The sequence below is a fragment of the Rattus norvegicus genome, chromosome 14 (genome assembly GCF_021556685.1).
Source record: "Rattus norvegicus strain SHRSP/BbbUtx chromosome 14, alternate assembly SHRSP_T2T, whole genome shotgun sequence".
Taxonomy (NCBI): Eukaryota; Metazoa; Chordata; class Mammalia; order Rodentia; family Muridae; genus Rattus; species Rattus norvegicus.
This window is the reverse complement of record NC_141547.1, coordinates 15,636,869-15,761,413: the sequence shown is the minus strand read 5'-3', so window position 1 is coordinate 15,761,413 and position 124,545 is coordinate 15,636,869. Positions and strand designations below refer to the sequence as shown.

The following is a 124,545-nucleotide window of genomic DNA, read 5'->3' as shown; positions in this document are numbered from 1 at the left end:
TCTCTCTCTCTCTCTCTCTCTCTCTCTCTCTCTCTCTCTCTCTCTCTCTCTCTCTCTCCCCACCTCTCTGTTTTTCTTCCACCTACTTGAACAGGTTTCATTATCTCAACATTCTTTTCCATTGAAAACAATTTCTATACAATATATTTGATCATGTTTTTTTCCTTCTCCAAATCCTCCCAGATCTCCCCACATTGGGAGCTAAGGCAGGAGGATTATATGTTTGGAGCAAGCCTGAGGCTTACTCCATCTCAAGAAAAACAACAGAAATTAAGCAAGGACCTGGGAACTGGTTCAGGTGTCCGATCTCATAGGACACTCTTGGTTTCTTCCCCAGAACCCCATAAACTGGGTGTGTGGGCTCATGCCTGCAACCCGAATACTTAGGGAAGAGGAAGCAGGAGGGTTGAGACTCCAAGGTCATCCTCAGTTACACAGGGAATTTGAGAGAAGCCAGGGATACGTGAGACACTATATTATAAAATGAGGATCAGGGACTAGCGATGGCTCAGCAACTAAGATCTAGCACTGCTGTTGGAGCAGACCCAGGCTCAGTTTGCAACCTGCAGTGGCTCTCAACCATCTCTAGGAACGTGTGAGAAAACGTGTGCTCTTAGCAGGTAGCTGTGCTCACAGTACACATATCCACACAGAGATGCACACACATAACTAAAGTTCGAAGAAAAATCCATGAGGAATATGCCTAGAAAGAGCTGGGGTGAAGGTTAAATTGATTTTCTTTGTTGTTACTGCTGCCGTTGGGACAGGGTTTCTCTGTGTGGTCTTGGCTGTCCTGTAACTCACTCTGTAGACCAGGCTGGCTCCAAACTCAGAGATCCACTTACTTCTGCCTTGGGAATGCTGGGACTTAAAGGCATGTGCCCACTGCCACCCCCAGGCAACTCTTAATTCTAAACACAGATGGGGTAAACAGCTGTGGGATGGTAACTAGTCTTACGCTAACATAGGAATCAAGCTGTTATGATTCTGTGTAACCTAAGCAGTTTCTTAGACCAACTTCATCCAAGGCCACCTGCCACCGTGTTAGAGTCCAAATCAAAAGAAATCTATAGTTATATATGGACAAGACCTGAGGATAGTTAGATCAAGAGTGCTCATGAGGGGGGCTAGTGTTCTACTAGAGGAATACTTCCATATGCAAGTTTCCTAATCTTGATGTTTGCAGCCTAGTGGGTGGTGATTTATCCAGAAATGGAGCCACACACACTTGTTTGTTTGTTTATGTATATTCGTGTTTTTGTCTAACCATAAGTCTGTGCATGTGCACGTACGTGTGTATGCCTGGTGCCCACACAGGCCAGAAGAGGATGTCAGATCCCCTATACTAGAGTTTCAGATGTTATAAGCCAGCGTGAGGGTCCTGGAAACAGAACTGCACTCCTCTGAAAGAGCAGCAAGTGCTCTTAACCACCGAGCAGTCTCTCCAGCCCAGCGAATTATCATTTCTAACAAACGCCCCGAGCCTTGTCATGAATCTGAGGAGCTGTGGGTGCCCCAACTGCCTGAACGTACAAAGGTAGGGTGGTATTCAACACAGTTCCAGTGACTGACCTGACTGGGGAGGCGAGGGAATGAAGAAAGGACAGGCACAGAGACACACAGGAGACCTGGGATTGGGTGGCTGGGCTCTCTAGTGGAGAAGCTGCAGCAGCTGGAGAAGCTTGGAGTGCTTATCCTATACAGTTGGGCAGGGAGGAAAGTGAGGCTGGTTTAGCCAGTCTCTGTAGGAGCTGTCTCTGTGTTCATGTGGGGGTGAGGTGAGAAAAATCAACGAGGGCCTTTTCTGAACACACTAGTCTCAATTGCATTCAGACCAGGAGGGCAAACTTTGCCACCTCCCTGAGCCTATGCACAAATGCTGTGATTTTGTTCTGACATCTGACAATTATTAACTCTAGAACCTTACGCAGGGCGTTTTATGGGATGAGATCCCCCCACCCCCGGGTAATAATTTCCCTTGTCCTTGTCACTGTGTAGCAGTCTCAGACCCCAATAGCTTTAGTTGGGTTTAGTCACAGGTTTTCTAGCCTTTAAACATCTGCCTTGTGGCCTCCTTCTGTGGTTTATGACACAGCCATCCCTTGAGCACAAGAGCAGACACACAAGCAAACAGAGAGCACACCAGGGTCAGAGCCACACTTTCTTTGCCAAGTGTCCTTTTTCTGTGCTCCCCGCCCATCAACATGAGAATACAAGACAACTGCCTGTCAATCAAGAAGGTGTCCCTCCCTGGACACCAGGTCTGCTGGAGCCTTCTTCCTGACACTCTCCTCCCAAACTGGGGAAAATGAATGTTTGTGTGTAATTCTCCTTTTTTTTTTAAAGATTTATTTATTTATCATATTGTAGCTATCTTCAGACACACCAGAAGAGGGCATCAGATCTCATTACAGATGGTTGTGAGCCACCATGTGGTCGCTGGGATTTGAACTCAGGACCTCTGGAAGAGCAGTCAATGCTCTTAACCACTGAGCTATCTCTCCAGCCCTAGTCGAGGGTAACTTGCTATGGAAGACCAGACAGACAAAGACCTCGTAGGCCTGACTACATGTGATTTGCACATGCTAGTTCCTCTCATGGAAGCTGGTTACATCTTGTTTCCCAGATTTCAGGTCTTCGCTCGGTGACAGCCCCTTCGAGATGCTCTCCCTGGTTTTTCATCCTCTTCCGGCCCAGACCCTTCCTCTGTGTCATGTCTTCAGACTCTCTACCAGCCAATGCGGACATGGCCACTGGTTCAGTTGACTGTTGTGTGAGGCTCTGCACGAGATTAGAAGGTAATAGAAACTCAGGGGTTTGTTCATCGTTGTACCCCCAACTCTTGGAGCAGCGCAGGGACATGCCTCAAGTGTAGGAACTGGACCAAGTCAGTTAATAATTGTGGGATAAACAGGTAGATGGGATAAACAGGTAGATGGCTAACTTCCAAAGTTTGTCCCAATTCTTCAATCATAAGATTTAAAGCGACATTTTAATTTTGTGAGAATTTCCTACAATATGTTTTTGATCATATTACCCTTCCTCTAACTCCACCAGACCCACTCCTCTCTCTCCCTCCCCCTCCCTCCCTCCTTCTCTCTCCCTCTCTCTCTCTCTCTCTCTCTCTCTCTCTCTCTCTCTCTCTCTCTCCCCTTCTCTGTCTTCACTTGCCAAGTCCAATTTGTGCTGTTTATATATTTTTGCATGTGCAGACTTCCTCGGAGCATGCTCAGCTTCATAGGCACTGCATTTCTGAAGAAAATTGACTCCCTCTTTTTCCAGCAACTATCAATAACTAATAGCTCCTTGCAGAGGACAGGTTCAGTCCCCAACAATGGCATGGTAGCTCACAACCATATGGAACCCCAGTTCCAGGGGATCTGATGCCCTCTTCTGACCTCCTTGAGCCCGGGCACGCATTTGGTGCACATACATTCCTGCAGGCAAAACGTTCATATGTATAAAATAAATTATAAATAAAATCTGAAGAGAAAAAGAATTTAAAAAAATTAACTCAAAAAGCAGTCAACAGGAATTTTCATTACTCTTACTTGAAACCAAATGGGAGGGGACTGGAGAGATGGCTCAGCTGTTAAAAGCAAGCAAGCACTGGCTGCTATTTATTGCAGAGGACCTGAGTTCAATTCCCTGCACCCGCATATCAGCTCACAGTTGTCTGTAACTCTATTCTTGGGAATTCTGACGCCGTTTTCTGCCTTTTGCAGATACCCTGCATGTATGTGGTGCACAGGCTTAGACACAGGTAAAACACCGTGCACATAAAAAAGATAAGAAAGAAAAGAAACCAGCGTTAAGAATGTTCTGGTCTGCTTAAAATACATTGTTTTGAGAAGCTGGTAAAGTAGCCACTAGGGGGAGCGCCTGCTTTGTTTTAACAACAAAACCCCCAAAATTTTGTCAAATTTTGATTGGTGAAATGACCACCTGCAGATGAAAATCAGCGCTAAGACACTTCAGCCTCTTCGAAAGCTAACTTTAGAATCCAACTCCGGTTGCCCGGGTGGGCAGTAAGCACCGCCACGTTGAGCCACTTCACTGGCCGATAGCTTCTTGTTACATTGTTCCTCCCCTTCTCCGCTACTTTGTATATCTATTGTGAATTTTGCCAGCAAGTCCATTTATTTCTTTTCTTCCTTGGGATAAGAGAACTATTTAGGGCTGTTGGTGGATACACCTATAATCCTAGGTTTAATTCAATCCTTTGATTTATTTTTCTTCTTCTTCTTCTTTTTTTTTTTTTTTTTTTTTTTTTGGTTCTTTTTTTCGGAGCTGGGGACCGAACCCAGGGCCTTGCGCTTCCTAGGTAAGCGCTCTACCACTGTATTTTTCTTCTTCTTTTTTCTTTTTTTTAAAGATTTATTTAATGTACAGCATTCTGCCTGCATATGTGACTGCAGGCCAGAAGAGGGCACCAGATCCCATTACAGATGGTTGTGAGCCACCATGTGGTTGCTGGGAATTGAACTCATGACCTCTGGAAGAGCAGTCAGTGCTCTTAACCACTGAGCCATCTCTCCAGCCCTGATTTATTTTTCTTAAAACTTGCTGCCAGGTCCTTAAAAAAAAATAAAGTATCCACCCCCCCCAAAAAAAAACCCACTGAAGAGTTTTTTTTCCTTCTGTTTTCACATTTGAGAGCTTGAAGAGTAAAAACATATTGTGATTTTTTTTTCTGCACTTATTATTTTCTGTGGCTGAGGGTATGATTCAGTCCTTAACTAGTTTGCCTTGGGAACATGAAGACTGAGTTCCATCCCTAGAATCCACATTACAAAAGAAAAAAAAAATCTGCCATTGTGGCCATTACAGTGGCCTGATGGCTATGACATGAGGCACAGGGCAGGGGATAAATACACCTTCCATGCTCACTGGCAAGGTAGCCTACCCACCTGGCAAGGTCCAGGCCAGTGAAATAGTCTGTCTCAAAAACAAGGTGAACTGTGTATGGCGCCCTCCAGTAGTGAACAACAGCACTGCGCATGCGCAGGTTTTGCACCTGGTGTCAGTTGGCCAGTAATATGCTAATGAGGGGCGGTACCATGCTAGTGAGGTGACTCATTCTCCGCCAATCCCTGGAGGATAAGTAGTGGGGTGATAGTGGGGTGACCCGTGCCCCGACAATCCCTGAAGGATTATTAGCATACTGTTGTGTATATAAGGCGAGCGATTTTGCTGCTCGAGGTCCCCGTATCAGCAATGAAGGTGTCCTGCAATAAAGGCTGTTGACAAGGATCCGTCGGTGTTGAGTCTTCCTTGCCGGACGAGGTGGGCGTTACAGAACTGTACCTAAGAAACTTCTCCTGAGGCTGTGGTTCGCTTGTGTTCTCACTCCCAGAAACACATACATGGGAACATGTACACATATGTGCAAATACATGCACACATATCATACACACGCAAAGCTGAGCTAAGGATACAGCTCAGTTGCTGGAGGGCTCACCTGTGGTACATCTGCAGTCCTCGGGAGTTTGAGGTTAGTCTGGCCTGGAAGAGACCCTGTCCTAAACAAACACACAAACCAAACATTGATGTGTGAGGGCTAAATGAAAAATTGTACATATTTAATGTGTACAAATTACTGAGTTTGTAGATCCATCCTCAAGTTAACATGACACAGACATCACCTCCCACAATTTCCTTGAGACGTGTGTGTGTGTGCGTGTGTGTGTAGCTGGTGTATGCGTGTTTAAAAATAATGAACCTATCTACCTTCTACGCAAACTTTAAATTAAGCTCATAGATAATATTACAGGAGGGTAATCTTTTTTTAAAGATTTATTTAATTATTTATTTTATAAATAGATAAATTTTATAGCCACCTCTCCAGCCCGCAGGAGGGTAATCTATGCTACGCAGTAGATTTTTAGGGTGGTGACACTTTAGTCGACCTTGAAAGATTTAATGATTGTGAGAGTCAGAAGAAGTCACTAGGCTCCTTAGTGGGACAGCCCCTGTTTAACATCAGAACAGAAGGACAACAGGAACAAAGGCCTTATCTGCCAGTTACCTAGAGGAAGGCAGATGAACTGGACACGATTTGCTGCCTTGTTCAGGGAAAACTGCTGTTACTCCTACATCAAGTTCAGCCAGGGGAAGATTATTGTGTGGCTGCATTTGGGTATTACTGATTTTTATCATAATAGGAAACAAGTAGGAAAACCCAAGGTCACGATAGACATTGTGTAAATTTTTATCCCCTATGAAATACAGTCTTGGGGCTGGAGAGATGGCTCAGTGGTTAAGGGCACTGACTGCTCTTCCAGAGTCCTGAGTTCAAATCGCAGTAACCACAAGGTGGCTCACAACCATCTGTAATGAGATCTGATGCCCTCTTCTGGTGTGTCTGAAGACAGCGGCAGTGTACTTATAAAAATAAATAAATAAATCTTTAATATAGCCTTGAAACATAGCACATTCAAGGGGTAAGGTTTCACTATTTGTAAAGTAAAATTTTAATATTTTCCTGAAATGGGATCTGGTTGTACATCCCAGACTAGCTTTGAATTCATAAACTTTCTAAGTCTTCTTCCAAATGCTGGGCTTACAGGTACAAGCCACCATTCCTGATTTATGGAAGACTTTTATGGAAAGCAAAGAGTTATTTATAACTTGGCACCATTCCCTCTAATTGACTTCTTTCTTTCTTTCTGTTTGTCTGTCTTTCCTTCTTTCTTTCTTTCTTTCTTTCTTTCTTTCTTTTTCTTTCGCCCCCCCCCCCCAGTGGTTTACATAAGAATAGGCATAGGCTCAGATATTTGAATGTTAGTCATCAGGGAGTGGCATTACTTGAGAAGGATTAGGAGGTGTGGCCTTGTTGGAAAAAGTGTGTCATAGGGTCGGCTAATCCCAGCACTCAGGAGGCAGAGGCAGCTGGATCTCTGTGAGTTCAAGGCCAGGCTGTTCAATAGAGTGAGTTTTTGGGACAGCTGGGGTTACACAGAGAAACCCTGTCTCAAACCCTAACCACTCCCAACCCCACAAAATGTCCAAGTGAGGCCCAGTGTTCCTCTCTCTCTTCTGCTGCCTGCCAATCCAGATGTAAACTCTCCAACACAAGGCCTGTCTGTCTGTCACCACATTCCCCTCTATGAGGACAATGGACTAATCTTCTGAATGTGTAAGCCAGTCCCAATTAAATGCTTTCCTTTGTAAGAGTGGCCACGTCATGCTGCATCTTCGATTGATAGAACACTAAGACATCTTCTCTCTGATCTTCTTTTCCTCCTCCTCTTATCGCCTATAAGTTTATTACAGATCCTAATCTTATTCACAGATGAAGGCTAGACTGTTCAATTGCCCTGTTGCTGGGCTTGACTTGTGGTTCAATGGAGAAAGCACCAGGCTGTCGTGCCTGAGGCCTGGATGCTTTCTTCAGCAGTGGGCAGGAAACAACTTTCCATTTTCTCACACAAACATCTATCCCAATTACTTAACTGAGAGCTTGCCAGTTTAAATAAAAAATAAAGTCATAGAGCCAGGTCTTTGTTTTTATTAATTGTTTAGGAATACAATGCTTCTTGGTGTAGGAAAACAGTTTAAAATATCACCAAGAGAGTAGATCTTCCTATGTGAAGGCACTTGTCAGTCAGAGACTTCAGCGTCTGATCCAGGGGCATCCCAGGATTCGGTTTTGAAAAGTGGGACTCGGGGACTGGAGAGATGGCTCAGCAGTTAAGAGCACTGATCGCTCTTCCAGAGGACCTGAGTTCAATTCCCAGCAATTCCCATGGTGGCTCACAACCATCTGTAATGAGATCCAATGCCCTCTTCTGGTGTGTCTGAAGACAGCAACAGTGTACTCATGTGCTTAAAATAAACAAATCTTTAAAAAAGAAAAGTGGGACTGGGATCTCATACAGGCAGAGGTCAGGGGAAGGGGCGGGGCGGGGCGGGGCGAAGCAGAGTAGGTGCGAGGTGCAGGCCAGGCTGAGGGTAGAAATGAGGGCACTTGTAAGTAAGCATGACCAGAGCAGCTAAAAAGGCTCTGGTAAAGACCTTTGAGAAAACTTAGGGTGACACACACGCCAATCAACAAAAAACCTCTTGTTAAGGAATTCCGAAATGTTAGGGCCTGCTCTATACGTAGGCACGCAGTGGTGAAGGAGACAGGAGTTCTGAAGCCAAACAGTATAAACTTGTGTGTGCAGGTGGGGAACAAGAATCACATGTTTTACTAAAGACTTCTTTTTAATTACATGTTATGTGTCCGTGTATGAATGTGGAGGCAAGAAGAGGGAGTGCGTCTGGGCCGTAAAATTAAAAAACTCCTACAGCAGAAGCACATCTTAACTTTTCCTAGCTTATGTTGCTTTATTATTTTTACTATTTATTATTTTACTTTTATTATTTTTACTTCACTATGAGTTCCTTTCCTTTTATTTTTTTTTATAATTTCCTTATCTTTTATTTTAAGACATAATGATGTCATTTGCTTCGGTTTTCTTAGCGGGGATTCATTAAAGCTACCTTCCAGTTTTGTGAAGGAAAAGATAGCACCATCTTACATAATACAGACCTTAGTCACCATCAGTGAGGTCAGCTGCTAAGTGACCAACACGCAGAAGATGAAGAGTGGAGTGAGACTGTGTGTCAGTCACTCCTAGTAGGACTGTAGAATAGACTCTCACTTTTCCTTCAAACCATCCGCACGTGACATACGACCACTTGGCAAAGGCACTAAGAGGGGGCTGGGGATTTAGCTCAGTGGTAGAGCGCTTGCCTAGCAAGTGTAAGGCCCTGGGTTCGGTCCCCAGCTCTGAAAAAAGAAAAAGAAAAAAAAGGCACTAAGAGAAAGTTGACAGCGTCAACCCATGTTTAGAACCATAAAAATGTGTGTGTGTGTGTGTGTGTGTGTGTGTGTGTGTGTGTGTGTGTGTGTGTGTGAAGCATTTGAGCCAGTTGGGGTTTTTTGTTGCTGTTTGTTTGTTTGTTTGTTTGTTTGTTTTTGAGACAGGGTTTCTCTGTGTACCTCTGGCTGTCCTGAAAATTACTCTGCAGACCAGGCTGGCCGGGAACTCTCGGAGATCTTCCTGCTTCTGCCTGTTTCTGCCTCCGGAGTCCTGGGATTAAAGGCATGTACCATCACGCCCAGACAGTTCTTATTTTTTAAAAATAATAACGTAAAATCTGCGTGTTCTCATTTTATTCGCTGCTTTTATACGCATGCTCTATGTTCGAAACCAGTAACAGAGTGGAGTTGAAAGCGGGGTGGCTATTTTACTGAAAACAAGGAGGAGACTTTGAAGTAACATTCAACTACAGTAGTTTGAGTGAGAATGTTACCTAGTTACCCATAGGCTCCGATGTTTCAAGTTTGTTTCCCAGCTGGTGTTACTGTTTGGATGCTGGAGTAAGTATGACTGGGGGTGGGGCGCGGTGGGGGTGGGGTGGCATGGGGTTGGGAGTAGGATGGAGTGGGGCGGGGTTGGGGGTGGGGCGGGGTTGGGGGTGGAGCTTTGAGGTTTCAAAGCCATAAACCATTCTGAGTTCCCTAGTACCTTCCTGTTTGCAGTTCAAGATGGGAGCTCTCAGCAGTTTCTGCCTTCCTATTTGCTGCCTGCTACCATGGTGGCCTCTTATCCCTCAGGAACCATAACCCCAAATAAACCTTTCCTTCTATACGTGGCCTTTATCACAGCCTTAGAAAAGTCACTAATAGATAAACTGAAACATAATTTATGAAAATAACTATTTTTTGTACGCAATTGTATCAATTAGGGAACAGAGTCTCTCTATTAGACATCGTGGGAAGGAAAGGTTTCCTACAGGAACACAGGGTTTCCTACGGGAACGAAGTGAGGATGCTGGGAAGTAAAAAATCCCAGTGGGAAAAGCAGGGGCCAGGAGAAAGAATTATTGACTACTCTAACAGATGCACTAGGCCAGCTGGACAACGCAGCTTGCAAGGAAACTGAGCCCCGCTTGCCAAATAAGGGCTGCGACTTACGGGAAGCTGCTACTTCTTCATCAGTATGACCTTTGTAGATCCACTGCTTCTCCTGGGGGACCCGGGAGCACCAGTGATCTCAGGTCAGCAATGGGGAAGACAAACCAGCTGTGCAGGAAGAGACCAAGACGAGCTGAGAGTCACGGTGTTCCGGTTTGCCTAGTGGTCCTCTGAAGATCGGTGTTGCTCTCTCGCTTTTCCAAATCTCACCCCTTCCTTGTAAGCTAACTCTGAGAAGCACACCTGGAAAGAGACTCCAGGGGCTGGAGAGACGGCTCAGTGGTTAAGAGCACTGACTGCTCTTCCAGAGGTCCTGAGTTCAATTCCCAGCAACCACATGGTGGCTCACAACCATCTATAGTGAGATCTGATGCCCTCTTCAGATCTTAAATAATTGATTCACCATTTGGGGCTCCACCATTCCTACTTGAGGCTTCATGTCCCTTGAACATATGCAGTTTTAGGAGAGAGAAGAGAAGATGTGTTTGGTTTGCTGGGCTTATAGCTCACTAGAATAGTGTTACTCTAGATAATTCGAGAATCAGTTCCAGGCTATATAATTCTTCGTATTTTTATTTAATTTTAACCACGTGGGTGTTTTGCCTGTGCATAGTGGAACAGGAAATCAAATCCCCTGGAAGTGGAGTTACAGACAGTTATAAGCTGTCACGGGAATTGAACCTGGGTCTTCCAGAAGGTCAGTCAATGCTCCTAAGCACTCTCTCCAGTCCCTACATGTTGTTGTAAGGTAATGTATTAGCTAGCTATATGTCAGTTTGACACAAGGTCAGGTCATCTGAGAGGAAGGGACTACAATTGAGGACATTATAAGATCAAGCTATAGACAAGCCTTACTTAGTGACTCAACTGGGAGAACCCAGCCAATTGTGGGTGGTGCCACCTCTGGCTGGTGGTCTTGGGTGGTATAAGAAAACAGACTAAGCGAGCCACGGTAAACAAGCCAGTAAGCATCATTCCATAGCCTCTTTTCCATCAGCTCCTGCTGCTAGGTCCCTGCCCTGTTTGATTTCCTGACCTGTCTGCCTTCCATGATATCACGTGATACTGAGACACGGGTGAAAGAAACCCTCCCCTCCCCAAGTTACTTTTGATCATGGTGTTTCACCACAGCAATGGGCCCTCTAACTGAGTCCGTGTTTTATTCCATGCCATAGAAGTTCTTTTTTTTTTTTCTGTACTTAAGGAGACCCTTAAAGTGTTTTCATGTTTTTTATCTCAGCTGACATCAACACCATGAGAGAAAGCCAAATGGCAAAGGGATAAAGGGTAAATGAGAATTCTCCTGAAGCACACAGTAACCAAGGGCAGACAAAAGACATTTTTTTTCAAAAAACCAAGTTTATTTAGTACACTGATGTCACTATTCTTTCACAAAATGGCTTCAGCGCATATATGCTAAATTTTTTTGAATTAAAAATTAGGGTATATATATGAAGTCATACTGTAGGCATATGTCTCCCTCATAATTATTTAGTCAAAATACACAATCTTTAGGGGTTATGTACAAACCCGCTATCAGACGCAAGGGCCACCGGCTAACTAGTTAGGAGTCACTGTTAGTTTTTTTCCCCCTAAAGTAAGTTACCTGGAGGGAGCTGGACGACCTTATGACTGTGCAATGATGTTTGCATGGGAGTCCTCCCAGCCGCACTCAAAACCACCTGCAGCGTGAGGAATGGCAACAGTTGAGAAATATGCGTGGAGGAGGCTGAGCTTCTGCCCAGAGACATTCTTTTCTATTTAATTCATTGGACCTCTTCTCCAGGGCAGTTTCCAACTCCCACACAGGCTAACTTGGCCCCATCCACACTTCCACTAACAGAATTTACTGTTTCCTGTAGCTCTTAGTTCCTTTAAAACATCTCTATAAAGATGTTTATGTGGCGTCTTAAATCATGTGTGTTGTCCCGTCCGAGTGTGGGCCTGTGTACATCTGGGCAGTGTTTGCAAAGGCCAGAAGAGAGAAATGGCTGCCCTGGAGCTGGAGTTTGAGGCGGTTGTGAGGCTCACCACGCATGGGTTCTGGGAATGGAACTCTGGTCACCTCAAGCCCCACCCTTGCCATTTCGCCAGTCCTCTGACTGATGTGGCAATCCATATAATCACTCTCTGGGAGTTCTGCAGTGAGGGAAGGTGGCAAGGAAAGTCGTATTCAGCTAGGGTAAACTTGTGAGAGGATTTGACAGCAATTGTGTTGACTCCCAGCTTGTCCTGATCAAGAGTGATTTCAGAGGAATTTTGTCTGGAGTGAGGAAAGGTCTACTATTTACCAATCAGTGAAACCTGTCTTCAATGAAAGTTTACACATTTCTAGATGGCCTGTGTATTTTTTCGAGGAGCCCCAAATATCAGCAAATGTCTTGAATGCGTGATTCCTGTCTGTTAAAGACATTAGCTTCCTGTCACAAGGTAAGGCTGTCTTTTCACCCACTCTGGCTCATGCATTGAAGATCCCTGAGGATAATAAGCTAAGTAATCTAAGGAAGGAAGGGAGGGCGGGAGGAAGGAAGGCAGGCATAGCAGCACGCACCTTTAATCCCAGCATTCAGGAAGCAGTAGGATACAGATATATGTGAATTCAAGGCCAGCCTTGACTAGTTTGTGAGTTTTAGGACAGCCAGACGAGAGACTCAATCTTTAAAAAGTAGCAAACAAGCAAGCAAGCAAGCAGGCAGGCAAGGAGGCCAAGGGTTAGAGGAAGCCATCTGGAGGAGCCAGGGATTGGCCAATGCCTGGTGTCTAACATCCTTTCTACCTCTAACACATACAGTTAGGAAATTATTCAAAACCAAGTTCTTGTAGGCACTGTGGAAGATTTGGGGGAATAATCCCCTACTCTCTAAAATCAATCTCATTGGGAAGAGAACAATAAACAAAACAATCCAATTAGATAACAGTGACGTGTTTACTCTGAAATGCTGAGCGGCAAGCGAGATAGATTTAAGGGAATTTGAGAAGCCAGGAAATGTTCTTTCAAGGGTCAGGTCCGTGCAAACACCAAGTATTCTGCCACTAAGCTACATCCACAACCGTCTAGGGGAGTTTTATTTAAGAGGCAAATGTGGAATAAGCCTTGAACATGGGATCGAATTAATGATGAAATTCCATGGTCTCAAAAAGCTACATGGAAGGTTCTGGAAGCCAACCCTGGTGGTCGCCAACCCTGGTGGTCTCCAACCCTGGTGGAACCCCCAGACCATTTGTACGGATCTCTGAGACACACTTTGTGCAGGGGCTCAAGGGTGACTCAAATGCAGCTGCTGAAAGTCTAGCTCACCAGCAGCCAGACGGCAGCACCAAGCCTGGAGCTTGGTGATGCAAGCCTCAGAAGACTCCAGAGGCTTTGTCATGTGTGGCTCTAGAAGCCAGGCATCTGTTGTTTGTGGGACACTTGCCCAGATTTGATATCACGGCTGTGCTCAAGGGCTCGATGAAATTTTGTTGGCTGCGTAGAACAAAGACAGTTTTCGCCTCTAGAAATTCTTACTACTTGAGTTTTACACTTGACTTCCTAGCTTTAGCTATAATTTCAAATTCGCGCACAATGTTTTGTAGTGAACGAGTTGTGTATTAAAGGGAAGGCGTTTCAGTATGATCTAAAAGCCGTTTAGATGCAGAGCGCTTGTTGGTAAAGTGGTCTCTTATGCAGTCTTCTTTGACTCCGGATGGTGGGGTGTTTTAGCTTTTCGGGTTTTCTTGTTCCTTTGATGGTTTTTCCCCCTCTTTTGCTTTTTCTTTTGGCTGATCTGCAAGAAATGAGAAAGAGGCAATGCTTTCCAATGGTGTAATTTCTCCCCCTCGGGATGGTCGGACTCCTCCTAAGTGCGATCATTCCTTATCCTCAGAGCCAGCTAAAGTCTCTGATCTCTCAGAGTCACTTGGCTCATTTTCTGTTTGCCTGTTTTTCTGACATCTAGCCGTCTTCACATCCTGTTATCCACCTGGGACAAACACTGCCCTTTGGGGGCAGGCTAGTTCTGTTATCATCCACTTTCCATATAAGTCAATGGTTCAACCACGTGTGGGCGGAAACCCATTCGGGCACCTATCAGATATCCTGCGTATCAGGTGTTTACATTATGATTCACAACAGTAGGAAGAGTTACAGTTATGAAGCAGCAACGAGATAATTTTATGGCCGGGAGTCACCTCAACATGAGGGACTGTATCAAAGGGTTTCAGTATCAGGAAGGTTGAGAACCACTGAAAGTGGGCGAGGCTGGGTGAGAGTGTAGCCTGAAACTTTAACAGCGAGCACAGATCTGGGGCAGACCCAGGAGTCAGGCGTGGTGACTCAAGCTTCCTAGTACATACACCATGGCTCTTCTCAAACCCAGCTCCTTAGCCACCACACAGTTCTTCTTGCTGTGTCCTTGGCTTCTTTCTCATCTCAACCCCTTTGATCTCTACATTTAAAACACAGCTACATACTTCAGGCTCGCTGAACACACCTTACTCCACTTGAAACCAGCGACGCCCACGCTGTACTTAATTAGCTGCCTGGTTAAAATCTTATCTTTAACGATCCAGATCAGCGGTCACTTGATAGAAGTCTATCTTAAAACTCGCTACAACACCGCCTCTTGGCCAAGTCAACTACCCTTTTCTTCATAATCCTCAAGATTCTTGTGTATACACTATTCTAAATGTCTTCCACCAAGTCTGTTGATTTTTATATATTATCAAGAGCGACCTGCTATACAGGGAAGGGGTTATAACTTATTATTTTTGAATCCTTAGCAACTTACTACTTGATACTATTCAAAAGGATGGAAAATGGATCCTTACTGGGTGTGCCCAGAGTCTGTTGACTTTCTGAGTTGATCTCTAAAAGAAAGCAATTTGTGTTCCTCCCCTCACCAACCTTTTTCTCCCATTCTTTCATCAGCTTCTTCACCCTTGCTGAATCTGGGTCTAGGCAGGTTTGATCTCCGTTCTTCAGTGTAGCGCTGTGCCAAAGAGACACAAGTAAGCCTTCTCCCCACAGTAACAATTTAATAATTCTTAATAGTAACAGTGAAACAAGCATGCATTTTGCTGAGTTTCCCAGTTGGAACCACTTAAATTGTAGCAAAATGTCTTCCTAAGATTAACGGGTAGATAAAAGTAGCAGATCTTTCAGGAGAAACCTCAATTTCTAAAAATTAATTTCTCTATATATCTTTTCTTTTCTTTTCTTTTTTTTTCGGAGCTGGGAACCGAACCCAGGGCTTTGCGCTTGCTAGGCAAGCGGTCTACCACTGAGCTAAATCCCCAACCCCTCTCTATATATCTTGAGAATAAGAATAGCTATTCCGGGGCTGGGGATTTAGCTCAGTGGTAGAGCACTTACCTAGGAAGCGCAAGGCCCTGGGTTCGGTCCCCAGCTCCGAAAAAAAAAGAACCAAAAAAAAAAAAAAAAAAAAAGAATAGCTATTCCGTATAGAATCCCTTAATTTATGTGTCAAAGGTCATATGAATGACATATATATATATATACATATATATTTATACATATATGTATATATAGGAGGGCCATGAGACTGAGGCCAGCCTTGGCTACCTAGCAAGACTCTGTCTCAAAACAAAACCAAACAAACAAGAAATTCTAATCTCTAGAAAAAAATTACTAGGAGAATTAAAGACAATTCTACAATAGTAATAGTGTGACAATAGTGAATTTTCTTTTACATAACCTTTGCTTCTAGAAATGTGAATAGGCTACACAAACTGTGGCCTATCAATATGACGTAAAGCAGCTTAGCCATTAAAAGTCATTATTAGAGCCAGTGAGTGGGTGCAGCTCGTAAGCACACTTGCCTCAGAAGCCTGGAGAGCTGAGCTGAAGCCCAGAACCCAGATAAGGACAGAAGAGAAAACCGAGTCGGCCAAGTTGTCCCAGTTGCTATATGCTATGGCATGTGCCCTTGAACACACAGAACATGGATCAAAATTTATTTTATCTCTAACTTCTGTGTGTCTGTGTATATGCGGGTCCCCACATAATCCAGAAGAAGGTAGGATCTGCTGGGGGTGGAGTTCCAGATGGTTACGAGTTGTCCAGTGTGGGTAATATAACCAGACTCAGGCCCTCTTAACCTCTCAGTCATCTCTCTGTAACCCCTCAAAACACTTTAAATTTCATTATTAGGATTCAGGGTTAGGGTTAAGTAGAGAGAGAAAGTACACGCATAGCCTGTGAAGAGTCCTAGGTTCAATCCTAACATCCCCTGAAAACTAACAAGTGTAGCATTACTAGAGAAAATTGTCATGAAAAACTGTCCACTATTATTGTGTCAAGGAAAAATCAAATTACAAAAGACAACTTCTCCCATCTATATAGGGAAGACGTCCAGCTTCCTACACTCTCACATGGCATCTATGTACCTATATGCCTACGTACCTAAGATAAAGTCTAATGTGTACATTAAACAGAGCAAGATATTAGCAACCATAAATAATATCAAGTTGAATCAGTTACAACAATGTACTAGAGTGAAATTATTAAAATCTTATGACTCACTCATTTCTGGAATATTCTGTTTAATATTGTGGACTATGCTTGGCTTAGGGAAACCGAAACTCAGAAACTTGAGTTAGTAGATAATATAATGTTTACCTTTATTGATTTTACTTTTCTTCTTTTTTTTTTTTTTTTTTTTTTTGGTTCTTTTTTTCGGAGCTGGGGACCGAACCCAGGGCCTTGCGCTTCCTAGGCAAGCGCTCTACCACTGAGCTAAATCCCCAGCCCCTTCTTTTATTTTTTAAAAATGTTTTTATTGATTCACTGAAATTCCATTCATGTATTTTATGTTAATAGGAGTATTTAATAGGGATACAATTAATGATTAACAGGGACATATTAATTATACTTAATTATTTTGATATTCAAACATATGTTTTCTGAATTAAAAACCTAAATAGCGGGGTTGGGGATTTAGCTCAGTGGTAGAGCGCTTGCCTAGGAAGCGCAAGGCCCTGAGTTCGGTCCCCAGCTCTGAAAAAAAGAAAAGAAAAAAAAAAAAACCCTAAATAGCCTTAAAAAGGTAATTTGGTCTCAGGAAACAATTAATTATTTAAAGGATACATCATCTTTCATTTTTTTGTTTCCAGGTTTCTTACTTTGAGGAAGAAGAGAGAAAGGGAGTAGGCAGACTCATCTGAGGGTGAGACTCCCATGAAGTCCAGTGTGGAATGCATGTGTTGGAAACGTTTACTTACATGATTTCAGTTTTGTTGCAGTTAGGGCTTGGGGCAAACTGTTTGAGGTCTTTGAGGGATTTGTAGTGGAATGTGCCTTGGCTGGTGCTGATGCAGGAGCATCGCTGATTCCTTATCACTAGGGTTCCTGGAAGAAAGATAATACACATTATTCGGGTCCATTAGAATGATGGGTTTGTCTCAGTCATTATTGCTGTGACTCTCTCTCTCTCTCTGTCTGTGTGTGTGTGTGTGTGTGTGTGTGTGTGTGTGTGTGTGTGTGTAAATCATCGTCACTGCCTTTCAAGGGAGGTGTCATTTCCAAAGAGGCAACCTCTCTGACTTCCGAATTCTCGGTTGGTTAACCACAGACATTCTTATCGCTACCCAGCATCAGGTGAGGAAAATGAGGCAGGAGGCAACTTAGAAGAGAATCTCTCGGGCTGGAGAGATGGCTCGGTGGTTACGAGCACGGACTGCCCTTCCTAGAGGTCCCGAGTTCTAAATCCCAGCAACCACACGGTGGCTCACAACCATCTGTAATGAGATCCCGATGCCCTCTTCTGGTGTGTCTGAAGATAGCTACAGTGTACTTATATAGAATAAATAAATAAATCTTAGGAAAAAAAGAGAAGGATCTCTCAGGTCACTCCCTGTTGCCGGTGCTGTAGATTTCATATCTTGCACGACAAATGACACACTCAACAAGAAATAAAGTCCCTAGAATCCCCCCTTTATATCTGAGAAGTGGTTTCTCATTATTAAAATGTCCAAATAGGCTTTGACCTCTCACCGTGAGCTCACAATACCTACACCAAGAAGGCATGTTTGACTTGGTAGGTACCGATTATGACCTTTGGACAATTGCTCGCAGCATCAGACTGCTTTGATGACAGAGCAATATAACTTTCTTTTTTTTCATTTTTCTTTTTTTCGGAGCTGGGGACCGAACTCAGGGCCTTGCGCTTGCTAGGCAAGCGCTCTACCACTGAGCTAAATCCCCAACCCCCACAATATAACTTTTGATTGCATGCAAGACATTCGGTTCTATCTGTTGGCCTGAGAAGACTCATGCAGTGATGCAGAGCCCAGAATTTAGTAACTTAACTCATTGTAAAAGTCCTCACCTCGAACTCCACAGTGATCCAGGAAGATGATGCCCATGAGGAATAGAGCAACGGACTTCATGGCAGAGCCGAGCTCTATTAAGTCACCGTGCTGGAGTCAAGGCTGAGAATGTCTTCAGAGAACATGTTCTTGGTGGTCATATTTATTTAGGAAATCCCTTTTCCTTCCCGTCTCTGATTGGCTGGTCTCCTCAGCTGACCTAGAAGAACTAAATTAACCCGCAAACTTGATTGTCCTGGGGAAAACCCTGCTCTCAGATCCCAGGGAATTTCTGCACGTTCTACTCCCATTTCACATAAACGAGTGGTTTAGAGTAAGGGATGCGAAACCACCACAGCACCCTCTTTCAGCACAGGCCAACTTGCTACCTGGATGCAGAATAGATTATACGATGAGTTTATTAATGCCCTATGACGAAGGTTGGAGATGTGCTTCCCTCCTGGGAAGTGATCCTCTCTACACAATACATTAATATTTTCCCGTGACAATAAGCTTCTTAATTTGTGAGGGGTAAATCCATTTTGTGTGGCTGTTGCTGCAAGTCGCCGTCACCGTAATTGATTAGTGGCATAAGCCACAGCTGTTCTGTTCCCTGCCACCCTTTCCAAGTGTTTCGCAAACCGTCTGTGCCACTCACAGTGTGACTGTAAAACAAGAAAGCAAACATTCCCGAGTTTAAAGAAGCTACGTGTGTTAAATGACATTCAATAGCAAAGAGTTTAAAAAGCAGAGTAGCTGTTAAAAAAATGCTCTCATTGTTCTAAATTCTTGTAGATGTTGAGACTAAAACAAGAGTCAGTATTGCAGCAAGAGAAATGCTTCCTCGGAGAATAGTGCTTGGACAGGATGCAAGCTAGATGAAAGAAACAGATATAAAACGACAAAGGACAAAGGAACAGAGCCAACAACCTCCCTTTTAAAATAGGATCTGAGAAAAAGGAACAAATGAAAACAAAAGTGCATTATATGTGTTTGGTGCTATATATAGTCCTGTGATACATCGAGGCCAGACAATAGTGCCTTAGGACATCATGGAGATATTGCAAGGGTCTGACCAAATGCTGGACACAACTGGCAAAAAGTATTAAATAAAACAAAGTATTATTTTTTTTTTTGCTCTACCTCACACAATTGTTAATTAAGGCAGGACTGGTAAAAACTATTAGAATTCTTTGGCTTTATTTCACAAAATCATTGAGTGCACTCATTAGTGGAAGGGAAAGTTAATAGCTAAGAGATGCTATTGTTCTGTAATTGACTGCATACGTGTCCAGACTTCGACCGTCTCCACAAAGACTTTCTATTCTTTCTTTACCTCCTCTAGAGGTGGCTGGACCAGGGTTTCATAGAAACAGCTTGCGCATCTTCCTTTTAAATGTTTATCTGGACAAAATGAACAACTATCACGTAAATTACTTTTCCTCTCCTCTCTGTTAGGCAGCAGCTTTCGGCCCTCTTTATCCCTCCTCCCCGCTGGAGTTTGACTGAATTGAAGGCAGTTTTCGAGAGTCCTCAGGTAGCAGGCAATGCTACAACCCAAGGTATACCCTAACCTTGGTAAGATCAAAACTAAAAATATTCCCCAAATCAAGGTAAAAGACATCTGAACAATCTTTACCAACTTCTTCCTTACATACTCCCTTTCCCTATGGAAAATCATATGGAACCTAACTAAGTTTAAAATAAAGAAACCAAAATCAAAAGTAAATTTCTCCCTAAAGAGAGAGAAATGGAAATATGCAAAATATATACTACATTATTGTAATAGATAAATATATTCTATGTATTATTATTTTTTTAAGATTTATTTGTTTGTTTTATGTAAGTACACGGTACGCTGTCACTGTCTTCAGACACACCAGAAGAGGGCATCAGATCTCATTACAGATGGTTGTGAGCCACCATGTGGTTGCTGGGAATTGAACTCAGGGCCTCTGGAAGAGCAGTCAGCGCTCTTAACCGCTGAGCCATCTCTCCAGCCCGTATTATTATAATATATGCTAAGAAATAAACTTTATAGGGTAAGGCTGAACCTCAGTTGGGCATTAATCATTGTAATACAGTTTGTTTTTTCTTTTGAAGATAAGGTCAAGGTCTCACTGTGTATAGCAGGCTGACTTTGAACAGGCCATTCTCCTGCCTCAGCCTGTGAGTATTGGGTTTGTAGATCTGCATCCTGTGCCCCACTAATGTCTAAGAGGTTGTTGTTGTTGTTGTTTAGCCTTCCCAGACTGATGGCTGTCCTTGGAGCAATAATCTTCCCGTATCCCTAAGGAATGCATGTTTTAGAATATGGGGATAATTACATTCATCTTTTATGTTACGCAATCCATGCTTTTTAATGGTTTATCTCTAGATTAATAACATATAAGTAAAATGTTACGGAAATCAGTTTGAAAAGCAAAACTTATGGTGACTTTTGATAAGTTTAGTCATCAGATTTAGTCCAGTTCTGCCAGCCTTGGATCTCTCTAGACAATAAATCCCAGTTTCACAAGTGGTTGTTAAGATTAATAGCAAGAGTAGACTGCCAGTGGGTAGTGGTCTATCAGAGACTTGTAACTAGCCGAAGGGCAGAGAATTACTGAGTATTCCGACCCTCAGCAGTACACCTGTCACCACTGTCCCCGGGTTCCGGGACCATCCCAGAGAAGGGGCTAGAAGGAGCCAGAGGTTGGGGAGGAGTACTGAGATAGTGTTCTGGACTGGTCGGCCCATTGCATTGCAACTGTTTAGGACACACAGAGCATCGGTCATCGTTTCATCATACCTAGGGGAGGGGCTCATGAGGCTCCACCCTTAATTAATGTTTATGCGCCAAAAAAGAAAACAAGGGTTCAGAGTAGGAGGGGCATTTCTGGGAAGAAGACCATTTCCATCAGGAGTGAGGGATGAGAGAGGGGAGTGGGGAGTGGAACTGCCTAAAATTCAGTATGTGCATGTCAGAAATTGTCGACGTGTGCATATGCCCTGACAGAGCATACGCCCTGTTGCAAGTAGCATCGAGCCAGTCAGAGCCGATGGAGACTTCTTAGAGCGAAGGCTCAGCATGGGCTGTCTGGTTTACGTTCTCGGCCTCTTGCATCACTCTTTCTTCTCACTTTCTGATTCACTGCTCGTGTCTCTTTCGTGTCTGTAATGTGACCACTGGGCATGCTTAGGCTGCATGCAGCATGGTAATTTATCCTCTTCAGCGCCCCAGCTTTGGGGAGTCTTCTCTTAGCTCCACAAGCCGTCAGTCCTCTCTGCTGCAGGTGCTCCCGACACGTCAAGGCTCATCCTCACAGATCGGATATAGTTAGATGGTCTGGGATACTCTAGTCTCGCCTTCTATTACAGGAGGGTTTGTAAAGACCCACGTTTGAACCTGGTGGTAACCCAGCACCGATCCTGGAACAGTGTTCTTCAAGTACAGTAAATACTCGGTATAAGTGTTCGCAAGTGACAAACAGGGACCAGAACTCAGCTGGGCAGATCTGGCATCAGCCACAGGGTTGAAATCTTGAGCCATTGATTCTGTGACCTCTTCTAGTTGGGCTATGCACAGTGCGCATGCCCAGCCAGTTTGCTTCCAGAACTTTCCTCCACCCGGAGCTCAACGCTCACTCTACGTGTGTAGCTAGCTGCTGCGGCTGCCTGCACCGATCTGATCGGCTGAAGAAAAGAAGCACTTTAGGGAGGAAAGGTAATATGTGCCCTGGGGCTCTACTCTCTGTCCCCACTGTCCCTCTGCCTCCTATCCTGAGGAAGCCATTTTCCCTAGGTAGCAGAGTGGAGACTTAGCGACCCTGGGCATGCCGGGAGGGAGCGGTGTGCGGCTTTCATAGGAGATTTGGCAAGTGTGGGAGGCACCAATGCCTCTAGAAGCCCAGCTCATGGTGTGGAGGCTACAGGGCTCAGGAATATCTCTCGAGGGCGGCTGAGATGACCCAGAGGAAGAAGGCCCATTGGGTAGGAGCTGGTGTTGAGGTTGGCCAGAGCCTCCAGATGCTGAACCCCTTAACCCAGGATGTCCTGAGCTGCTGAACCCCAGAGCCCTGGAGGCCCTGAATCCCTGAACCCCAGAGCCTAGGCTTCCTACCTACAAGGGCTCCTTCCTCCCCTGACAGCGGAAATATCTTTCCAGGGTAAAAGGCTTCTCGGATCAACCTGGGTCTTTAGGCAAGATGACTAGAGATAGACCATTTGGGGTCAGGCATTGTAAGACATTTGCTTTCCAGACTCCATTCTTGGCAAGTTTCATGCCAGCTTGCAGAAGTGCGGTAGAGACTGGAGAGAAAGAAAAAAGTGAAAAATCCCACAGAGGCCGAGTTTATGGATAGAAAGCTTTTTAGGAGAAAACGAAACTTGCTAAGTAAGACAGGATGTTGCTGGAGTTTCTCACAGGCCTGGGAAGAAAGCCAAGGATTATCAAGACTGTTGAAATCAACAGACAATTTGTAATTCCTCTTAGGACAACAACCACCCCCCCCCCACAAAATCCCTCTTTTTTTTTCCCCTTGAAAAATTCCAAGTCAACTGTCCCTGAGGAACTCAATGATGAAATCACCAGAGGCAGGCACAGCGGGCTTGTTGGCCCTCACACGTGGTATCTGGCCTCCTTTCCAACTGTTTTATTTTGAAATTGTGTAGATCTATTTAAATAGATTAACAGCCTGAACGTGTAGTAAAGACAGGAGGCTTCCTTTTGCTTTTCAGAGGGGAGGTTTCTCTCAAACTGAAACTCGTTTTCATTTTAATGCTCATTTTAATTTCTCAATGGAGTCCCCTCTTTCTACCAGTCTCTCCTAATAGTCAAGGACCTTAACTAAAAAAAAAACAAAAACAAAAAAAAAAAAAAAAACCAATGCATTTCTTGAAAGACCCGAGCTGTGAGTTGGCATTCTGAATTTCCTTTTTCCTCAGGGAGTTATTTCTTCCTTTAAGAAAAAAGTTAAAAAAAAAAAAAAACAACCAACCAAACAAACAAAAACCTCTTCGCTAACCAACCATACATACTTTTGTTTGTCTCAGACCACCAAGAAAAAGGAACAAATTCCTTTTCCACTAATCTCATTATCTTGGCTTCTTGGTTTGTGTCTAATAAAAGTCCCGGGACTGGTTAATCAGTAAATAGATAGTTCTGAGAGATAACATCTGGACAAGGACAGATGTAGTCTAGTGCTGGCAACAGCACTACTGTTTTGTCCTGTGACTTTTGGCGAGCCAGTCTGCAGTCTGATGGCGTAAAATCATAATAATTACAATTGCTCAAAAGCTGCTTCCAAGACGGAAGAAAGTTATCCCAGAAGGGGAGAAAGTATTTTTTCCGTTTTAAATATTTATATTTGTTTTTTTTAAAATTTACTTTAAAATGACTATAAAAAATAACTGTGCAAAGGGCCGGGACTCGGAAGTTTAGGAGCACTTGTTGCTCTTGCCAACACAGGTCCAGTTCCCAGCACCCATGTGGCAGCTAACAATGGGCTGCAACTCCATTTCCAGAGGCTTTGTGACACCCCTTTGGGCTCCACAATGCTGCATGTGTGTGGTGCACAGACATACCTGTACACAGAACACTCATACACATAAAACTGCATAGGTCTAAAAAAAACCAAACAAACCAAAGCAAAGCAAACAAAACAATCGAACAACCAAAAAAACCCAAAAATCCCTATAAGGAAAAAAGCTCCATGTTATTAATTAATTTACCTTTTCCTTTTTTTTTTGTTTTTTTTGTTTGTTTTTTTTTGTTTGTTTGTTTTTTTTGAGGCTCAGGCTGATCTTTTTTCTTTCTTTCTTTCTTTTTTTTTTTTTTTTTTTTTTTTTCTGTGTAACTAGTCCTGGGAGTACAGATGTGTGTGTCTCTCCAGGCTGGGAAATTTCCACATTCACAAACACTTTGCTGACTGTTCTATCAGTCACTCCCGTTCATGCATCAAACTTTTCTGATTCTAGATTCTAAGGACACCAATATTTTTGCCCTCAGAGAGTTTATAATTTATCCGGGGGCAAATCAGCATAGAACAAATAACTACCACAGGGAGAGAAATGTTTCACAGAAGGAAAGCACACAGTTACTGGGTGCAGGGAAATCTCCATCTGCCTCCAAGTGTTTCAGACAGCAGCCTGAGTCAGATCGGAAGGGGAAACCGGAGTTACTACTTCCTGCAAGAAGGGGATGTGAGAAGGCTGCAGAGGCTGCAGGGGCTGGGCGAGGGTAGAAGACAGCGAGGAAGGAGTTGCTGAGGACTGAGGCTAGGAATATAGTAGGCCATGAAGGGTGAGCAGTGTTGGGAACCTCACACAGGCTCACAACACACCCCCTACCTATGTGTATATCTTTGTCACTGAGCAACACTTGTTAATTTTATTTATTCAGAACTTTTTTTTTCTTTTCTTTTTTTCGGAGCTGGGGACTGAACCCAGGGTCTTGCGCTTGCTAGGCAAGCGCTCTACCACTGAGCTAAATCCTCAACCCCTATTCAGAACTTTTTAAAGACAGTTTCTTTTTTTTAAAAAAAAAGATTTATTTATTATATATAAGTACACTGTTGCTGTCTTAGGACACACCAGAAGAGGACATCAGATTCCATTACAGATGGTTGTGAGCCACCATGTGGTTGCTGGGATTTGAACTCAGGACCTCTTAAGAAGTCAGTGCTTATGTTGGGGATTTAGCTCAGTGGTAGGGCGCTTGCCTAGCAAGCGTAAGGCCCTGGGTTCGGTCCCCAGCTCCGGAAAAAAAAAACAAACAAACAAACAAAACTGAAAGAAGTCAGTGCTCTTAAGCACTGAGCCATCTCTCCAGCCCCCTAAGACAGAGTTTTTTGTGTAGCCCTGGCTGACCTGGAACTCTGTGTAGACCAGGCTGACTTCGAACTCACGGAGACTCACCTACCTCTGCCTCCCGAGTGCTGGGATTAGAGGCGTTGCTACCACACCCAGCCCTAGATGGTCTATTTTCAAACAGTTCTTTATAAGTCTAGACTGTTCGTTCTCAGTGCTAGGGATTTGGGTTGTCTTTAACATTTCAGGAATACAGTGATGCTCTAATTATCTCGTAAATGATTACATTTTCTGTTTCCGGGTGTTGGTGTCGGACACCTGTAGCCTCAGCCATTGAGGCAACTGAGACAGGATGGTTGCCTGAACCCCAGGATGGGCAACACAGTGAGGCCCACCCGGAACATAAACATTTTCAGTTTTTTTCCTTCTGTGGAATTATAAAAACAAATGATAAAAATACTCAATATTTTCTGTAACATTTTGATTGCTTGCCAGAAAGAGAAGGCTAATTTTGCAATGGCCCTGATGGGTATACGTGTCTGTTTCTCAGTCTTCTACTTTTTTGTGTTTGCTGTGCCAAAATTGGCACATGGGATTATTTCCAGTTGTATATGTATAAGTGTGCATGCGTGTGTATGCCCATTTGTGTGTACAGGTGTGTCCAGGCATGTAGGAGCCTGAAGTCAACCTCGACTGGTATCCCTCAGGTACTGCCCAGCTTGGCTTGGCTTTTTGTTTTCTGTTTTTTTTGTTTTTTGTTTTGTTTTTCAAACCAAGCTTCTTACTGCCCTGAACCTGCCTGTAGGCTAAGCTGGCCGAGATGTTTCTGTTTCTACCTCACCAGCGTGGGGATTAAAAGCACAAACTACCATGTTTTTTGGTTTTTTTTTTCCATGGGTTCTGGGGAATTGATCCTCATGCTTAAGTTGTTGTGTTATGAAAAGATAGAGGGGGATTATGTTCTATGGAGGTCTGAGAAAGGGGGTGCCTCAGTGGGTCAATGCTGAAGCATCCCTTCCCTCTGAGGGACCAGGCACGCAATGGTATAGTATAGAATAGAGTTTATTCAGGACATGGGGAGGGGAGTTAAGAGGGTAGAAGGGGGGAGGAGAGAGAGAGAGAGAGAGAGAGAGAGAGAGAGAGAGAGAGAGAGAGAGAGAGAGAGAGAGAGGGAGGGAGGAGAGAAGAGAGGAGAGAGGAGAAGTTGCTGACCATGGGCACATGGAGGTGGGGGGAGGGGAATGGGGAGAGAAGGGACAGAGGGGGAAGAGGGGAAGAGCAAGAACAAGAGAGAATAAGAGTGGGTTGGGGATTTAGCTCAGTGGTAGAGCGCTTGCCTAGCAAGCACAAGGCCCTGGGTTCGGTCCCCAGCTCCGAAAAAAAAAAAAAAAAAGAGAGAGAATAAGAGTAAGAGAGTGAGGAGGGGGAAGCAGCCCCTTTCATAGTGTTAGTAATATTTGGCTGTTGCCAGGTAACTGTGGAGGTGGAGCTTAAACAGGATGCTAACAACTGGCAAACACTTTACCAACTACTATTCCAGTCCTCCATTTATATCATAGTTACATTTTTAGCTTATCTTGGTTTAGTACTTACATAATCTACCTTTTCAAGTTGTCAAGTAAGCTCAGAGAAGCAGCTCCCCCCCCCTTTTTTTAAAGATTTATTCACTTATTATATATAAGTACACTGTAGCTGTCTTCAGACACACCAGAAGAGGGCATCGGATCCCACTACAGATGGTTGTGAGCCACCATGTGGTTGCTGGGAATTGAACTCAGGACCTCTGGGAGAGCAGCCAGTGCTCTTAACTGCTGAGCCATCTCTCCAGCCCAGCAGCCCCTTTCTTATCCATGGTGGATATATTTCAAAACCTTCCAGGGATGCCTGAACTCACAGATAATACCAGGCCCTGGATATGTCTATTTTGTCTTTTCTATATCTACATACCTAGGACACAGTTTACTTTATAAACGAGGCATGATAAAAGGTTACAGCTATATAACAATATACTCTAATGAGAGGTATGTGAAAGTGATGTCTCGTTCTCTCTCACGATACCTTTGTTGTGCCAGAAAACATTTGTGAACCCCCCAAAGTCCACCAAAGGAGCCGATTCTGATGTAATTGCATTAGGGTCTCTTTAAGCTTAGGCCACTCCCCCATCCCTCATGCAGGAGAATGGGTGGGGGGGGCGCCCTAAACTTAGTTTCGGGCAAACATTTATAGAGGCAGGAAGCGGGTATCTAGCCTGGCACACATCTGACTGGGGGACCACTATGGCCTTTAACATAGTTGACTGGTGCTGAGAGCCAAACCATAAACTTAACTTTTGTTGGCTGTGTGTGTGTGTGTGTGTGTGTGTGTGTGTGTGTGTGTTTTGTCTTTTCCTCATTGGTGGTTGTTAGGAAGTGAAGTGCCAGGGACAGGCTTGTAACCTGGGGGTGCGGATTTGTTGGGGAATAACCTGGAAACTGGCCTGTTAGTCAACCCGAGTTGAACATTACTCAGGTCAGGTTCTCTAAGATGGAGTCTGAACCCAAAACATCTGGTCTCTCACCTTATTGTCACCCTTGGAGTCCCTGGGTGTTTGAACCTGTGGAAGGTGACATTGAGAATAAGAGGGCACCATAGTATTGACGTCGTAAATGTATGCCAGTCATTTGCATGCATGCATGCATACATACATACACACACACACACACACACGTACATACATGTTAAGATTTCGGTTCTTTACTTTGTTGCCTTCCTTTCATGATTATTTTTAGTGAATACAACTCACATTTTGAGTTGGATGAATTACGTCCCCGCAATCCTTTCGTTGAAGATGTACCAGCTGGTGATCTCAGAACATGGCTGTATTTAGAGACAGGGTCTTTGAAGGGCTAATTAAATTAAATGAGGTTCCAAAGGTCTCCTTGGAAGCTAGACAAGAGATTTATTAGCTGGAAATGTCTTCTCATTTTGCTTTGGTTTTTGGTTTTGTTTTTGAGGCAGGGTTTTTCTCTGTATATCCCTGGTTGCCCTGGAACTCGCTCTGTGGACCAGGGTGGCCTCAAACTCCAACCTCCTCTGCCTCCTGAGTGCTGATGTTAAAGGTGTGTGCCACGGCTTAGCAGCTAGAAAGCTAAACACGTCAGATCGATTGTCTTAAACATACTTACACAGCTAAGTATGCTTACACTGCGAAGAATAACAATTGGCAAAAACAGAGGATAGCAACAAAGAGGTGGAGATAATTATAAAAAAGGAACTAAAAGCTTGAGGATCTGAAGAATTGAAAGACTTGAGAGGCTGACAGTTCAGCACAGCGGTAAGAAACATGCCTAGTGTCTACACGTGCCTAGTGTCTACACGTGCCTAGTGTCCTCATGCTTGAGGCCCCTAGGTCAGACACCGATACCAACAAAAACACACAAAACTCAAACTAAAAATCCCCAGAGGTCTTCAGCAGCAGTCTTGAGTAATCAGAAGAAGAAAAAAAGTCAGCATATTGAAGATAAGATCATGGAAATGATTGATTCTGAGAACAGAAAGAAAATGAAGAGGAAAAGAGAGAGCACTAAAGACACCGTCTGACACCTGAAGACACTGTGTGACACCTAACTGAAGATACTTTGTGACATCTAAAGGTACTATGTGACTTCCAAATCTACTTTTTAAGGTTTATTTATTTTATGTATATGAGTACACTGTAGCTGTCTTCAGACACACCAGAAGAGGGCATCGGATCCCATTACAGATGGTTGTGAGCCACCATGTGGTTGCTGGGAGTTGAACTCAGGACCTCTGGGAGAGCAGCCAGTGCTCTTAACTACGGAGCTGTCTCTCCAGCCTACTATGTGACATCTAAAGGCACTGTGTGACACCCGAAGAGACTCGGCATCCATAATGTGAACAGGAAAACTCAGTGTGCTGAATGTGCTGAGGTGATGGTGTTTTAGCAGTTATTTGACCACATCTGGAGTAAACTAAAACCCAAAGGGCTAAGGAACTTAATTGAATCATTTGAATCTGGAAGATCCGGATATTGGAGGAGGGCAGACACACCTTTAAGCCAGAGCTTTTGAGGTAGGAAGAGCCACCTCTATTCTGGGCTACACCTTCTGCTGGCAGCCTGTATAAAGGCTGTGGGAGAGGGACGCCTCACTCTTTGCCTGCTCGATCTTTCCCTTGCTAGGAAGTCTATTCCTTCACGGGCGTTAGAGTCTACTTTGGGGCTCCAGCATGTACTGAAGACCAGCTGAGACATCCAGCCTTGTGAACTGAGCAACTACTGGATTTCTGGACCTTCTTTTCATAGGCAGCCATTGTTGGGCTAGCTGGACTGTAGCCTGTGAACCATAAATTTTATATATATTCTATTCTATATTTTATATAGAACATATATAATAAGTACTATATATATTTATGTAGTATATATTATATATAAAATATATTTCTATGTCATACATAAAATATAGATATGTATAATTCATCCCACAACTTTTGTTGGAGCAAAAAAAAAAAAAAAAAAAGACAAATCCGGAGATCTGTACAGAGAAACCCATAGTCAAAATAGATTTCATTTTAGTTTTTAGTAGTTTAGTTAGAGGTAGACATGATGTCACACTTGTATTTTCCACAGTTGTCTCCCTAGTTATACTTTTAATTTAGCTTTTGTCTTAGATGCCAAAATGCAGGATGGGTGCTTCAGAGTCTGAGGATGTATGGCTTGGGATTTCTTACGCTTCTGGTATTTTTCTCTCAGTTCTTCCTCTCCACATTAAATGATGTTTCCTGTAGTCCCAGAGGTATGTAGTTACTCACGAAGCCTGTGGATTTAACAGTAAGGTGAACCTGTGAGGCTTGCTCTTAGGACAAATCGACCTTCTGTCTTCCCTAGGAGTTTCCCTAATCTGCCCTGAAGAGTTTCACTCTGAGGTATGTTGTTGTGAAGGATAAGTACCCCAAGTCCCTTTTGCTTTGTCACCCTACAGCTCCAGGCTCTCGTCCCCCTTCCTGACAAGCGCCCACCCTTTCAACCCTGCTTCCTCGAGCACTGCTCCCAAGCATTGTTAGTGTGAGTATGGATGAGACGACATGGGTCACATGCATTTATTTATTTATACAGATGTCAGTCATCGGAAGACGGAAGTTCTGAGGTTCTCAGTCCATGGCTACTCGTACGTAGTATCTGTGGTGTAGCCTTAGACTGACCCGTGTCACTGGGCAATAGCGGTTTTCATCTCTAGTCTAACATTACGGCCAGCATAGTCTGAGGCTATCAAAACTCTATGTAGTGCTGGGTTACATTTTCAGACACAGAAGCCTTGGAAAAGAATAACTAACTGCCTGTCACTTTTTGTGTGTTTTATAACATGTATGCAGCATAAAATATAAAATACAGCATTGATGGCAGACCCACCCCGCACAGAAAGACTTTAATTTATGTCTGTCCAACATCAGCTCTGACGATACCTGAAGCTGCAACTGTGTGTTTACTTTCTTCCAAACTTAACAGATGTGTGTGTGTGTGTGTGTGAGAGAGAGAGAGAGAGAGAGAGACAGAGAGAGAGAGAGAGAGAGAGAGAGTATGCTCTCTCATACTAAGACTCACTTTTCTCTTTTTGTCCGTCAGACACAAATGTGTGTCAGAGTCCAGGCCTGCCATCATGCTCCTGGTTTTCTTTGCACGCCTTAAGTCCACAGAGTAAGTGACAGACAGTTGTCTGTTCAGGAGTTAAACTGGAGGCCACAGTTGTTTCTTGTGACCTGGTATATGACAAGCATAAGTGTTTGTTGAATGCACGCCTTGCTCTTGAACAGAGAAGTTTAAAGCTCTCTCCACACCTCTCCGAAGAGTGTTTACCAGAAAACAACAAGGTAGGCGCTGTGGTCTGGATGTGTGTCTCTCCTAAAATTCAGCCACTGTGCCAGTCTTCAAAGCCAAGGCCTTGCGTTTGGAAATGTAGTTGTGAGGAAGGAAGAAAAGAAGGAAAGTCGAATACCTAGCTTGCTAGAGGCCTTGACTAGCATCCTAAGGAAATAAAGTAAAACATCCATCCAGAAAAGGAAGAGGAAGAAAGGGCCTTTAAAAGAAGGAACTGAGGTAAGAGGGTTTCTCCAGCTGGATTGAAAGGTGCCCTTTGGGAAGGTTTGGCTTTGTTTTGGGTTTTGCATGTGCTAGGGTTTGGCCCAGGGCTTCTCTCTTGTCCTTCTACTGTTTATTGTGTGTATAGGGTTCCGTGGTGAAAGGCATACGCCATTCTTTTATTATATACCACAGTGTGAAAAATCTCATGTTCGTCTGGTGATGTTCATGAGGGCATCTCAAGATTGGCAGTATTCTAGAGTTTTAAATTTTAAAAAGGATATTTTTATCTTTACATATGTGTCTTACCTGCTTGTATATCTTGCGCCACTGTGTGCAGTATCTGAGGAGATTAGCAGAGAGCACTGGATCCCTGAGAGCTGGAGTGCCTGGTGATTGTTAGGTGCCTTGTAGGTGATGGGAACCAAACCTGTCATCTGGAAGAGGCAGCCAGTGCTTAGCCATCTCTCTAGGCCCTGTTCTCTAGGCCCTGTTCCCTTTTTTAGTATAGAATATGCCTTCAGAATGGGGTGGGGGGAGAGGGGGAGAGAGAGAGAAGAGAGAGTGTCTGTCTGTCTGTCTGTCTGTCTGTCTGTGTCTGTGTCTGTGTCTGTGTCTGTGTCTGTGTCTGTGTTTGAATGACCCAGTCTACTGCATTAGAGATGCTTAGAGGACCTAGGCACGCATCCAGTGTCTGTACCACTGTGTCTTGCATGACTTGGTTCTGGAAACCCAAGTCGGGTGATAAGGAAATGAAGATATGATGGACACACATACAGAAAAGCTGGGATCAGGTAGGCAATGGTCTCTCTTATGGCGGGCACTTAACTGTGCATCCCGGAAACTCGGCATATGTTATTATGTATGTGGGGGGGGCAGTCTCAGTCATCCAGGAGTGGGGAGCTGAGCTTCCTGGTCTTTGCACACACTGGTCAATTGGTTATAAACACAACTGGAACACAGGAACGCTTTGCAAGTTCCCATTGGTCTGAGGCATGGCTGTGCCCATGTACACAGAGACTCAAGACTCCATCCACTCCGCACACTATACCACTGAAGAAATTCCTCCTGACCAATAACGATATAAATCCCCCAAGTGGGGAGTGCATGCCCTGAGCTCTTGTGCAGGTTTAATGCAGGTTGTCATAACTGCTGTGCTGTCCCTCTCAGAAGTCAGTGTTCTGCACCCCTCCTTCCTGCTCCGACACTTCCCGCCCTTTCTTCTGCAGTGTCTCCTGAGTGCTGGTGTACACGTGCGATCGCCTGCCACCCCCACTCTGGCTGAGGACTTGGCTATCACTCCTCATCTATCAGAGATGAGCCTTTGTAGTTTCTGCTTCTGACTGCAGAGAGCAGCTTTTCTCACTAAACCTGACAGCAGCAACAAGCCACAGATATAAAGAGAATTACCAGATATAAAAAGAGTTACCAAGAGTCAACTTGATGGATATATCATGTCCAGTTAGCAAAAATGGACATAGATAGGCTCACTGGGACCCCCCAGTATCCCCAGCCATGAGCTTCTGACTGGGTTCCCAGTAGCAGGTGATTTGCTCCTACAGAGTGAGCGTCAGATTCACCAGAGAGTTTCTGGTCATCCCTTAGTAGACCTGCAGCTGTTGCATGAATGGGCACACCTTGCCTGCTCTTGGTAGTGTTGCACACATGGTCAAACCGGGTAGGACCACAGTTGATGGTTCTTCCCAGCAGCCTCAGCGTGTTCCAGCACCGTGAGGTCTAGCCGATTCCAGTGTCTGGTGTCTTCAGTGGTAGAGTCTTCCCACTGGCTCTGATGATCAGCCAGCTCTGCTGTGATATCCTTGAATAGGTCCCAGGCAAGAGATAGATTACTCTATGGTAACAGAATCGCTACAACATGAGCAGATGTTCAGCTCCGTGAGTTAGTATCAGACTGATGCCTACACAAGCCGTGACTACCTGCTTTCACTGGCTATGGGGGGACTTTGCTCATGGCTCTATTGCTGTCAGGGTTATCAAGATGAAGTCTTTAGGCTTCTGAATGCACATTTCTTTCATTAGAAACGAGGTCGTGCATCTTCTCCATGAGGGGCTTGTGCTTTTTTTTCTTTTGTGAAATTCTTACTAATTTTCAACTGTTGGTCTGATTTTATCCATGAGAATTCCTTAAGTGTTTTTACCGTGTGTGCGATGAGTAGAGGTAGGGATGGGTGTGGAAATCAGAGGCCAGCTTGCAGGCATGGGGACATTTCTGCCCTCAGGGGTCCTGGGGACTGAATTCAGGGTTAGGGTCTTCAGGCTGTGTCGGGTGCCTGTATGTTGAGCCGTCTTACAGACCCCATGAGAGCTCTTCAGACATCCCAGAAGCCAAGGATTTACACAACAGCTAACTGTTGCAAGCATCTTGTTCACTCTTTGGACAGAGAGGTGAGGAAGAAGTGGTAATGTGGGTTTCTTGTTGGGGGAACTGGGTAGGTGATGGTAGGAGCCAAGTATCTAGAACAGAGGTGAAGACAGGGCTAGGAGGGAAATGAACTGATTGCCTCCTGGGCAATGTTCTGTGCAATATCGTGACGGAGTTGCCTTAGAGAAACTTGCATCTGGGAGTCTGTTCTGGTTTCCTTTCTGTTGCTGTGACCAATGCTCTGACCGGAAGCAACTTAAGGGCTTAATTTAAGCTCATGTTTGTAGGTAACAGTCTGTCACCCATGGAAGGAAGCCGGGCAGGAGGCTGGAGCAGAAACCATGGAAGAAGATGTTCAGCTCCGTGAGTTAGTATCAGACTGATGCCTACACAAGCCGTGACTACCTGCTTTCACTGGCTATGGGGGGACTTTGCTCGCGGCTCTGTTGCTGTCAGGGTTATCAAGATGAAGTCTTTAGGGTTCATACTGGCACTCGGGGTTGCTTCCCCTGACTCATGTAAGCCGGGACCACCTGCTCAGGCTGGCGCTGCCCTGAGTGGACTGAGCATCAGTCAAGGTCACCCACACATGGCCACAGACAGGTCTGATCTGCACAGCCCCCCCCCCTCTTCCCAGGGACTCTCAACTGTGTGGAGTTGACAGTGAAAACTAACAAGACAGGCTCCACACTCAGGCCTTTTCCTTTCTGCCTCACCAGTCACGGGAAGCCTACATGATGGGCCTTACCAAGGAGCAGAGTGGTAATTCTCCTGACTTATTTGTCTCCTACCCACCCCAACATCTTGTCCAGGCCACCGAGTCTCTAAACCTCTGAAATAATTCTTAGTCACAGGACACTCTTGGCATTTCATGTCAGTTATTATTACTTTATTACTTTTTTGGTCTCATACTACATTCAATACAGTACATTTTATTTTGAAAACCATCCAACACATCTTGTAATATGTAGCATTCAAAGCATTTGCCTATGTAAACTTTAACTACCCATTGATACATACTTAACGACACAAGTTCTTACATATACAATGAAAATCGTACAAAAAATACATCTAGGAGTTCCACTTTGTACAGTCGGTCATTAAATAATATTTAAACATGCATGTCTATGTTCCTGTGAGTATTCTGAGTTATGAAATTCCCTTGGGAAGGTGGTGGTAAGTTTGTTCTGACAAACTTGATTTGCCATCTCACCTGGACTGCATTTGAAATAAAGGAGCTCAGGTGAACTCAGAACTGATGAGCTTAGAGCTAGGGAGAAGGAGGGTGTGAGGAGCAGGCTGGGGCATGGCACATGCTGAAGAGATTAGTACCTGCACATAGCTTACAGAACAGAGCTAGGAGAACTGTCATAGCTGCCTGAGGGAAGATTCGGACCAGCTCTTAGAGAATTGGGAAGCCTTGCTGCTGGAGTTACTTTTGTCTCAGGACCAGGCCTTGTCCATCACCCTGTAGTGGGAGTAGCAGCTGATGGGACCATGGTCAGGAGAAACAGGGACAGTTAGGACTAGCCGCACACTGGGTAAAGGGAGGTGGAGAGACCGTCTCTCTGCTGTCCATCGGTCTCAGCACTGTGGCGAGTGGCTTCTCTCTAGTTACGGAGCTCTTTTAGACCTGTAGGAAGAGGAAAGTGTACTGAGTGGAGTCGACTCTGCCGTTGGTTTGGGAACCCAAAGACCCTCGGGCAAGAGGCCTGGTGTGTTTTCATCTCTACAATCTCTATGGGTCACGGGAGCTGGGACTTATGTTTGTTTTTGTTTTTTTAAGTGAGGAAATGGGGGACCATTTGGCAACATTACCCGGACAGTTATAACTGCTTCACTTCTAGACACTAGGAATGTATGCCCTAAGACGACACCTCAGTGTCTGTGTAAATGGAGGGAAAAGGCACATGCTGGTGCCACGAGTTTAAGGCAGACACCCTCGGCAGGGCCCAGGGAATGGCTACTTCCCCGTCTGCCATTTCCTGAGAAAGCAACAGCAAACCTACCTTCTTTGGCTCACCGCTTTCAATAAGCTCTTGATGGCCTCAGATTCCGGATTCAGACACCTCTTCTCATTGTTCTTTTTCATTGTGGCACTGTGGACATAAGAGTGAGGTCCTCAGATTAACGTCAGGTCAGCAGAGCTGATGGCCCTGCAGGTCCCTGTCAGAATTCAGGCATGGTGCCTTAGACGTAGAGTCCTCAGGGACCCCGGTCCTTCCCGATCTCCCTCTTGGATCTACCCTGTGGTTACGGAAGGGGCGTTATCGGCAGGTGGGATTGTACTCACATAATCTCAACATGCGGACAGGATAGACTTGCAGGAATGATTTCAAGTTTTCCTATGGCCCTGGGTCTCAGCGGCTGTTCATGGAAGTCGATGCAGGTGCAGCGCACCGTTCTTGCGAGAGGGATCCCTGCAGGGAGACAAGTGGTAAAGCCACCATTTCATTTCAGGCACTTAAAACAGGTGAGGCAGTGTTTAGCAGAACCTGCCCCATATTGTCATGCAATCTGTGGAGAGGTGCATCCCGTGGTATCATAGGCTGAATGGTCAACTATCTGATCATGGTGAGGAGAGATCTGCAGCTTGTCAGTTAGGAAATCCCGCCCTTAGGTAATATGCATAGTATTGGTTAGGCTCAGGTAAGGAGGCATCTATGTCTTACTCGGACTCTCTCTTCCAGCTCTCTCCTCTCTTCTCCTCCCTCCCCCTTTCCTCTTTGTCCCCTTCCTCTTACTCTGTTTTTCTCTGACTTCAACCAGCATACGATACATTCTGCAGGCTGAAGGGATTTCTTCCTGCTCCCCTCTTTAGAGTACACACTAAAGCTTAGATACGTACTGTGTCTAGAACTGAGCTCAGTCCTCTTTCTGACTCTGATAATTAAATGGCCTTGGTGGCCCTTACCTTGAGTCCCACTCAGACTCAGCAGCACGAGGCAGAGAACGACAGCAGCACTTGGGTTCATGGTGCTTCTGGAAGGTTGGCTCGGGATGTGGCTGGGCTCGAATGTAGCTGGGCTCGGGATGTAGCTGGGATTGGAATGCAGCTCAGCCGAGGGTGAAGCGCTTCATGAAGTGCAGGCTACTGTTCAGTATTTATGTGCACAGAGTTTCCCTCCCTGAGTCTTGATTGGCTGACTTGGGAGATGACTCAGCAGGACTCAACAACCTTCGAGGGAAGTTCCCTGATGTTAAACCGAGGACACTGCTTGTGTTTATAGTGACCCATGAGCTTGGAATTTCCCTCTTTCCTGCCTGTGTTCCTTTTTGATTTTTTATGAGTGAGTTAAGTTTCACTTTCCAAAGCGTGAGCTCTTTGAGAAAACAGATGCAATGCTTTGTAGAATACATTTGAAAATGGCTTTGAGGCTCATCTTTCTTCTCTCATAAATAAAACATAGAGCTGATATTTAAGTCCGGTCCTAAACATGGTTTTTATATTTGTTGATTTGCATTGTTTATTTTTGCATTATATCTTTGTGAAATTTGTCTGTTTACCCTATACAGTGCATTATAAAATACTTTTTAAATTTTATTCCATTTATAAAAAAATAAGCACACACCAAATTTAGCCAGATCCAAAGTCTATACAATTGAATGAACTTGCACGCAGTTAGAATAGGCATTGGGAACAGAAGCTGGGAAGTGGAAATTTTACACCACGTGCAGGTACCGGCCACGAGTTACAAAAGGGATTGCAAAGTTAATCATTACTCCAGTTCTGATTCTGCGTCGTGGATGTTTGGATTGATTTCTTTGTGAGTGGGCAGTAACAGTGTCAAGGACGAAAGTGAACGTGGGTGTCACTCTGCAGAGCAACCAAAGCAGCAGATAGCTGGAACCCAGAAGAGTACATACATAGAGGTTACAGTGATGAAGGGGAATTTCCCTCTTTCCTGCCTGTGACTTGCCCTGGGATTGGGATGGGAGCTTCCTATGGGGTGTACTGGTTCAACACTTAACATCAGAGGCCAAGAATGAAACCTGTGTCCACAAACTGGGACTGTGACACAGAAACCCTGCCACCAGAACAGGGAGGAAGTTGCTGCTTGGGAAAGATGGAAATTTCTAGAGAGCTAAATCCTACATTGATGTAGTCCAAGGACTAGAATAGAGCTAAACTTTCAAGGGAACAAATCATGGGACAGCTGTGGAATCTGGAAGAACAGTTGGAAGGGAATGGGGCAGGGACAGAAGCCATGAGACTTTCATTTTGCGAACTTCTGATGAGGAATGGCTACTGTGAGAGGGTGCCAAGAGCAGTCTCTCTGAACCTGCTTCTGCAGAATAGACTGCAGTGTAGGAACCTCAGAATTTTAGAGTGGGGAGAGGTGCTGGCAGTTTTACATTAAACAAAAAAGATACATGGTGACAGTGTTATTTTTATATTGTACAAGTTCTCAGTCAAGATGTTAAGGAAAACAGATCTGAGAATGTCAAGGAAAAACAGCAAATGGATAAATAGTCCCTTACTAGGAAAAAATAGTTTAGTAAATATTACATAGTGTTAAGCTCTGTTGGTCATGAGTTTTTTTCTCATTAAACCCCTTTAAGACTCCAGAACCTCCATTTCTGTGGCCCCTGCTCTCTAACACTTGGTCATGCAGTCTCTCCAAAGAGCAAATCCATGGATCGGGCTCCTGATGTCCCTCTGTCTGTCCACTTGGCCAAAGTCATCTTTGAGGTTTCTTTGGCGTTTCTGGAAATAACACCTAGGAGAGGGTTAAATTGGACTTATACCAAATTTCATGCTAAAATGAAAGTTACTGCAGCATACATGTATTGTACATACGCGTTGCCTAATAAACAGTACCTGTACTTGAAAGCAGACCTGTTGACTAGCACAGATCATTTTGCACTGAATTCTGACAGATTATAGCAAGTATGGTATACATATCATGGAATTTTTGTGGATGGGAGAAAAATGTGCATTTCTTCCTAGATATTCAAATCTGTAAAAAAAATAAAAAACAAACCAATTATACAGTTCATGTCAAATGACTGAAGTGTTATCTAATGTGAAAGTTCCTAAGAGCCAGTTCCCTAAAGGCAGAAGAACTTTGATGATCCTGGAAGAACAGTCAACATCAGGAGAGCCTTAAGAGTAATCTCAGCACTTGGGAGGCAGAGGCAGGCAGATCCCTGAGTTTCAGGCCAGCTTGGTCTACGTAGTGAGTTCCAGGATAGCTAGGGCTACATAGAGAAGCCATCTCTCTCTCTCTCTCTCTCTCTCTCTCTCTCTCTCTCTCTCTCTCTCACACACACACACACACACACACACACACACACACACACACTCAAGAGTGAAGTGTACTTACAGGTTGCCTGTGGTAGTACACACCTTTAATCCTAGCACTTGGGAGGTAGAGGCAGGTGGATCTCTGAGTTCAAGGCTGGACTTGTCTATATAGAGAGTTGCAGAGCAACCAGGACTATGTAGAGAGCCCATCTCAAAGAAAAACAAAACAGAAGAGTGGGGTGTGCTTAAACAAATGACCAGGAGAGGAATCATATGCAAGTACAAAAGTCAGAAGTCACACACACACACACACACACACACACACACACACACACACACACACACACAGGGAAAACCAACCAGCCAGTCCAGAAGCTTGGAAGAGTGTATGAGGTAGTGGTCCCTGGGTAGGATCTGAAGTTGAGTTTTGCAGATTCAGAACACCCATTGTCCCCATTCTTCCAAGTAAGCACGATTTTGGAGATCTGATTATACTAAACAAATCTGATAAAGACCAAAATGAATTATTTTTATTATTATTACTATTACTATTTTGGTTTTTCAAGATGGTCTTACTATGTAGTCCTGGCTGCCCTGGAACTATGTAGATCAGGCTAGCCTTGAACTCAAAGATATCCATCCACCTGCCACCTGCCTCCCAGTGCTTACAATTAAAGGCCTGTGCCACCATGACCACCCTAAGATGCACACTAAAAAGTTTGTTCTTTGCTGGTGTGGGCCTTGCCACAGCTGGGATGAGTGGCTGAGGTGGCTCTATGCAGGCCCCACTGGTATCCCAGTGCCTGGGAATGTGAAGTGGCAATCTGTGTTCTGCCTGTGTGAACAGAAACAAGTCAAAGATTTCCTCTCTTGCTTTGCATGGGAGCCTGCTCAGGGTATCAACCTCAGGGATAGAACCAGCGTGGGAAACCATTCCAGAACATCTGTAGCAAACTGCTGTTAATGGTCCCGTCACTGCTATCTAAATGGGGTAGTTGAATGGAAAAGAAAAGAAAACTGATCACCTTTAAAATACAAATTTTCTTTCAGAAGTTCTCAAGGCTTTTGGCACTTTTACTTCACTAGTATTTATTCACTGTTCATGGCTCGCTTAGAGAGGGGGGGGGGGGAGAGGGAGAGGGAGAGAGAGAGTGTTAAAGAACTTAGTTTCAGTTTCCAGTTCGTAGATTTGGCCTGTGATTACAGCCCCAGACCAGAGAAATAAAACCCAATAAAAACAACCTGTTCTTAAATGCTTGTGAGCACAGATCCCCCTAAAAAAAAAAAAAAAAAAAGGACTTTCTGAGAAATGAAAGCACTTAGAAGAAGCTCAGAACCAGAGGCTTCAGAAGCTTGTAGATGGGATTCCCCTTGCTGCAGGGTGCCACTCCGTCCCAAGTCCAATGTCAGCAACTTCCCGTTTGCAGCTCTGACTTGGCAGTGGCTGGGTGGACTGCTCCAGTGCTTCCTGATGACACGCACACTCTTCATTCCCTGGCAGCCTGAGCCCAGGGCAAAGGAGGTGTCAGCAGAGGGGTGGCAGACACAGTCATTTTAGGGAAATCTGAGGATGGCAGATGTGTTGCTCATTCCAGCTGTTCTCAACCTGTGAGTTGCAACCCCCACATCAGTTAGTTACATTAAAATTAATAGCAATAGCAAAATCACAGTGGTGATGTAACAATGAAAACAATTTCATGGCTGGTGGGCAATGGAACACGAGAAACTGTATTAAAGGGTCATAGCATTAGGAATGCTGAAAAAATTTTGTTATTCTTCCAGACAGGGTTTCTCTGTGTAGCTTTGGCTGTCCCGGACCTCACTCTGTAGACCAGATTGGCCTTGAACTCACAGAGAGCCACTGTTTTAGACCATGCCGTAACTAGTTTATATTTTGGTGTGGGGGATCTAAACCAGAACCCTAGACATGTTTGGCAGGTGCTGGACCACTCAGCTATGTCTTAGCCCCAGCTTTTGTTTTGTTGCAGTGGTGGAGTCCTTGAAAGAAGGATACAGTTACTGTTGATGTCTGTTCACTTCTCTACAGAGTTCACAGGCTGTAGATAAGTCCGCACTAGAACTGACGACCTCTAGGAGAGGGCTTTGACTGGTCAGTCCGTTTACCTGATGAATAAATAATTGCACAGAGTGGATGCACAAGCAAGGATACCCCTTTCAGTGTGCTGGGGGACCCTGAAGGTTAAAACAAAGGGAGACAGGAAGACAAATTCTTACAGATGATAAAATCGCAAAGAAAACTCTAAAGTAGCACATTTAAAACCAGTTTAGTCAGATATTACTAACAACAAGTGTCCTGGGGGTAGGGGAGCATCTACACGAGAGGCGAATAATTTTAAGATGTATAAAAATAGTAGCAATGATGCTTAAAGTCAACAGCAGCAAGCAAAACGGATCTTCGCCAAGTGCAGATTCTATCACCTAAATAATAACATGTTTACTAGCTCATGATTACCCCCGTGACAGAGTTCAGCAGCCAAAAGCCAGCCAAATGGCATCTTGTCTGGGCATGTGTATTTGTTCGAGTGGCTGCAGGCACAGCATTGTGTGTGTGCTTCCTGGCACTGAGATGCTGGCAAGTTTTATGCTCATGTTCCAGTCCCTGCCAACCTTGTCTGGGGTATTCAAATGGGGGGAAAAAAGAAGGAAAATGATAACTTAAAATTTTATTATTTTCTTTCAATAATTCTCAAGGCTTTTGTTGCGATCGCTTTGCTAGTATTTGCTGTTCCGGGCTCACTGTGAAAGAAAATCAGAGTTAAAGAACTTAGTTTCAAGTCAGATGTGGTGGCACACACATTTAATCCCAGCAATCTGGAGGCAGAGATAGGAGGATCTGTGTGAGTTTGAGGCCATCCTGGTCTACAAGAGTGAGTTCCAGGACAGCCAGGGTTGTTATACATAGAAACGCCATCTTGAAAAACCAAGCCAAACCAAACCAAACAGAACAGCTTAGTTGAGTTTCCATTTCTGTTGATTCAGTCTTCCACATTGAGAACCAGAGCCCAGGATAGGGTTTTTGTTGAATTTGGAAGACAGTGTAGCAAAGAGATAGATGGACACAGGATCTTGATTTGGGTGGAGAGTGCCTAACTCCCCATGTTACAAATGCATGCACACACATGGCTTAGGAGTAGTTTAGTGTCACTAAGTAAAGTGACGATCCAGCCTGCACACCAGAGGTCCATAAAAAATAATGCTGGGTGAGTGGCACATGCTGTAATTGCAGCACTGGGGAGGCTGAGGAAGGTGGACCACTGTGAGTTTGAAGCCAGCCAAGGCATGTAATGAGTTCTAGGTAAGCCTGGGCTTCAGAAAGATGCCCTGTCTCAAAAATCAGTGGATGATGATGATGATGATGGTGATGATGATGATAACAATAACTTGCCACAGAGCTCTTAGGGAAACAGCGAGAGCCATGCTTTATTTAGATTCCTGGTTCTTTCTTTGAAGAGAATGCCAAGGAAAATGTATCCTAGTCAATCAGTAGTCATTCATACCTCTAATCCCAGAATTCAGACTGCTAAGGCAGGGGAATTGCCACAAGTTTGAGGCCAGTCTGCCATACCTCATGAGTTCCAGGTTACAAAGTGAGCCACTTTATTTCTATAAAACAAAGCAAGAAATGTGTGATAGTGGAACTGTGCCAGCATTTTCCTGAACTACACATCTTAGGTACTAGGAAGCTCCTGACACTACCTTGGGCATTAAGCGGTTGTGATATTTTGAGTCAGTGAAGTGACTGAAGGGCCTCCATCACCATGGTATTTAGAGGGCGTCCATGAACTAACAAGGAGACCCAGAAAGCCATGACTGACGTGGTAAATGAAATAGCAGAAATGGTAGGAGAAAAAGCCAAGGTTAGGCAGAGAGTAGGAGATGGGGGTGAACCACCTTTCTCCCTCTTCTGGCTCTCCCGCCCTCTGGCTTTGTTTCTCTGTCTCTCCTTTTCCACCCCTCCTTTCATGTTCTGAAAGGTGCCAGCACGGATAATCTCAGTAATGGATGGTTTGAACTGTAGGGTATGAATGGTGGCGGGCTTTCAGACCAGTTACCCATGCAAACTGCTTAGCGTTAGAATTTATTAAAAAATCATGAAGTTGAATCAACATTTGCTGCATGTTCTCACCTGGGAGAGGCAGTGCTGTTTTATTTACTCGGTTTACTAAAGACTTAGACTGTTTTGAGCAGCTCAGTAATGTTCCACAGCAGGATTCCAGCCTGAACCCAGGCAGCGTATGTAACTCCAGAGCCTCTCGGGCACACTGCTATGCTGCCTGTCTGTGTTAGCCTTGCTCTCCCTGTCTGTTGGCAAGGAAAATGAACGACGTGGATCTGTAAATCAGGACATTGGTTTTCTCAACTTGAGAAGCGTGAACTGAGGAAGAAGCAGTTCTCTTATGCTGGCCAAGGTCAGAGGACGTGCATAACCCACAGGGGCTTCAGGAAAAGAGAAGATGGATGCAGCCGTGAATCTGGGGAGATAAAGTTTTGTCTTTCAATGAGAAATCTTTTACTATAAATGTTAAAGTAACAAATTCATGAGCCTTGTTGTGGAAGTCAAGCTGATAATCCATAACTAATTATATTATAAATGAAAAGTGCTCATAAGCAGGTAGCAGCGAATGAAAAAATACCTTGTGCGAGCTGATGGTTGTGTGCTAAATTAGTTGGTATAAATCCGTAACAGAAACGGAGCCTCCTGGCTTCCTAGTCGTGGCTCTTTGGGGCTCTGTGCTCTGCTTCTACTGTGGATTCTCTCACCCAATATTAACTTAGCTCAAGCCCTTTGTATTCCCCCCCCTTTATTAAAAATACTCATTTATTATAAATAAATCCTGATTACAGTTTCCAACCACCCTCTACCCCCTTCCTCTCTCCTCCCCTCCTCTCTGGATTGACTCCCTTTCTGTGTTTCATTAGAAAAGAACAACTTCTAAGCAGTAACAACCAAACACGACAAAATAAAACATAAACAAAAGTCATCCCATCGAGGCTGGACAAGGCCACCCAACAGAAAGTAAAGAGCCCAAGAGAGCCATAGCGCATGCACAGAGGACCTGCTGCAGACCCGCATCTGCCCTGTGCATGGTGGCTGCTGACTCTTTGGACTTCCTATGAGCTTTGCCCAGGTGATTTAGAGAGCCGTGTTCTCCTGGTGTCCTCCACACCCTCTGGTTCTTACACTCTTTCTGCCTGCCTTTCAGGGTTCTCTGAGCTCTTGAGGGGAGAGATTTGATGGAGAGGCCCTATTAGAGTTGACTGTGTGTTCCAAGGTCCTGCACTCTCTGCGTATTGTCTGGCTGTGGGTCATCTGCTGCTGGGAGAGCTGCTCTGTTGCTGTCTGAAAGGCTGATCTATGAGTGTCCCTGAATGTTGTTTGGAGTCATTTTACTGCTGTGTTCCTTTAGCAGAGCAGCAGTATTTGGCTTTACCCCAGGTCTCTGGGCTATCTAGTCTCCGTTCTTAGTCACTCAGTCAGTATCGAGTATGGGTTCCTTCTTGTGAAGTGAACCTCGGGTGAAGGTTCTCTGTAGGCACCAGTTTGCCTTCTCCGTGTTCAATGGGCTGTGTGGGTGTTGTCTTCAGGAATGGGGCCCTGCTGTCAGTTTGTAAAGAGCGACTGTAAGTGTTTCTGCCCAGATGGAGAGGTATCCTGTGACTTGGAAGCCCTGGAACCATCTCTGAGAGGAGACAGTATCCCAGTGGAAGGGCATCCTGAGACACAGGAGCTCTGGAAGGAAGCCTCCTCAGCAGAGAGGTTGCAGCTCCCAGGGGAGGGGACGCCCAACCGAACTGAGCAGCTCAGGAGCCTCAGCCCTGCTCCATGTCTTCTCTGTTTCTTTTCCTTTCAGCTTCTTCAGGCAAGCGAGTCTCGCCAGGCAGGAAATCTCACGAAAGGCATTTATTGGAGGACCTAGGGTGTGGAGGGACAAATCCATAGATGGCTGTCCTCTACTCCTGAGAGCAGGCAACAGGGAACTGGACAAAACGGCACTGCTTATATCGGAGTTCTGAGGGGGAAGAGTTTCTCAGGACAGAGATTTCCAGAGTGAGGATTGGTGGATTTCAAGACCTGAGCTTGAGGGAGCTCAGGGATTGGTGGCTTTTTCTGTTCAGGGTTTTGGCGGTTTTCTGCTTAGGGATTGGTAGCTTCCCCGAGTTAGGGTGGGGAATCCTGGACTGCTGCTGGCTTTTGCTGAGGCGCCATCGCTGTGGGGCCACCTGGGGTGGGGGAGGCTGGAGAGAAGGTGCTGCCAGGATGGACAGCTCCTGTGGGACAGCTCCTGTGATGGTGTTTCACAAAAGCTGTAGGGTGAGTCAGGAAAGAAGGTGTCATCACAGTGGACAGCTCCTGAAGGGCAGCTCCCACTGAGACAGGAAAGGTAGTGCACCACCGCGGACAGCTCCCGTGGCTCCTCTGACAGCTGCAGACTGAGGAGATGTGGCACAGTAATTTTTGACAGGAGCTATAATTTTGGACAGCTCCTGCGGGGCATTTTACTGCCATGGGTGGGTAGACTGGGAGGGGAAGAAGGGTTGGCTCCACTTTGACACACACACACGTGTGTATGTGTGTGTGTGTGTGTGTTGTGTGTGTGTGTGTGTCCGTCTGTCTCTGTGTGTGTGTTGTGCATCTGTGTGTGTGTCCATGTGTGTGTGTGTGTGTTGTGTGTGTGTGTGTCCGTCTGTCTCTGTGTGTGTGTGTTGTGCATCTGTGTGTGTGTCCATCTGTGTGTGTGTGTGTGTGTGTGTGTGCGCGCGCACGCGTCTCAGTGGTTTCTGTGGTGTACTGCTCAGAGACTACATTGACCTATTGTTTTGGTAACAGCCTAGGTTGTTTTGGGGTGGGACTCATTTGGCCAACAACTCAATTGGATGTAACCCAGTCCTGGGTCGTTTGGTGACATGAGATAGCCAGTTGTGACTCTGTCTCCCTCATTACTTGGAGCCTCCATTAGGATCACCTTCAGACACTTCAGGAAGTTTCTACTGCACTCCCTTCATTCCTTCCCTTTACCCTGTCTCTCCTGCCTCTCCTCACCTGACCCTCTCCCCCGTTTTGACTCCCCATCCCCCACCCCACCCATAAAATCTATTCCATTTGTCCCTCCCAGAGAGATAGATCCATGTGTGCCCTCCTAGTCCCTTCCTCTATACCTGACCCCTCTGGGTCTAGGGGGTAGCGTGGTCATCATTTACCCAATGGCTAATATCCACATATAAGTCATCATTTACCCAATGGCTAATATCCACATATAAGCAAATACGTTTCTTTCTAGGTCTGGGTTACCTCACTCAGGATGATTTTTTTTCCAACTTCCACCCATTTGCCTGCAAATTTCATGATGCCATGTTTTTGTTTTGTCTTGATTTGCTTTTTAAAACATTTCTTCATTTCACACGTGCAGGGAAGGTGAGGACAGGTATCCCACAGTGCACCCTGAGGACAGCTGGTGAAAGTCAGCGCTCTTCTTCCACCGTGTACGTTCTGGGGATCAAACTCAGGCTGTCAGGCTTGGCAGCAGCTCTTTGACCCACAAACCCACCCACCAGGCCCTGTGTATGTGGTAATCCTGAAGAACCAGCGGTGTGGTCGGGTTCTTTAAATGAGCACCAGGAGGTCTCTTTTTAACAGCCAACTAATGCTCTACCGAGTAAATGTACCTCACTTTCTCTATCCATTCTGTTGAAGGACATGGAGGTTTTCTCAGTCTTTGGCTATTATGAACAGACAGCAGTGGACATGGTTAAGCAAGTGTCCTTCTGGTAGAACAATTCCTGTCTTCCTGAGGAAGATGTCCACATTGGTTGTATGCGTTTGCACTCCCACCAGCAATGGAAGAGCATTCTCCTTGCTCCACGTCCTGGCCAGCATGAGCTATCACTTGTGTTATTGATCTTCTGATAGTGGTAACGTGGAATCTTAGGGTCGTTTGGATTTGCATTTCCCTGCTGGCTAAGGGTGTTGATCATTTCTTCAAGTGCTTCTGAACCATTTGAGTTTCCTCTATGGAGAATTCTCTGCTTAGATCTGCACTCCAGTTTTTATGTACCCCTGTTTTTAAATTGGCTTGTTTTTGTCTGTTGGGGTCTAGTTTCTTGGTTTGTGCATCTGTTGGTTTGCAGAGGTCTTGGGGTTTATTTGTGGATCTTGGAATCCTACTTGTGAGGGCTAAGGACCCCATTCTTCTCAGAAGAAAACTGACCACTGCAACAGTGACACCACTAAACCAAGCAAGCTAAGAAACATGCCGACAACAACTAACGCCAACAAATACAACACCAGTGATCAGAGAAGTAAGACGTGAAGACAGCACATACTTATGACGTTAAATGCTGTTGGAGGGGAAAACACAGAATAGTGAGTGAATGGAATAAAGAGATGGGGAGGGGAGAGAGTGGAAGAAAGAGCGAGGTTATATCAAAGAAAGGAAGGGAAGGCACAGGGGAGAGAAGAGAGCAAGAGACAGGAAACGTCTGACTGACAAGAAAGATAAATCTAAACAGCAAAATCAGATGGGCGTAGCAAGAGGGAGAGAAATTAACAATCTTTAAAAAAATAGAAAATGAAATACTGCCAGGCATAGAGTCCCACACCGCAACAGCATTGGAGCTGACTTTTGGGGTCTTCAAAGATTGGGGTCTGGGGTGGGGAGCGTGAAACTCTCTTTTTAGACTTAACACAAAACTGGAGTTGGAAATCACATCATGACTCCAGACTTGCCCAGCTCAGTCACCCCTGTCTTGAAAGTACAATTAGTGACTAAGACAAGAAGCACCTACTGTCCCCCTTCTGAAAAGACACCAGTTTGGTATTATTTAGAATCCAAAGAATGTGCTGACCACATCATAAATATTTAAGTTTATTAGATACACTCTCAGTTCTTTAAGAGCAGTTTTTTTTAAATCAAAGATCCTAGTACAATTCAACTCAGAATACACTAACTTGATATCTTTACATACTGAAAGCTGACAGTGGAAAATATGAAAAGGTTTTTGTTCTTAATTAAACAATTATATTTCTGTAAGATCAGGAACCTTTGTATGCCCAGTAAAAAAACAAACAAACAAACAAACAAAAAACCCTTTCAGTTTGTTGCATATGCAGTGGTCTCCAGTGTGCTTCAGACGGGGTTCGTCAATGGCATTTCATGTGTCGTGGCGTGCACAGTACAATGTACATGCTATGTGCTCAGAACTAAGGTTGTCCCAATGTCCCGTAACGCAGCATGGGCAAGCACAGCTACAAACACCTTGGCCTCCTCTTGATTTTTGAATTGAATTTTGGTTGTGGATTTAGAGATCCTGTACTATTGCCAGGGGTTTTTTTTTGTTGTTGTTGTTGTTTGTTTGTTTGTCTTGGTGACTCCACATTCTGTTTCCTCAGCCATGGGCTGACAGTCACAATTGGAGAATGGACACTCCCGTGAGGGAGCTGGGTAGAGAGGACCCGTCAGAGTCCAGCCAGGTGTCATGGAGCCACTGGCAGGAGTAGCACTGCTGTTTCAGGTTTCTCCTGACAGTGTTGGTGTGCTGTCACTGAGGTTCAAAGTCCAAGTGCACACAGCCCGGCTGGGTCTTTGCTGTGCTTAGCAGGAAATCTCCTTTTGGTTTTCCATTTGGGCTCAACTCAGAAAGTCACAATATGTGATGTTTAACAAAGGTGAAAGGGGTGGGGTGGGGTGACTAGGAAGAATCCCTTTCACTCCTAAGTAAAGTTGAATAGATTTCCCCCCTAACATTTGAGTATTTCTTTTTATTTTATTAGGGTGTTTTTAGATAGGGCTTTTCTGTGAAGCCCTGGCTGTCCTGGAATACTGTCTGTAGACCAGGCTAGTCTTGAACTCTAGATCCTCCTGCCTCTGCCTTTCAAGTTCTGAAACTAAAGGTGTGTGCAGCACACCTATGTAATTTCTTTTTATTTATTGATTTTTTAACAGTGCCTTTGATATCATATTTTTTCTCATCCCCCAACTCCTCCTCACTGAAGTATACTTTCTTTTTTTAAGTTTTTCGAGACAGGGTTCTCTTTGTGTAGCCCTGGCTGTTCTGAAAGACACCTGGACCTCACAGAGATCTGCCTGTCTCTGCCTCCCAAGTGCTGGGATTAAAAGCATTTCTAAATATATTTCTAAAGAATTCTACCTGATGAAAAGTACCTGTGTGCCTCTAAAAAGAACAAATCTAAAGGCATCTCAATGTCCAGAAAGCATGTAGTTGTTGATGATTTAATGACTTATAGTGGCTTACTAGAGAAACATAATTTTTATTCTTTTCAAGGACAGTGCCAACCATCACACCAGTCACAGTACGACAAAGGAAAGGACCAAGTACACATTTACATATTTTTTTCAAAGGCAGAATAACGGAAAACAGACTCAAAGAGATGAATAGATTTTTTTTCCAACATTTTCTTTGGTGAGCAAAAGCAATTTATTTTAAAAATCTATCCAGATTATTGTCACTGATAAAACAGATAAAGCCAGATGTACAGGAAATACACATCTTTAGCCCTTTAGACTGCCTCAGTGGGAAGCCAGTGTGATTAACTCAGGAAACAGTAGTGTTCTCTTACTCGTTTCTACAGCGTAGAAATGTTTGCAGGGCACCTCATGAATGCTAAATCTTTTTAAATGTACAAGCAAGATGATATGTGGAATCTTCTTCCTAGATGTTCATGTGCCTCGTGTTATTTGGGGAAAGGGATGTTATTTCCATGAAAAATTCCTTGAGTAATGTTTTTCTACACTAGATGCTTCTGAATCCAACCAGCGGGCGGGCGGGATTCCAGTAACAATGTGTCCACTGTAACCATAGACGATAACTCGGAGTGTGCACACACAGAGACACATGACTCTTCGAGATAAATATTTTCATAGCCAAGCAGAATAGTTTAGAGGTATCCGACCTCCTAGCGAGTTCTGCAATCTGGCAAAACGGATGCATATTCCAAGACAGGAGAGGGTCAGCTTCTTGGCACAGAGCTCGAATTTGAGGGCCCGTCACATGTTCTGGCGCCTTAAAAAATTCTTTTTTTGTATTGTCTGTAATGAGAAAATAAAGAGTTTTACTTGCTGGATTGTTTCGTTTCCTCTGTAATTAAGAGCTGACCTGTACGAACAACGTGGCGGGGGCTGGAGGGATGTTGCCAGGTTTAGCCCAGAACCCCTTAACTAGATGGATGCTTCATGCGGGTTCTGTTAGAATGGTAATGGACTCTTCCCTAGGTCGCCTGTTTTCTGTGTTCCAGAGCTCTCATGGGTAAGGCACGTTCCGACCTGGTGGTCTCGAAACCTACCTGCATTATGAGGCGAGCTTGCTTGGATGTGGGGTCCAGGCACCTTTGTCCTTTATGAGCCTTCAGGGTAACACTGGTAAGGGAGACACAAAATAGTCTTAAACTTTGGTGGAGAAACATCCACAAAACAAAAGCACCCACACCATTGTCATCTCCATCACATACATCACTTCAACTTTGTCACAGCCGTTACTCGGGTAAATTACAGAAACTTCCTTGATTGCTGCCATTTTGACCACTTTCACTCCGCGGTCGATGCAAAGACAGCGCCCCCCTTTGAACATAACGAAGCCTGGAACAGACCACAGCGTTGGTTAGTCAGGGCTGTGAAGTGGACGGCAGACACATTTCTGTTAATCCCATCTGTGCAGACTGAAATTAAGTTTTTGAATCTCCCTATTATGTTTCTCTCTGCATTAGACTAATTTACTGTAGCTTTGATTATTCCGCTCCTTAACTTTTGTTAATTATTTAATTTAGGTTTTCTATTTGGATCAGGTTTGCCCCCAACTCACCACAAAGCTCAGGATGACCTTGGACTCGAAGTACTCACTACTACATAGCAGGCCCCAGATTTTGGCATTGCCCAATCTCAGCTCAGCTTCCTAAGTGCTGAAATTGTATTACAGTGTGGGCATGCTACTATCGAGGCACTTTATTGCTTTAAATAACACCTACACAGTATACAGCACCCAGAGAACAAAGTGGCTATTCTGTATTTACCTTTGAATTATTTTATGACTGACTGAATGGGCATACAATATAGTTCACAGTCACTGGTGACCTGTTCTTTATGAAATGAGCAAATAGTTAACAGTTCTTTTGATCTTTGTCTTTCCACGTTCAAATTCTAGATTAAGACTAAGTATCCTAAATTGTATCGTCTTCCCCAGTTGAAACTGTCTTTGAGAGCTTCCAGGGAAACCACAAAGATTTGTTATTTCATCAGAGCAGCAAGGGTTCTAAAAATAGCTTGACTTGTCACATTAGCTTCATATCTTAATTAGCCCAGGTCTCTGTGATAATGGCATAAGAACCCAGGAGGCTCAGTTCCAGGTTCAGTTAGGGGAAATGTTAATATGTTTCTATTTAGAAACAATATCTTTGGGGGAGGCTTATGGAGAGTTGTAATATCCACACTACCCTTAAATCACTCTTGCCCTCGAGTGACATATTGATCAAACACCTATGACATTTCTATGACCATTGCCCCAGAGAAAAATTTTCTTTTCTTTATTCTGAAAGTATCAATCATAATAAATTAGCAGTCTCCTGGTTAAAACATTAATTTTTGGGGTTGGGGATTTAGCTCAGTGGTAGAGCGCTTGCCTAGGAAGCGCAAGGCCCTGGGTTCGGTCCCCAACTCCGAAAAAAAGAGAACCAAAAAAAAAAAAACATTAATTTTTCCAGGATACCAACATAATTTCATATAAGATTCTCCGAAGAGACATTAAGGGCTAAAGGCTCTTGCTAGATAATTGTCAGAAAATTAAGAAATCCATAAAACAATCATTTCCTTTAAAGATTTCCAACATTTGCTGCCATTTCTAGAACTTCTAATATGTGAGAAAATATTATTTAAGTACATTTAAAGAACTGTATATTTTAGAGAAAAGACATATGAAAAATAACCTAGGGCACAGAGAGGTTCAGAAGCAAAAGGTCCCATATACCTGGAACCGTTGTGGCCCAGATGATCACAGCCAGGGCTATGGCCATGCCCGTCCTGTTCATCTCAGTGGCAGCTGCAGCTCTCTGCTGTGGCTCTGGTGATCTTTCTTCGCAGAGAGCAGCAGGAAGGCTGAACCTGAGGAGCCTCACTCAGGAGCATTTATAGACCAGCCATCCTCAGAGAGTCAGGAATTTCCCCTCTTGACTCATGTAGCTTTCTTGCCTCCTGGCGTTTCTGTTTTGTCCCTAAGTCAGTGCTTGTGCCTGTGCCTGTCCCTGTCTGCTGGTATTAAGAAAGCCACTGGAATTGGAGCTAGAATACTGTGTGCACGGTTGCTCACCACAGGGGAAGCTGCTGCTGTAGGTGACTTTTCCTAGAAATGCCTTTGACTGAGTAGCGATTCTGGGCAGAGGCCCACAGACTCAGGAAGACCTTCCTGGTTCCAGGCAGCTCCTCCCACCTCCCTCTCATAACCTCACAAAAGGATGTTTGGGTAAGGGATATAGTGTACAAACCAAGTGACCTTCATCTAACTTCACTTTTATTTTTTCTTCCAATTTCATGTCTGAAACACTCTCCCACTCCCACACATAAAACAGTTTATTTCTCTTTGACTTTTAAAGCTTTTTCTTTCCTTTTTAGAAAAGGCGTCTCTTAGTGCATATGCTTATATACATTCTGTTAAAACACAATCATTGGCGTTACAACCTTGAGTGTTCAGTTCATGTCCTAGCTTGGGGTGGCTGACCCAGCACAGCTTGTCATTGTCCATGGCACAGAAGCCAGTGCATCTCTTGGCTTGTGGAGATGTTGAAGGAAAGTTCGATGCTTTACAAACAGAGTTCAGACAACTGAGAAGAAAAGTGGGGACTTTGACCTGCTGTCGTGTGTAGGGAATTGTCTTGACTCTACCAGAGATCCAGAGCAGGAGGGGTTTTAAGACTGGCAGCAAGCAGGCTCCAATTCGGACATCCGTGCTTGGTGCCGAGAACCAAGAAACAGTAAATTATCCCTAAGACGCTGATGGGTGTGAATTACGCTCAAAACATCACTTACCTGGGTCAAAAAGGTGTTATCTTCACTGAAGCTCTGGGCTGCAGACTGTATACCCCAGTAGGACAGAGTCCTTAGCTGAACCAGTCCTAGGGTACCCTTTTAGTCCCAAGGATGTGCCTTCCCTGAGAACAAGGCTGTGTTCCGAATTCCAGTTTAAGGGTTTTGACATTTTGTTCATGTCTCCGTGACCCAAGTGTGGGGGGGGGGGGCTTTGGGAATTCCTCTGGAGAAGTAGAGACCAAAAAAAAAAAAAAATGAGGCTGTGCTTTGGTCTCCAGCCTTGCCTCAAGCTTCAAACCAAGGGATCATTTTGCTGCTTTGGAAACTTCGTATAATGGGAGACCTCCATATCGGAAGCCATGTTTTCTACCAGAAGGTGTGCAGCATGCCATTGCTTCGTAGAGCTGGCCACTATTGGAAATCCAGAAAAGAAAGGATCTTCGTGCATCCAGTACTAGTCCACGGCTGTAGCAGAGCAGGTAAAGAAAGCAGCCTCCGGATGTCACTGAGAATCCTGACCGAGAGTCTGGGAAGCAAGCAGCTGTAGGAGAACAGCTACCCCCGAGGAAGAACCAGCCGGTCAATTTGTTCGATTTGAGCAAAAAGCAGGTAAGGAAATAGTCAGTCATCCACAGGAAGGGATGACAAGCCCCCTCTGTGACTTTGTTGGTTTTTCCTTGCCAGCTCTGAAGTGGAAAAGCATTTGGTGGTCACCATTGGAACATCTTGCTACCTGGCCCTGGCCAAAGGAGGCTCCTCTGATGACTGTGTACCCAGCCTGCCCATTGGACACTACCAGTGAGTTTCGGAGCTTCTGGCAGAGGTGGAGAAGACGTGGAGCAGTATAGGGTTACGCTGAAACGCTTCTTCAAAAGTCAGGAAATTATAATTGAAAGAAATTAACAGAGCCATCACCTTCAGCTTCTGGTCATTCTCGTGCCCCTCAGCTGCTGTGTGACAGATGACATTAAAGACGGCTTCATCTCCCCCAGGCACAGGAGCAACAGGTAGAGCTGTTGAAAAGTGCACAGACCTCAGACATCAAACACTGCCCAGCCTGGAGCAGAGTAGTTTTCTGCTGAACTTGACATAGGAGAAAATTTTCCACAGAATTAAAAAGAAGCTTCCTTCGCAAATTGGAAGGGAGTACTGGCCAGTGCAGCTACTCCCAGCATTCCTGTCAGACCAGTAGGGACAAGGAGGCCCCGGCTTGCAGCTTCCAGAAAGACTTTGACCTCTGACTTTGGACGACAAGCTAAAGGGAAGGGCACACCACAGGTCAACTGATGGCACAGGAGATTGCCACCGTGTTCTTAAAGTAAAACTACTGTCTCTCATGGGGGCTGCCCCCTACCTCTCTTCAGGCTATTCCCATGGACCGGCCAGCAGCAGGAGGCCTAGAACTGAGCATTTTATAAGATGTCATTCCGAGGCGCAGTGATATGTTAAAAGAACGTCCACTGCGTGCCTCTAAGAACGGCTCTGGGTCCCCACCTCCTCGCCAGCTTTTAACCCTTTGAAACTGGGTGCAATAGCTCATGCCTGTAACCCCAGACACTGGGGAGTTATGGCAGGAGGATTGCTGTGAGTTCAAGGCTAGTCTGGACAGCATAGTGAGTTCCAGGACAGTCTGGGCTATGGTGTGAGACCCTTTTCACCTCCCCATCATCGCCTTCCCCAAAATGCAAAAATAATGTTCCCCAAATCTTGTAATTAATAAAAAAAAAGAACACTTTTCTAAGATTGAAAAGAAAATATTGTCTCTTGTTCCTCTTAAGTTTTCTGAGTCTCTTTTAGGCGTGTCACTTATACAAAAACTAGCAATTTCAAAGCCAGGGCATTTTTAAAAGGTACTTTAGGCTGCCACTGGTGGTTGTGTTGGGTGCACACCCTCAGTCCCAGCACCCGGGAGGTAGAAGCAGGCAGATGGTGAATTGAAGATCAGCTGGTACAAAGCCAATTCTATATTTGTAGATCATTTAGGAGATTGCAGGAGCAGACAGAGAAGAAAGGTCCTTCTTCCTCTCTGACGGTGACACAGGTGACCTGTAGGGCGGCTGCTGTTACCCCTTGTCACCCTAGAAGTGGAGGGGCTGTGCCCACCATTTGCACATGGCCTGTCTGCTTTCCCTTAGAGAGAAAGCACAGTGTGAACGCCAAGGAAGGCTTCTTTTAACCTTCACTTCAGGTTCTCAGACAACAGAGCAGGGGGAGCTGGGGCAGGGGCTGTCGCCTTTCTTACCCGACTTGCAGCAGCTAAGGGAGAGCCCAGCCTAGGGGTAGGCAAGTGTTCTCTCTCCCGCTTCCTGCCAGTTATCCACTTTCCTGGAAAAACACCACCCTTTTACCTCAGTTCAACAAGTGCTCATTAATATTCAAGTGTGTTGACAACCCTGGCATTCTTACAGATACGGTCACCCGATTCCTTCTCGTGCACTGCAGTCTTCCCAACCTTTGGCCTTGCGCGCATAGGACTTCTGTTTGCTCTGCAGACACGTGACAGGGAGGGTTCAGGTAGGAGGGTATTCAGGATTGGTTCTAAGGTGTTTCCAGCCTTGAAGTCTGATGTCACAGGAGAAAGGCTTTCTTTCGGAATATCCCTCACCCACACATCCCCTGTTCTCTCTGTAAAATCAGGCGTGTCTGACCGGGATTGTCCCGTCCATCTCCTGTTTTGAGCCCTTTAAACCACCATATCTTATCTTCATGATTTTTTTTTTTTAATTGCTCTCTTGCTATAGAGTTCAGGTTGGACTAACTTGTGACTATCCTCCTGCCTCGTCCTTTCAAATGCCGAGAACATAGGCGTGTGCCAGCATGCTAGGCTTTTACTTTTTTAAAATAACATCTTTTCATATTATATAATTATTTCTTCTAATTTAATAGAACTGACTATCCTTGCCTAGCTTATCCAGGAATAATGTAAGCCACATCTGTGGTTTTAGATCTGACGGCTCAGCCGCTAAGAGTGCTGACTGCTCTTCCAGAGGTCCTGAGTTCAATTCCCAGCAACCACATGGTAGCTCACAACCATCTGTAATGGGATCTGACGCCCTCTTCTGGTGTGTCGGAAGACAGCTACACTGTACTCATACAAACAAAAATAAATAAATCTTTAAAAAGTAAAAGTAACTGAAAATAATTTAAGCAATATACTTTATGTAACTCAAAACATAAGAACTATGGCCTAATGAGCATCAAATGAGATCTTATTTATTTTTATTAAGTGTTAAAATTGAACCAATCACATACCAAATACTCAGTGGTCCTATGCCCTTAGTAACTGCCATACTGGACGGGAGGACCTAGTGTGTGCATGCATCACGTGTTTCGTGGGCCCTGGCTGCTGTGATGCTCACTCTAAAACAGCTCAAAGTGAAGGACAATGCGGATGCCATGACTTGGCTTCACGGAAACGTCTGTTTCCCTGAGAGTTTCCTGCTCAGCGTGTGCTGCCTCTCACTGGGTAAAAGCGAAAAAAGCACAAAGTATGGTTTGGTTTTGTTTTTAAAGAATTATCACTTCTAATGACACATTTGCAAGTGTGTCTGCATGGAGCGTGTACATGTGAGTGCAGATGCTTTCAGAGGCTGGCGGCTTCAGGGCACCAGGAGCTGGAGCCACAGGTCCCGAGCCACCCGTATGAGTGCTGAGAACTGAACTCAGGTCCTCTCTTAACCACTGAGCCATCCCCCCAGCCTTCTAAACTCCATATCCCGTCCTCCCAGTGCTCTCAGCCTCTTTAGTTAATTCTCAAGTCGGATTGTTTCCTGTGTTATATTCCAGGCCCATCTCCTCAAAGGTTCCCATGGAATTTAAAGGAATAGCTTAGGAAATGAGTCTAATTTCTGTCTTTAAAAAAAAAAAGTATCATCTGTGTGGTCTGCTGAGCTTCTGTTCCTGCAATTAAACACTATGAACCAGAAGCAACCTGGGAGAAAAGGGACTTATTTCTGCTTAGAGGTCACAGTCTGTCATTGAGGAAGGCCAGGGCAGGAACTCAAGCCGGACCTGAAGCAGAGAGCATAGAGGAATGCTGCTGCTCCTGTCCATGGCTTGCTTCTTGCTCACTTTTTCATATATCCCAAGACTACCTGCCTAAGGAATAGTTCTGCCCACAGTGGGCTGAGCCCTCCTCACACGAATCAGTAATCAAGACAGACAAGCTAGTCTGATAGATGCGGTTCTTCAATTGAGGTTCCCTCTTACCAGGCCACACTAGGTAGTGTTACATTAACAATAAAAAACTAACCACGTGTGTGATACATTTGAGCTTTTAGTAATGCTTCCAAAGGATTGTTGACTTTAAAATGCTGGGACTGAGGGTGTAGTTCAGAGGTAGAGCGCTTGCATAGTGTGTCTGTAGGCTCTATGACCGATTACTAAAATTCCCAGCATAGTTCTCAAAACCAAAGAAATTGATGCAAGTCATCTAAGTATAATGTCAACTCTTCCATACATTTCAGAAATGCACAGGGACTCCCTCCACCTAACCTTGTTCAGCTGTGTGCAGTGGACTAGAAATGGAAACTCTAACGTTTCCCTTTATTAGAAATGAGTGTGACGAAACAGGATCATGTTTGAGGTTATGGAAGGCAGATGACTCACTCCTGTGGGAAAGATTGCCAGAAGTCCAAATTGGCATGCCCGGACCGGAGACGGTGATAGCCAAACCCAGATCCTTTAACCTGCGTTAGTTATACAACAACACAGTGTTTTAAAGAGCTGGTGCTGAATTTGTTGTTGTTGTTGTTAAGACATTAACACGGTGGTTTCCTCACATTAAAATACTGACCCCGAAGTCAGAGAAACCCTGTACACCATGTTCAAAGTGTCTGTCAGACCCTGAGTAAGACCACAATGAAGGAAACAAATAGAAACTAGAAATAAATCATAAAAACCCAAAAGTCCACTAAAACATGGAGAAAATGGTGCATTTTCTTGTTGCCAAAAAGAGCCCCAGAATGGTGATTTTTGGAAAAAGCTGTTTCTGAACTTAATCTCCTGGTAATTTGATGTAAAATGTTTTCAGAAAGTGCATTCTGCTTATGCTGTCTGATATCTGAAATAGATCTATCTGTCATGGTCCATTTCAGAATCACCACTTCATGTTTGATATGTGCTGTCCCAGACGTAGTCCCATTGGGCATATGCACAGAAACGAGGGGCAGTTTCAGTAGTCATCACCGTCTGACTGACCACAGCATGCTTGAGAGAACCATTATGAGTCATGGTCTCCGGCCTTGCCAGCATCTCAGAAGGGATGGAGTCCCAATTGTGGTTCAGCTCACATGAACAGTGCCAGAGTCTGTGCCGAGTCTGGCGCTAAAGGGAGGCACTTTAGAGAGACAGCTTTCGGCTTCCAGTGATCGGAGATTTGAAAAGCTGTTTGTGTGCATGCGAGCTCAGATGTCATTGGATGCACATATGTATGCGTATGGAGGCCTGAAGTTGATGTTGAGTGTCTTCTGGATTGCTCCATTTTATTGGCTGAGGCAGGCTCTCTTGCTGAACCCAGAGCTTGCCAATTCTGGCTTATTACCCAGAGTGCCCTGGGTCTGCCCGGCGGATGCCCCAGCACTGGGACTAGGGGAGCTCTGTCATGTCTGCCTGGCTTTTATGTGGGTTCTGGGATGTGGAATCCAGTCCTCTTCCTTACCAGGCAAATGTTTGATGCATTGAGGCATGACCTCAGCTTCTGATAAACAGTTACTGAGAGTGGATCCGTCCAGTTCGTGCTGGTCTGCCTGTGTTCAATCTACTGTGTATTTTGCTCTGTTAAGCTATGGTTGTTTTTTAAACTGCATGCTTTCATTGCTTTTGGAAATTGAGTTTGAGCAAAGAGAGTTTGAGCTGAATATTTCTCTACCTTATCTTAGAAGAAAAATTACCAGATAAAATAGTAGTCATTGCTTTAAAAACAAAAAACAAACAAACAAAAAACCTGGGGGAAGCACAGTACATCAACATTGTTTTATGCACGATCTGATTCGTTTGTCTTGGGATGTTACTTTATGAAATTCACTACCAAGCTAATCATATTCACACATGATTAACCCATGCCAAAGCCGTTCACTTATTTTATTTTTAAAATGAATTTTTAAGTAATTGTGAAAGAAAAAAGAGGACATAAGTCTAAAAACTAATTGATTTAGAGCTTCAGGTTAGTTCAAAAGACCATATGCCAAAACTCAGAACCCAGGGCTGGAGTCATGGAGCAGTGGTTAAGAGCACTGGCTTTTCCTGCTGAACCAAGAACTCGGGTCCAGTCCCCAGCACCTCCATGGTGACTCAATCATCTCTGACTCTAGACCAGCGCCCTCTTCTGGTCTCTGAGGGCACCCAGCACATACATGGTACACAGACATACGTGCAGGCAAAACACCCATACACATGAAACGAAATGGAGAAACAATTCCAAACCCAGGGGGCGCCTTTGTGTTCTGTAGCGTTCCTGGTCAGACGGTTCCTCTTTCCTGTGTCCCCCGCACTCCTCCGGGAGTCTGCTGTCTTTTGCATGTATTTGAGCCAGGGACAGTATGTAGTACAAAACAACTTCAGTGTCACCATAAGCTTCAGAGAGAGCATTTTCCACCAACAAAGGCGTCTCTATGCGTGGCCTTCTGGTGGCCACCCAGAACGGAGCATGACTGCAGGGCACTGTCGATGTTCATGTTAATTTTCCAAGCCGGGAAACAGCATGGCTATTGTTAGCACTCTGGAGAGTAGCAGTGAGCAGCATTGCAAACAAGGCAGGCTCAGTAACGGGGCAGCCCTGGGCAGGAGAGAGGGTCGGGGAAGCAGATGTGGGTGATACCGCTCCTGGTCTAGTTGGAGGATCTTGCTTCAAGGGACGAGTTCTGCACGTGAATATGAGAAGAGCCATGCGTGCAAGGTATGATACCGCGTTGGACTTCCTGTGTTTTAATAGGCTCTGATTCAAATAACCAGGTATAGGGAACATTCCAGCACGTGCGGTTTGCCAGTCTGAACTGAAAGTTAACTAGACTTCTGTAACCTAAGAGATCTACTCAGAAATGTAACAAAGGAGTTTGGAAGGACATTGTTGTGATTGCGACATTTTATTACATCCAATTTAACTGACTTTTGCATCCAAGACGAGAATAACTTTTTAAATACTTAGAGAAGCTATGCATTTAGTGTTTTTTTTAATTGAGTATATTTCTTTTTAAATAAAGTAAACAAAAGAGTCCTGTCATCTCCCTGCCTCCTGTACTGCCTTAGACCCACACTGTGTTTTGCCCCCTGTGGCCCTAGCTTCCTAGCTCCTGGTTTTACTGCCTAGAAAAATGAGTAATGAAGGTGTGGCCAGAGAATGCTCTCCTTCAAGCTTTGTTGCCCACCTCTGACCTGGCGTCTGTGCCTATTGGTGGCTGGGTAGTAAGACAGATGGATGGGGACACACATAATGGCTATTGCTTGTTTGCTGTCTCCAGTGTGCCATCAAGTGCACACCGTATCTCAGTAAGAAAAGCACATCTTCTTCTTAAAGAAGAGAACAAGGATTCAAGCATGTGTGCAATGCTATCTTAGCCACTGAAAACAACCCAGGAGAGGCAGGGTCAGTAGCAGAGGTGAATGGCGCTGGAGAATACCTTCCTTCTCTGTTGTAATAGGCAGGAAGGGAGACCTCAAATGCCAAGGCCTCCCTGACAAAGATCAGAGCAGGAAGCTGAGTGTGGTCTCTGTTGGTCTTATCTACCTTCTGTGTCTCCATCTTGACCAGTGGTGACAAGAACATCCAGTGCACGTCCCACAAACAAGGAGAATGGTGACAGAGCTGTTGTTGACCCTTGGTTGAAATGGTCAGGAGCTGATGTTTAACTAAGCATGTCAGCTCCTGACTGTAGGAGTCTGTATGAGATGGAGGCCAAGAGACCTTCCATAGCCAGTGGGGGAGAAGCAGACGAGGAACTGGCTCCCTCCTAAGTCCACTGTATTTCCCCACTGGCCACTTTCATTTCAAATCCTTTCTTAGAGCCCCAGCCACCCCAGGTATTCTCTCTCCCTTCATCCCAGGGATGTAGGCTAAACACCCATACACATGAAATGAAATGGAACCTCTAGAACCTTTAGAGTTTATATTTAAAATATAAAATACAAATTGAGAGGATACCCAGGTAGCACACTGAGTTCTGTAAGGCTAACCTAGTAGGGATAGATTTTTTGCTTGTTGCTGTGGGGTTTTCCCCAAATCTATATAACGTGCAGGGTTCCTCGGTGGACTCTGGAAAGCCACAAGGCCTATAAACAGGTCCTAAACCCAGAGACTCCAAAATAGTTCTCGAGATGGGAATCAGAGGCTGGAGGAAGAGAAAGGAGTCGCAGGCTTCCGGCAAGCGAAGCGTCCAGACTAGGAGGTTGCTAATCATCCAAGTTACTGTTCAACAGGAGCAGAAAATCGAGAGTGGAGGGACCAGGGAAGAGATAAAGGTGGTCTTGCTCATCAAGCTGAGGGGACAGCGAATAAATGCAGCTTCACATCTCAGGTCGAGACCTAGAGGATTTTCTCCTTAGAAAAGTAGATCAGCAAGACTATACATGGACTGACCCTGGACTCTGACCTCATAGGTAGCAATGAATATCCTAGTAAGAGCACCAGTGGAAGGGGAAGCCCTTGGTCCTGCTAAGACTGAACCCCCAGTGAACTAGATTGTTGGGGGGAGGGCGGCAATGGGGGGAGGATGGGGAGGGGAACACCCATAAAGAAGGGGAGGGGGGAGGGGAATGTTTGCCCGGAAACTGGGAAAGGGAATAACACTCGAAATGTAAATAAGAAATACTCAAGTTAATTAAAAAAAAAAAAAGAAAAAAGAAAAAAAGAAAAGTAGATCAGCTTTCTAGGCTAGCCGGCCAGAATAGTTACCTCACAGTGATTTGGAAATAAACATTCTAGTGATCGTGAGAAAAATTAGAAAAGACAGAGTTTTCAAATGAAACTTGAATTAGGCACCATTGATAAGTGGGAACCACCTGTTAATTAGACTTAGAGGAAAGGCAGCCACACTTTGGTATCTGATCACAGATGGATATTTGTTAGAAATAGAACTCACCTGTGGGGAGATAGCTCAGTGTATAGGGGACCTGGCATATCATGACCCTAGTGCTGGAGCAGTACTGATGAGTCAATCCCTGAGCTCATCAGCTGGCCAGTCCAGGTAAATTGATGAGCTGCTGACCAGATTCAGTGGGAACTCTTGTCTCAGAAAGCGAGATGGAGAGTGAAGACACTAGACATCACACAAGTGCTCACACATCCACACTTGCATTCATCCACCACGGAAACGCCTGCAGCATGCACACAAAAGATAATAAGATAATTTGTACTCTTAAAGAGTAAAAGGAAGAGAAGGAAGGAAGACAGGCAGTCAGACAGACAGGGCCATAGAGTTGGCTCAGTGGGTAAAGCAGTTGGCCTGAGTTTGGATCTCAAGAGCACGAAGCCAGAGGAAGTAGGTGGTCCTTTGTAACCTGAGTGCTCCCACGTCGAGATTAGAGGCAGAGGGAGGAGAATCCCGATTCTCACAAACCAGCTAGTCCAGACTACACACTGTGAACAGCAAGACGTCCTGTTCAAACACAGTGGAGAGCAAGGAGCAGCCCTCGGGGCTGTCCTCCATGTGTGTGCTGTGGCATATGTGTGCCTACACTGACATGAACACGCCTTTGCATGTGTTTATTATTACATACACACCAGGTGCATGCAGACTAAAATGTAGAAATGATGCTTCTAAAGAGTATCAAACAGTGTTTTAGAATGTCCTCCCAGAATACGCTTGTTTTTAACAAGAGAATTATGAAATGACGTTTTCTTCTAAGTGTTGTATCGAGCGCTGTGACTTTGAATGACTTACTGATAACACTTTGATCACCTTATTAAGTTCATATCTGTCGGGAAGGATTGTTACACCGAGGAGTCCTGGATCAGATCCTAGTGGCACTGCTGTTCATTCCCTGCTCTGGGGAATTGCATCATGGTTACAAATGATGTTACCATTAAGGGAGGAAGTGAGGGGAGTTAGCTCAAAAAGTTTCAAAATTAGATAGCATAGTGTTTGTGATGACCACTAGTTTAAACCTAGAAACCATTGCAAGGACTTTATATGGTGCCTAATGATTGGAATCTGTGGAAATGGGGTCAGACAGCTCTGAAAGGGTGATCCAAAGACATTCACACTGTGCATGACTTTATAGGGAAGGGGTGCCGAGGTTAAAGGGAATTCTACAAGTTACCTGAAATAAAGGCGGTCAGTGCAGAAACGCTCTCCTGACTGGGAGCTGTGGATCACCAAGCTCGTGTGACTGGTTGCTAGAACCATTCCCAGGTGTTAAGCCAGGGTCCTGTGTGGCAGCCGCTCAGCCATGAGCTCTGTGAAGATGTTTGTGGCTGGGCATGCCTTGGTGCCCAGGTCGAAAGTCAGCACCTTTGTGTCATTTTCTTTTCGAAGGTTTTGCTAATTATTTTTTTACGTGTATGAGTATTTTGCCTGCATGTGTGTCTGTGCACCAAGTGCATGTCCTATGCCTAGAGTCCAGGAGCAGGCATAGAGACAGTTGTGAGCCGCCATGTTGGTGCTGGGAGTCAAACCAAGGTGCTCTGCGAGAACAGTAGTGCTTTCCACAGCTGGGCCATCTCTCTAGGCCCCCATATCACTTCCTTATGTCCACATTAAGAGTTCACTTTCGGGGCTGGGGATTTAGCTCAGTGGTAGAGCGCTTACCTAGGAAGCGCAAGGCCCTGGGTTCGGTCCCCAGCTCCGAAAAAAAGAACCAAAAAAAAAAAAAAAAAAAAAAAAAGAGTTCACTTTCGGGGTTGGGGATTTAGCTCAGTGGTAGAGCGCTTGCCTAGCAAGCGCAAGGCCCTGGGTTCGGTCCCCAGCCCCGAAAGAAAGAAAAAGAAAAAAAGAAAAAGAAAAAAAGAGTTCACTTTCCCAGGCACAGAGGCCCCCGTCCTGGTCCTCTGATGCCCTTCCCTGCACTTCAGTTTGAAATGTTCCCAAACCACTTTCTTTTAGCCAGACCTTTCCTCTCCTCTTCACATTTACTTTGTGCCCAATATATGCTCACCTCTCCCTCTCCCTCTCCCTCTCCCTCTCCCTTTCTCTCATCCATAGTACAGTGAGGGGACCCACTGTCCCTACTTGATGTGTGTGTGTACAGAAGAAAGACCCATGTACAACGCCGCACATGGCTAGAAAACAGCTGGGCTGGAATCTGCACTTGGCCATTTTTGTTTTTTGTTTTTTGTTTGTTTCAGTTTAGTGCTCCAGCTGCTTAGTTTTAAAACACACACAGCGAAACAGGGACATAATAGTAAGGCATAGAGTTGATATACTCTAAAACATTTGAAAATACAGTAAAATCAACACTTGCTGTCACTTTTAAGAGAGCTTCGATGTCCCTGAATGCCTTTTGTCACGTGCGTGTGTATGGTCTAGCTAGTGTGTTACTCTAAGAATTAGGTAGATGGAAAGTTGGTAGAATGCATACATTAGCACTTAGAGACTTGATAACCGTCACAATTTTAGGAATCAGTCACTGCGGATTCATGCATAGGCTCAGACATATTCATCTCGATCTTTCTATTTTCTTGGGGCAAAAATACCCTAATCACTTAGAAGGTGAGAAAAGTAAAAGAGATTTCCCATCTATTTATACGCAGAGCAGAGCGCGGGACAGTCCCGGCCACTGCAGAACCCGTATGTTGCTATAGTTACGGCTTTTTCTCCCTGGGTGCTGAGTTAAATTTTTAAAGAGAAGCGACTTGTGGCTTTGCTTTGTTTTTTGTTGTTTTTGTGTGTTTTTAGTTTGTGGAGAGGGTGGGGTATCGTAGCACACACTTGCTTAAGAAGTAACAGAGGTCCTGGCTCTTTTAGTTTGATCCTTCCGTCCCCTCCTCCTTTCTCTCTTTTTCTTATCATAGTCCTGACTGTGCCTCATACTCATAATCCTCCTGCCTCAGCCTCCGTGGCTGTCCTGGCATTCACCAGGCTGGCCTCGAACTCACAGAGACTTGCTGAATGTTGGGATTAACATGCAACCCCACTCCTGGTCTGCAGTTTTGTTGTTGTTTCTTAACACCTACAAATGTTTTTAAGGTTGTTTCTTGGCCTTAACATTAAAAGAGTATCACCTGAGCCTTTCTTGTATTTTCTAAGTACAAACCTGGAAGTGGCTTTTTGTCTATCTGTTCTCAGTTTGCTTTCCCATGTGCAGAGATCTCAGAAGAAAAAGATGTGCCATCCTTTGTCTACCACTGAGCTGTCTAACTGTGTGTTCAGGCCGCTTCAGATTGTATGGGCAGCTAAGTCAAAGAACTAAGTGACTTAACAACGTAGAAAAGGAAATAGCAACGTTGCGTAGTTAAGGGTTGAAGTTTAGTTCAGAGAAAACACAGGCGATTGCGTAAGACTCAGCTCTGAAGTTTGCACTTGCTTGACAAAGAAATGAGGCCTACAGAGCTAATTAGATACATCTCACTAGCACAAAAGGGCGGAGGGACTGTGGGTGCAGTCAGGTGCAAGAAATCTTAAGTTGGGAGTCAGTCCTTAAGGAATTAGAACTTGGTTTCCTATAGATGCTAAAATGGTGACAGTTCACTTTGTGAGGTCCTTTAAATCAGGAGCCAAGTCTGTTGTCAGTCTTCCCCCTCATTTACCCTGTGTGAAATAAAATGGAAAAGGGAGGCAAAGAAGGAGGGGGGAGAGGGAGGGGCAGGGAGAGGGGAAAGGGGGGGGGGGCAGGCAAGTATTGGTCCTAAGCCAGTGCTCCCAGACCCAGGCTGGTCACCGTCTGCCACCCTCACACACAGGGATTGTCCCTGCCTGCTAGATTTACTTCCTCTCTTCTAAAAGTTAAGGTTTCCTGTTTCAGAGGGGAACACAGTTCTAAAAAGCAGTAAGTTATCTTTAGTTTTCTTTTAAGTTTGGCCGACGTTCCCACAAGTTACTTCTTGGGGGTTTCCAGCTTTGGGGACAGAGGCAGTAATTGCCCATTTGATTACAACACCACCGAAGTGCAGGGAAGAGCTCAGTCTTTCCTTCAGGCTGTGCAATGGTTCACTTATTTAATAGTGCCTTAAAGAAGACAGGGTGCTGGCTGAAAGGGAAAGCTTCTTTCTTTGCCTGGTCAGCTCTTATCTAGAAGGTACCTAGGATAAATTAGGTCCTGCCTCCCCCTGGCTTTGTCCTCGGTCCCTGTCGTTTTCAGACATCTTACAGCTGAACACAAGTTGCCATTTCTTGTTTTCCACCCCATTTTGTACTCTATGGAGAAAGAAATGGTTTTTCAGATAAAAATGGTAAAAGTGGAACCCGATACTGTCATTCACTCCTTCAATCCTAGCACTCTCTGAACTTGAGGCTAGCCTGGTCTAAAGAGTAAGTTCCAGGACAGCCAGGGCTATACAGAAAAACGATGTCTTAAAAACGAACAAACAAAAAGCAAGAAAAAGGCTGAACTGAAGAAGACAACAGAAGAGACTGTGGGGATCAAAGAGGAAGGAACCGGCTTGCTTCAGTCTGTGGCCCTGATAGCGCAGGCTTGTGGGGAACCTGCCTCCACATTCTTCCAGTTCGTCCTTCCTTGAGGCATGCGTGGTTATAACTCACCTCTTTCCACGAGATATGGAAGTCTTCATGTGCACAGCGAACCCCGTTGTACATCCATCCACATTTTCCTGTGAGAGACCCACTGGAAGAGCGGTTCAGAATTTCTCTGTGAACTAAGGACTTTCCAGCTCTTCATGGTATGCATATTGTAACTTACAGCCACATGCGGTGGATGGACAAGGGCTTACGGACCTGAGGCTTACCTGGAAGATAGTGTCTAGCAGGGAAGCCTGGACTTCCTGTGGTAGGCCACGCCCAGATGGCATTCCAAAAACGCATAAACGACCCAGGAAGCCCTGGCAGGAACAGGCCTCGGCATCTGACACCTCCTGCACTCCACTCACTGCCTGGCCTGCCCACAGCACTGAATAAAAGAACCATAGTATCCTAGGCACGGTGAAGCAGGAGGAGTTTCAAACAAACAAACAACAAACCCCAAACAGAAAAGAAGCTAGAAAGGAATCTCAGGTGGGGAAGGGCTTGCCTTGCATAAAGGAATCCCTGGGTTTGATCCACAGGACTGCATAAAGCAGGCTCTGTGGCACATGCCTGCAATCCCAACACTGGAGAGGCAGAGGCTGTGGCAGGGGCAGGGGCAGGAGCAGGGGCAGCGGCAGGGCAGAGATGCAGAGGAGGTGAGAATGAGAAATTCAAGCACATCCTGAGCTATAAGACAAATTGGAAGTCAGCTTGGGCTACAAGAGACTCTCAAAAAAACAAAAACAAAGCAAACAAACAACAACAAAAACATTAGCTACCTGGGTATTTTGAAACTTTCTGAGTCAGGTGGTAGCTCACGCCTACAATCCCAGTACTTGAGTTTAGCTGGAGACTGCCCCAAGAGGCCAACCTGATCTACATAGCAAATTTCACACCAGCCAGGACTACAGAGACCCTATCTCAACAAACCAAAGGAAAAAAATCTGTCCCGGAGCCACATTTGAAGGAGGAGGAAAAGGAAGAGGAGAAAGAGGAGGAAAGAAGTGAAATTAGTATTACTAATTTTCTTATTTAAACCATTGAATCTAAAGGGCACATACGTTCTTACTGTGTTTGAAATCCTTCAAGATTTTATACTGACAGCTCTTAGCATTTGCATACCAAACTTTCTTTTCTTCTTCTTCTTTTTTTTTTTTTTTTTTTTCCGGAGCTGGGGACCGAACCCAGGGCCTTGCGCTTGCTAGGCAAGCACTCTACCACTGAGCTAAATCCCCAATTCCCATACCAAACTTTCATCACAGATAATTGATCTATATTTAGACTTCATGAAATGTCAAGTTCAAAAATAGATGCAGATACTTCTGTTGTTCCAAGCCTCGAGAGGTTCCCAGTAAACCAATCACAGCACTAAAAATTAAATAAAACTAAAGGTCCTGAAACCTTTCAATTTCCTCTTCACCAGGTCCCATCAGAGTCCTCTCAGTAGGTGTGTGGTGACTGGGAGCTGGAGAGGTAGTTACAGATCTCCTCTGGATGGAAGTAATTTTCCTCCATGAAACCTCAGCTCCCTCTCTCCCTCCCTCCCTCCCGCCCTCCCTCCATTTGCTTAGATCAGGCCCTTTGGGAAACCTCACTTGACCCACTCTATTTAATACAAAATGCCCTCAGTCCCTACACTGCATACTTCTAATCCTGCTCATTCCACAGTGCTTTTTCTTTATCTCCCCGCTAACTCACTATCTGATTGACTGCTTCCCCTTAGCTCCCTGGAGCAATATATGTTTCATTTACTGCTACCTCAGCATTCGTGGCTCAGGAATTGGGGATCTGGCTTACTGGTGGAGTGTTTGCTGGCCTTGGGTATGTTCTCCAGCACTAAAACACTGTGGGTCAGGCGTACTGGATTAGCCATTATAAAGGCTTGTTAGGGTGTTAGTACGTACATGCTGCACTTGATAAAACCCAGAAAGATCTAAAAACATGGCTGACTGAAATTCTCTCACGTGCAGCTCAAATGTATTCTTTGTAGCTGGTGCTGGTTAAGCGGCAAGCAGTGGGCAAAGAAGTTGGAGAAATTATGATTTAGTTAGGAAGACAAGACTCGAAACTTAGAGTAAGGATGTGAAAAAGCTGAATTCAGTTTCAAAAACTAGAAACTGGACTTAAAATTTGTGCCACAGGTGTTCTGTTGAGTGGGGATTTCTCACTGAGGATTTCAGTTACATGCTTCTGTGTTGGCAACTGTTTGCCATAGAGACATGGAGAGAAGAAATAGGAAAGTAATGTACTATAGAACTCGTGCTTAAAAGTGTCTTTGAAACAAGCGACGTTAAGAAAGAAAATAAGTTCCACACATAAGATTGACTTAAATTTTGTAGTGATTCATGTATTGTCCAAGTTTTTGCTGGGCCTGGTGCATACACCTTTAATCCCAACACAAGGCAGGCAAATCTCTGAGTTTGAGGCCAGCCTGGTCTACAGAGTGAGGGGATTTCTGAGTTCGAGGTCAGCCTGATCTACAGAGTGGGTTCCAGGACAGCCAAGGCTATCTTTGAAAAACACTAAAAAAAAAAATTCTTTTATTGAAAATTATTTTGGAACTGGAATTATGTAGAAGGCTTTTAAAATTATTATTATTATTATTATTATTATTATTAGTAGTAGTAGTAGTAGTAGTAGTAGTAGTAGTAATAGTAGTAGTAGTAGTAGTAGTAGTAGTTGTGTGTGTGTGTCTTCTCGAGAATTAGCACCATGGCTCTGTGGAGGTCAGAGGACACCCTGCAGGAATTGGCTTCCTCATCATGTGAGTCCTTGAAATTAAACTCAAGTTATCAGGCTTAGCAGTGAGCACTCTAACTACTCAGTCGTCTGGCCAGTTGAGACTGTATACAAAATTTTAACCATGTTCACATTTCAGTACATTAACAAAGCACCCATATCTTAGATATAATAAGGTAGCATCATTACAGTATACACGGTGTTTATACAGTATACAGTATACACCGGGAGTGATAGTAAAATATTTTGAATGGATACTCTTTCTCTGCCTTGGTGAAAGTCAGCTCTGTTTATAACTATAGCTACATTAAGCTTGAAGAGTAAATTGCTAGTGGTTTAGACAGGGGAGAAAAGGTAGAAAATACCAGAACAAGGAAGTTCATCAGAGAGAGGAAGAGGGAATAGCTTGTCCAGCGTGGTGCTAAGAATAAGGAGAAGGCTCTAGGTAAGAGAAAAGGGCCTCCTTTCTCTAGATCAGAGAGAGTTGTTGGAATTGTGAGAAGCCGCCTGGTAACCTCAGGAATTCCTTGGCACCTGGAAGTTTTTGTTTTACTTTTGTTTTTTCTTTTGCCTTTGTTTTTGAGGAGAAAGCTAAACAATCCTCAAGGTCTCTTAGGGGGAGAAACGATGCTTCTAACACGGGAAATCAGCAGAAGCCAAGGGAGGACAAAGGTTCGCTCCAGCTTTTTTCCTTTTATTGAAAATGAGTTTTTAAAACACAACATATTCTGATTACGGGTTCCCATCCATGTTCCTCCCAGTTCCTCCCCACCTCTGCTCCCAACCGGATCCACACCTTTTTTTTGTCTCTCCTTAGAAAAACAGGAATCTAAAGAATAATGATAAAATAAATCAAAGCCAAACAAGTCGGAATGTAGCAAAACTACCAAACAAGAAAAGGGGCCAAAGAAAAACCGCAAGAAGTGCGCAGGCGCAGAGACGCAGACGCTCGCTCCCATAGGGAATCCCAAACTGGAAGCCCTTACTCTCAGGTTACCTAACTTCTGTGGTTCTCTGGACCGTGGCTTCTCAGCGACCTAACAGCTAACACCCATCTAAGTGAATATGTGCTGTGACTGTCTTTCTGGGTCTACGTTACATCACTCACATTTTTTTTTTCTAATTTCATTCGTTTACCTGAAATTTTCATTTTTTATGACTGAGCAATATTGTATTGTCTAAATGTACCATGTTTTTCTTTATCCATTCATCCACCAATGGACATAGAGGTTGTCTTCAGTTCCCACAGGTGTGTGGATGTATTTCTGCCTCTTCAGTTCTGTTCCATTGATCTACATATCTGTTTTGTGCCAGTAAAATAAAAATAAATTTTAAAACATGCCGTGACTATGACTATGGCTCCGTTGTACAGTTTGAAATGGAGATGATGGCCCTGGGTTCGGTCCCCAGTTCCGAAAAAAAGAAAAGAAAAAAAAAAAAAGAAATGGAGATGATGATGCATCCAGCCGCTCTTTTATCATTTAGGATCGTTTAGCTCTTCTCGCTGTGTGTGTGTGTGTGTGTGTGTGTGTGTGTGTGTGTGTGTGTGTGTGTGTGTGTACCTGTGACTGCACGCTTTCATATGAAGCTGAAAATTGTTTTTAGAAATGTAAGAATCATGTTGGAATTCTGACGGAGATTGCATTTAATCCGTAGATTGCTTTTTGGTGGGATGGCCATTTTTACAATATTAATCCTACCAATTTGTAAGCATGGCAGATCTTGCCATCCTCAGAGATCTTCAATTTCTCTTCTCAGCATCTTAGAGTTTTTTTTTTTATCATACACATCTGTCACTTGCTGAGTTACCTACCCCAAGATATATTGCTGAGGCCATCATGAAAGATGACGTCTCTCTAATTTCTTTCTCAGTCTGTTTGCCACTTGTGTGTGGGAAGGCTACTGAGTTTTGTGAGTTAATTTTGTATCTAGCCACTTTAGTAAAAGTGTTTATCAGCTGTAGGAATTTCCTGGTAGAATCTTTAGGGCCATGTATGTATACTATCATATCATCTGCAAATAAAGACACTTTGAGATTAGAGACTCCTTCGAGAAGTGAGATGTTGTTCTAGAAGGTCTGCCGATAAGTTGCTACTTGGAATTTTGCCCTCGCAGCTTTTAATATTCTTTCTTTGTTCTGTAAGTTTAGTGTTTTGATTGTTATGTGCTGAGGGGACTTTATTTTCTGGCCTAGTCTATTTGGTGCTCTCTAAGCTTCTTGTACCTTGATAGAACTCTCTTATTTAGGTCGGGGAAATTTTCTTCTATTATTTTGTTGAAAATATATTCTTATGCCTCTGACCTGGGTTTCTTCTCATTCATTTATTTCTAGTATCTTTGGATTTGGTCTCTTCATACTTTCCCTGATTTCCTAGATGTTTTGTGCCAGCAGTTTTAAATTTTTTAACATTTTCTTTGACTGAAGTATCCTTTTCTTCTGTCTTGTCTTCAATGCCCAAGGTTCTTTCTTCTATCTCTTGTATTCCATTGGTGAAGCTTGCCTCTGAGTTTTCTGTTTGAGTTCCTGAGTGTTTCATTTCTAGTTTCCCAGTTTGAGTTTTCTTTATCAATTCTATTTCTGCTTTCAGGTCTTGAACTGTTTTCTTCATTTTGTGACATTGTTTGTGTTTTCATAGGTTTCTTTAAGGGACTTATTCATTTCCTCATTGAGGACCTCTAACATTCATGAAGGTTATTTTGAAGTCCTTGTCTGGTACTCCGACTACATAACATTTCTCAGGCCCTGCTCTTGTAGGGTTGCTGGGCTTTAGTGGAGACATGCTGTCCTGGGTGGTGGTGTGTCTTTATCTGGGAGTTTAACTAGGCATCTCAGTCTGCAATGATATTCTAGGTGCTGATATCTGGTCTTGTCTTTGTTGAGTGGGTGCTCTGTCCTTGGTTTCTGTTGCCCCCTCTGGGTCTTAGGAGAGAGCGGTGGCTGTGTGCTGCCTGGAAGTCACTGCAAGTGTGGTCATTGGAGGTTCTAGTTAGAATGTGTTTCTTGGTCCTGGGAACCTACACTCGTTCCCTTTCAACTTTATTATCGGTTGGCTGGCTGTCCCATAACCTCTACACGAGTGTCCTTCTCTTCCTGGCTGTCTTCTCATAGAAGACTGGAAGCTGGCTCCCCACCACCTTACCCCCCACCCCCACCTTTGTCACCTTTCCTAGGTTCACTCAAACAGAGAACCCACCAACTATGCCGGGCAGGGAAGCAGGCTGGCAATCTTCCCTCTCTCTGCAGTCTGGCAATCTCTGTAACAGATTGTTACAGCCCCTCCTTGAGTAAGACTTTCCAGTTTATTTCAACCAAGAGCAGCCTATGAAATGGAGAGAGCATGTTCTTTTGCTGCCCCCTGGTGGTCACTGGCATATGTACATGCCACAGCATACCCACGTTTGTGCTTTCACACACTAATAGGAAATAAAGTAAATACAAGTTATCTTTATTTTTGTTTTTTAAACAGCTCCCTTTGAGACAGTATTCACACACTACAACATTTTTCCAATTAAAACGTATAGTTCTTATCTGGGAATAGTGGCATATGTCTGAAAACCCAGCCTGTAAACCTAGCATTTGGGATGGAGGCAGCTTGAACTCCCAGTGCATGTGAGACCATCTTTAGAGCTTCTGACACACAGCACACATGCAATTTCAGAGCATTAGGAATGCTAGGAAGTCAGTCACCAAAGACAGCTCTGATTCCATGATGATAGTTAAGCGACACAGAGAAAGGCAAAGCTGTGGGGACTGTAGGTTAGTGAGTGACAGGGTCTCTGGTGAAGGGAGGAGGTGGGTGCAGAATTCCCAGGAAAACGTCCTTGATGCCTCGTCCATGGCCCTGGAAAGGAGCCACACTCATCAGCAGTCTTCCACAGTCCCTCTTACACCTTTGAAGACACCATCCTTATGCTCTGTTCCTGCAGATACGTCATGCGATGTAAATACATCATTACTTCTTATTTTTAACAATTGAATAATACTCTCTGTTTATCCACTTATTAGAGGATGGACATTGGAACCAAAATATAGAATTATAAGTGTTATTATAAATAGCTTTGCTTTTATAAGAAGGGGGAATGAGGGTAAATATAAACAAGGTACATTATCTGCACTTGTGAAAGTGTCATGATGAAGCCAGTTATTTTGTATATGGCTACTGAAATATTGTGAACTTTAAAAGCCTATGTAACTTTTACCACCCCCCAGGCACCCAAATTTAGACTAAAACCCACCATGAAAAGCCTGGATGGTTTTGTATGTGTGTGTGTGTGTGTGTGTGTGTGTGTGTGTGAGAGAGAGAGAAAGAGAGAGAGAGAGAGAGAGAGAGAGAGAGAGAGAGCGCAATTCTTCAAATAAATTAAAATGAATGTTATGGTTTATATAAATACTTTATGCATTCTGGGAAGGCTTTATCTTAGACATCGAATAAAGTATATTGCTTATTACAACTAGGTTAAGTATACATGAAGTCAATGAGTGGCCTTCTGCTGAAGCTTTCCTGCTGATCTCTGACAGAGACTCTAACTCTGTACCACAAAGTGTGTAAGTGCATTGTTGGTTCTTCTTTTGAAATCAAGACCTTAGTCTGTATAGAATAGTACAGGATGAATCGTTCCGCTCTAATAAAGCGGGAGCTATTTTAACATTAAACTTACAGAACACATAGAAATCAAATGTGAAGGAGTGGGTTTGGTTAAAGAGTTGGCTCATGAGGTCTCCCTGCAAGCCACAACAGAAAGCAGGCACAGGTTTGAGAAGGCTCTTCCTCAGGACCTCAGTCAGCAGCTGCCCAGCTGTGGAATCTGGGCCCCCTTGCTCTCTGCTCCTGCTGCCTTTGCTAAATCTGCTCCTGGGGCGAGCCTCCTCAGTCTCTGGAAGTAAATGCATGTTTTAATCAGAATATCAATCACACCAATAAACAAAAGAGCCACAGACATCACCTTGATGCCACGGATGAGAATGGCAGTTTGTATGTGGTCACAGGTAACAAATCAGGTATAAGAAACTAAGGTAGCAGGCATACAACATTTGAATCAATGCACACGGGAAAAAGCAAACGCCAGATAAATGAATCATGACGTGCAAACTCAGTGTCATTATACGCTCTTCAGTTTCCCCTTACGTGGGACAGAATTGATTAGAATACCTATGACAGTAATTTAAAGACCTATAAGTAATTTAAAGACCAGTTTCTGTTTTTTGTTTTTGTAATTTTATGTGTATAAATGTCTGTGCACTATATGCCTGCAGTGCCCGTGGAGGCCAAAAGAGGGCACCAGATTCTTCGGGACTTCTGTAACAAATGGGTCCAGAGGGTTAGAGTCTATGTCAGGGATCATGGCAGCAGGCAGCTAGGCATGGTGCTGGAACAGTAGCTGAGAGCTCACATCTGATCCACAAGCTTGAAGCAGACAGAGAGACTAGGCCTGGTGTGTGGGCTTTTGAAATCTCAAAGCCCATCCCCAGTGGCACATCCCGTCCAATGAGGCTACACCTCCTAGTCTTTCCAGTTCCACCAATTTGGGATTAAACATTCAAATATAGGAGCCTATTGGAGCTATTCTCATTCAAACCACTATCAGATGCCATTTGGGTTCTGGGAACCAAACCCGTTTCCTCTGGAAGAGCAGTCAGTATTCTCAATTGGCGAGGCATAGCTCAGGCCCCAAAGACAAATTTCTTGTTTAAAAGAAAGATGAGAGGGTAGGAGATGCAAAGCACTTGCTGTGTGAGCGTGAAGTTCTGAGTTCAGATCCCCAGCCCACACAGAAATCAGGAGTGCTGATGTGCACCTATAAATCCCAGTGTGGGGGAGGCAGGGACAGGCAGAGACAGGAGGGTCCTTGGAGCCACCAGCCTAGCAAAGTCGTTTTAGGTTCATCGAGGAACCCTGTCTCAGAAAATGAAAAAAACACTGTGACCAAAAGCAACCTGGGGAGGAAGGAGTGTATTTCATCCTGTCCTTGTCCTGATGTCACTAAGGGAGTTTAGAGCGAGAATTCAAGCAGGGCAGGAACCTGGAGGCAGGAACTGATGCAGAGGCCAGGAAGGAGTGGTGCTTACCAGTTTGTTCCTCCAGGCTCGCTCAGTCTGCTTTCTTATAGCACCCGGGACTAGAACAACCTACAGTGAGCCGGGTTGATCCCAGCCAATGAATGAAATGTACTAATGTACTAATGAAATGTTCTCAATTGGGGTTCTCTCTAGCCAAATGACTCTAGCTGGAGTCAAGGCGACAGAAAACTAGCCAGCACTGTGTCTTATCCCAAAGCGCTCTAGATGCCAGCCTTACCAGCTCCCTTCCTACCAGCGTTCCTGTTGGACTTCCGCGGTGTTTGTTTATTCTGAGCAGCTGTCACCTGGCTGTGTCCAGGCACACAGTGGTTCACTAGATTGTGAGTGCTCTTCAGTCAGTACTCTGCTCCTTGGTGTATCTCAAACGCCTGGCGCAGTACCTGAAATGCAGTCAGCTGGTTGAGTGGAGATCTCCATCCCTGTTTAACAAATGAAACCCCCTTGCCGTGGGTGTCCTCTCATAATGGACAGCCCAGCCTTCCCTCTGGCATGTGAGTGGCCAAGGCTCAATTGTTGGGAAGTGACCACTGCCTTCCCCACCCCACCCAAGGGAATTCAGGGCTGAGTTCAGATCCGAGCGTGCTCCGTGGCAGGGGCATTGCTGTGGATTCACAGACCTCTTGGAGATTTAAAGCGTTAACAGTGGATAGAGAGTGGGGACCGGATATAAATAGCAGGACAGGTCGGGTAATGGGCCAAGCTACCGCAAGGGGTGTTATAAAAAGAAAGGCATTCCCAGGCAGGCAGCTCTCACTGTCAACAACATCCTGTCCTGGAGGGAAGATCACCCCAGCTGAGAGTGGGAATCGGTTTGAGTCGGGGCATCATTTAAACGTCCTGCAAAGGCACAAACGCCAGGTAAACATTTTGATTTCTTTGTACCCAGACTACAGAAAGGAAGACCAGGGAAACCCTGGCCCACAGCTGGCTTGGCACATGCTGCCCATGTGTATTCCTTAGGTTTTAGGAGAAGGAGGTATGACACAGTGTAGCATCTTAAGATAACTACAGAGATTTTAATAGGGCTATAGAAAAGGACTGCTTTTGAAGAAAGACAGGAACCTGGTACCAGAATGGATTACAGAAAGACTGTCGTTCCTTCCCTCCCTCCCCTGTGCTGTTCAGTGCCTCTTTCAGAATCTAGACTGTGATGTTTGGTAACAGGAGAAAATAAAGGCTTCGTCTGAGTTACAGCAATGTCAGCTTGGTTGGAGCGTACGTATGTGAGAGACCGGGGGTGTCACTTAATTGAGTTGGTTAATGACCCTGGAAGCTTCAGCCAGCGAGGATTCTTGCCCTCCCGTCTATCCCTTACGCTGCCACAAATACCGGAGCGGGGCCAGGAGAACGGTAGAATCTTGTTAGAATCACTGCCTTCGAAGGGCTCTGTTCCTAAGTCAGGACATTCCACACTGGCTTAGCCTCTGGCTTGTGTTGACTGTGATGAGCTGGAGGACGGAGGTCACCTCAGGCAATCGGCTTTGTGTGGATGCTGACCTCACGTCTCTGCTCCCACCCAAATGGGCAGGCTCTAACTTGCAAAGCGAACGGAAGAACCGAAGCTTCGCATGGGAAAGTTTCTAGACGGTTCTCAGAAACTGGGAATCAGTGTAAGAGCGTGTTGGTTTAGTTTGTGCTGTTTCCTGTGTGTGCTCAAGGGACATTTAAAGATGGGGAAAAATATCTCTGGGGGGAGAAATCTGTCTAGAGTTATATGGAGGTAGACAGATCAGATCTTGGAAGCACTAAAGTTCTCTGTAGTTTCACATTGTCATCTCTAGAACAAACCGTTAGACATCCAGATAAGACCGAATGCCTCTTACACAAATGTATGTACTTGATAATCACTTTGACCACCACAATAGCTGTCCACAATGAAAAAAATATAACACCACGATATCTTGCTCTGCTTCCCTAAACCCTTTTCCTTAAGTCTACTGAATTAAACTTTTTCCTTCTAATCTAGAAGAGAAAAATGAAGATGGGACATTTTGAATTGGTCACCACGCTGCTGGCAGCCATGGTTCTAATGGACGTCTTCCAGGTAATGTGGGAATGGGAAACTCGCGCTCACTGGGATGGGAGCCCTGTAACACCGCGTGAGGAATCTCTGTGGACCGAGAGGATCCAGGACCAGCAAAGTAACTTGTTGGAAGCAGCTTTTCCTCCGTTTTGCAGGTTACACATGGTAAGGGTAGAAAGTTAAAAAATTAAGATTGAGCCAAGAAGAGAGAAAAATTCAACCACAAACTCCCTCACTCAGAGGGAGAGACTCCTGGGGGATTGTGCAGATAGCCTACATGGTTAATAATAATTTAATTAAAAATATATCAATCCTGTGGATGGTATTTTAACCTTGCCTATAACTAAGACTGGCCAGCATTTCCATGTCAATAAATATTCTGGACATATCATGTGTTCTCCAAACAATGCCACAGTGTATGAGTCCAGGCTTGTTATTAAACTGTGTAACAACTATCCCCTTGTCTTTTTACTGACAGAGACTTTATCATTTTATTGTTGTTCAGTATTTAAAAGCTGTAACATATTTTATGTGTGGTATGAAGCTGGTATCTCAGTTGCCTTCTTTAAGCTACCTCAAACTGAAAACATTGTATCCATGTTTAGAGTTTGACCCACCTTCTGGACTCTAGAAATCACCATCGTGTACTCTGTTGCCTACACCTGGTGTTATTGGTGTTATTGGTTAAGACATATAGGTATATAGTTGAGACACCCTTAAAACAGTTCACAGCACACGCCTCATTGATGTCCAGCAGTGACTGGAGTCGCAAAGCATTTCACAGTGCTCTGAAGAGCCGCTTTGCATACTGGAGGTCAGCCCCAGTTCCCGGCCCAGTTCCCTCCCTCCACTTTCTGGCAACCATCGAGACGTGTGCACATTTCAGCCGAGTGGAGTCCTGCAGCGTATGGTCTTTTGTGCTTGGTGTCTTTGGCTTAGCATGCTGTTTTCAAAGCTCATCCGAGTTGTGGCATGTCGTAGTATCTCATTCTTTTCATTAATGAATACCAGCGCCATCCCAGGGCTGCGTGATTATTGTTTACCAGTCAGCATCTGGGTTGTTGCACTGTATGGCAACCATAAACAGAACTGCGGTGAGCATCTGCGTGTGGGCTTCTGTGTGAGTGTTTCCCATTCTCTCCTATACGCCTATGCTCTCTGGGGACAGAAAGACACACTCCTGCTAGCTTTATGCAGGACTTACTTGTATACCTAGCACTTAGATGTAGTGACAATGTTGGAATGTTGGTTTCTTTAAAGGACACAAACACTATAGGAACATGTTTTCGTTTTACTCCCAGGGGTGGGGATGCGGGCTGCTTCAGACTGTCCACAGCAGCTGATTGTGATTTACTTTCTGCTGTAGCACGGGCGTGACTTTGCCAGTGGTGGATAGTTTCTGTGATTGTGTGATGTTGGGACTTCTGGGAACTTTTCTGAGGTATAGAAATGCTAGGGCCCCGAGAGGCGGCGGGGGGTGGGGGTTGGTTTTTTGCTGTTGGTTGTGTTTGTAGTCACAAGCAAAGCAGAAACAGGGAGAAGACATTAGATATCCTGATAGTGAAGAAACTTGCCCCCCAAGGAGCTCAACGCCTTCATCATGCTGAAGTTGCTTCCTTTCCCCTCAATCCTTTTCTCTCTCCTCTCCAGTTTAAGGGGTTGAAAGAGAGGAAGAAAGGGGTGGATATGGGGAGAAGAACCCACAGAGTAGCAAACGACCGGCTTCACTTACACATGTGGTTGTACACCTAGTACTACCTATGTAAGTGAATGTGAGTTGGCCAGGGCTGCGCTGCTGCGCATGACAGAATTGCACATTATTGTGAGAGGATGTCTCACTTGCCGTATTTCTAGAGTCTCACTGGGTCATATCATAATTTCAAGTTGAACTCCTTGAGGTACTGCTAAGCTGCCTCCCATATTGGCTGCGCTCCATCAAAGCAGGGCTCAGGGCTCAGCTCAGCTGCCTTCCTCCTCTTTGCTTGTGATTTTCCTGCTCTGCCCTTGGTTTTGTTCTGGTCATTATTCTCATGCCAGTGGGTAGAAAGTGGTGCCTTATGTGGTTTTAACTTGCCTTTTATGTATTGCTTTGCAACACATCCTTTTACCATACTTCTTTTATTAATGCTTTTCCATTTAATTGGTTTCTCTTCTGAAACACCAAGGTCACATCCACGTATTTGAAATGAATTCTTGGTAGCTAACTCTCCTTGCTATGAGCTTTTGTTCTGGTGGCTATGTCAGAGGAAGACACCATCAGCTCATTCACACAACTTTCTGTACCTACTCCTCCTCATTCATTCATTCATTGTCCTCAATGGTGACAGCACCAGGAGCTGTGCCACTGCAAGGCACGCACTGTACAGAACACACACCAGCTGTGGTGTCTGGCCAGAAAGGCTCGCTGTCTAAAATTAGACATGTGAAGACTGCTCTGTGGGGCACAGGGAAAAGACAGGAGCACACTGGCTGGATTCCGATACTCCGTGAGGGATGTGGGAGGTGTTTTCGGGTCCAATGTCTTATGTTGTTGTCTTCGAGATAAATCAAGCCTCGGCACTCAGACTGAACTCTGGTACATTCTGTGCTGGCGAGCAAAGGGCATCTTGTAGCTTCGAGACTGCAGTGGCCTGATCTCCAACGCTCAAATCCCCATGTCAGGAAACTGACCTACAAACCCGGGAGTGCAGGGGCCTCAGTGAGCCCCAGCTGAAGCTCCCACAGTCAGTCATAGTTTCTGGTGCTGGCCTGCTTAGCTATGTCATGGGTAAAGTGTTTCCTTTTGTTTAGCAAAATTAAACTCTTTGAAGAGTGAGACGTATATGTCAGTGGTCTTCATCAGTGGGACATTCTAATTTTTTAGAAGCAACAGAACATTTTGGTGAAAAAGACAAAACTCTGGAACCAGAGTGTCTGGGGTCAAATACGAATACCATCTCGGTATCTCTAAAGAGAAGGGTGGAAGAGAGTCTCTGTGTCTTAGTTTCCTTATCTTTAAGGGAAAAGGGCAGGAGAGATGCTGGCTAAGAGCACTTGCTGTTCTCACAGAGGATGTGGGTTCTGTTCCCGCACCCACATGGCTCACAACCACCCAGAACTCTAGTTACACTGTCTCCTAACTTCCAGGCCTCAGCCACTCACGAGGTGACATACAGACACGCACACGGCACTCATACACATACAATAAAATAATTAAACCTTTAAAATAAAATGAAGTAAAAGACAGTTAAAACAAAGGGCTGTTAGTGATAGTTAACCCTTCCCCCTCCATCACGTGAGGTAATTCTTGTGAAACATTTAGTGCCGGGAAAGATCATGTGAAGTCTGTGAGGGTGAGAAATGGGGTGGGGAGGGGAAGTGATAGCCGGAGCTGAAGTGTCCAAGGAAGAAGCCGCAAATAGCTGGATGAACTAATGGTTGTGAGCAATGAGTTTAGACATTGGCCTTCGACATAGATGGTGGGTCTTCCATGGATACAAACAAAGGGGCCAAGTGGGCGGTTGACAGAAAGGTGTGGCCCTCACAGGGACATCCTCATCCTTACAGCCTCCTCTCTCTGTCAGAGCAATCCGTTTCTTCACAGCTCTCCTTCCTAACCCTGGTCCCTGGTGGGACTCCAAAGACAGCGGTTGGAATTCCTAATCCACCACTACTAGCCTGAGGCTGAGGTTTTAAAGGAGAGGGTTTCTTTAAGGGGAAGGCGTTCTGATTGCTGGACCTAGTTCGCCTGCGTTTACCTTGGGCGGAAAGTGCGAAGTCAGTCCTCTCCGTGTCTCATTAAGAGAGGGTGTGTCCTGACAGAAAAGTGACATTTGTCATGATGTATTTTCTACCACATGCAGTATTTTACACTTGATACTTTGCATTATACAAAAGGGCCTTAAGAGTTGGAGGAAATGTAGCCAAGGGCACTGTTCCAGGCTGGGCTAGCCTGTCTTCAGTCTCCTCCCCCCGACCCAGCTCAGGTGAATGAATTGCATAGCGAATTCCTACCGGCGCCTGTCCACAGACAAGTACTCTTTCCGCTGTCCACGCAGTGGGGTGCAATTCAAACTTAAAAGGGCCTGGGAAAGTGGGCGCACTACTGTGAGAGAAAGTTATATCCAATAAAGGTTTGATCTCAAGAGCGGCCCTTTCCTTTTGCTCTAAAGGTGCAGGCGGAAGTGTTAGACATGGCAGAGAATGTGTTTGACGACGAATATTTGAAGTGCAATAGCAGAATGGAAATGAAGTATATCCCTCGGATGCACGGTGAGGAGTTGGCAAATGACGAGCTCCTGCAGAGTGTGTGGGACAAGGCAGGGATCCAGTGGGAGGCGCAGAAGGCTCAGCTCTCCCTCCCTAAGAACTTCAAGGATGCCTATGGAATAGCTCTGACAGCTTACGTAACCGAGGCTCAGGACCAGAGTCCCTTTTACCACACATTCAACCGTGCTGTGAAGATAGCCGGCCTGTCCCGAAGACGCTACATCTATAACTTTCCGTTCAAAGCGTTTCATTTTTACCTGGTAAGAGCCCTGCAGCTGCTGAGACGACCTTGTGAGGAGAGTTACAAAAACGTGGTGTACAGCACGAGCCCCAACATTTCATTCGCTTTCGGCGAGCAAAACCAAGCCAGGCTGGGCAACTTCACGTTGGCGTATTCAGCCAAACCCCAGACAGCTAACGAGCAACGGCTGCTAACCATCCAGACCTGCTTTGGAGTTGCCGTGGGAAAGCTTCTTAATAAAGAAAGTGAGGGAATTGTTCTAATCCCTCTGAGTGAGGTTTTTCAGGTGTCAAGGAAAGGAACTGACGACGACCTCATCCTTCACAGCATAAACAGTACCTGCAGCTACTACGAGTGTTCATTCCTCGGGGGTAAGTGAGCTTTCAAGATCCAGGTTTGTCTGGGAGGAAAGGGGTGGGGCGTCTGGGAGGAAAGGGGTGGGGCTTCTGGGAGGAAAGGGGTGGGGCTTCTGGGAGGAAAGGGGTGGGGCGCAGGTCCTGGAGAGCTACTGGTGTTTGCAAGGCAGTTTTCAGCCGCACTCTGAATGCTGTTTCTTCATCTACAACTCAGTTGTCAGAGAAACACCTGTACTTCATTACTGACGTCAAACGGCAGAGCAGCGCTGTAAAGCAAAGCCCGTTTTGCCCCGCAGGGTTTCGTAACCCTCAGAAACATTTTTGGTTGTCACAGCTTAGTAAGAGGTGTGGTCGCTATTGGCCAGGTATGGCTAAACAATGCTTAGGACCCTGTCCTAACAAAGAATTTTCTGGTCCAAAATGTCAACAGTGCTGGTGTTGAGAATTCCCACTACGAGTCAGGCAGTAAACACACTACCCGCCCATTTCCAAGCATCTGGTATCGGTTCTAAATTTAAGACATCTTTACTGTTGCTGGATCAATAGTGCAGGCTTGTGATCCCACCTACTCAGGGGGCCAAGGCAGAAATGTCAAGTTCAAGGCCAGCCTGGACAACTTAAGTGAGACACTGTCCCAGAGAGTGATAGGTTAGTGATGGAGTGTCACTTTGCATCCTAAGGATTATAAAGACTCTTCATGTTTCTCTCAGCTTTAATAGAAAGCCTAGTAGTTCTTATTGACTAGGGCTTGGCTGTCGGGTTCCAGGCTCCTCTGTAGCATTAGTAACCCAGTCTCTCCCTCTGTTCCACTGGTCTAAGGATTCATGTTTGCACTGTAATTTGCCGTCAGGCGTCGCTCAGCATCCAAGACAGAAACAGGACTGACCATCTGCCTACTTCCAGGGACGGCAAAAGCCCAGCCACAAGTCTTCACTGCACTTCCGGCTCCAGCCCTTTACTGGAAGTGTTCCTTGGTCACACACAGCTACTGGAAGGCTCAGAAAGGAGGATGTCAGCTTTGCAGCAAGAGGGGGAATTGAAAGTAGTTGCTAGGATGCTGTGCACATCTGTGATCCCAGTGTGCAGGGATAGGATAAGGATTGTGGGTTCAGGGCTAGCCTAGGATACATAAAGAGATGGTGTCTCAAAAAGAAAAAAAGAAAAAGAAAGAAAAGAAAGAGAAGTAGACAGGGTTAGTAGGTCAGTAACTAGAAAGTGTCTGATGACTTCCGTCTCTTCCCTAACAGCCTGCTCACTCCACCTTCTTCCCCATGAGTGTTCTTGGTCTAGTAAATCTCTGGGTTTTTGTTGTTTTGTTTTTTACCTCTGTAATACTTCTTTTGCCACAGTATTTATGACTTCATTTAAAAATATCCTTTAAATAATTCACCCCAGATCTTTTAACAAAAGTAGAAATCTCTCGGTACGTTCTTCTTTCCCACCCTGGATACACCCAGATTCCCATCCTGCTGAGGGCTGAGCCCCTAGGCTCACCACAGGTCCCCCAGCCTCTCCACACCACCGAGCTAAGGTGTTGCTTCTCCCACACAATCCTGTTTTGGGTTTGTGTGTCTTCCCCAGGTTACTCCCCTTTGTTTGGTGGGGTGAGGCCAAGTGTCAAGCAGTTTTCTGAGACATGGTATCTTGAGGCAAATTTTTCAAGACTGAATGTGTGGAGGACCTGCCTTTTAGGCTCTACAGGGTATGTAGCTTGCCATACACTTGCATGGCTGTAGGGACTTGGGCCTTGCTAGGAGTTGATGAGGGAATGAAGACAAGACAGACAGACAGACATGGAGAAACAGCTAGGGCCGAGTGTCTGAACACTCAATAAAGAAACCTCAGAAGCTCGGCGTGCTTATTACACAGGGTTGAACAGAGAGGCAGGGCTATTAATACTGATAAACAAGGAGCCAGACTCCATGTATACGGCTGGACCAAGGACACAGGTTTAGCCGATCTTGGTAGGATCATCTCTGAGGGAAGTACTTCAAGCTGTAAATATCTGAGGGGAGAAAGCTATGGTGGGCGTCTTCTGTACTCACTGTTAGCTCTCACACTGTTAGCTTTGCCGTCCCTTTAAGCCTGAACAGTGGGCTCCTTGACATGGGTGTGCAGAAACACTCTTATTACTCAAACTTCGGATGAGCCCTGGAGTGAGCTTTTTGATGTTTTGGGTTTTGCCGTTAATCCCCCCCCCCCCTTTTTGGCTGCTGGAGATGAAACCTAGGGCCTGGGACATGCTAAGCAAGTCCTTTATCCCTGATTCCCATATGTCTCAGCCTGAGAACTGATCATTTTATTCTGGAAGTCATAGGTAGGACATTTTCTTTATGCAGCATTCTGAATGCTGTGGGTTTGCACCTTGCTGTATGCGATTAAAGGGCTGATAAAAATCCTTCCTCCCTCCTCCTATGAAAATGGCTGGATCCCTCTGTAGCATTTCTCTGTAATGTGCAAGGGGCATAATGGCAGGACTGCTGTGGTAAACAGAGCCCTTGATGGTGAGATACCTGTGAGCATGAGGAATAGCAGCACCTAAGGTCCTGGACAGAAAGCCATAGGCGGTGCTACACGTCCAGCAGCAGGACGGGATGCTGGTACTGACCTGTCCTACAGAGGCTCATTCAAGAGTTATTGTCTTACATGCTGTGAGGCCATAGAGCAGGCCTGCACGACCTGCTGACTGCGATGTGCGTTCTTGTCATTACAGAGGGTGGGGTTACAGAAAAGACCCCTTGTCTGCTTCCCTGCTGTGTGCACCACCTTGCATTTTCTGAAAACACACACACAGACACACAGAAACACAGACACACACACAGACACACACACATACACACACAGACACACACACACAGAGACACACACATGCACACACAGACACACATGCACACACAGACACACACACACAGACACACATGCACACACAGACACAGACACAGACACAGACACACACACACACACACACACACACACACACGCACAGAGTGAGGGTCCATGTGCCTATCTAACTGAACCAGAACCCATTGCTGTTGGGTCCAACAGTGAAAACTACAGTTAGCCTCAGAAACAGAGACAACTTTAGACCTTGACTCAATGTGCCCCGTGTACAAAGGGATGGAAGGGTGGGTAGGACAGTGTGAGGAGACAGCGTGCTCAGCTGGACAGCAGAAGCCGTGAGGCCGTCTCAGTGCCGGGGTGCAGTGTTGCCAGGGCCTTACACTTTGACCTCCTGTGCCTCCGTGAAGTTGGGAATGGATGACTCCTTAGTCACTCCGGACACCTCGCCAGCCACACTCCTGATCTGCATTCAAGTTGCATCTGATTTCTGGGCATTCTTCTCGAGGGGGTGTCAGCACAGGCGAGCAGATTGTGTTAAAGAGCATTCAGCCCTTCACCCTCACATGTTGCCCATGACCCCAAACCAGGCCAGCTAGAGCCAGCTTATACCAGAGTTGAACCCTTGTCTTGTTCCTGCTACATCACAGTGACTTAAAATTGGCCAGGGCTGAGTAATTTGCTATTTCTCCCTTATCCATGATGATGGGGTGTTCCAAGACCCTCAGTGGTTGCCTGAGACCATGGATTATCCACATCCCATTTTTCTATACATCCATACTTACGATAAAGTTTGATTTATAAATTAGGTATACCAAGAGTTTAAAAATAATAATAATGATAATAATAATAATAGAATAATGATAACAGTATGCTCTACTAGAAATTCTGTGAATGCCATCTCTCTCTCCCCTCCCCCTCCCTCCCCCTCCCTCCCTCTTCTTCTCTCTCTCTCTCTCTCTCTCTCTCTCTCTCTCTCTCTCTCTCTCAGGAATATTTATTTGTAGCCTTCATATGACCACTGGGTAACAGTTAAACTGTGTAAAAGAGGAAACGTAGAGATGACCAAACACTATAAGCCACGGTCTCCTTCCTCCCCACTGAGTGTGTTTAACTTCTCTAGACCACACAGTCAGAAGCCCAGTCGCAGCTGGACTGTAGAAATCATACCTATTTTGGTGCCCCTGATGCATTCAGGCAAATACCATCTATGGAGGTCCTGGTTATATAAAAGCTCTGGCTACCAACCATGTTTCAGTAACTAGTGTCTGGATGATGGGCTGCAGTGGGCAGCGAAACCCACAGATCTCAAGTCTGGGAGTGGGACAATGATAAAACAAGGGATACAACGACAGGTGAGCTAGCGGACTGATTCTGAGTGAGCCAGGGGCTCGAGACATTCATGGCACATCATAAGCCTGTGTAAAAGGGAAATGAGGAAGAGGGTGGGATGTGGGGATGGGGTATTTCACAGGCTAATGTTCAGCTCAGCCACAAAGGTGTGGGGGCCGGGGGAAGGGGGAGGTGCTGGCTCCCATATACCACATGTTTGTAGAGCACTGTCCAAGGCAGCAGCTGCCGCCCAGCTCAAGGCTTGACCTAAACTGGCGTCCTCTGCTGCCATCTAGAGATAATCCATGGGAATGCACAGTCAGAGGCTTCCTAAGGCCAGCAGTTGGCATGGCTGAGTGGTAAAACACTTGTAGGGGCGGGCCCTTGGGGTCGGTCCTCCAGCACTGGAAAACAAACAAACAAAAGCAACAACAACAAACACTACAGTTCTGGAGGGGGAAAAGGCAATGTTTCTAAGAGGTATGGACATTTACTAGACTTAGCATGCTAGACACAGTCCTGCTAAGATTTCTAACATAAAAACCCAGTGTGGATCTTACAAAACCTGGCTAGCTAAAAGCAAGCCAACAAGAAACCAGTTCCATTTGTTAGGACATGGAGGGACTAATTCCTGGTTAGTCTTGCTACAAACCCAAGACCATAGAGGGAAAGAGTAAATGCCTTTTCCTTCGTCTGAAGAGGCTAGAGCAGGTCAACCAACGTAGTTATTTCTCTGGAGAACCTGATAAAGCTGGATGTCAGCTGTGTAATCAGACGAAACTCCTTATCACTAAAAGTGACCCCGCTGGAGAACTGGATTCGGAGGGCTGTGGATCAGGCATGCATCCCTAAGGGAAGGCCGAGCTGTAGGATGCCTTATGGCCCAGCAGTGCAAATGCGGCAGTCTACAGAAGAAGACTTACAAACAGAAACAGGGTGCGCGCCTGAACCCTACGCCTTAACGAGTAGTCTGGGCGCAGCTGGCTGCTTCAGTCATGATCCTGTCCAGTGGGGCTGTCTGAATGATGCTTCCCAGAGTCAGGGAAGCCAGAGATACTAACTGTTCTCTGGTTGAAAGCAGGCCTTGTTAGGCAAGAGGAGCCTCTGCGCTCTGGTAGCTGGTGTAGGCTATTTTTGGACACTGTGGCATGCTGAGCCAGATCCCTGCTAAGCCACTGAAAGGGGAAAAGAGAGTTTATTGAGCTGTCCAGATTTTTTTCTTACACATCCACCCTGAGGCTAAGGATATACAGGCAGAGAGCTTGCCCAGCATACATAAGGCTCTGTACTCCTTCTGTATTCTGAAAACAAACATGATTCCACCCAGACCAGAGTGGTTATTAAATAGGATTTTCACTGTTTCTAATTGCTACGTGTGAGCATTTCCTGGGAGTATGGAGGCTCCTGTGTTGTTCGAAACTATCTGAGATCAGTCATCAGTCATGTAGTGAGGAAGGTGGGAAGCGACCCACAGCTCACCATTATGAGTCCATACCTAGGACAGTTTGGAAGAAGCGACCCCTGTATAACAAGGGTCCTTCCAGACCCTCACCACCTGGATTTGGTCATCACTGTTGTCTCAGGGTGAAGTGCCAGAGACGAGAGCGAGAAGGGAGTGCATGCTTGGGTGATTGGTATAGGAAGTCGGCTTGGCCTGGTAAGGGTGTGGCCAGGCAGGTCGAGCATCTGCACTTTAGGCTGTGGGGCACAGAAGCTGGAGCTCCAAACATGGACTTAAGCTGCTCCTCACAGGTAGAATTTCTTCAGGAAGCCCCAGCTCTCCTCATAGCCCTTGTGTTGATCAAATATGGCTGCACTGGATATATTGGATCTGGTTATATTGGATGGTTTCTTTACTTACAGTAACTGCATAAAGACTTCAGTGTGTCTCTAAAACATGGCCTCATAGCCGTAGGCAGGTGAGTGTTTTATTGAATAGCTGATCTGGGTCCTAGACAAACCGAAGCTTGACCTTCAACCCGTGTGAGCCACCCTTTGTCACATAAAAAAATACTCTAAAATGGGCTCTCAACCTTCCTAACGCTGTGATCCTTCAATGCAGTTCTCACGCTGTGGTGACCCCACAACTATAAAATTATTTTTGTTGCTACTTCACAACTATAATTTTTCTACTGTTATACACCATAATGTAAATGTCTGTGTTTTCTGATGATCTTAAGACACCCCTGTGAAAGGGTCCGTCTGTCCCCAAGTTGTCACAGCTGAGAACTGCTGCTCAAAAACGTAGTAGCTTGGGCTGGAGAGATGGCTCAGCGGTTAAGAGCACCGGCTGTTCTTCCAGAGGTCATGAGTTCAATTCCCAGCAACCACATGGTGGCTCACAACCATCTGTAAAGAGATCTGATGCCCTCTTCGGGTGTATCTGAAGACAGCTACAAGTGTACTTATATATAATAAATGAATAAATCTTTAAAAAAAAATAAATAAAACGTAGTAGCTTACGACACATGTCTAAGCTTGAAGTGCTGTGGGTGGACTGTCCAGGGGCCAGCTTGTCTCTGTTCTTTGAGGAAGCCATCTCTTAGCACTTTTAGTCAGGTTTGGCTGGAAGGGATCTGTCTGTCAGCTCACTTGGGTGGCTATGGGTGGGACACAGTATTGGTTAACTTACAGTCAGTCAACTAAGGCACAGTCGCTTAGCTGCAGGACACCCTCGGTTCCTAACCACACAGGCCTCTCAGTGCTCGTCCTCTGCAGAAAGCTAGGAAGTGCCATCAAGTCAGTGACCTAATGATTGAAATGAAGTCTCTGGTTTGCTAGACGCAAGTGCTCTTCAGCACACATTCCAAGGGAGTGTGCACAGGGACAACCCCAGCTCTGTGTCAAAGCTGCCACTGTAATCCCAGCCCATTATATTGGCCATCTGCTTTGGGGAAAAACCCACTTTGTTCTTTGTCCATAACAATGAGTTCTGGCCACAGGGCATCTTGGAGGAGAGAATATTTGTCATAGAACCGTCAGATGTAATTTTTTATGGACAGGCGTTTGTGGTCTGGTTCCTGTGACTCCCAAGGGTGTATGCATTGCGTTTTTATTTGCTGAATTAAAAGCAGGTGATGTCTGAGCAGTTCCTGCACACTAAGCAAATGTACCCACAACAGCACCCTTCCTCCAGTTACCCTCACACCCTCTGGCTCCTGACTCCCCGGTGCTCGGTGCTCGGGGATTCAGCCAAGGCAGAAATTAGCTTGGATGAATTCAGGTGACAAACAGCCAGAAGACAGCCTTCAGAGCTGAAGAGATATTCTCTGGGAAACTAATTTCGGTTGTTTTCTTTTAGTGGCTTTTGTTTCGTGTGTTTGCATTGCTTTGAGATAGTCTCATTGCGTCAGGAGGGAGGAGGCGTTCTCCTTCATGCTGGGGTTACATGTGCGCCCCTCCAGATCCAGCCGGGGGAGGGGGTTGGCTTGTAGGAGTTTTCATTTGGCAGCCTGGTTTTTTTCAGACAATTTCTCTCCTGTGGAAGAGTCACTCACAGATCCACCAGTGCAAGAGACACAACACGGAAGCTTCCCACGCTTCCCCAACCTCCAAGTGATTTCTTCAGAGTTAGTCATGCACACACACGTTTATATAAAGACTGGGCTCACAAGTGTGTAGAGCTCACAGGTGTGTTGACAGAGAAACACTAAAGATGAATTTCTCCTCAGGAATGCACTTCCGAGGGTCTCAGTAGACTGGTGACGTAGCAAAGGGCACATCCATGTTGCCCGTGTCAGTCAGTTTCATGTACCCCGCTCCAGGATCACCATTTGTAGTTGCGCCCAGCGCACTCTAAGGCAAAGAACACTTAGCACCATCCCAGCACATCGATGCAGGGTTGTTTTATTCTGGAGACTGGCTGCTTTATCGTTGAGCTGTGTTATTTTTCAGTCATGGAGCTAGTTGTTTGGGTGAAGTGGGAGGTAAGGATTGTCGCAGAGTCTGAGTGACTCTTCATGCCTTAAGTTTATTCACAGGGACCCAAGGCTAAAAGGAATTCCTGGGAGGTTTTTTCTGTTTTAAGCAATATCAGGCAAATCAGATATGCCTAACAGTTGGGCAACTATCTGAAAAGACAATGAAAGATGTGGTTTTTATCTTGAGCATGATTCACGAGGCATCTTTTTAAAATCATCATTGCATGTGTGTGCGTGACCGGGAGAGGCATGCATGCCACATCTGTGCCACAGAAGTCAGAGGACAGCTTTGCAGAGGTGCCTCTCTTCTTCGATCTTCACATGGGTTCCAGAGATTGAATGTGGGCTTCTCTGCCAAGGACTTTGCCCTATGACCCTCGAGTCTGGCTAACTAGCTGTCTTGACAGACTTGTTTATGATCGGTTAGTGCCGTTTCTATGGAGGGCATGATCTAGTCAGGTGTATGGAAACCTTCGACTCGGAAACAAAAGACGTAAGTTGAGTCCATGTAGGTGAGGATGAAAGTCTCTCCCCCTCTCCACATCCCTTCAGCCTTTTCCTGTTTCCCCCTCCTGCCTAGAAAAATCTAGAATCATCTACATTTCCCCTAAACTCCAGGTGAGGTTGGGCCACCACCTCCTGCTTGAGACTGAATTGTGCAGTAGTCACCAGAACTGTTCTCAATTCTGTCTTAGGTTCTGTTTTAGCTAAATGAGGGTGCTTTGCATTATAGCGTTGCTTAGCTTCCCCTCCCACTGCTGTGGTAAAATACTCAGACATAAGCAATCTGAGTGACAGGGTTTGCTTTAGCTCATAGTTCCAGGCTACAGCCAATTATGGTGGTGAAGCCAGGGCAGCAGGCGCTTAAGCACTGTTTGGTTCCCTTTTCCTGTTTACATAGTCCTAGATGCTGGCCAGGGAATGGTGCCACCCACAGTGGGCGGGTCTTCCCATCTCAAGTGATGCAATTAACATTACCCACTATAGGCAAGAGGCCCACCTCCCAGGTTGTTTTAGGTTCTCTTCAATTGACAATACCATTATGGCCTAACCGACCTGTTATTTCCTGCACGTGTGGGAACTAGACCAAGTTACTTGCATTTCTGGTTTAAATTCTAAACATGATAAGGGATTTGAAATGAGATGATAGAAGAGCAGGGGGGTCATTGTAAGAGTCATTGTGGAGCAGGTCTCTAAGGGGCATGTCCTTGGGTAACCAGACCTTAACATTAAGTCGATGAGCGAATCAGACTGATACAGAGAGGAGGCCAAGACGCTCAGACTTCCATGGGTACCTGGGCCATCCTCCATGGCTTATACTGACATCTTCATATTTTCTCACTGATCTACTAGTGTTAGGCAGGCTGGTAGAGTCCTCCTCTGTCTTGCCTAGGGACAAGCACTGGAGCATTGGTGACAAATCCCTGGGCCATCGACCGTATGAGTGTCTGGAGTCACCTGAAGCACTGAGTGTTTCATGCTGTGTTCCCAGTCTCCCAAGATTGTAGATCGTTTCACGCACGGAAGTGTGTTTGGGGCATGCCAACTCTTTTGTGATACGAATGTTAAAAGTTCTTAAAAATATGACTGAGATCCCCTTTCTCCAAAGGGTGGGGATGGTTGTGTCAAAGAGTGGGTAACACGTGTTATCTACAGAGAGAATCAAGTTAGACAAGTACTGTTCTCTTTAATTTTTGTAACAAACCATAGGTATAGACTAGAATGTAAAGTGTTAGCCCTGTTGGGGTCCTCCACAGTAATTTCTTAGCAAAACTGAACACCTCAAAAGGTGTATGCTTTGTCTGTCTGTGAAGATAAAAGTATGTCCCTGAAATTTCACATCCCACTGAAGTATGGGTCTGAGAAACGAGGCGTTGGCTAGATTACTGTGATGGTTTGCATATGCTCGGCCCAGGAAGTGGCTCTATGAGAAAGTGTGACCCTACTCTAGTAGGTGTGGCCTTTTTGACGTAGGCATGGCACTGTGGATGTGGGCTTTAAGACCCTCGTCCTAGCTGCTTGGAAGTGAGTACTGTGCTTGCAGCCTTCAGATGTAGAACTCTCAGCTCCTCCAGCACCATGCATGACTGCACACTGCCATGCTCCCACCTTGATGATAATGGACAGAACCTCTGAGCCTGTAAGCCAGCCCAGTTAAATGCTGTCTGTTGTAAGACTTGCACTGGTCATGGTGTCTGTTCACAGCAGTAAAACCCAAACTAAGACAATTACCAATAACCAAAGATCATTTGATATTTAAGTAGGTCATGTCTAAAATTTTATCTTTGTGTTTCAGGTCTAAAAGCTGGTAGTTGTACCACAAACCCAGGTAAGATGGATTTAGATCATCTCTGTCATGAGATCTTATTAGTTTTGATTTGTTTGCTTCCCCTCACAATTATGGGTCAAATTCTGCCTTTGCCACCCCCAAACACCTTGTACCATTTTACTGTCATATCGTCAGCCACTACCTCTTAAGGCTGAAGTTTGCTTTTGTTGGTGGCTCTTAGTCCGTTAGCTCTAAAGCCAACATCGGGAAATTGAGAGTTAGTAGGAAGAGAACCAGGTTACTCAACACCCCAAGAAAAAGGGGAGAGCGGTTGTTTTGGGGCTGGCCCATCTCTGGTATGTGAAGGGGGCTTTAAGAGCAGGTGTGGAGCGGGGACATGATGAGTCCCACGTGGCTGGACGGTCGTCACATCTCACAGTGTGCTTTCCCCATTTCTGCTGGGATACCCGCGACCTAGACTTTGCATCTCCTAGGCCAGTCCTTCGAACCCTTTGACCAACACACATTTCTCTGCAAAGTAAACACAGCCCCACTTTTGATCAAAGAAGTATACCGTCAAGATCTTGTCCCACATTTTGGTGTTATCTGTAGACCACCAGGTAGTCTAGGTAATGGAAAACTTAGGAAAGCTCCTAGGACGTTCTAGGCAAGTGTCTCTCTGTCTCCTTTTCTTAGCGTAAATAACCCACTCTGGCAGCTAGTGTCTCTCCGTCATGTGAAGGTGGTTTTCAGTGCTGGGTAAAGAGGAGATGCAGAACAACCTTACACAGGGCCCTCTGCAAAGTAAGTTAATCAGGAGCTGCGAGGTTAGGGACGCACCCTCATTTCAATTTTCCTGTAAGAGCTCATCCTGCGTATCCTGATCTTTGCCCATGGCTGTGCTCTCAAATACTGTTTGTCCCAGGCAGGCGGGGGATACGCCAGTCTCACGTAGTCCTGCCTTACAGGAGCTTTAGGACTGGTGAAGGCCCTCACAGTGTCAGCCATTTCCCCTGTGGCCCCTGTGCAAAAAGCTAGACTCCACTTCCTGTATTTAGGTGTCTCAGGAAGTGAAATCAGGGGGAGTCATGGAAGAGTGGGGTGGATGGCTTCAGGCATGGCGGAGCCGTGACGGGGTCCGCTTCAGTTTCCTTGGGGGGAAGCGTAGGGAGATGTAACAAAAGTAATACCTACCAGGAGGTGGTGGGACAGGTGGGAGGTACACAGGAATTCTAAGTGTTATGCAGCATAGTCAAGGGCATCGCATCCTGTCCAAGTACCAAATGATGTTGTCAGGGGATTGTTGGGAAGAGCTGTTCATTTAACTGTTTGAAAACAAGGTGCATTCCTAGCTGTCTTCCTGGCTAGCTTTTCTATACGTTATTCTTCAGGTTTAAAAACAAGTCTACATCACCTCATCCTTGAACTGAAATTCCTTGTTTCTTATAACCATACAATCTCTTGAAATTAGGATGGCCCGGATGCTTCTGTAGCAAGCACTTAAAAATAGACTGAACCTGGCATTGCATCCAGGCACAGTAACATGGATGAAAATGTGTTTGTATTTCAGAAAATCCTGACCCTGGATATCTCAACAACCCTGGTGAGTGAGTATGCACTCCTGCAGTCCAGCAAGGATGCTTAGTCGCTCTTTCCTGTGTAGCAAATGCACCTCCTGCCTGAATGAAGGCGGTAACTTGGCTGATCCAAAAGAGGGGAAATAACGTGCTCTAGGAAGTGCCCTCCTCCCTCTGCGTTTGCCCCGTGGCCCTCTGAGCAGTAAATGTTCTGGGGGAGTAAAGAAGGGGTACCTGCAGAGCTGCTCTCTAAAGACTGTCTGTGGGGCATGTGGAGGTCCGTATTCCACTGTTGGTATTGGTGCAGGCGACACCAATATTCAAGGGTAAATTAAAATTCCCATGTGCTCAGAGGAGAAGGGGAGGGGGAAAAGATTGGGGGATTGTGGGTGGCCAGGAGGGGGGCAGTGAGCAGGATGTAAAGTGAATAAGAAAAAATATTAAATTCAAAAATCTTCCCGACATACGTACCACCCCCAAGCAGCCAGATTTCTGGCGTATCACAGAGCGAAATCAACTTACTTGAGAGCACAGTAAATTACACTTATTTCGAGCTAATCAGGATTACTCTATGGGAAGATGCGGTTCCAAGCCATCTTGAAAGCGTGCTAAGAGATTTCATAACATGGCAGCTTGGCTCTAAGCTCTAAGGCCCGTTAGTGAGGAATTGGGATCAGCGTTGGTCACAGTTAAGCTATTCAGCCTCACTCTCTGGGTGCTGTGGGAGAGGGGGTCTGCTGGGCAAACGGTCAGAAGAAGCCATGGAAGCCATGTGTGAAGCCCATCTGGATCCGATCCGATTAGCAGCGGCCTCCGCACACCATGCAGTGCCTAAAGAACGCTTCTCTGTCCACTCCTAACATTGCCCTGAATCGTTGGACTAAACTAATGGGGCGATTGATAAGATTTTTCTAAGTCTCCACATATGGAGATTCGGGCAAACCATCTGTATTTGAGTTCTTGGTTTTACATTAAGATTATTTCTTTATTGAAGAGAGAGAGGAAAAAAACCCTTGCCTTTAAGTGTGCCAGCTTTTCTTTGTTGGGAAAGATGCCTACTGTCCCCACAAAGGCAGCGTGCTGACACCCTGAGGGCTCGCCTGGAGCCCTTCTCGCTGGCTCACCGTCTTCACAGATTCTGAGCATCGCACAAGACCTAAGGCTTCTCCTGACACTCACGGGCTTTGTGGTGGTTCATTTCTGGGGAGTCACCAGAGAAGCCTGGAGCCCACTACCCAACACACTCGGAGTCTAGGTGCCATTCACATTCAGTAGCGGCAGACACTGGAGGCCACCTGGCTCTTTGCGGTCAGGTCCTCCCATCTCGTGTGAAAACTGATGCATTTTGCTTGTTTGTGACTTAGATCTGGACAGTCAGAAGCTCGAAGACTCTGGTAAGATTCTCATAAACTCTGGGACTTTATGTTTTGCAAGCTATGAGTGGGTGGTAAGAAGGTGAGGAGAAGCTAGAGCCCATCTTAGCTTACTAGTTTGATTTATCAGACTGAATTCTTAAAAAAGAAAAAAAAAGAAAAAAAAGCTACACCCCCAGTGCCTGTTGTGTGGCAGTCCTTAGGTCATTCCAGAAACCAGAGAACACTGCGACTAACGATTCTGCAAACTTGTGTGCCTCAGTGTTGTTGATAAAACAAATAGCATTTATTTTTCCTAAATTAAAATCATTCTTTGTATGTGTATGTGAGCAGCATGTGTACCCATGTCCATTTGATGAGTATATTCCATTCTTTTTTTTTTTTTTTTTTTGGTTCTTTTTTTTTTCGGAGCTGGGGACCGAACCCAGGGCCTTGCGCTTCCTAGGTAAGCGCTCTACCACTGAGCTAAATCCCCAGCCCCTTGATGAGTATATTCCAAAGAATAACTTACTCCAAAGTTTTTAATTTAAAAAAAAATGGGGCTGGAGAGATGGCTTGCTGCTCTTTTAAAGGGCCCAGCCATCAAGTGGTGCACAACGGTCTGTAATTCCAGGTCAGCAGATCTGATGCTTTCTGGTCTCACCAGACACCTGCACACAGGGGGGACACATATACTCACTCAGGCAAACACACGCGCATACGCACACGCACGTGCACACACACATACGCGTACGTAAATAAATGCTTTTCTGTGTGAGCGTACATATGTGTGCATGTATGCTTGTTTGCATGTGTGCAGGCACGCTGTGTATGTGAGTGCTTGCATGCGTGTGCACATGCCTGTGTGGCCCAGAGTCTGGTACCCGGTGTCTTCCAAGATCACTGTGTGTTCTGAGGAGGGATCTCTCACAGTGAACCCAAAGCTTTCTGATTCTCTTAGTCTAGCAAGCTAGCAGGTTTGGGGATCCGTTCTCCACCTCCCACGCACAGGGGTTATAGGCTAACATGACACCCACGTGGCTCTTCTGTGGGCTCTGGGACTTAGGCTTGTGTGGTAACCACTACCCATTCAGCCTTCCCCCTCCTCCAGCTTCAAAGTTCTTTTTTTTTTTTTTAAGATTTATTTATTTTGTGTATATGAGTACATTGTCACTGTCTTCAGACACACCAGAAGAGGGCATCAGATCCCACTGCAGATGGTTGTGAGCCACCATGTGGTTGCTGGGATTTGAACTCAGGACCTCTGGAAGAGCAGACAGTGCTCTTAACCCCTGAGCCATCTCTCCAGCCCCAAAGTTCTTGTCTTGTAGTGCTAGGGTAGAAAAGTTCTCAAGTTGCGAGAGAGATTATTGGAACACTTCTGTATTTTCTTTTCTTTTCATGGTGCCTGGAATCAAACCCTGGGCCCCCTGCATGATAGGTAAGCACCATACTGCCGAGGTACACTCCCAGCCCCGGGACAAACTGAATAACGCTTGACCTACGAGTGTGTGTCACTAACCTTACAAATGATCAGACCTTCAACCCAGTTACAGCTTGGCAACTAGGACAACATAGGGACCAAGCCTAAAGCTGCTGCCCCCAGAAGCGGCCCAGACGCGGTCCCGCCGTCCCAGAAAGGACAGCACCAGTAGGAGGAGGTGTACTTTTCAGGACAAAGACTGCAGCCAGACTTCACACACGTTAGGCAATTGCCAGACTACTGAGCTATACTCCCAGCCCTCTTTATTTTTTAATTTAATTTTTTAATTTTAATTTTAACTTTAAGAGTCTGAGCTGGGCAGGGTGGTGGGCACCTTCAGCCCCATCATCACTTGGAGGGCAGAGACAGGCAGGCATCAGGAGTTCAAAGACAGCTTGGTCTATATAGTGAGCCATCAGTATAAATTACAAAAAAAAAAGTGTCGTGGTACAACTTAGAGTCCTAGCATTTGGGAAGTTGAGGCAGGAGGATGACAAGTATGAAGGAGCCTGGGATACAGAGAAAGACCCTGTCTCAAAATTAAAAACAAAAAGTAACCCCCAAACCTGGGTTTGATTCCTAGAACCACACTTTTTTTTCAAAAAGATATAACACAAAGGATCTACAACTATTAAAATGCATATATAATGCATAAATATGCAAAAAGATGAAAAAAGTAAAAAATGTTAGAGTACCTGAGATCAAAGCTTTTTAATTCATTTTAATCCTCAATAACTTCCCATATTTTTGTTTCTACAATCATCATGTATTACTTATATGACCAGAAAAGATATAAATGTGTTATATGCACACACACACACACGTTTGTGTCAGAGATTTGAATAGATTTTTCCCATTGTTCTTTTACTCTTTCTTTCTCTCTTCCTTTGTGTATTACAGAGGAACCCCCGTGTTGTAGTGCACATGTGGAGGTCAGCGGATAACTTGAGCAAGTTGGTTCTTTCCTTTTACTGTACGGGTTCCAGAGATAAGACTCAGGTCGGCAGGCTGGGTGGCAAGCGTCTTCATCTCCTGAGCTGTCTTGCTGTCCCTGGATTGATTTAACTTTAATGAGGAATTGTCTGCCTGACTGAAGACCTATCCTGAGTGACTGACTAACTGCAGTTCTCACCATATATAACACTCTAGCCGGTTAAAGACGCTCCCCTTCTCTTGTCATTGTCCCCACTGCTTTGCAAACGTTTCTGACCTTTTCACTATAAAGAGCCCAATGTATACCTAAATGATTGGGAGCTGCGTACTTCCTCTCACTTTAACTGGGTCTCATGTAGCTGAGGCTGGCGGCTAACTTGCCACTTGGTAGGTCACTCTTAAAGTCCTGATCTTCCTGCCTCTGTCTCTCAAGAATTGGATTCCAGCCCTGGGCTCTCACATTGGATCTACGTCCCACCCCTGACCTGGGCACCCCTGTGCACACACACAAGAAAGTTCTTATTCTTAGTCTTAGAAATAAAAAGCCAGGGGCTAACCTGGTAAATGAATTCTCTTTTTCTTACTCTGTCAGATCAGCTAGCGGGTTAGAAAGGAAACACAAGAACTCCTAGGACTAAGAAAGTTCTGGGGATGAATGAAGCCATGAATGTAGGTCTGAGGGATGTGATTTTTGAGAAGTGGTTTTTGTTGTTGTTTTTGTTTTCTTTTCAGTTTTTTATGTTCTGTGCAGCGAATCAAGCATTTGATACAATGTTTCCAATAGTTCTCACTCCTTACAGCTTACACACTATTTCTTCTATTTATTCCCAGTGAGAGCCGGGACCTATAGAGCCAGTGGTGGGAAACCAGGCAGGCTTCAGCCCAGTGCTATTTCATTTAAAAATGGATGCACTGTGTTAGGAAGCCAAGCCTGGAGCCGGAAGAACTAAATCATAGATGTTTGCTCCTGGAGTCTGGCTTAACAGATTGGGATTCCATATTGTTGTTACTATTCCATTTATGATCAATCTATTGAAAGCTTAGAGGTGGGTGACAACGGGGGAGTGTTGGCAATGCCACTAAATGATGAGTACCAACCAGCATTTGTTTCTGCCTTTAGGTAGGAAAAGCCTTGACTCTGTGAAAATGCCAGGTAAGGCCATTTTCTCTTTACCCCGAGAGCCGGTCTTCGCATAGCAGAGAATGTTAACATGGTATGATACTCAAAGGTTTCTCTTAGCAGTGTGCCAGTCACATCGGGTTTTTCTGGAGAGGATCATAGAAGCTGTGCCCAGCCAGCCTTCCCAGGCTGCTGGGGCGCTGGCTCTGGGCAGGACAGCTCGCTGTCTTAAACATGCTCAGGGCTAGCTTGCTGGAACCTGGTTGCAGGCCTTCCTGAAGCTAATGTTGCTCTTGTAGAAACCGCTCCTCACGCCGGCCAGGCACGCAGGCACACAGCTGTTATCTGGGACCTGCGAGTAACAAAGCACAGCTCCGTGAGGTGCTACTCACTCTGGTTTGGTGTGGGCATGAGCCGTGTGGGCTCGTGGAGCCAGAACTGTGCCACCAAAAGCCCAAAGCCTCGGTGCACACGGTGCAGCCAAGAGCCAAGAGCGCATGACACAGAGGCAACCAGAGCTCACAGAAGTTCTTTTCTTACTTAGAAAATGAAATTCCGGGGTTGGGGATTTAGCTCAGTGGTAGAGCACTTGCCTAGCAAGTGCAAGGCCCTGGGTTCGGTCCCCAGCTCCAAAAAAAAGAAAAAAGAAAATGAAATTCCAGGACTTTTTCCTACTTCCTGATAAGCAATGGTTGACACACTAGAAGGCAAAAAGATGCCAACATGGGGTCAGAGACAACACACTCCCAAGGTCTAAGAACCTTGGACACAATCGTATGACTGTTGAATTTGGTCTTTTCCTATTTCTTCCCCAATGCTTGCATTTCCTCAGTGTTTTCCACAATAGTTACCATGGCAGGTGCTTCCTGCTTTTCAGAGCAAACCAGGAAAGTGTGTATTTTTTAAAAAGTCTGAGGGGTGCTGGGCAGTTAGTTGGTGGCTCACGCCTTTAGTCCTAGCACTCGGGAGGCAGAGGCAGGCGGATCACTGTGAATTTGAGGCCAGCCTGGTCTACCAAGTGAGTTCCATGACAGCCAGGGCTACACAGAGAAACCCTGTCTTGAAAAAGGAGAAAGAGAATTATGAGAGGGTGGCTGAGAGCAAGCACTGAGGGCTGAGGTACTGCAGTCAGAGATGAGGAGCTCCTCAGCACTTTATGCTGCTGGGGTGGTGGAATACAAGAGGGCACACTTTATCAGACAGTGCTCCACCGTCACGACGCCTCTGTGTCTCAGAACTGCCGTCTTTCAAATGTGACTGCCCTTTTCGGAAGTAACCTCATAGGAGTATAAAACCACAACCCAGTGTTTCGTATCCTCCCCTTGGGATCATAGAGTGACCTAAAAGATGTTTTTCTGTAGATTTTGTTAATTATGGCCATGGCCATCTGTTAATATACTTACTTATTCATTTAATTATTTGATGGACTGAGCCCAGGCTAAGCACGCAAGGTCGGGCTCTACGGTTGAGCTCCATTCCCAGTGAACTTAGCATGTGCCAAATTACATTCATCGTTCTGACCTTGGCCAAACACTGCTGTCTATTTAAACAGTAGGCCATGCAGAAGCAGTACAGTCAGCGTTACCTCAGAACACAGAGACAGAGAGCAGGTCCAGCAATGCTTTCGTACCGATCCAGGCCGGCACCGATAATAGAGTGGATCCACCCTGCTCCCCTACATCACTTCCTGCCTTTGTGCGCTACCCTCTTTGGGGTCTTCATAGTCTGAGTCTGAAGGTTGTCAGTAAAGCGGCCTCTAAACTGAGTGTGGGAACAAACATGAGCTCTGTAGACAGCCTGGTGTTAGCAGTCCCCCTCTGCCGCCTGCCTGTGGTATCTGTGTCAATTACTTAACTTTCCTAGACCCTCCCATCCTAAAGTACAGATGTTTCCACCTTTTAGAACCTAGGAGACTCTGATGACACAAACTATTGATTGCAACACACAGTAGTAAAAGAGTAAAAGTGGTCATTTTTATTAATTAAAAATCTTTTTGTTTTCCTGTATAGAAATTAAAGTGCTACAAGGAGAGGAAAATCCCCTCCTGCCAGATGAAAAGCCTGGTAATTTTCCACTGGGGACAGAGGCTATGGGATTCTAAGTTCTTTACCGTCGTCACTCAGATAGCTTAGGGACAGGGGGTGGGGGAAGACATCTTGCCTGCGCGCGGACACACACATGCACATACACACACACACACACACACATACACACACATACACACACACATGCACGTACACACACATGCATGCACGTACACACACACATATGCACACACACATGTGCTGAGAACTCATGTCTGTGTGAGCAGGCTGCTACAGCCTAGAAAAGGGTTGGTGGACAGGAGCATCCAGCTGTGCTTCCGGAACAAGTCAGGAACTGTAGGGTGTCTGTAGACGCAAGAATATACTATTGAGGGTGGGAATGAGAACCTTCTGGCATGTAGGACCAGTCCTGTGTCAGCATGCCCTCCCTTCCTCAACAGGCTGGGACAATGCCCTCTACCTCTCCTGGAAAGGTTTTAGAGGCTGGTGTCATATAACCCAGCACCGTAGAGATTGTTCTTGCCAAGCTCGATTGAGGCAGGACTCAACTAGAATCAGTGAATGAAGCTGTGGAAAGTCAGTTTTCCAAGGCTAGACACCTGGTGGTGGTAAAGCACAGCAGCTGGGATCACATGGATCCGCCCCCCTGCTCCCCACCCCCCACTCCTCCCCACCCCAGATGGCAGGAGCGGCCCCCTTGAAGTGTCAGCTCTGTCCGATGATAGGACTATGGGAAGACAACACAGGGCTGTCGTGATGTGCTGCGTGTGGCACTCTGTAAGCAGAAGACGGGTGCTTGGCACCTATGCTTGGCAATCTGAGCTCAGTACACAGAAAAAAAAAGCTCTTTTCAGTAAACAAACTTCACATTCAACGAAAACACACACATTCATGGGGACAGTTTTTCAGAGAGCAGATGGGTAAAATTAAACCCTTCCCTATCTTCACACGTGTCTCTGGACCAGTTTCCCTTGGCTTTACACCCTCTCCCAAGGGGAGAACAAGTTTGCTTCATCTTTATGAGATCTTTCTTGTCTGGATAAACTCAGTAACTCAGTATCTCTTTGTGTTGTAGAAGACAGAAATCGAGGAAAGGCCAACGTTCCTAGTAAGAGATACCTTCTTTTCTTTGATTACTGCTCTGAACATGAAAACGTCAAGCTAACTTTCTTCTCACTAAAAGGCGACATTGCATGCATTTGAGGCACCTTAACAATGTGCTAACACCCAGATACGTGTGTGGATGTAGTCAGGGCACCTGTTTACTTTAAAGCTTTATTTATGTCTTCAAGCACACCAGAAAGGGGAATCAGATTCTATTACAGATGGTTGTGAACTGCTGGGAATTGAACTCAGAACCTCTGGAAGAGCAAGTGTTCTTAACCACTGAGCCATTTCTCCAGCCCCATCTGTTTCCTTTAAATGACTATGAACTGTCTAGAGACTGCATTTAGAACATTTCCAGTTCTCTCAAGCTATCCTTCTCCAACAGTGTTTCATTAAGCCTTTATAGCAGCCTGAAAAGGATCCCCAGTAAGATGGACCTGTAAAGGAATCAGCATAGTTCAGTTGTATGTCTCAATGCACAAAGCTTAAATTAATAAACAGAGTCAATATGAAAATCTGGGTTAAGGGCATACATGAAGCTAGCCCATTATAAGATCAAAGCGAAGAAGCAGCAGACAGATAAAAACTGTCTAGCATTAATTAAAACTTTCAGAATATACTTAGTTTATATGGCAAACTGCTCCAGGTTGTATGTCTGGTGGCACACTTGAGATCTGCAGAGGGTAAGTCTATGCTGCACTGTATAAGGCTACCCCAAGCATTTCAGATCTAGCGCCTAACAGGAGAAAGAAAGAAAGAAAGAAAGAAAGAAAGAAAGAAAGAAAGAAAGAAAGAAAGGAAGGAAGGAAGGAAGGAAGGAAGGAAGGAAGGAAGGAAGGAAGGAAAAGGAAAGGAAGGAAGGCAGGCAGGCAACGAAACAAAGAAATATTCCTTAAGTGTTGGCGTTAGCTCATGTGGGGCTGGAGTTCAATCACTGGAATCCATTGTTGGTGCCTGGACCCACCCTGGACAACGTCAGGACTGCTTCTCAGTGCAGACCTCCCCACACGTGCACTACCGTCTGCAGCAGCGTCCTGATGACCTGCCTGTTCACCTCTAGCCACAGGATAGCATGTTAGCTATTCTGGCATGCAAACTGACATGAAAATCTAGAAAACTCACTGCTGCTTCTCTTGGCTTCCTGCACGAATCCTGACTGGTTATTCTGGTCAGAAGAACCCCCAGAGAACTTTCCCTTCCCCATGCAGTCTGCTTAAACAAGGTGTAAATTACCTGAGTCCAATAAAACAAGCCGATGGCCCTGCTAGCCCAGAGGAAAGGGACCCAGCTTCCTCCAAAGCCTGAACACACACACACACACACACACACACACACACACACACACACACATGTACGCGCACACATGCACTGTCTCCTTTGAAACAAGACACTTGAGCATGATTTAAAGCAAATGGAAAGAGAATTTCAAAGAAATTCTGGAGTGCCTGAATGAGAAATAATTATCTTGGCTGCCTGTATAGATTTAAAAAAAAAAAAACAAACAAACCCATGAATTCTGAGTTAAAAAAAAAAAGGCCCAGACAGTGAGCCCTGATGAGACATCTGGAAGGGCAGCCTGACACCTCGAGGCTGCATTTGTATGCCCAAGTCCGGCTGAGCTTTCTCATTGAGCCTGGTGCGCTGCCTGCCACAGGCGGTGGATGCCCAGCACGGACCACAGTGACGTGTCCCTGACTGTGTTCTTTTTAACAGCTCCAGGTCTGGTTCCGGTTCCAGGTCCGAAGTCCCATCCTTCGTCATCCTCTGGCCATCGGCTCCTTCCGTCAGACACAGCATCCACCATTTTACTCATCGCTGCTGCTGTGGACTTCATCGCTCTATAGCTTGGAACGCTACCTTATTCTCTATCTGAAAGATGCTACGGGGATCCCACAGGAGGTCCAGAGAAAAAAATAGTTTTCCTTTGGACAGACTCACTGTGTAAAAGAAGAACTGTATATTTGTGCCTTGTTCTGCAAGTTAAAAAGCTGGTCCAGACAGTGTCATAGAATTAACTTTTCATTTCTGTATTAATTTTAGGACTGCAAAAATCCCAAAGCTGTATACTTAGATTGGATTCAATAAAAAGTTTAAGTTTACTAAATATTTTCCTGTAGAACTTCCAAATATTAAAAATCTATTACTAATGTTAGTGATTAACATGAATTTAGTGCCAGGATGAAGAGTCAGACTTCAAATAACTGGGTGGACAGGGAAAGTAACAGCAAGCTGCCACAGGCAGCCTCTTGTTGCCAGGAAACAGAGCTGGGAGAGAACTGCAGTCGGAGGAGGCCACTTAGGGACAGTGGGAAGGGCCACTCTGGGATCCCTTGGTCCCACTTGCTTCAGGAAAGTGGTTACTTTTCTGTGCATCTGCCTTCTGTCTTTCCTCCTCACCAAAAGAACTTGGCAGTGCCCTAGAGGCCCACCCATACCTCCATTATACCAGCACTCTTCAAACGTGCTACAGGGGAGATGAGCTCCCTCAGCCACCATCCGCCCGAGTAAGGGCTCAGCTGTCTACAGGAGGTGTGCAGAGCACCGGAAAGCCCTCTCTGCCCTAGGCTCCAAAGATGAGAACAGGCCTATCTTCTGAGCCAAGGATAACAAGCTCATGCAAAGAGAAAAAGCCACTGGAATTGCAACAAGCAGGGAAGTGAGACTGAAAACAAAAACAAAAGCACACACCCGGGGAGAGTGCTGCTATGTTTGCAAGGCACAAACACAGTAACTACAAACCCTAGCTGCCAACTGGAGAGCAGTTTAGTCTCTACAATAATATCGCCAATTCCGCTTCAGCAGGGTTCTACACACACCGCACTGCCCTACTGCCCCCATGTTAATATGACAAGAGTCAGGGTGCTCTCTCCTAACACCCTCAGTGTAAGCCAAAGCAACACACACACACACACACACACACACACACACACACACACACACACACACACACACACACACACAACTGCAGGGTTTGGAGAGGTACCAACAGGCCGAAGCCCAGGTCCGTTCGCAGTCAGAAGCTGTATGTAAAGCTGGCAGACTGTGGGAGAATAACACACTGTTGGACTCTGCCACGGTTTTCAGATCTTAAGAAATGGGGGAATTCTTCACCCTAGATGATGACTTTCATTTCTTTTTTTTTTTGGTTCTTTTTTTCAGAGCTGGGGACCAAACCCAGGGCCTTGCGCTTCCTAGGCAAGCGCTCTACCACTGAGCTAAATCCCCAACCCCGACTTTCATTTCTTAACCCCTAGTCAAAATATGTCAGCACTGACAAGTCCTTAAATAAAACACCAGACAGAATTACATAAAATTACAATTTAACAATTTATTTTAAGGATTTCATTTTTAGAAATAAAAATTAAAAAAAAAAAAAAGCTTGCAAAAGTGGTGATTTTGTTATATCCTAACTGGTTAGGTATTTTCTGTAAGTTCTAAATAAGTAAAATAATATAAAAATATATTTTCAAGTCTTTATAGAACAAAAGGAAAACCACACAAATCATTAAATACTTTGGGATTTTCTTTACTCCCACAGCTGATTTCACAGATATAGAAGCTGAGACGCATTTATACTCTGAACAGACTCTGAACAGTCTCCAACTGGCAGGGGATTAGCTTGTCGTGTTACGTAGGAAGCAGCTCGGCCTCATCCTGTGCTATGGGAAGAGTGGAGAATGACCACCAAGCCCCACGACCACACTTAACGCTGTTATAAAATGAACAACAGTGTTTATGCTCTGGGTAATACTTTTCAAAAAGTAAATACAGCTTTTAGACAAAAACTTTTCAAAGACTCTCTTTGAAGAGCTTTGTGGTGACCATTTCAGATTTAATGTACAGTAATTTCTGAGGAGCCTCAAACATCCCAGTGAGGAAAAGAACCCTTTTCCTGTCCATGTGGTCATCGTAAAGAAGGCCTGACGTAGCAAGCAGACAGCTTTATGAACCTCTGGACAGCGCAATGGTCAGCTAAAGACCCCGCCTCTGCTGTGGATGGTCTCATTCAGTCCATGCTCTACCAGCTTGATATCTTCCAGGTCGTCTTTTATGATGCTAATCAGGTGGCTAAGGCCTTCCTGTTGCTGTTTCAAATGCTAGAATCAATTAAGGAAAATAAAACATGAGTGCACTGTTCTGTTAAACTGCAAACCACTCACAATATAAGACTTAGTAAAACATGCACAGTGAGACAGCTCTGTCCAGCCATACAAGACACCCTGAAACCAGGTAAAACCAAACAAGTATGGATCAACAACATCACTCAAATATGATCTGTATTTTCAGACAGGGCCTTGAACTCCTGTCCTTGCTGCTTCCCGAAGGCTGAATTATGGGTGCACACTACCTCTGTTAATGTGGTGCTGGGGCTTGAATACAGGGCTCCATAACTACCAGGCAAGCTGTCTACCTACTGAGCCACATCCCAAATCCCAGCTTCTCAATTTAATATACACACATCGGGGTTGGGGATTTAGCTCAGTGGTAGAGCACTTGCCTAGGAAGCGCAAGACTCTGGGTTCGGTCCCCAGCTCCGAAAAAAAGAACCCCCCCAAAAAAAATACACACACACACACACACACACACACACACACACACACACACACACACACCATTCTGGATCGTGAGAAATGCAACTGAGGATCTGGGGAAGCCTGGGATTTACCTTTACTGCGGCCGCCTACATTCACACACACACACACACACACACACACACACACACACACACACACACACACACACACACACACACACACACACACCATTCTGGATCGTGAGAAATGCAACTGAGGATCTGGGGAAGCCTGGGATTTACCTTTACTGCGGCCGCCTACATTCTGACACTTCCATAGCTAGACATCCCGGGGGATGCTTGGCTCCTTATTGTTGGAACACTATGTGGACACTTTTAGTACAGGGATGTTGTGTGCTTTCCCATCACTGGCCATCTGTCACTCTGAGTCACAGGAGGGGGAATCATACAACACTTGTCCTTGTATGACTGCATATTTCAGCCCATGTTGTTGCATGTGTCAGAATTTTCTCCTCTTTAGGAGGAACGCTCCACTTTTGTGTATGTACACAGGTATATAAATGTCTGTCAGATACTTGCTGTCAACTACCTGGGGAGTATATATATAGAAGCAGAACTGGGTAGACATGGTGCACATACACTGAATCTCAGCACTTGATCAGCAGAAGCAGACTGATCTCTGTGAGTTCAAGACCAACTTAGTCTTCATAGTATGTTCTAAGCCAACCAGGGCTTCATAGTGAGACCTTGTCTCTCAAAAATAAGTAGAACTGCTAGATGACATGGGGATTCTACTTTTAATTTTTTGAGGAAGCAAGGTTTTTATATTTTGTTACTTAAGGTGCCTGAAAGTTACAATTCCTCTACATTCTAATGAGTGAGTATTTCTGCTGTGACAGATACTGAGTTGTGAACCGACACGTACCTGCTTGATCTCTCGTAATAGGTCTGCATCTATGTAATACTTTTCTTCAGATTTCACAGCTCCAAAATGATTCTGCATCCTGATCTGGGACATCAGTTCATTCAGTCGACCCTAAAAGTGAGTCAGAGACAAATGCTAACAATCACAGCTAAAGACAATCACAGCTACTCCCAAAGACAATGGCTGCAGAACCTCTGTTCAAACTCCTAGTTCTTTGTTTTGAAGCATTAATGAAGCATGACTGAGAACTTAGGGAGTTGTAATTAATGCAAACAAATGCTTAAGAACACAACTCAATACAGAATTCCTGTGATGGGACAACTGTGACAGACCCACCTTAAACAACCTGGCTGGGCAGACTTAGAAGTGCTTACTTTGAACTGAGTGGGTGCATTCAGCTCTCCTTGAATCGTATCTAGCTGAACCCGCAACTGTTCTTCCTCAGCCTGGATGGCATAGCCACTCTTCCTCTGGATTTCCTGCTTGATTAGGACCTATAAAAGACAGACACCAGTACCATCTAGTAGAACATTTAAAAAAATCCATTATGACTTGCTGTTAAAAACTGGCTGGAAACTAATTCAGGGTGCTTTGAAATCCTAGCACTTGGGAGGCTAAGGTAGGAGGACCACAAACCTGAGGCTAGCCTGAGGAACAAGGAGAGTTCCAGGCTAGTCCATGCTGCATAGCTGAGACCCTGACTCAAACAAACAATAAAAACCCAAAACATTAAAAAAACAAAAAAAGCAAGCGCTTTATGCTTACTCGTTAATAAAGCGCTTTACATGTATGCCTGCATTCCAGTTAATTTTCACGTCATAGAAAATATCTTTGTATAAAACATATAGAAACACAACTAAAAATGCTGTCTGTAAATTTACCTTTTTTGAACTCAAATACTGAAAAAGGTAAACAAAAATCATTTGTTATAATCTCAAGTAGCACAAGGTGACCTCAAGCCTGATTTGCAGATGACCCTCAACTCCTGATCCTCCTGCCCATCTCAGAAGTGCTAAGATTATATGCATGCCTCACAACATCCAGATGTAGTCACTCCCGATGTCAAGTTTCTAGCTTTCTAGTCACGTGAGTATCTCTCCGTGTTAAATACGCAGCCAAGCACTGGTAGAAGGTTCCCCACAATGTGGGCTAAACAGGTGAGTGGCTCCTGAGAGGCCTGGGGATTCTCTGTAGGATAAGAACATCCTAACGGATCAGACTCATGGACGATACGACCTTTAAGTGGGCTAAATATATGGTATGCAAATTATATCTCAATGAAAATTTTCAAAGAGGGAAAAAAGGAAGTCATCAACATTTTTCCTCAGAAAGATTAGTGACAAGAATTAGCCTTTTATTAGAATTTAACAACGGAATGAGGTGCTCTTGGGGTTCTTTCTCCTCGTGGTCTTTAGCAGCTCGCCCTGCTCCTCCCTTTGGTCATTCTTATGTTCTTTCCTAGGTTCCAAATCTGAAAGTGCACACCATCTTTATTACTCAGGCCCCCGTGTATTTAGGTCAACGCTTGTCACTGATGCTGGCCATCTCTCCCTGCCCACTGTTACTCTGAAGCCGTCACTCACTGACTCCTCGCCCTCTGCTTCAAGCTTACCCTTGTCTCTATTTGGCCCTGTTTGGCTTTGGCGTGCATCCCTTTGAAGCTGATGTGTGGCGCTTGCTTTCATGACAATTCATGACTCCAGGTTTTGTTGTTGTTTCCTTCCTTCTGTCTGTTAAACTGGTAACTGGTTTTAATCATTAATACACGGTCACATGCCCTTTCCTGGCAATCGAAAATGTTCTCTACTTTCTGAACCAGGAATGGGTGATTTTCTACCTTTTCTTGTACCTTCCCTATTGATAAGAAGTGAACTTTAGAATATTTTTCTCTCACCTCCCACCTGTATGATTTTTTTTTTTTTCTGGGGGTGGGGGTGGGGTCTTTTCCTTCTTTAAAAAACAAAAAAAATAAAACAAAACAAAAAAAAAAAAAAACCTCCTTATTTGGCCTATATTTCATATCAAACATCTTAAAAACATTGGGGATTTCGATTGTAACCTGTAAGGTTCTGTGTGAGAGATCCATCAGTTTCCTCTTGTATTGTGCTATTTTGGCCATAGTTGTAGTTTGATTCTTTTGCAGTTCACTAATATCTTCAGATATGATCTGTTGAAAGAAATGTTTTTGAGGATAAATCAAGTAGGACACAACAGCTGTTTAACAGGCACATCCACCTGTCCACGCCCAATCTGACAACCTTGCGATCCATCTCTCGACACGTAACTGTCTTTAATTCTGCATTTTATTATTTTTTTAAATTCTTTTTCTTTGTACGTGTGTACGTGTGCATTAGCGTCCAGAGAGTATACTGGCTCCCCCTAAAGGGGGAGCCAGAGGCAGTAGTAAGCTCCGTGGCAGTACGTGCTCTTAACTGCTGAGTCTTTACCTTGCCCCATAATTCTGTACGTTAGGTTTCCTTCTCTTACGTACCCCTCCCCACCAAAAAAAAGTATTATTCAAAGATTTCTTTAGACATTTAGTGATGAGACAACATACTGTAAAGACAACGACACTTCAGAAATAAGGTCTCTGAGTACTATTTAGGAACAGAACCAATAGCCAGGTCTGAAGGGGAAATGTTCAGGTCTGTGAGGCGATGCGGGTGTGGCTTGGCTTCATGGGCAACCAGTCTGAAGCTGTCAGGGCTGGGACCCAGTATAGCTCACACACTGGCATAGAATGCCTGGAGTGGGCAATCAGAGTGGGGACAAAAGGGAATGGTAAGAATCCTACAAGTGAATCATTTTCTTGTCCTTGGTCAGTGATGTTTTCTGTCTGTCCTCACTTTGCCCTACGCTAACTTTTCTTTTTTTTTTACGAGTATGAGTAATTTTTTAAAAAAGATTTATTTATTGAATATGAATACACTGTAGCTGTCTTCAGACACAACAGAAGAGGGCATCAGATCCCATTACAGATGGTTGTGAGCCACCATGTGGTTGTGGGATTTGAACTCAGGACCTCTGGAAGAGCAGCCAGTGCTCTTAACCACTGAGCCATCTCTCCAGTCCCGTCCGATGCCATCTTACTCTTAACAGCGTAGGTTTAATTTGTGTGTACTCACACGTTTTCTTTGAATACAATGCACATGTTTGTGCAGAAGCTAGGGTACAACCTCAGGTGTGGTGTGTTTTATTTTTTGAGATGAAGAACTCTCACAGGTCTGGCTGAAGTGGGCTTCAGAGGTTTACCTACCTCTGCCTCCCTAGCACGGAGATTACAGCACCGTCATGCCTGGTTTTCACCTGGGTTCTGGGGACGGAAATCAGGTCACAATGCTCAGCACTGTCACAACAGCCCAGCAGGGCACACTCTGTTGAGCATTCTGATCGGGTTTAATCCTGCACCTGTCCCTGTCATAATTCAGTTCTACACCACGGGAGTGTTAAAAGGCAGAACAAAGAAGCTGGACTATCTCAGTATGCCCCCTCTGGAGATGAGGACACTGGGGAACTGAATGAACCTAAGGGAACTTAAACCCTCAGCCCATTATGGCCTTGAACTTGCAATCCTCCTGCCTAAGCCTTCCAAGTAGTTGGGATTACAGGCCTGTAGCACCGGGTTTGGGTTTATTACTCTTTAATGAAACACCAGGACATTGTGACATAACAAATGACGTTCATCATCCACGTTTATTAACAATCTGGGAATCAGCCAAAAAAGGAATGTACAAGATTTTTAAAAGGAATATCTTAAAACTAGTTTAAAGGGCACAGACAGCCTCAGTGTTATTCAAGGATGAAATGAGTTAATATTAAAAGTCAAGTCTAGCTAGGTGTAGTGACGTACAATCCCAGCACTTCAGAGGTGGAGGCAGGGGAATTAGAAGTTCATGGCCATTCTTGGCTACATAGAGTTGGAAGGGAACAGTTCACACTAAAGGTGACACTCATGAATTTAGTGTGTGGCCTAACATAATGAAGTATCTGGAAAGTGTGCCACAAGAGAAAACACACTGGAATTTTGGGATAAAGAAATGCTGAGAAGAAAGAATAATTAAGTGTAAACATTTGTAGGAAGCACAGTGGCTACACAAATGCAGGATCAGTGGAAAAGGAGAAGTGCATTCACAGAACTGCCTGACAGACAGAGTGCTTCATACACAGTAAGCTCGCTCCTCTGTCTTATGAAATCGGAACTGCACGTAAAAGAATATGGAAGCGAGCCCGCAGTCAGAATACCCACAGTGCACTAGGTCTTGTGTGACTTTAGAAGTTAATCAAGGTTGGATCTACTAAGAAGCTGGATTAAAAAAAAAACAAAGGTGACCTTGAATAAATCTAGGCTATAAATCTAAACTCATAAAATAAGTCAATCAAATCAAATGTATGGGGCTGCAGAGTTAGTTCGGTGTTAAGAGCACTAGCTGTCCTTCCAAAGAACGAAGGTCCAATCTCACACTTGCACCCAGATTCAATCCCAGTCCCAGGTGCCTGCCACACTTTCTGGCTGCACAATGTGGTGTATAGACATCTATGTAGGTAAAGTCACACACATACATTCAATTTTTATAAAGGTCTGTATGTGGGTGGGAGGGGATCTACTGCCATAAGGAAGGCAGATGCACAGAGTCGTGGTCTGCAGTGGAGTAGTTCCCTGTACATGGTCAAGGTCTAACTCTGCTTTCCTTCCCGAGAGAGAGAGAGAGAGAGAGAGAGAGAGAGAGAGAGAGAGAGAGAGAGAGAGAGAGAGAGCACGAGATCGTAAAGTAAGCTCTTACATCTAATCTGGTCTGGTGCTGCTTAGTCATCTGGTCTTGAACCTTCAGTCTTCGAAGCAATTCTTTGAAACCCACCATTGGAACAGGAATTAATCTGAAATGCAAGGTCACTTTTCAGGATGCAGTGCTAAAACCAACAAGATGCATTTCATAATAGACTGCAGGCAATTTTACGATGAATTTCAAACCCACAGCACTAAGATCAATAGTTACCACATTATTTTATTCAGCTTCCCTATTTTATGAATAAGGAAATACAGTTCAGTCAAAAGCTTGCATCGTAAGTGCAAGTAGGTGACTAGAGTCAGATTTCCCCACCCCTACCAAGTTTCACCTCAGCATGCTGCTCACCATGGCAGAACTGTTTTAGAAAGAATGAAAATAACTCTCTTCAATGCAAGAGCATAACCAACTGCCCACCTTTGCGCGCATCCGTTCTGGTAAGGATCAGTTTGTACAGAAAATAATGGCGACACACTTACTTTTCAGAATCCGGGTTATCCACCTTGGCCTGTTCCCAAATAATGGGATCAACACCTACCACAGACAAAAATATTCTTTTAGAACATATAATTTTCTGAGTCTATGTTTGTATGGGAAATGTTTTCCCATTAGATACAGTTCAGAAGTCACATGAGAAATTACTTAAAAAAAAATCATTGCAAAAATTTTATAACTGCTAAGAGGAGGTATCTGTGACAGACAATGTAGTGCCTCTGGAACCCACACACAGCCACAAGTCACACAGGAAAGCAGCGAAGGGCAGAGGAGGTATCTGTCACAGACAATGTGGAGCCTCTGGAGCCCACACAGCCACAAGGCACACAGGAAAGCAGCGAAGGGCAGAGGAGGTATCTGTGACAGACAATGTGGAGCCCACACACAGCCACAAGGCACACAGGAAAGCAGCGAAGGGCAGAAAAAGGCTATTCACAAGCAAGTGTGGAAAGACATTCAACCTGGTCACCAGGAAAACTCAGACTAAATATTAATTATTTAACTGCTGGTTGCTACCAGGGACAAAGAGGAATTTAAAGACATATACACATGAATACTGTATAGGGTTTACAATAAAATCCATCTTCACGTACTAACAGGAAAAATACTAAGAGCATCTGTAAGTAACAAGGCAGGCGGCAGCAATGCACAGTGCAGAGCCTTTTCTGTTACATGTACACACGCTTACACACGCTTACATGTAAAATCACAGGCCCGGGTCAGCACAGCCCAGTGCTTCTGGAGGAAGGGAGCTGACCGAGAATTGTCAGTCTACTTAGGATATCTAAACTCTTTTCTTAAGTGCAAAAACATTCAAGTTTTACTTCAGTGCTCAGTTAAAACAGAGATTAACGAACCTAAAACATTTCAAGTGATTTACCTATAGGTAGAGGGATTATTATTTTTATCCTTCTCTAAAATTTCTAATAAACATATTAGCTATATAATTTAAAAGTACAGCTGATTAAGACATAAATATTCAAGAACACATTCTAAACGAGCAGACATGGATAGCTGGAACTAGCAACCGACCAGCCTGGCTCCATCCAGCGCATACCAGCAGGAGGGTTCTGTAGGAGCTGCTTGATCTGAGCAGGAGACAGCTCTGTTCTGGTCATAGAAAGGGTCACGCCAAGCTGCTGAAGCTGTGTTTTAATGTTGGCTTGCTCAAAGTGGGCATACAGCGTTGTCGCTGGAACTCTTCTCGAGGTGCCATTTGGAGAGCGCTCAACAATGTAAATGACAACTTCTGTCCTGGAGGAAAACAACAGATTTATGATACACCAACTACATAATCCACGGCCACACATACCAACATGGCCTATTGTCTTAAAGAACTGCTGGCTGAAATTGGAAATGGATTGTATAAGTCTTTTTTTTTTTTTTAAATTTGGAAAGTGAACCTTAGGAGTGTTGGGCACACTTGTAAATCAACTTACACGACAAAAGCCAACATGAGGCAGGTAAATAACAAGTGTTTTTTAAAAAGATTCGCTCAGCAGTATAGCTCTATATCAAATGCTTATGTTCTGCCTCACCCCGACCCCTGAACTGCTTACTCCCATAGACTGCCAGCAGCTTACGGCTGCCTGCTGCAGCCAAGACCCAGGAAGTAACCTGAGTCAGTCGCTGGGTGTTATTAGCAACAATAACGACATATGTCGTTTAACCATAATTATCCAAAAGAAAGCCAGCATGTTGCAACCAGGAATAACATGGCAGAAGGGCCTGGAAACTGGAGCAAATCACACGGTTCATGAATGAGCAGAGTAATCAAGCCAGACCTGGTTACACTTCCTTCCCAGCACGGAAGAGAAAGGCAGGAGGAGCACTGCAAGTATTGGGCTAACCTGGGCTACAGAGTGCATCTCTAGAGAGCAAGCACCAAGCAGCAAGACTGTCTCAAACCCACCAAAACCAACAGCAACAAAAACTAAACCAAAAAACCGGAGTTGGTTTTGAAAAGGCTCCAGTCACACCTTACTCCAGTCCTCTGTACTCAGCCACAGAGCTCCCTGCTGCTCCTGGGTAAACACCAGCAATCAACAAAAAGGGTAAAAAAACCCCTAAACAGTTCCATAAATACGCAAAAATCACCTAAAGAAACGTTCTGCTGAGATTTGTGTCTCAGCAGCAACAGAACCGCAACGGCACAACCCAGACGTCTGTGTACTTACTGATCGTCGGGCAGTGTCTTAATGCCCTCCACATTGACAGTGAGGGTCTGGTTTCCTCCCAGAACTTTATGCAATGATTCTACCAACTGCTGTTGTTGGCTTCTAATATCTGTTTCTTTTTTGTTGAAAATTAGAACCACTAGTCCATCTTCATCTTTGTTATTGGGCATACAACTGTAACCGACAGCCTGTGGAGCAAACGACAGAAAGTATACACAAGTGTTAGCACCAGACAGCTTAGCGTGTGCTAACGAGGGGACCGTTATCTCCCACCGTTCCTCGCCTGAGGATATCCCATTTACAGTCAAAAACTGCATTTCCAAAGAGTACATAAAGAGAATGAAACTAAAATTTCCTCTTCAACTAAAGAATTTTCTCTGAAAAAAATTCTTGTATTTTGGGGGGTTTCTCATACCCTGAAACAACTCTGTCATAAATATAACTGCAGAAGTGACAGACCAAGTGTAAGTACTAGAGATCTGACGCATGAGTCTTGAGCTAAATTTAAAAAACAATTTACAAATAGTACATGTTTAATGTACAATGACACTGTCAAGTTATAATGATATTAAGAATGTTATGATTTCATGTAATAAAACTTAATGAAACAAGTTATAGTGTAAATGAGTATGAAACTACATAGTATTTAATATGAAGAATTACACACTGCTAAGATAAGAATAGCTTAGATAAAGGAGCCCTTTGCCCTTTGTACTACATATATGCAACTTCTACAGAAGTATTTAAGTTCATTCATTCATACATTTTACTGTGTATGTTATAGAGCAACCTTTAAGAAAAGATGAAACATTTAAACGGATACTTACTTCAACCTACATTTACTACTATATATCTTATTGCTAAACAATGATAAAAGTTTGATTCCCAAGCACCCCCCACAAATAAAAAAGCAGTGTGAATATCAACTTGATCATAATGTATTGATTTGCTATGGCAAATGTACAGCCAGCTGACTGGTGGTGTAGCCCTACAACCAATCCCAACACTCAGAAGAGGTTGAAGTATGATGATCATGAGTTTGAGGCTAGCCTTGGCTACATAGTGAATTCAAGGTCAGCTTGGAACTATTACAGCAAGGTCCTCTTTGGGGAAAAAAAAGGAAAGAAAGAGAAATAAACTGTCAAGTACAGAGTCAAGTACAAGCGTACCTGACATTTCCACCATCCTGAAAGCACACTACCTGAAATGTCAGTAAGGTGGCTGTGCACAATGGGAGGCAGGACAAAGAAAGCAGCCTTTATTGTTCTAACAACAGTGACGGGCTTTACATGCCAAGGAGAAGCCCATGCCTGGGTTTGGAGGTACCCACCCCCATGTTAATGAACACCACCCAAGTCTAGTGACCTTTACAGTGGGTGACAAGCACAAGAGGACCCCTCTCTCTTGCTTTTTGTTTTCATATTTACTTAAGGGGCATGCCATGGCCCATACATGGAGGTCAGAGGACACTTTCAGGAACCAGTCTCCTCCTACCTGGTGGTTTGGGGGCGGGGAGGGGGGTGTCAGGCCACCAGGCTTGCTTGCATGCACACTCACCCAGAGCCACTTTTCGGGCCCTGGGTTTTTTGAGACATGGTCTAATGTACCTTCGGCTGGCTTCTTACTTGCTCTGTAGCTGAACAGCACTGACTTCTGCCCTATGCCCAGCCCTGAGAGCTGAGGTTCAGGTGTGTACACAGATCCAGCTCACCATGACAACACTCACAATCATACACAATACTTTTCGAAAGTCACTTTAACTTTATAAATGTTTGTAATTTTCAAATAAAAAGTAGAATCACACCATTCTCAAGAAATGCTAAAAAACCAAGCAATCACTTTTTAATGTCACTTTAATTTAAAAGTATCATATATTCACTCTTTAAATGAAGATCAAAGACACAGCTGATACCTTAAATCGGCAAAAGGGGTTTTCCTGTGTAAACTCCACTGGAGGAATGTTATTATTGAAATATCCTTTTCCTGTTCCCCAGAAGGCCTGCAACTGGTTCCACTTTGCCAAGATGGCATCTCTCTCATCCCCCAATAGCGTTGGAGCAGAAAGAGCGCTGGCAGTGTTGATGAGTTGGTTGGACTGCGCAGGGGCCTGTGCAGGCTGACTGAAGAGACCGCCTAAAGCTTAAGCAGAAAAAACAAACAAGCCCAGAAAACTTAGACCCAAGGTATGGTAGCAAAATAACATTCCCTCCCAGCAGTCCGTTTTGCAACTTATGGAATCGGTTTCTGTGTTATCTTACATATGGGTGAGAGTACAGCCAGGACAGGACAGGACAGGACAGGACAGGACAGGACAGGACAGGACAGGACAGGACAGGACAGAAGGACAGCAACAAGTACCGTCTGTCCAGAAAGCCTCTGAGGAAGTCAGAGGCCCAGACTGGAAATGGCTGAATGGCAGGTGAAAGCAGCGACAGCTTGTGGATGTTCTCAGGTGCAATGGCCCCTCAGGAGTACGGGGGCTGAGGTCGGGGCTGGGGGTGGTCTGCAGTGCTACAATCACCCACACTTGAAGCATAGTTACAGAGAAAGTCAGGCTGATGAAACTCGGTCAGAGCCAGCAGACACAGAGACCAGATGCCTCAGAGACAGTGCAGCGGACAGCATCTCAGACAAGCAGGGCTTTAAAACAAAACAGTGCTGCAATCCAATTTCCTCTTTAAATAGTATCTGAGAGGGTTAAACTGAAAATAGCATGTTCAACCATGTGTGTACCTCACACTTGTAATGCTAGCTAGGACTTGAAATAGGTAGAATGACTGCCAGAGTTTATGGCCAGCCTGGGCTACATAGTGATTCCAGGCCAATCTAGGCTACAGAGTAAGACCCTGTCTCAAAAAAGAAAAGAGCCAACAGAAAACACTATGTCCAGGGAATAACCAGATGTCACCTAAGACAAAAGCCAAGAGTGTTTGGTGAAGAGCAAAGAGGCAGAGGCACTTCCTAAATCTTACTGGATAGATTAGGAGAATTAGGCAACAATCAATCAGCTAGCAAACATCAGCCAACCCCTCAAATGGAGAAACTAGTCTGTAACTCTCAATGAGGATCATAAATGTAAAGGCAGAGTCTTCGTGCCTTCAGTTAGGATGCAAACAGGCCGAGGAGGATGGCTCAGTGGATAAGGTGGCTGCTATAGACTTGAGCAGGTGCAGCAGCACACCCTGGGGCCCCTGGAGACTGGGGAACCCCAGGAACTAGCTGACTAGTTGGTCTAACCAATTCACCATGTTACAGCTCCAGTGACTTGCTCTCAAAAAATAAGGTAGAGAATGGTTAAGGAAGGAAGACCGCCACGTGTGTACGTGTTCACTTGCTCACACACATAAAGTTTGACAAGTGAGATTCCGTGACATTAAGAAGCTTCTGTACAGCAAAAATAATTACAAGATGAAGATAACATAGAATATAATAAAATTTTTGGTAACAATTGATCCAATAAAATATTGATATCCAAAATATGTATTAAAAATTCAACATTAAAATAAAAATCAAGCAAATAATCCAATCAAAACTTAGCTCCCAGCAGCTAAGAATGCTTCCAGAGGCCCATGCTTGACTCACAATGAGCCAAAGTGCATAATAAACAAAGTTTAAATGCCTGACAGCCTAACTTTAAAAAACAGAGGACCCAGAAGCCTGAGTCTGATGAAGCAAGATTTTGCTGATACACTCCTAGCAACAAAGGGTTGGAGAGACAAGCCCTTATTTGGGGGCAGGATCACAGGGCTGACTGTATTACCCAACATTAAAAAACAAACAAACAAACAAACAAACAAACAACCATACAGGTGAGATAAAGGTCTTTACAGATGAATTCAACAAATGAATGAAAGAGTCTAGATGAACAACCCTACTTCTTAATCTGTAATAAATTAACTCATCTAAGTAACAATTAGCATTATTACAAAACCACATAGATACTGTACATCGCATGAGAAAGGATATCCTATGATTCAGACTTACAAATAAAACACTGAACTGTACATAAATGCGCCCCTAGAGCCCCAACAACTAGGAGATACAGATGACAAAGACTACGTGAAAGCTCCCAGCAGCTCGCAGCTCGCCCCAGGGAGCAGTGCTGTGCGGGAGGTGTGCGGCCTGCTCAGGATCTGCCTCCACACGGCCAGGGTGTGCCCCGTACATAATCACACGGCTGGGCTGTGCCCACGCACATAACCCAATAACCTATCCCTACACAGAAATCACTAATTTTCATGGCCTGACTTCAGTCCTAATCGTGCCAGTGAGTGTTTTTCCTAATTCCTAGCATGCATAAATACAGGACTTGGCTTTTGGAACTCTCTGGAACACACTTACAGTCCTTAAAACTAAGACCATCTGTATTTGAAGCATCGCTGTTGCTGCCACCGTTTTACGGTTGAAGCTACAATCCCACTTACAAGTCTGCTGCTGCTGCTGCTGCTGCTGGGTGTTAAATCCTCCGAATCCAAGTCCGGTTCCCAAGCCAGTGCCTAAACCAGTGCCAGTACCCGTCGATGTGCCAAAACCAGTGCCAAAGCCAAAACCTTTGTTCTGAGTGCCGCCGAGAAGGCCTTTCAATGAGAAACCAGAAGGGGATTAGCTAAAGACACTAACCTCCAGCACATGCTCATCTCTAGGTGACCTACGACAGCCTCTTACCTGTACTGCCTGTGTTTGTTGGGGCAGAAAAGCTGAATGCAGAGCCTGCAGTTGTAGTTGTTGTTCCAAATCCGCCAAACCCGCCTAATTAAAAAAGGGTAAAACATAAGGGTCCGTTTGTGCACACAGCATTGCATCCTCAGATTGTTTCCTAAGTATTTGCTAAATATAAAGGACAGGTTGATCCAAATTTTTATCAGTTTTCAACATCAGTAAAAAAATCCTACATTACTAATCAGAAGGTCAATGCATCTCAAGAAATAAATAACCAGGTGTTTTACACAGAAATAACATAATGCAATACGTATTCCGTTAACTAAATGGGCAACATAATTGATAAAAACGTAAGACGAAAATTATATATATCTATTTTTAAGCTAGCCATTACAAATTCAAGTGTCCATACGATTTAGACTAATAAAATTAATGAGACTGTTTACTGACAGTGGAGCTGTTTAAAGGGAATTCCAAAAGGCTACTGTAGAGGTGTGTGAGAGCATCACCACTCCTGTCTTCCCTTCCCCAGCAAAAATAGGAAATCTAGATCCTCTGCATAAAAGCTGGGGGCGGTCGCAGCGGTGGGGAGAGAATGAAGGGCTAGGTAAGTTCCCCACCACAACTGCATCTATAGCCCACCCAGTCTTTTCAAAACTCCTAGTTGAACTTGGTTGTTTTACGATGGGTTCAGTTGTTTAAGGAGTCGAACTGTAGGACGGCAGCAGATGGCTCTGCCAGCTCTGGTCTTCATCTTCCTGAATTATATCACGTCAGCTTACATTGCCCTCCATCTGTGTGAAACAACTATCCGAAGAAAACATACCAATATGTTTACCTCTATAAAACAAGAACGTCTTTCTGAAGGAAGGGAAAAAAATGAGAGGAATGGCAAAGCAGGTAGCCTTGGCTACCATGGGCCTGCATCACACTGAGGCAAGCTGACAGGTTCTATTTTTAATTAAATCTATAAACAATCGGTCTCAGAGTATCTAAAATATATGACTAGAATGACATGCCAAACTAATTTAAAACAAAGTATCGGCAGCAGTTACCTGGGTACAGATATGCTATCAAAGACTCTCACAGCACACATCTGAACCCGAAGTGCTGAGTTCCACTCCAGGCTTTCTGAGATTCTAACCTGAACCTCATCTATTTCTTGTAATAAGAGAGCCTCTTCAAGATTGCAATGAAGATGGGTATGGTACTATATGCTTGCAATCCCGTAAAGAGAGATACTAAATCAGGAGGAATACAACTTTTTCCCTGAGATGCCATTCTAGAGAGAAGAATTTAAATTAGTTTTAATCAATGTGGTGCTGTTTTAAATCCAGGACCTTGCACACTCGAGGCAGGCAAGTGGTCCATCACTATCCTGTACTCTTGAACTCTTAAACAATACAATTCAGATTTTAAAAATTATTGAATAGGCAATTGCACACATGTAACTTATAGACTCTACTGAATATTGCCAGCTAAACATTTATGAAACATCTAAAATAACTACTGCCTTTGGAGCCCTTTTAACTTCCTGCTTTAGAATAACTATGTTATTCAAGTTGGCTACACAATAAAAATGCTAGTCACTATCTTATCATGTTTCAAGTGATCAAAAATACTCTATTAGGGGGTTGGGGATTTAGCTCAGTGGTAGAGCGCTTGCCTAGGAAGCGTAAGGCCCTGGGTTTGGTCCCCAGCTCCGAAAAAAAAGAACCAAAAAAAAAAAAATACTCTATTAGTAATATTAGATCTGTATGGATACAAAAATGTAATTTTTAAAGCTCTTTCCTGAAGGCTAAGTTAATTAACCTATTTGAAAACAATGGAAACACACTTATATTTGTACAACTGAAAAATAACAGTGACAACTTCAAATGGACATGAAATCAAGCAAATACAAACAAGTTTATTTGTTGCTGTTAAGCTATATGGTTTGCTTTATTCTGAAAACATGAATTTCAAAATAAGGTTTGTTTTGCCCAGTGCCAATTTTAAGCAAACTAGGAAATGTAAACACGGGGTGGTGATATGTAACACTTCCAATATTTCTCAGTGAGTCACTTTATCTTTGGAATTACCAAGTATTTTCCACATTATTTCCAACTGAGAGGATAAAGTGACATAAACAATGCAAAACCAAGTGAATGGACAAAAATACCTGACTTTCCAAGTAAGTTTAGAGGTAATGTTAACCAAATGCATATAATTGGCAAGGGCAGGAGTGGCTTAACGGAACATAAACTATGGACGATAAATTCATATACGAGCAGCTGAGGATCAAGATTTTTCTAAGGGTCATATGTTGAGCTCACATAAGCCTAACTTAAATTGGGATATACACATCCACTATATTTATGTTCTGAAAAAATTTAGTGATCATCAAACAACCCACAGATTAAAATAAAAAAAAACTTCATCATCTTCTTTTTGAATGTAAAGATGTCAACCTTACTTTTTTGAACTCAATGTCATCTGGTAAATTAAACTACCATGGAGAATTTCCCAAAAATCCAGCAAAGAATCCACAATTCTTTCTACAATTATGTATCTTGAGGACTACATTCGAATGTGTTGAGTTGATGTTAGAAAAACAAGACAGGTCACTGCTGTTCGTATAAGACTTGTTTCTCTTGGAAACACAAGGACAATAAGATGAAATCCCGATGAAATATGTATAAAAAATGAAAAATGACTGCAGGAGTCCAAGAATCCCGGGGAAACGCTGACCTTATGCTAGAGCTAATGATTCAAAAGGCATTCCGTTCCAAATGCATTCCATCCCAAAGTTATCATTTTGAAGCTGCACTCTGTATGATTAAATGCAAATCCAACAAAGAAGTATTCTAAGTGTTTCCAAAAACCACATCTTTTAAGGCAGTCAAAACTTGAAATATACTTGATTCGATCTTCCTTATTAGACACGTGCCATTTATTCCCCCAAACTCTAGAAACAACGGAACATTCTTGGACTCCAGCCCCCATACTCATTACACACATGACCCGCAGTATCTACCTGCACTCGCCAGACTGTTACCAAAATTGAACGGAGTCGCCGAGGTGGTAGAAACACCGAAATTCCCAATATTAAAGTTCACTGCAGGGTTAGCGGTTAATCCGAAACCCCCAAAATTAAACCCACTGGCGGTGGAGTTGGCAGTCTCAAGCCCACCAAATCCTGATAGTCGTGGAGGCAGAGAAACAAAAAATTGAAAAGGTGAGAGGAGGGGAAGAGAAAAGGAAAAGAAAGCAAGATAAGAATTACAAGAATCAGCAAGAGGCTTCACAGAGTGAGCAAACCTGACCTGCACCGGATCAGGGGAAGAAAGTCGAGGTGGGGACAGACAGAAGGAGTGAAGGACACCAGGGGCCGGGGTCCAGCACCCCCCCGGGTTGGGGAGGGGACAGAGGGAACTGCGGGCAGCCTTACCCGTCTGGGCGGGGAGGAGAGGCGGACGAGGGGACACGGGGTCCCGGGAAGGGAGAGGGGCGTAGCCTCCGGCCTCTCTCGGGCGAACACCCCAATGGCGGGAAGCAACGCGGCGGCCGGGCCACGCGGGATAAGCGTGCCATGCGATCCCCAGGCCGAGCCTGAGCAGCCTGAGACCCACCCACCACCGCCGTCGCCGCCCGCCCTTTCCAAATGTCCCCAAGGTGTCGGGAGTGCCCGGGCAACCCCGGGACCCCCAGCCGGACCGATCGGATCGAGGGGGCGGGCCCTAGGCTTCGGTTCCTTGGAGGAAGAAGGTAGGACCAGGGCTGACTCACCCGCCGGTGCCGCGGTGGCTGTAGAGGTGCCCGAAGTGCCCGAAGGAGCCCCAAAATTGAATGCCATGTCGCGGGAGCAGCACTTAAGTGGTCCCCGGCTCCGGTGGCGCGACGCCCAGTGCTCTCCGCTCTTTCCTCCGGCTGGGAAACGTCGGGCCCGTACCTTTAGTTCCGCCTCCTTCCTGGCCTAAGCGGAGGAGGGAGGAACCAAGCGATGATGGAGTGGGTGGAGGGTAGAACGGGAACGCCTCCACCCGATCATTTCCGGGGGTGTGTTGTGGCTTCACGTGGTGTGGGACGTCACAGGAAAGGGGAGATGAGGGCAAGTTGGACGTGGGGTGTTGTCTGCCGGCTCTCTGATGCCACTTTAGAGAAGTGACAGGGTGCGGAGACCGCGTGAAGGTGCTGCTGCCCTTACCACTGAGGAGCGGTCCTTCCCGGAGGAAATGAGGTTTGAGTAGATGAAGCAGTTGGGAAAGAGGCATTCAAGAGTGATGGAAAGATAATGGCAGTGGTGGTAACACGTGTGTTAACTATGTGGCATGCACTCTAGTAATCGTTTTTGCATAATTCTCTTAATCCCCAGCTGTGTTTCAGTTTACCACTATTCTTATTGAACGAGAAAGGGGCGAGGGGGTGGCTGAACCGAATGAAGCAAAGGAGCCCTCTCACTGGTAAAATCTGTACCCTGTATCCCACTTCTGGGGAACATTTAACACTCAATCCCACAGAGAAGATTCTGTCCTTGACTAATTTGGACAGACAAGAGAGTTGCTAAGCAGCCACCCCCAAAGTCATATCGCTGGTACATCCTGGAGTCTACCTTCACACAAGGTTTTTCTCTACTTCGCCCAAATTATTTTAAAAATATTTATTGTACATGGCACTGTGTTACATTAGAACATTTTGATACAAGTATATGTTGTATTTTGAACATATATCCCCATTCCTAAATTTTCTTTCTTCTCCCCCTCCCTCCCATTAGTTCCCTAGCAGTTTTATTTCATTTACCATGCCATACATATGAGTTTATGTATTTAATTAAACCTAGGAGTCATAAATGAAAAGTTTTTTCCTTCTGTGACTGGCTTAATTCACTTATCCCCAGTCATATTC

General features: G+C 44.8%; 5 protein-coding genes, 1 non-coding gene and 1 pseudogene across 36 annotated transcripts; 3 read left to right on the top strand and 4 right to left on the bottom strand.

Annotated features, from left to right (window-relative positions):
- Positions 1–13,547: 13,547 nt before the first annotated feature.
- Positions 13,548–18,449, bottom strand: Cxcl9 (C-X-C motif chemokine ligand 9). Its single transcript, NM_145672.4, is given in 4 exon segments — positions 13,548–13,734; positions 14,853–14,937; positions 17,189–17,315; positions 18,295–18,449. Coding segments are annotated over 4 exon segments (378 nt in total). The 5' UTR covers positions 18,356–18,449; the 3' UTR covers positions 13,548–13,629.
- Positions 18,450–21,857: 3,408 nt separating this feature from the next.
- On the top strand, positions 21,858–105,837 carry Art3 (ADP-ribosyltransferase 3). Of its 28 annotated transcripts, none has more exons than XM_087582893.1 (11): positions 21,858–21,980; positions 77,210–77,287; positions 81,418–82,126; positions 92,498–92,530; positions 94,041–94,073; positions 95,412–95,441; positions 96,805–96,840; positions 98,936–98,968; positions 100,945–100,998; positions 102,056–102,088; positions 103,801–104,191. In XM_087582893.1, exons 2-11 carry the CDS (start codon positions 77,219–77,221, stop codon positions 103,929–103,931), a joined length of 1,161 nt encoding a protein of 386 aa, XP_087439019.1. In that variant the 5' UTR covers positions 21,858–21,980; positions 77,210–77,218; the 3' UTR covers positions 103,932–104,191. The 28 variants fall into 28 exon arrangements, with proteins under 28 accessions (XP_087439019.1, XP_087439027.1, XP_087439031.1 ...); XM_087582894.1 differs by lacking the exon at positions 21,858–21,980 and adding an exon at positions 59,576–59,710; XM_087582887.1 differs by lacking the exon at positions 21,858–21,980 and adding an exon at positions 75,989–76,101.
- On the bottom strand, positions 34,389–36,586 carry Cxcl10 (C-X-C motif chemokine ligand 10). Its single transcript, NM_139089.2, is given in 4 exon segments — positions 34,389–35,152; positions 35,529–35,618; positions 35,813–35,939; positions 36,434–36,586. Coding segments are annotated over 4 exon segments (297 nt in total). The 5' UTR covers positions 36,495–36,586; the 3' UTR covers positions 34,389–35,133.
- On the bottom strand, positions 49,102–51,882 carry Cxcl11 (C-X-C motif chemokine ligand 11). The gene is given in 4 exon segments (NM_182952.2): positions 49,102–49,833; positions 50,088–50,160; positions 50,253–50,379; positions 51,761–51,882. Coding segments are annotated over 4 exon segments (303 nt in total). The 5' UTR covers positions 51,822–51,882; the 3' UTR covers positions 49,102–49,791.
- Cwf19l1-ps1 (CWF19 like cell cycle control factor 1, pseudogene 1) lies at positions 52,441–53,914 on the top strand (annotated as a pseudogene).
- On the bottom strand, positions 105,391–123,521 carry Nup54 (nucleoporin 54). Of its 4 annotated transcripts, NM_001433875.1 has the most exon segments (13): positions 105,391–106,184; positions 107,547–107,657; positions 107,921–108,040; positions 109,606–109,713; positions 112,328–112,421; positions 112,810–112,864; positions 113,883–114,079; positions 115,003–115,190; positions 116,915–117,141; positions 119,427–119,579; positions 119,668–119,751; positions 122,678–122,839; positions 123,430–123,521. In NM_001433875.1, coding segments are annotated over 13 exon segments (1,695 nt in total). In that variant the 5' UTR covers positions 123,497–123,521; the 3' UTR covers positions 105,391–106,055.
- LOC120096791 (small Cajal body-specific RNA 4) lies at positions 118,642–118,771 on the top strand. Its single transcript, XR_015637761.1, has one exon.
- Positions 123,522–124,545: the final 1,024 nt, after the last annotated feature.

Bases quoted from the DNA above. Each gene is read 5' to 3' on its own strand.
- Art3 (XM_087582891.1), top strand. From the start codon at position 76,812: ATGGGAAAGTTTCTAGACGGTTCTCAGAAACTGGGAATCAGT. The intron at 94,074-95,411 runs GTGAGTGAGTAT...TTTGTGACTTAG, and splicing joins TGGATATCTCAACAACCCTG to ATCTGGACAGTCAGAAGCTC. The intron at 102,089-103,800 runs GTAAGAGATACC...TCTTTTTAACAG, and splicing joins AGGAAAGGCCAACGTTCCTA to CTCCAGGTCTGGTTCCGGTT.